At 46.6% G+C, this 121,896-nt stretch overlaps 2 protein-coding genes across 3 annotated transcripts; both read right to left on the bottom strand.

The window, feature by feature from the left end:
* Positions 1-729: 729 nt before the first annotated feature.
* On the bottom strand, positions 730-77,960 carry LOC132830753 (CSC1-like protein 2). 2 transcript variants are annotated; one of them, XM_060848594.1, is made up of 23 exons: positions 77,875-77,960; positions 61,428-61,611; positions 55,906-55,985; positions 54,570-54,639; positions 53,639-53,676; positions 49,725-49,867; positions 48,295-48,346; positions 45,819-45,927; positions 43,393-43,463; positions 40,239-40,319; positions 36,939-37,062; positions 35,783-35,916; positions 30,393-30,530; positions 27,884-28,037; positions 24,509-24,615; positions 21,616-21,702; positions 19,017-19,082; positions 15,266-15,428; positions 12,579-12,684; positions 11,236-11,403; positions 10,632-10,741; positions 9,522-9,584; positions 730-4,821 (listed from the first exon to the last, which is right to left on the bottom strand). In XM_060848594.1, exons 2-23 carry the CDS (start codon positions 61,563-61,565, stop codon positions 4,636-4,638), a joined length of 2,388 nt encoding a protein of 795 aa, XP_060704577.1. In that variant the 5' UTR covers positions 61,566-61,611; positions 77,875-77,960; the 3' UTR covers positions 730-4,635. The 2 variants fall into 2 exon arrangements, with proteins under 2 accessions (XP_060704577.1, XP_060704584.1); XM_060848601.1 differs by lacking the exon at positions 61,428-61,611 and having other exon boundaries at positions 77,875-77,946.
* Positions 77,961-95,136: 17,176 nt separating this feature from the next.
* On the bottom strand, positions 95,137-105,412 carry LOC132835097 (left-right determination factor 2-like). The gene is made up of 4 exons (XM_060854411.1): positions 105,112-105,412; positions 101,402-101,645; positions 99,051-99,287; positions 95,137-95,570 (listed from the first exon to the last, which is right to left on the bottom strand). The coding sequence occupies exons 1-4, from the start codon at positions 105,410-105,412 to the stop codon at positions 95,240-95,242; spliced, it is 1,113 nt and encodes a 370-aa protein (XP_060710394.1). The 3' UTR covers positions 95,137-95,239.
* Between the last annotated feature and the right edge of the window lie 16,484 nt (positions 105,413-121,896).

Here is a 121,896-nt window from a genome sequence, read left to right as displayed (position 1 = left end):
TAAGCTTTCCTGTGGGAATCTAGAAACAGAAATTCCCTACTTGATGTCCCAAGTTTTCCTTGGCTGGGGGAGATGCTACCAGTTCAAATAGCAGACATCAGAACCTATCTGCTAATGCACCAATCCAGTAGGAAAGTGGTGAGGCACTGGTATAGAGGTATTATTGCTAGACTGTTAATCCAGTGACCCAGGTAATGTTGTGAGGACCTGGATGTGAATCCCGTCATGGTAGATGGTGGATTTTGAATTCAATTAAATATCTGGAATTAAGCATCTAAAGATCCTGCATCCATTGTAGATTGTCAGGAAAACCCTATCTAGTTCACTAATGTCCAGTAGGGAAGGAAACTGCCATCCTTACCCAGTCTGGTCTACATGTGACTCCAGACCCACAATGTGGTTGACTCTTAACTGCTCTCTGGGCAATGAGAGATGGGCAATAAATACTGCCTAGCCAACGATGCCCTCATCCCATGAATGAAAAAAGAAAAATTAGAGTAATTTCTTCATCTAGGATTGTTAAAATCTGGATCATATTAAGATTCCAAAGAATCTCAAGGCAGTTGGAGTGAATGAAGTTGCAGAGTTAATTTCTGTACTCAAAAAGGAAGGAGACAAAGCTTGAAGCTACAGACGTTCTCTTGACCTTTGCTGTAGAGAAGATGTTGAAAGTTATTATTAAAGATGTAACAGGGTGTTTATGTTTCAAGGTAATCAGGCAACACCAGCATGGTTTTGTGAAAGGAAAATAATGCATAATTATCTTACCATTTGGTTCTCCTTTATCCACAGCATTTTATTCAGTGAATGTACCATACTTACATTTCCAAAAGGCATTTCATAGAGTGCCACGTGTAAGGTTATTGTGTGGAAAATAACCGCTCATGATGTAATTGGTAACACCATGACATGGATAAATGATTTGCTAGTTAATAGGAAAGTGTAGGTACATTGGTTATTTTCTTGTGAACATGTATTGAATGTCACAGAATTACAGTTTATATAATTAATTTAGAGGAAGGGTTAAAAGGTGGTGTTGCTAAATTTGCTGATGACACAAAATAAGTTGTAAAGTAAGTTTGTGAAGACTGAAGGAATCTATAAAGTGATATAGATAGGTCAAGTGAATCAGTAAAACAGTGGAAAATAGTATCGTTTGGGAATATTTGAACCTGTCCATGTTGGGCATGAGAATTTTTTTAAAAGTTATCTAAATGGTGAGAAATTGCAGAGGGATCTGGGTGTCCTAATGCAGGGATTACAAAAGTTTGTATGCTGGTTCAGCAAGCAATTAGGAAAGCTAATTACAGTCTCTATATTGTAATGGAAATTGAATGCAAAAATTGCACTTCAACCAAAAAGACATTGGTGAGACCACATCTGGAATAGGGTCTGTATCTGTATCTTACTTGAAAGATGTAGTTTCGAGAAGGTTTATTAGTCTAATCCTGAGTGTTGGCAGGTTGTCTTGTTTGGGGAGGTTGGACAGGCTAGTCATATATCCATCAGACTTTAAAAAGAGTATGTAGTGAATTGATTTGAAGCATACAAAATCCTGAAGTTTTGACAAGATGGATGTGGAAAGGGTGTGCTCTGTTTTGAGAATCTAGAATGAGTGGCTGCTTTAACAACAAAGTATTACCCATTTAAAACAGAAATGAGGCAAAAAAAAGTATTGACAGGACCAAGTGTCTTTGGAATACCTCTTGAAAAGGTGTTAGAAGGAGAGTCCTTCAGTGTTTTTAAGGATAAGTGGTTTCTTGTTAAGCAACAGGATGACAGGTTATCATGGGTAGGCAGGACTGCAGGTAATTGTTTTATTCACTCAAATGTGAGCATTGCTGGCTGGGCCTGCATTTAGTGCCTGTCCCTAGTTGCCCTTGAGAAGGTGGTGGTGAGCTGCTGCCTTGTACCGCTGCAACCCACTAAGCTGATGGTTAAACCCCACTGATGGGGAGTTAATGCCAGGATTTTGATACATGATAGTGAAGGAACAGCAATATATTTCTCAGTCAGGGTGGTGAGTGGCTTGGAGGGAAATTTTGAAGGTGGTGGTCCCAGGTATCTGCTGCCTTTGTCCTTCCAGGTGGACGTGGTCATAATTTTGGAAAGTGCTGTCTAAGAATCTTAAGTGAATTTCTATAGTGCATCTTGTTAAGTATCATAGAATTCCCTACAGTATGGAAGCAGGCCATTTGGCCCATTGAATTCACACTGACCCTCTAAACGCCATCCCACCCAGACCCCCCCCGCCCTACCCAAATACCTGTAACCCTGTATTTCCCATCACTAATCCACCTAGCCTGCACATCCCTGAAAACCATGGATAATTTACCACTGACAATCCACCTAACCTACACATCTTTTGGACTAGGAAAGGAAACAGAGCACCCGGAGGTAACCCGCACAGACGCTGGCAAAATGTGTAAACTCCACACAGTCACCTGGAGGCTGGAATAGAACCCAGGTCCCTGGTGCTGAGGCAGCAGTGCTAACCACTAAGTCACCGTGCTGTCCACCTGGCAGTACACACTGTTGCTACTGAGTGTCAGTGGTGGAGGGGTGGATGTTTGTGGATATGGTGTCATTCAAGCTTCTTGGGTAGTGTTGGAGCTGCACCCATCCAAGCAAGTAGGGAGTATCCCATCATGCTTCAGATTTGTACCTTTTGTAGATGGTGGAGTCAGGAGGTGAGTTTTTTTCATTGCAATATTCCTTGCCTCTGGCTGTTGTAGCAACTGTGTTTATGTGGTGAGTACAGTTGAGTTTCTGGTCAATGGTAACCCCAATGAATTTAATAATGGGTGATTCAGTGATGGTGACATTTTTGAATGTCAAAGGTCGGTGATTTGGTTGTCTCTTATTGGAGATGGTCATTGCCTGGCATTTGTGTGGTGTGAATGTTAAGAGCCACTTATCAGGCTAAGCCTGGATATTGTCTAGATCTTGCTGCTTTTGAACATGGGCTCCTTCGGTATTGAGAAGCCACAAATGGTGCTGAACATTGTGCAAATTTCAGTGAACATCCTCCCTTGTGATGGTTGGGCCTAGGACACTACCCTTAGGAACTCCTGCAGAGATCTCCTGGAGCTGAGATGACTGACCTCCAACCATTACCCACTTCCTATGTGCCAGGTATGACATCTAACCACTGGAGAGTTTGTGCCCTGATAGTCACTGACTCCAGTTTTGCCCAGGTTCCTTGATGCCACACTGTCGAGTGCAAACTTAAGGTGAGAATGACCGTCGTTGACATCATCTGTCATCGTATCAGCCACTATCTTATTGAATGATGGAGCAGGCTCAAGGGGCTGAGTGGCCGCCTCCTCTTGCTCTGAATTTGCATGTTGTAATGGGTAAAGGTAGATTGTGAGACTAAACTTGCCAGCTCAAGCATGATTGAATGGCAGTCCTCCTGTGATATAGGGCTTATGCCTGAAATATCGATTCTCCTGCTCCTCGGATTCTGCCTGACTTTCTGTGCTTTTCCAGCACCCCACACTCGACTCTGTCCTCACTTTCTCCTGAACTATTATACCCATATAGTGGGTTTTGGTGGATTTGGTGTCTCAGCTGATTAAGCTGCTGCTTGGGAGACGGGGCTGAAAGCACCACAAAGGTATTCAAATTGTAAAGCAACGTCTTTTGCATTGAAACATCGCCTTTGTTTCGATCTTGCTTCTTGTGCTAATGCCACTGCAATAGCCTTAGTCTGTTTTACCATTGGCAATATCCATATAATTTTTCAGTCTTGGCCTCACCTCATCATATAATAATGTGCTATTCATGATTTTAGCACCGAGGAGCTTTAAAAATGTCAGTATGCCATTTTCTCCTCTTGCTGTGACTTATACATAAAACAGAAAAGTGGTTACGTCAGTGACAGCCTTTGAAAGCCTATGAAGCTGTTGTCAGCTCAACAAAGAAGAGTAGCCTGTGAGGTAATGTTCCATTCCTTTCCTCAGCCCAAGTAAAAGTAGGTTACCTGCAGGAGAGGTGGAGAAACCTGTTCTAATGCATAGCACGAGTCATTACCTGCCAGAGTATAGAATGAAAAGGCGAGGTGCTCAATAAACGTTTGTGCTTCATTTGAGTGTATAGAAAGTGTAAATTCAACTGGCAAAATTATTTTTCAAGTACAATTTTAGAATAAAAGTCGGACTCAAAGGCTGTTAGTTCGAGAAGTTAAACTAGACCACATCATGATTGTGGCAATTATCTGTCAAACACCCTTTCCTGCAGAAGGTGGTGGTTACTGTAATAGGAAGTAAAGCTCAAGTGACTCAAAGCTCTACAAGAAAGGTGTTCTAAAACCACAATCAGTGCAGACTGAGAACTGAAAAGAAATTGCTGGAGAAACTAATCTGGGGAGAAAGAGTTAACATTTAGAGTCCAGCTCCGATCGAGATCAGTCGTCAAGACAATCTATTCCTATGTTGCCACATGAAGATCTGATGTAACCAAAGACCACCTCCAAAAAAAACACAAATTAGCAAAATCAAAATTCCCTATTGAGAAGGGCTATTAAGAGGTCAGATGCAAGTAAGTGAGCTGTTAAACAATCTTCATTCCTCATGTGCTCCCATGGAACTGTAACAGTACCACATAGTGACTAGTTCAAAATCATCTAGAGTTCTAGATCTCAGTAGCTCCTGTATCCACTAAATATACTTGATCGTTATCTTGACTGTTGTCTGGAAGAGGAGACCTATCCTCTATTAGCTGATTGTTATCCTCCAAGGCACCATAGGATGGCTGGTCATGGTACTCCAGCTGACTGTTTTCAGACCTGGGTTCACGTAGGACTCTTGGGAGATAAGCCTGTAATTGATTCAAATTGATGTCAAAGATTAAAAGATTGTTGGAAGTCACAGTCAGAGAGATATACAGCAGAGAAACAGACCCATTGGTCCAACTCGTCCATGCCAATCAGAGACCCTAACCTAAACTAGTCCCATTTGCCAGCATTCCCCCACCCCCGTTCCTTTAAACCCTTCCTATTCATAAACCCATCCTGATGCCTTTTTAAATGATGTAATTATACCAGCTTCCACCACTTTCTCTGGCAGCTTATTCCATACACACATCACCTAGCAGAGGAATAAACTGAAAACACATCAGCCTTCAATAAAACGGTAGTGATAGCATGCATCTTTTTTCCTTCTGTTCACTGGGGAAGTTCAGCCTCTCCCTACAGCTCAAATCCTCCAACCCTAGCAATATCATTGTAAATCTTTTCTGAACCCTTTGAAGTTTCACAATAGGAAGGAGACTAGAGTTACACACAATATTCCAGAAGTGGCCTAACCAGTGACCTCTACAGACTGGCTGTTCCCCATTTGGTATCCCAGACTGCAAATGATTGTGAGTTAAGTGTCCCTGAGACACTCTACAAACCAATCCAATTCTATCCTTGATGGGCAGTTCGAGGCAAAGCTTACCAGCAGGAGTTACTACATTGAGTATTTTCTGTTACTATCCCGATCTGAGTTCTGGACAGCCTAGGCTTTACTGGTCCCGTTCCAACTGAGATCAGCACAGCTGTAAGTGAGCGTTTAACTTTGAGCTGTCTTCCCCAGTGAACAGAAGGAAAAAAGGTGCATGTTATCACTACTGTTTTATTGAAGGCTGATGTGTTTTCAGTTTATTCCTCTGCTAAAGACACCTGTGCTTCCACTGGACAGCTTTATAAAGCTATTTCCAATTTCTGGTTGCTTGTACAACAGTCCGTTAATCATCACCACCTGCAGGATAGTTTGTACTGAAAGGGCAAGAGTTATAGCTGCTGATATCCTCACCTATGTTAACTGCGCTTTCCAGCAAAGGAGAATGAGGGTTTCAATTACTAGCAGATCTCCACGTAACAGTATGTCTGAACTTAACAAGTAGAGGCATTTGTGTTGGCAGGCTAATGAAATATGGGGAAATCTGAAGGCAATTGCAGGAGAGTCTGCACTTTCGAGCAAAACTCATTGTAAAGAGCAAGTGTAGGACAGAACATGAAAATGCCTGAACAGTCAGATGTGAGAGATCCACCATGTGCTAAGTTATATTTGCAGAATGAACTCTTCATCAGTGCAATTAAATGGTCCACACTGGAACACTGACTTGTCCATTCCAGAAAATAGAACATTACGGTGCAGTACAGGCCCTCCAGCCCTTGATGTTGCACCAACCTGTGAAACCAATCTGAAGCCCATCTAACCTACGCTATTTGGGTCAATCAAATCTAAATCTATTCCATTCTCATCCAGTAGTTGGCGAGTCTACTACTGTTGCCCCTATTACTCTGAGTAAAGAAACTACCTCTGTCATGTCCTATATCTATCACCCCTCAATTTAAAGCTATGCCCCCTCGTGCTAGCCATCACCATCTGAGGAAAAAGGCTCTCACTGTCCAATCTATCTCACCCTCTGATTATCCTATGTTTCAAATAAATCACCTCTCAACCTTCTCTCTAATGAAAGCAGCCTCCAGTCCCTCAGCCTTTCCTTGTAAGGCCTTCCATCCATACCAGACAACATCCTAGTCCATCTCCTCTGAACCCTTTCCAAAGCTTCCATATCCTTTCTGGTGTACACAATACTCCAAGTGTGGCCGCATCAGTTTTGTACAGCTACAGCATGAAAGTGGAGTTGTCTCCACTTAATTTTGAGTTTTAGCAACTGTATTTTTTAATATCATGTCTGTTGTGTTTGTGAAGGAGCAATTCACCCAGAGTCACTATCTTGCCTTCTCCGCATCCCTGTGCATCCTTCCTTTTCAGGAAATCAGACAATTTTCCACTGAATGCCTTAATTGAACTTGCCTCCACCACCATCTCAGCTTACCCTACGACCGTCTACGTCCTAACCATCCATCATGTGAAAACACTTATCCTCCTGTCACCAGTGCTGTTTTTACCAATGACCTTAAATCTGTGCCCTGTGGTTCTCAATCCTTCCACCAACGGGGGGGAAATTGTTTCTCCCAACCTATTGTGTCGAGTCGTGATTTTGAACCCTTCGATCAAATTGCCTCTTTAATCAAGGAGAGCAGTCCCAACTTCTCCAACTGATGCATGTATTTATATCAATGCAAGAGGCCTGACAGATAAAGTGGATGAACTCTAGGAACTTGAGACTGGGACATCACAACTATTACAGAAACATGACTGAGGGAGGGACAGGACTGGCAGCTTAATATTTCAGGGTTTAGATGCTATTGGAAGGATAGAAAGGGAGGCGAGAGAGGAGGAGCAATGGCATTTTTTGATCAGGGAAAACCTTACTTCTGTACTTGGGATATTCCTGAGAGACTGTCCTGTAAGGGTAGAACCCAGAAATGAAAGGATGATCACCTTGATGGGATTGTACTATTGGCCTCTCCCTCAGGCAGCAGGATACCATGGGGCTAATTTTTTAAGGTGGTCTCCGATATGTGCAAGAGTGATAAGGCTGTAATAGGGATTTTAACTTCCCAAACAAAGACTGGGACTGCCATAGTGTTAAGGGTTAGATCGGGAGGAATTTGTAAAATGTGTTCTAAAAAATTTTCTTAATATGTAGATGTACCTATTAGAGAAGGTGCAAAACTTAATCTTCTGTTAGGGCAACTGACATCATGTCATGTTGAGGTTGTACAGGATATTGGTGAGGCCTCTTCTGGAGTACTGAGTGCAGTTCTGGTCACCTACTATAGGAAAGTTATTAAATTGGAGAGTGTTCAGAAAAGATTTACCAGGATGTTGCCAGGAATGGATGGTTTGGGATATAAAAATACACTGGGACTTTCCCCTGGAGTGCAGAAGGTTGAGGGGTGACCTTAGAGGTTTATAAAATCATGAAGAGGTATAGACAAACTGAATAGCAAAGTTCTCTTCCCCCCCAGGGTGGTGGGGGTGGGGGTGGGGGGTGGGGGGTGCGAGAAGAGTTCTAAACTACGGCATACTTTTAAGGTGACAGGAGAAATCTTTACAATGGACCTGAGGGCAACCTTTTCATACAGAGAGTAGTTCATATGTGGAATAAACTGCTAGAGGAAATGGTAGATGCAGATACAGTTAAAGTTTAAATGACATTTCGACAGGTATAGGAAATGTTTAGAGGAATATGGGATACACTCAGGCAAATGGGAATGGTTTAGTTTGGGAAACTGTCAGCATAGATAAATTGGACTGAAGGGTCTGTTTCTGCGCTACGCTTTGAATTAAGTACCTCATCACCAGGACCTTTCTGATTATACTTTTTTCTGCATTTTCTCCTACACCTTTGTATCCTGCCTGAAGTGTGGCACCAAGACCTGGAAACAATAGTCCAGTTGAGGTTGATCCACTGTTTCTTGCAAGTACTGTATGCCCCATTGCTAAAGCAGAAGGCATTCTCTACTCTGTTCACAGCTCTCTCAAACTCTCCTGCCACATTCAATGATTTCATATATTCTCTCTCCCCCACCCCACCCCCCCACACACACACACTCTCGTACCCTCCCCACAGATCCATACACTCATACAGACCCTCTCTCATGCTCACACCTACATGCCCACACACACCCTCTCACAGACTTATGCCCCTTTACACTTACACCCTCACACACAATTTTGTGGAGTGAATTTGTAGAATTTTGTTTTGCTCAAAAATAGCATGAATCCATGTAAGATTCTGTAAATCCCTTTTCTAGAAATAGAATCAGTCTGAACATTGAGGTACAGACAGCCTCCCACAGGGCACCTTACAGCTTCGGTGTATTCTGAGACAACATGGCACCTGTTGTTAAAGTTCACTTGAGAGTGTAACTTTTAAAAACAAAAGTTCTGGGATTTACATATGAAACATGATTATTCTAAAAGACCAGAGACTTAAATAATATGGGTTTTTTCAATATATAATTTCAGTTGCATTACACTACAAACATTTGCGATAAATTCTCTGTCTTATGATGTTACACTTCACATACCCCTGCTGAAAAAACAGCACTCCAAGCTCATGCTTCCAAATAAATCTGCTGGCCTATAACCAGGTGTGTGAGATTTTTGAACTTTATTCATATAGCTCAAGTTCCCAGGACTCCTGCATCACGTCGAGTTGTAGTTTTTACTTTATCTTGTCTCTGCATATTCCTTCAAAACTAGTCACTTCATTCTTCTCTACATTAAATATTGTCAATACATTCCAATAACCTACTTCCTTGTGAAGTTCTCTAACATCCTCCTGTTACAGTTTGCAAGTTTTGAATCATCCACAAATTTTGAAATTGTGCACTGTACAGAGGTCAATAGAATTATATTTTGTAAGCACAAGAATCTTTGGAGGGCCAGTGTGGACTTAATGAGCTGAATGGCCTGCTTTCACACTACAGATTCTATGAATTTCCTGCATTTGCCCCATAATCCCCCTAAGCCTTTCATAGCCTTGGGTATGTCTAAATGTCCTGTGTAGACGATGCCTGTTTCATGCCTTACATAAATAGTCCTTTGACTGTTGGAAGATGTAGCTATTCCTCCCTGTTTGTCTCTGTTAAAACCCACCATTGTGTTACTTACCTCTGATCGCCAGGCAGGGGCTGCAGCTTCTGCTTCTATTTTCTCAGTTGCCAATTTCTTACCCTAGGGTAGCAAAACATGGTCACACTCCAATCAGTCATACTTCTCCAGTAACAGCTCTCTCATCAATGCCGTGTTCTACTTGCAGTTATGGTCTTGATAAACAAGTGTTCCTACTTGATGCCTGAGCCAAGCCAACACTCATTAGCAAGTGCCTACTCTCTCCACAGCTTATTGTCCCTCTTCCATCTTCCTATCCTAAAGTACACCATACTTGCCTCTTATGGCTGTAAGGAGCCTGCAGAGAGACTGATTTGGACTCATTATGATACCTCCATCCTGGCATCCTATTCCTAGAGATGGGCAGCAAATGCCCAATCCTAATTGCCCTTGAACTGAGTGACCACTTCAGAGGGCAGTTGGGAGTCAACCTCATTGTTACACTTGGATCATATGTAGGCCAGACCAGGTATGGTCAGCAGATTTCCTCCCCTAAAGGGCTTTAGTAAACTAGATAGGTTTTTACAACAATTGATTGTGGTCAAATAGACAGTGTTTACTTTGAGATTATTTTTGTTGTCAAATTCAAATATCACTATCTGCCATGGTGAGATTTGAACCCACATTGCCACAACATTTTTATTACTAGGCCACTGTACCATTACCTCCCCATGAATACTCTAAGGCATGCTCCAAATCCCTCCTCCCCCTATGCTGCTAGGGATTTGCAGTCTGCATTACCCAGAGCAGGAGCACAGACCAGTGACCACTCTCTCATTTCCTCACCCTCCCCAGTTTAAATGCATTTGGTCAATTCTGGTATTCACCCTCTCTGTTCATTCTAGCAAGGATAATCACACTCTCTGGAGATTGGAATTTTACCATCGCTTGTGACCCTGGCAAACAGACAAGGATTTCCAGGAAATCAGTCCACCTCCTGACCCTAGCCTGAACCACTGACAGGAGCCACTTTCATCAGAGTCCAGTCTAGCCATTGCCAGAATCTGATACGCAGTCCATTGTGGGGATGTCCCGGCAGCCCTTCAAATCCCGCCCTCTCCTATCCTGCCCGCACAATATATTGGGAATCGGTGTAAGGTGCAAACTCACCATGTTGACAGTGAAGTACTGGAAGTAGCCAAAGCAACTGGAAATAATGCAGACAGCAATAGTGGTCAGCACCACAGTCAGGGTGAAGATGGATGTTGCTGCAGATAATCCTACACAACAGAGAGACAGGAGATGTACAATAACTGGGGAGGATCATAACTAATGAGAAAGTAGAATGAAGAGAGTTCCGTTTACGTTCAGCTAACCATCTTCTGCTTCATCAACATAAGGTCAGAAGTGGGGATATTCACTGATGATTGTTCAATGTTCAGCACCATTTGCAATTCCTTAGATACTGAAACAGTGCATTTTCAAATGTAATAAGACCTGGACAATGTCCAGTGCACGGTATGTTCACGCTGTACAAGAACCAGGCAGAGGCCATCTAATGGTCATCCTTTGATGTTCAATGACGTCACCGTCGCTATTAACATCCTGCGGTTCATCATTGACCAGAAACTGAATTGGACTAGCCATATAAATACAGTGAAAATTAAAGCAGGACAGAGGCTAGGAATACTGCAGCAAGCAACTCATTTCCTGACTCCTCAGAGCATTTCCACCATCATCGAGGTGAATGGTTAATGGAAGCAAATGGACTTACCTCCTCGCAGTACAGAGAAGAACAGCAGCCAGAACAAGCAGATGATGGGGGCTGCCAGAGTTTGATTGACAGCAGCAGCGTGGATCCTCCGGTTGAGTTTGGCAGGTAGGTAGGCATAGTACAAGTTGTACCTGTCCACAAAATGCTTCAGTAGGATGTAGATCAAACCTGTGGTTCAAAAGGAAAAACCCATGACCAAAGGCACAAGATGCTGAGTGGGACAGACTTCAGCCACTGCCTCTCGCCTGCTGAGCCACAGGTTGGAACTCATTCGGGAAGGTAAGGTGTTGCTCTGGCTCCTTGCTCCTTCCAGCTTGGGCTGAGTGAGTCAGCATCCCAACTGTCCACCCATTCAACAAAATGCTGAGAACAGCAAGCAGCAGCCTCCTAACCACCTGCATTCGTGTAGTAGGCTATCAGCATCACTACAAGCAGCAACCCCTGTCAGAATGCTACCTACTCTGCTCTGAGTCAGTGAATGTTAACTACAGCTGTCCAGCTAAGATTAAGGTTTGATCTGGGGATTTTTCTAGTTTGTACAGATAAGCACCACAATGCGTTTTGCATTAACTGTGCAGTTTTTAGGCAGAAGCCTGACTTCCATAAGATGATGAACTTCTGTGAAAGGCAGTCGAGGTGAGTGACTGAGTGTGAAACCTACCAGCATCAGGGACTTTCCAAATAAAAACCAAAAGAATACGGATGCTATAAATCAGAAACCGAGAACAGAAATTGCTGTTAAAGCTCAGCAGATCAGGCAGCATCTGTGGAGAGAAATCAGAGTTAACTTTTCAGGTCCACTGATCCTCCTCAGTTTTTTTAAAAAACAGGAAACTTTCTGCCTCGGTGATGGAAGGTTGTGGGTTTAAGCAGCCCATGCCACAGGTGTGACCACATAATCTGTGCCAACACTACACTGCAGTACCAAGGGAGTGCTGCATTGTCAGAGGTGCTGTCCTTCAAAAGAAATGTTACACAGAATTCCTGCCTGTCTACAGGTGAACATAAAAGGTCTTGTGGCACTATTTCAGAGAGGAACAGGAGAGTTTTGTCCATGGTCCTGAATGACATTTTTTCTCTCTCCCACCTTTATTAGAATTGAATACCCAGTCATACTATCTCTGTGACTGGGAGCAGGCTGTCTTGTAAATTGATTGTTGTGCCTCCCTGTGTTACAGTGGGGGGACTGCACTTCAAAAATTACTTCAGTTGCTGTGACAGGCTTTCAGAGATTGTAAAAGACAGAGAAATGCACTTTTTCTTGTTGATTTCCTTCGGTTGAAAGCCAACTGCGGTAGCTGACTGTTCTGTGAAACGGATTCACCAAGGCAGCAAGTCCTTACCAAAGGGAACGATCGTGGGACAGGTGATGCTGTAAGCTACCACCACCGTGAAGACACACAGCATCCAAGCGTAATTCACTCCAAACTCAAACTCGTATGCTTGATTCTGGAAGGCAATGAAATGAACATCAATAATGTTTGTAAAGATCCACTGACTAAAGCAGTTGGTTAGACTGAAGGTAATAGCAGAGCAACAGGCCATTCAGCCCAACTGGTCTACACCACCACTTCCTTTTGAAGTAGAACATAACACAGCCACCATATGTAAAGCTTCTTTGGAAATCTCGGAGTGCAATGGGGCATGGATTTCACCGCACTCAACAGCTCACTACTACACCTAGTTCAGCATACGTTGGCAACCTCACTCAAGGATAGAGGGTAACTGGCAGTGAAGGCATATCTGGGAGTCAAGGAGGGCCAAATAAAAGGAGTAAACAAAAAAGGTCCACATTCACATCCGTTTATTCAAGTGAAGGCTTGATTTTGTTGGCAGGAATACAAACTGAGGCACACTCAGCAAGATTTGAAAAATGTGTCGCTGGAAAAGCGCAGCAGGCTAGGCAGCATCCGAGGAACTGGAGAATCGACGTTTTGGGCATAAGCCCTTCTTCAGGAATGAGGAAAGTGTGCCAAGCGGGCTGAGATAAAAGGTGGGGAGGAGGGGATTTGAGGGAGGGGTGTTGGGAAGGCGATAGGTGGAAGGAGGTTAAGGAGAGGGTGATAGGCCGGAGAGGGGGTGGGGGTGGAGAGGTCGGGAAGAAGATTGCAGGTCAAGAGGGTGGGATTGGGACTGAGAAAAGGTGGGGGGAGTTGAGATGAGGAAACTGGAGAAATCTACATCCATCCCGTGTGATTGGAGGGTTCCTAGGCGGAAGATGAGGCACTCTTCCTCCAGGCGTCGTGTGGTCTGGGTCTGGTGGTGGAGGAGGCCAAGGACCTGCATGTTCTTGGCGGAGTGGTAGGGGGAGTTAAAGTGTTCAGCCACGGGGCAATTGGGTTGGTTGGTGCGGGTGTCCCAGAGGTGTTCCCTGAAATGTTCCGCAAGTAGGCGGCCTGTCTCCCCAAGATAGAGGAGACCACATCGGGTGCAGCGGATGTAGTAAATGATGTGTGTGGAGGTGCAGGTGAATTTGTGACGGATATGGAAGGATCCATTGGGGCCTTGGAGGGACGTGAGGGGGGAGGTGTGGGCGCAAGTTTTGCATTTCTTGCGGTTGCAGGGGAAGGTGCCGGGAGTGGAGGTTGGGTTGGTGGGGGGTGTGGACCTGACAAGGGAGTCGCGGAGGGAGTGGTCTTTCCAGAACGCTGAAAGGAGAGGGGAGGGAAATATATCCCTGGTGGTGGGGTCTGTTTGGAGGTGGCGGAAATGACGACGGATGATACGTTGTATACGGAGGTTGGTGGGGTGGTAGGTGAGGACCAGTGGGGTTCTGTCCTGGTGGCAATTGGAGGGGCAGGTTTCAAGGGCAGAGGTGCAGGAAGTGGAGGAGATGCGGTGGAGAGCATAGTCGACCACATCGGAGAGGAAATTGTGGTCTTAGAAGGAGGCCATTTGGGTTGTTCAGTATTGGAACTGGTCCTCCTGGGAGCAGATGCGGTGGAGGCGAAGGAATTGGGAATATGGGATGGCGTTTTTACAGGGGACAGGATAGGAGGAGGTGTAATCTAGGTAGCTGTGGGAGTCGATTTGTAGTAAATGTGTTGAGTCGGTCACCGGAGATAGAAATGGAGAGGTCTAGGAAGGGGAGGGAGGAGTCTAAGACAGTCCAGGTAAATTTCAGGTCGGGGTGGAAGGTGTTAGTAAAGTGGATGAACTGTTCAACCTCCTCCTGGGAGCACGAGGTAGCGCCGATACAGTCATCGATGAAGCGGAGGAAAAGGTGGGGGATGGTGCCAGTGTAGCTGCGGAAGATGGACTGTTACGCATATCCTACGAAGAGGCAGGCATAGCTGGAGCCAATGCGGGTGCCCACTCAGCAAGATTGATGGGTATAGTATTGGGGATGCTGCAAAAACACAGCACCTATGAATAAGATTCAATGCAGGGAGCACGGCATTACTGGGAGCAATGTCCAATACAACTTCCACCAAGGCAACCACAACTAGATAAATGATTTAATCTCATTGCTGTCTGTCTTGAAGCTTGCTCTGCAGTAACTGGTTGCTGCACTCACCTGCATAAGTCAATGCACATCAAAATAATTCATTATACAAAAGGATATATTCTCAGGGACTGGAAATAATTTTTTTTTAAGAAACTGTTGGCCACAAATATTCAATCACGCCATAGAGCTTTGAGATTTTAGGGATGATGACACTGTAATAGCAACTGATGGTTTTCAGCCATGGGTTTAGCTGTAGGTTTGAACAGGCGAGTCCATGATGCATGAGGACATGTGTTCGGGAAACAGCATTTGAAAGGAGTGAGGTCAAATGAGAGGGAATGCCAGAGAAAGTAAATGACAAATTCTGAAAGCTTTGATAATGTTAGAAGTTGTCTCAAGCCAGGTACAGAGGCTGAAGAGTCAAAAGAATTCGATGCCCAGGACCCGTGGAATTGGTGGAATAAGTGGAGTGGGGTTCAAGGCTCTGGGACAGGAGCCTGAATGGTCTCCTTTTGCTCCACATAAAACCTGCTGGAGTGAAGCTAGGACCCTGGCGGATCCGCAGAGAGGACTAGGACCTACCTGCTTGACGACTTTCCTCTCTGCTGCAGATCTGGCCATCAGCATCCGCAAGGAGTACAGCAGCAGGCTGGGGAGGCGTAACAGAGCCATGGAGTTCCCCACAAAGGCTGATGCGATAACGTAGTTCACAAAGAAGGCACCTTGGTCAGGAAGGAACACACACCTGCACACAAAAACAAAATGGCAGCATCTAGCAGGGAGCTACAGTCAATGAGAGAGACTTTAAATAGATCAATCAGTTGAAGAGTGGGCATCTGTGAGGTGCTGTGGGCCATCAACAGCAGGAGAACTGTACTCCAGCACAACCTGCAGCCTCATGGCCCGGCATATCCCCCACTCAGCCATGACCATCAAGCCAGGGGATCAACCCTGGTTCAGTGGAGAGTGCAGAGAGCATGCTAGGAGCAGCACCAGACATACCTGAAGATGAGTTGTCAACCTGGTGAAGCCACCAAACAGGACTACTTGCTTGCCAAACAGCAAGTGATAGACAGAACTACAGGAGCAAATGTGTTGCTGGTCAAAGCACAGCAGGCCAGGCAGCATCTCAGGAATAGAGAATTCGACGTTTCGAGCATAAGCCCTTCATCAGGAATAAGAGAGAGAGAGCCAAGCAGGCTAAGATAAAAGGTAGGGAGGAGGGACTAGGGGGAGGGGCGATGGAGGTGGGATAGGTGGAAGGAGGTCAAGGTGAGGGTGATAGGCCGGAGTGGGGTGGGGGCGGAGAGGTCAGGAAGAGGATTGCAGGTTAGGAGGGCGGTGCTGAGTTGAGGGAACCGACTGAGACAAGGTGGGGGGAGGGGAAATGAGGAAACTGGAGAAATCTGAATTCATACCTTGTGGTTGAAGGGTTCCCAGGCGGAAGATGAGGCGCTCCTCCTCCAGCCGTCGTGTAGTTGTGTTCTGCCGGTGGAGGAGTCCAAGGACCTGCATGTCCTCGGTGGATTGGGAGGGAGAGTTAAAGTGTTGAGCCACGGGGTGATTGGGTTGGTTGGTTCGGGCGGCCCGGAGGTGTTCTCTGAAGCGTTCCGCAAGTAAGCGGCCTGTCTCACCAATATAGAGGAGGCCACATCGGGTGCAGCGGATGCAATAGATGATGTGTGTGGAGGTACAGGTGAACTTGTGGCGGATATGGAAGGATCCCTTGGGGCCTTGAAGGGAAGTGAGTGTGGAGGTGTGGGCGCAAGTTTTACATTTCCTGCAGTTGCAGGGGAAGGTGCCGGGGGTGGAGGTTGGGTTGGTGGGGGGTGTGGATCTGACGGAGTCACGAAGGGAGTGGTCCTTTCGCAATGCTGATAGGGGAGGGGAGGGAAATATATCCTTGGTGGTGGGGTCCGTTTGGAGGTGGCGGAAATGGCGGCGGATGATACGTTGTATGCGGAGGTTGGTGGGGTGGTAGGTGAGAACCAGTGGGGTTCTGTCTTGGTGGCGGTTGGAGGAGCGGGGCTCAAGGGCGGAGGAGCGGGAAGTGGGGGAGATGCGGTGGAGGGCATCGTCGATCACGTCTGGGGGGAATCTGCGGTCCTTGAAGAAGGAGGCCATCTGGGCTGTGCGGTGTTGGAATTGGTCCTCCTGGGAGCAGATGCGGCGGAGACGAAGGAATTGGGAATATGGGATGGCGTTTTTACAGGGGGCAGGGTGGGAGGAGGTGTAGTCCAGGTAGCTGTGGGAGTCAGTCGGTTTATAATAGATGTCTGTGTTGAGTCGGTCGCCCGAGATAGAAATGGAAAGGTCTAGGAAGGGGAGGGAGGAGTCTGAGACAGTCCAGGTGAATTTCAGGTCGGGATGGAAGGTGTTAGTAAAGTTGATGAACTGTTCAACCTCCTCGTGGGAGCACGAGGCAGCGCCGATACAGTCATCGATGTAGCGGAGGAAAAGGTGGGGGGTGGTGCCAGTGTAGTTGCGGAAGATGGATTGTTCCACATATCCTACGAAGAGGCAGGCATAGCTGGGGCCCATGTGGGTGCCCATGGCAACTCCTTTAGTTTGGAGGAAGTGGGAGGATTGAAAAGAGAAGTTATTCAGGGTGAGGACCAGTTCAGTCAGTCGAAGGAGTGTGTCAGTGGAAGGGTACTGGTTGGTGCGGCGGGAAAGGAAGAAGCGGAGGGCTTTGAGTCCTTCGTGATGGGGGATGGAGGTGTACAGGGACTGGATGTCCATAGTGAAAATAAGGTGTTGGGGACCGGGGAAGCGAAAATCCTGGAGGGCATGGGTGGTGTCCTGAACGTAGGTGGGGAGGATCCCGCAAGTAATGATCAGATATACACTCTGCAGTCCTGCCACATTCAGTTGTGAATGATGGTGGACAATTAAACATCTCTTTGGAGGAGGAGGTGGCTCCACAAATATCCCCATCCTCAGTGATGGGAGATCCCAGCACATCAGAGCAAAAGATAAGGCCGATGCATTTGCAGCAATCTTCAGCCAGAATTGCTGAATGGATGATCCATCTCAGCCTCCTCTAGTGCTTCAAAGCATCACAGATACCAGGTTCCAGCCAATTCAATTCACTCCATACATGATATCAAGAAATGGGTGGAAACACTGGATGCTGCAAAGGTTATGGGCTCTGACAACATTCCAGCAACAGTACTGAAGACTTATGCTCTAGAACTTGCTGCTCCCTGAGCCAAGCTGTTCCAGTACAGTTACAACACTGGCATTTACCCGACAATGAGGAAAATTACCCAGGTATGTCCTGTACGTGAAAAGCAGGACACATCTAACCCAATCAATTACCATCCCATCAGTCTACTCTTGATCATCAGTGAAGCACCTGCTCAGCAATATTAATAAATAGTGATCCTCAACACCAGTGCCCCCCACACACAGCTGGTATGCAGCCCCTAACTATACTCCTGATGAAGGGCTTTTGCCCGAAACATCAATTTTCCTGCTCCTCGGATGCTGCCTGACCTGCTGTGCCTTTCCAGCACCACTCTGATCTAAACTCTGGTTTCCAGCATCTGCAGTCCTCATTTTCCCCATACTCCTTATACACTCAACTGTGTAGCTAAATTTAGCTCTAACTCCATTTATAAATCTGCTGCTGACACCACCGTAGTGATGGTGTCAAACAACGATGAGCCAGAGTTCAGGAAAGAGCTTGTTTCATGACATTGTGTAAAGAATAACAATCTTTCGCTCAATGTTAGCAAAGTAGCCACCATCTTGATACCCAGGGCTGTCACTCTCACCTCACCTCTGGAATTCAGCTCCTTTGTCCAAGTTTGAACCAAAGCTGAAATGAGGTGGAGCCCAAACTGGGCATCACCAAGCAGTGATCTAAGCTAGTGCCAACCTCCTACCTTCCCTCTCCCCACCGCCCCCCAATGTCCCTGCACACTATGCCTTATCCAGCCCCTTCATTTATTAACACTACGTCACAGAGATCCCCTACATATCCATCCATAAAGCCCTGCGAGTACACCTTCCTGCCCCATTCGCCTATTCTTCAAACTCACAAACCTAACCCACACCCAAATCTTCATATATTTATTATCCATCTGTCCTGTATAGTGGCCATAAACAGACACCCATCAGCCTGTGTCACCTATCCCATATATTTATAAGATACAACTCTAGCCCTTATAGATTTACACCCATAAACCCTTTTCGTTTACGTGTAATACACAAATATTCATCGCTGGCATATACTGATGCATCACTTACAGATACATCTCTGCCATAGATTCATTCCTTTCAAAGTGATAACACATTCCTACACATCGAAGACAGACAGGATACTTACTCAAATCTAATTCTGGCTAGCTCCAGGAAACTCTTGTCAAATAGCCATCGAAAGAAGACATCGAGACTGTAACACAGAAGGGGCACAGGGAGTCATTCTATTCACACAGCATTTTGATGAACCATGGTACAGGAGGTTCTAAAGGCTTTAGAGCAAGAGGACTTCAATTTGTTATAGACCATAAATATGAGATTTAACAAACTTTCTGGAAGTTTATCAAATCAAAATGATTTATGGTTAAACCATATCCCCAAAAAATTCACAAAGACACAATAATACAAGCGGAAGTCCAGCCTTTTAAGGAATTTCAATGTTTGTTCTTTGAAAATCTATTGAACGTAATCCTGGTCTGCTCAATCTACCCTCACAGAAATGTCAGCTCATTCCAAGTGTTAATCTAGTAACCATCATTCCATCTAAACCACACTCACACAAACAAGGTTCTTTTATAGGGATTTGCTATCAATCTTAAAATGTTAAAGTCACTATATTCCTACCAGATAATGGGACTGCTCTGTCATTTGAGAGAGGTAACTGGTGGTGAATTTAACCTGAGACTATGCATGTGGCAGTGTGTGACACTGACTGTGGACCTAATGATACATTATACTTGGTCTCTTCATCTAAACCATTGATATAGTTTATAAATGACTGATACCCTCAATATCCCTGTGTCACTCTCAATAAAAACCTCAATATCAAGAGTTCAAATTATATGAAAACTGTGCTGCATCTAATTGAATAATTTTGAACATTCAGATGCTCTACATCTATTGGTTCCCCTTTATCGACCCAGCTATTTGCAGCCTCAAACAACATTTAACACATTGGTCAAACAAGGTTTCCTTTTCTGACCCCGTATTGACTCTGTGTCACCACAAAATGACTGTCTGAATGCCCCAACCCTAATAATTGATTTGAGCATTTTCCCTGCTCCACACATCAGACTAACTGGCCAATAGTTCCCAGTTTAGCCCTCTTCCTCCTTTCCTAAATAAATCTTTTTTTTTCTATCTTCCCATCCACAGAGACCATTCTGGAACAAGGAGAGACTTAGACAAATACCATCAGTCCATCGGCCACATCTCTGTAGGCCATAGCTCTTTAAACCCCTGAGATATCAGCCACCACATCCCAAACATCTCTTGGTTTTTGGTCCCATTTATTTTGAAACGTCCAATTTTTTCATGAATACTAAATATCCATAAGTTCTCCATTTACATTTAATCCTTGATTGCCCCATTACTTCTGCAATGTTTCATTATGCCTTCCACCATGAAGACAGATGCACATTTATTTAATGACTGTACCATTTCCTGTTTTCCATTGTAATTCTCTGCCTCCAAGGGAACCAAGTTTACTCTTTTTTTCTTAAACCCAAGCTTTTACAATCTCTTCCGATGTATTTTTTAAAATTTGCTTATATATTCCTTAGCACTTTATCATAAGATCCAGGAGCAGGAGTGGACCATTCAGCCCATCAAGCCTGCTCCACCATTCAATATGATCATGGCTGCTCTCATCTCAGCTTCATCTCCATGTTCCTGCCCACTCCCCATAACCCTTTAACCCGTTACAAATTTAAAAATTTGTATCTCCTCCTGAAATTTATTCAGTGTCCCAGCATCCACCACACTCTGGGGTGAGTGAATTCCACAAATTCATGACCATTTGAGAGAAATGATTTCTCCTCATCTCTGCTCCAAACCTGCCACCATTTATCCTAAAACTATGATCACTCATTCCAGATTATTCCACATGAGGAAACATCTTCTCTATCTCCACTTTATCAGTCCCCTTTAGGCTCTCAATTAGATCTTCTCTCATTTTTCTCCACAATAGGGGCCTAAACTCCCCAATGTCTCCTCATAAGACAAACTCCTCACATCTGGAATCACTTTCGTGAACTTGCTCTGAGCTACCTCCAAATGTAAGTACATCCCTCCTCAAGCAAGGACACCAAAACCTCTATGCAGCACTCCAGCTGTGGTCTCTCTAATACCTTGTACATTTTCCTCATTTTATACCCTATTCCTTCACCAATTAATGCCAAACTTCCATTTGCCTACATCTACTCCAATCTTCCAAACCCCAACACATTTCATAAAATAAACTACCATATTACTTGGTGGACGGACTTGGGACATAGGATTAGAGTCTCTGAATGTGAGCTTTGTTTTCTTTGAAAAGTTAACAGTGCAAAATGAGTATAAATCTGTCAAATCTGTGGTAAAACCATATCTGGTTGCACATGTCCTTTTAAGAATGAAAGCACTCCCTCCTTTACCAGTATTCTCTCTAAACTACAAGCTTTTGTGGTTGAACAGCAACCCAGAACAGGCCTGTGCATACTTAACATTGATGAATGGCTCTGTGCCTGAAAACCAAAATCTCAGATAGGATGCTTGTCCTTACCTGGTCACTTTCTACCTGCAACCACCGTCCCACAACTACCCCTTGCCGCCCTCTGGTGGCTAGTGAGCTGTATCGATTCACTCAGGATGGATAGCAAACACCAGACTGACAGCACTGCACATACCCCAAAAGATAATGCTTTAACAATGAGTTGCCTTCGGTTCAGAGTGAATAAATGTCTTACCTAGTGAGACCCAGAGAAGGCAGTATGAGCACCATGATAATGAGGAAGCTGTAGAGTTTGTGCATTGTGACACGGTTTTCTGAAGACCTGTGGAAAACATGGATTTCGAAACAGAAGTGAAGATTAGATTAGACTTACAGTGTGGAAACAGGCCCTTCGGCCCAACAAGTCCACGCCGACCCGCCGAAGCTGCTTATTTGTGGGCCAGGCCCTCCCTTGCCAGGGAGCAGAGAATGCTCACAGCCTCAGGAAAACAGACTGGAGCATGTTTCTTTCCCAGAAGTTTTAAAACCGGCGGTTCAGGGAGCTCTTGTTAAGTTGAAATGAAGTCCCGTGGTTTCATATGTACAAAGAAATTAGGAGCAGGAGCAGGCCATTCAGTCCTGTGACCCTGTTTCACTGTCTAATAGGAGTGTGGCTAATCTGATTATAACTTCAAATCTGCCTTTCTGCCTCCCCTCAGCAACCCTTCAACCGATCGCTTAGCAAGAAGTGGCCTCGGACTTAAACGTACGTTGCTTTCGCCAGGAGTTCCAAACAGCCTCTCCCCCTCAGAGAAAAGAAATTCACCTCATCTCCAATCCGAATGGACAGGGGGGAATCCCCCGGATTTTTACATGGTAACCATTCATTCTAAACCATAAGGGCAAACGTTTTCTCCACATCGACCCTGCCGTGACCCCTCAGGATTTTTGTGTTTCAATCAAGTCAGCTGTTATTGTTCCAATCTCCAGCGGATGCAAGGTCAGCCTGTCCAATCTTTCCCTACAACGCAACCTGTTCCCCCCCACCCCAGCCTGCATTTCAGGTACTCGTCTGGTAAACCCTCTCTGAACTGCTTCCAGTAAATACACACCCTTTCTCACTGTGCACAGTACTCCAGATATGGTCTGATCAATGTCGTGTAAAACTGAGGCATAACCTCCCTACCTTTGATTTTTATTTCCCTTACAATAAATGCTAACATTATTACTCCTATTAGCTTTCCTAATTACTGATTTAAACATGCTAACCTTCTGTGATTCATGTCCTCAGACACCAATAGAATCCCTACACTGCGGAAGCAAGCCATTCAGCCCATTGAGTCCACACTGACCCTCCAAAGTATCCCACTAAGACCCACCCTCCCCTGACCCCCATGCCTGTAACCCTGCATTTCACCATGGCTAACCCACACATCCTTGAACACTGTGGGCAATTTCCCATGGCCAATCCACTTGACCTGCACATCTTTGGATTGCAGGAGGAGACCAGAGCACCCAGAGGAAACCCACACCGATGCAGGGAAAACCTGCAAACTCTGCACAGGCAGTCGCCCTGAGGCTGGAATCGAACCCAGGTCCCTGGTGCTGTGAGGCAGCAGAGCTAACCACTTAGCCACCGCGCCGCCCTAATATCTCTCTGTCAAGGGGAGTTTTACGAAATCTATTATTGATTGGATAAAGTCCTGTACAAATAGCATTGTTTTCCCTTCTTTGGTGAGGTCTTGTCTGTAATATGATTCCTGACTGCCCCATACTAAGTCCCTACTTGTTTATTAATGAACTGAAGGGGGTTGCAGGTAGAGCAATAATCACATTGACAGATGAAAAATTGGGTGGTCTAATCAAACTCAGGAGCCCAATCAATAAAGAGCATTGAGATTATAAGAACAGATATAAGTCATGTTGCAATTCAATGGATGATCTATACCTCAACTTCAAAATCCGACCTTGGTTCCATACCCCTTTATAGCCCATTATAACCAGACCACTCAAGACTAATTCAGAAGTCCCTCTTCCTTCCAGTGCTGTGAGGTACTGTGTGGCTGGCTACAATCCATTAACTTCGGATTGTAAATCATTGATTGAATTACCATGTACTGTGACTCAGTGGGAAAGGGTGGGAGTGCAGCTCAGATTCCGGTGAATCTGCATTTCGCTCCTTCCAAAACCAACAATAAATCCTAAGATGCAGCATGCCTAGTATTGAAAACAGCCCTCAGAGTGTGGTCAAATCAAGACTTTGTGTATCTGTAGGAAAAAACTTCTATCTTCTGTCTTTTTTTTAAAAAAAAACTCTTTCAAGGTATGTGGGTATCGCTGGCTGGGGCCTGTCCCTAATTGCCCTGGAGGGTGCTGCTGAGCTGCCTGTCTTTGGGATGTGGGGACACCCACACAGCGCTGCCAGAATGGGCTGACTCTGAACTAGTCTTGAGTCGTCTAGTTGTAATGGTCAACACTTTGCTCGCTTTCGTCAAGTCGCAAGTGGACTGTGTAAGGGAGATTTCCACAAGTGCCTGGGATCTCACCAAGGGTTCTACGACAGCAGTGCCAGCCTTACAGGTGGATGGCTGGAGAGAAGTGGGTGTAGAGTGCACCCCCCACATCTCCCAGCCTCACCCAGGACGGGGGGTGGGGGGGGTGGTGCAATGCTGTAGCACAAAAACCGCCAGCTCTGCAAGAGAAAAACCTGCATTTCCAAACATTGTTCAAACACTCGTTACAGGCAGCATTCCTACGTTGTACAACACTACCGCATTATTAATCCATTGGTTTGAGATTGATTCTTTCGTTGCAGCAGTTCACCAAATTCAATTAAATGAGAGCTGGGCCTGTTTCTGGCTGGTACAGAGGTGATCACAAGGCAAAGGGCAGGCTCCATTCACAGCCAGCCTAGTCTGCTGGGCTCGATCCCTCCCCATTGCCTGAAGGGACTCGACAGGGTCTTCCCAGATTTCTCCCAAACTCCCGAGGTTTGTTAAACAAGGGCTCGAACAGCTCCTGTTTCGAGAGCCAAAGAGAACCATTTCTTTCTAACACCAAGTGTACCATGGCCTGTCATGAAGCCTACACAAAGCACACAGGCCTACAATATTCTTACAAATATTCATGTATGAGCACATCATTCCTACCTTGTCCAGTGGCCCTCAAATATGGTTGAGTAGTAGACGATGGTTGGGAGGAGAGCACTGAAGGCCCACAGCAGGAGTGTGGGGAAGAATTGGCTGATGACAGGATCCTGTATCAACAATGAGAAGGTTAATTGTCGCTTGACGGGATCTAACAGGACGTCCTGTCGGCTGTGTCTCAGAGCTAGAAACTCTGGGTTCGAGTCCCACTCCAGAACGTTACTTCCACCGAAGGCGTGGTCATAAACTGGAAATCTTTCCAGAATACCAACCAAGTGGGCGAGGGTGGGTAAGAGCTGGAGAGTCTGGGTCAGCCATGCTTCGCAGAATTCCGCTCCTAGGGGGCTATAGTCTACACTGACAGGCTACCAATCTGACCCAGGAAAAGCTAACCACCCAAGGTAGGCATGTGCTCTGTCTGTCTCATGTCTCACTCTACACAGCAAGCTTCCAAGTTTTAACCCGGGAGGGGACAGGGGCATGAAGTGGATGCCACATTCAGATCAGCCATGACGACAGAGTGCATGTAAGGGGCTGAATGGCCTCCTCCTGGGTGACTGCTCTTGTGATTTCAAAAAGGTTAGATGTAGCCCAGTTGAAATAACTCCACAGGGGCTGGTATCCCATCACCAAGTACCCCTTTATTTACACCTGAAGAATCCTTGACATTGGTGCAGCTCCCTCAGAGCCAGGTCTCAGAGTAGACAGAGCCTCTGACACACCTGTTTACACCTGTCAGCCAGGACTCCCTGACTGGACCAGATTAACAACCCCAATCAGGGAACTCATATTCTATCAGATCCACTTGGCTGACCACATTACAATCACACATCGGTGTCTCAAGTAGGTGAGCATTTATCCCATACCATAATGTAGGCTGTTCAAATTCCAAACTCATTTGGTTCAGTTTGGGTGGGTTTTTTCCCATCTTTTCATGGGAAATGGACATCGCTGGCTGGGCCAGCATTTATTGCCCATCCCTAGTTGCCCCTCGAAAAGGGGGGGGTGAGCTGCCTTCTTGAACCACTGCAGTCCACCTGCTGTGGCTTGACCCACAATGCCCTTAGGGAGGGAATTCCAGGATTTTGACCCAGCGACAGTGAGGAAACAGTGATATATGTTTAAGTCATTTTGGTAAGTGGCTTGGAGGGAAACTAGCAGGGAGTGGTCTTCCCAGGTACCTGCTGTTCTTCTCCTTCTAGATGAATGTGGTCATGGGTTTGGAAGGTACTCTGTCAGGATCTTTGGTGAATTTCTGCAGTTCATCTCGTAGATGGTACACACTGCTGGTAATGTGTTATACTGCTGGTAACTCCCAATGGTGGAGTGATTGAATGTTTGTGGATTTAGTGCCAGTTGAGCAGGCTGCTTTGTCCTGAATATTGTCAAGTTTCTTGAGTGTTGTTGGAGCTGTATCCATTCAGGCAAGTGGGGAGCATTCCATCATACTCCTGACTTGTGCCTTGTAGATGATGGACAGGCTTTGGGAGTCAGGAGATGAGTTACTCACTGCAGTATTCCTTGCCTCTGACCTGCTCTTGTAGCCACTGATTTATATGGTGAGATTAGCTAAGTTTCTGGCCAATAGTAACCCCCAGGGTGTTGATATAGGGGATTCAATTATGGTATTGTCAAGGAGTGAAGGTTAGATTCTCTCTTATTGGTGACAGTCACTGCCTGTTGTTTGTGTAGCGTGCATGTTACTTGCCATTTGTCAGGCCCAGGCCTGGATATTGTCCAGACCTTGTTGCATTTGAACACGGACTGCTTCACTATCTGAGGATTTGCAAATGGTGCTGTACGTTGTGCAATCATCAGTGAACCTCCCCATTGCAGACCTTATGATGGAGGGAAGGTCATTGATGAAGCAGCTGAAGATGGTTGGGCCTAGGATACTGCCCTGAGGGACTCCTGCAGAGATGTCCTGGAGCTGAGATGACTGACCTCCAACAACAGTGACCATCTTTCTTTGTGCCAGGTATGACTCCAACCAGCGAAGACACCCATTGATTCCAGTTTTGCTAAATTGAATGCAGCCTTGATACCAAAGGCTGTCACTCTTACCTCAGCTCTGGAGTTTCATAACAACAAAGGATTGTGTGGGAAGCGAGAGCGTCTGGTTAAAGGAAGTTGTGTGCTCATGCTTTTTAGTAAAGCCTTTGACAAGATTCCACATGATCGACTAATTAATAAAGTTAAATCACATGGGATTCGGGGAGAGCTTGCCAAGTGAATACAAAATTGGTTTGGTGATAGGAGACAGAGGGTGGTGGAGGGTTGTTTTTCAGACTGGAGGCCTGTGATCAGTGGAGTGCCACAAGGATCGGTGCTGGGTCCACGATGAAGGGCTTAGGTCCAAAATGTCGATTCTCCTGCTCCTCGGATGCTGCCTGACCTGCTGTGCTTTTCCAGCACCATACCTCAAAATGTTATGTTGAGGGTGTATAGGACATTGGTGAGACCAGTAATACAACGGAAGTACTGTGTCCAGTTCTGGTCACCCTGCTATGGGAAGGATATTATTAAATCAGGGAGGATTTAGAAAAGATTTACCAGAATGTTGCCAGGACTAGAAGGTTTGAGTTTTAAGGATAGGCTGGAATTTTTTGCTCTGGGATGTAAGAGGTAAAGGTTTATAAAATCATGAGGGGTATAGGTAAGGTGAATGGCCAAGGTTTTTTTCCTTATGGTAGGGAAGTTCAAAACTAAGGAGCATATTTTTAAGGTGAAAAGAGGAAGATTTAGAAAGGTCGTGAGGGGTAACCTTTTCACACAAAGGGTGGTTTGTCTGTGGAACAAATTGCCAGAGGGAGTGAGAGAGACACACACTGTTACAACATTTAAAAGTCATTTGCATAGGTCCATGAATAGGAAAGGTTTAGAGGGATATGGGTCAAACACAGGCAAGTGGGACTAGCTTAGTTTGGCAAACATGGTTGGCGTGGGTGAGTTGGACGGAAGGGTCTGTTTCCATGTTGTATAATTCCCAGAGTTGAAGATAAAGGAGTGGGAATCTGGTGTTAACAGTTTCAATCTGATTGGTACAAAGGGGAGCTGGTAGCTCCTGCAGATGGCTCACTGTGGCACTGCCCACTACAGTGCAGGAGGACCCCAGGTTCAATCCTCAGCCTGAAGGAATATCTGACCGCCCTCAGCACTGAATCATAGCTGGAAGGATCTGTCTGTTGAATCGTCAGGTAGGATTTCCACCTTCTGGAAATTAAAGCATATGTGAGGCAAACTGCAGGGGACTCAGCCATGCCACCCGTCCTCATTAGTAACCAGCATCCGTTCTCAAACACACATCAAATCAGCGCCTCCTACAGGAGGGAGGACCAAACAGGATGAGGAGGAAACGAGTCAGAAGAACAGACTTACGTTGAGGTAGTAGATGGGTCGAGTGACGTTGAACTTGTCAATGGTGGACAGCACGATGGATGGAGTGGTGAGAAAAAACAGCAAAATAAACAGGAGGAAGTTGACTATGATGCAGCGGCTCCACCAGCGAATTCCCTGGATGGAGATGTTCTCCCTGTCAGAGGACAAGAGAAAGAATAACGTTAAAATTGCCAGCCAACATCCCCACCCCTCGAAAATATACACTTCCTCCTGTTTCCTCTCCATCTGTCTCAGCAATGGCTTCCTCCAAATCAACACAACAAGCTTCTCCCTGCTCACCTCCACCTGTGATCGCTTGCCAACTCTTCATGCTCACAATCCCACAAAGCACTGGGGCAGAATCACACCATCAGTGCTTTGTTCCCATTATTCACTGCAATGTTTTAAATTCCAGATTCATTCCATTTTAATTGAATGGTGGACTCTCCTCATTAATACAGGGGGATTTTAAACTCCAAATCATTCATCCTGTCACATAACCCAATGTCTACCCCCATTTCCAATGGCTTTTGAATAAACAGAACTTTTCCCAATGCTGAACGGTCAACATCCAAATGTTAAAGAATTTGGGAAAGAAGCACAAGTGACATGAGGAATTGTATTCATTTTTCAGAATGTATAAGGTTCAGAGGGGAATTCTAAAAGCTAGCAGCAGAAACAAAGAGAGAGTATGACCAAACTCTGGCAACTAACATAAAAAACAATTCAAAGGTCTTCTATAGGTCTATAAATGGTAAGAGCATGGCAAGAGGAGGAATGGGTCAATTAGGACCATAATAGGGAATTACTCACAGAGACAGAGAACATAACTAAACTATTAAGTTAACACATCGCTTCTGTTGTACAAAGGAAGCAAATGCTAGGTCGGTGACAGTGAGGACAGATATATTTCCATCACTTGAGGAACTTGGATTTAGGAGGGAGGCGTTGGATAGGCTGGCTGTACTTAAAGTGGACAAGGCACCAGAACTGGGGGAAATCCATTCAAGGATACCGAGAAGAGGTGAGGGTAGAAACAACAGAGGCACTGGTCATAATTCACCAACCTTCCTTAGACTTAGCGGAGTTGTCAGAGGGCTAGAGAATTGCAAACTTTACATCCTTGTTCAAAAAAAGTGTCAAGATAAGCCCAGCAATTATGGGCTCAATAAACTCAGCTCAGAATTTGAGTCAAAATTATTTTATTTGGGACAGTTCATCTTAATTAAAAAAAATCTAGCATGGAGGGATATCTGGTCAGCATGGACGGGTTGGACAGAAGGGTCTGTTTCCATGCTGAACATCTCTGTCACTCAATTTGTTGAAATCATTGCTGAATTGAGCTGCATTGTGTTTATTTGAATTGGGTTTAATGAACTTGCTTGAATATTTTAATCGATGAAGAAGCAGAGAGGCTTGATAAATGTTAACCTGTCAACAGAACGTACATTAGACTTCCAGAAGGTGTTCAACAAAGTGCTGCACATGGGCCTGTCCACAAAGTTTTAGCTCATGTAATAACAGGGACAGGAGCTACAGTCCTATGGAGCAATAGTGAGGTCACATCTGCACACAGCTTTGCTCTGGTTTTCCCAGCGTAGCCTCTAAGGGCAGGAGAAGCAGTAGAGAAGAGCTTCACCCAATTACGAGCCAGGCTGCTGAGGAGTTTATCTTATGAGGAAAGGATGAGCAGGTTGTAGCCATTGGGTTTTAGAAAATTAGCAATCTTATTGAGACACATGAAAACCTGTCGGGACTTGACACGGCAAATGCCTGAAAGGATAGAACATAGAACAGTACAACACAAGGGCAGGCCCTTCAGCCCAGTTTGTCTGTGCTGACCAAGATGCCATTCTAAACTAATCCCATCTGCCTGCACATGGTCCATCTCCCTCTATTCGCAGCCTGTTCATGTGTTTGTCTAAATGCCTCTTAAACGTTGCTAAAATTTCTGCTTCTACTACCTGTGGGTGGGTTGCGCTTCGGCGGGTCGGTGTGGACTTGTTGGGCCGAAGGGCCTGTTTCCACACTGTAAGTAATCTAATCTAAAAAAAAACCTCCTTTGGCAGTGCGTTACAGGCACTTTCCACCCTCTGCGTAAAAGATTTTCTCCTTTAAAAGTCTTCCCTCTCATCTTAAAGCTTTGTCCCTCAATAATTAACTTTTCTACTCTGGGGATAAAAAAAAATCAGTCCGACTATCCACCCCCTCCGTGCCTCTCATCATTTTATATACATCTACCAGGTCACCTCTCACCCTCCGACACTGTAGCAAAAGCGATCCAATTTTTTCCTTATAGCTAATACACTCCAATCCTGGCAACATCCTGGTAAACCTCCTCACCTTTCCTATAGTGTGGCGACCGGAGGACCTAGTACAAACCTGGTGAGCCAGATAGCATCCTGCACAGCAGTCTATGAGAATTTCAGGCAGAAATCTTATTGAGGGGGTTTGGGGGAAAGGTGAGATCGGAGGAGAATCAAAACGTTTGGGAGCTGCTGTACGTTACCAGTAAATATTCTTGGGATCTGGAGCATAGGTCACATTCCACTTGGAAACTCCGAGGCTATGGCTGTAACATGAAGACTGCATTTCTCCTCGACACTTACAGCCCTGGCACCTGAAGTTGTTGAAATCTCTCAGGATACTGAAGAAATAGAACAGGCATTTTTTAATGTTACACAGAATCGCATTAGATTTGCAGCAGAGACCACGCTTCCCCGTTGTCTATACTGGGCCCCTGACATGACACGGCCTGCATCAGGCTCCAAGAACTGGGGCTGAGGGGCTGGAATGGGGACAGTACTGGCTCCAGGGATTCCTATCCCCCTGCTCCTGCTGGTGTTTACAATCTGGGCGTTTCCAGCTATCTCAGCTCAGCCTTCCAGGAAAGGAAGACTTCAGTGCAGATCATTTATTATTCATTCAGTGCAATGAATAATTATTACCCAGGCCTCTAGGATAAAACTGCCAATCTTCTTCATCAGGCAGTATCTCAGCTCAACATCTCATCCAGCACCACTACTGACCGACTCCTCCAGTAGCTACATGGGAAGGTCAGCCTACACTGTGCACTCCAGCCCGAGATGTAACTTAGACCCCAGACCTTGTGACAGAGATGCGAGTGCACCCCCAAAGGGGCCCACACTCGGTCTGATCTCCATTTCCCCTTTCCTCTCGCGTAGTCACCTTGCTTTCAAACATGGAGTCACAGGTAGACAGGGCAGCAAAGAAGGCTTTTTAGCTTTCATCAGTCAGGGCACTGAGTGTCGAAGTTGGGAAGTTATGTTGCAGTTGTACAGGACGTTGGTGGGGCTGTACTTGGAGTAGTGTGTTCAGTTTTGGTCACATTGCAAGAGGAAGGATGTTATTAAATTGAAAAGAGTGCAGAAGAAATTTGCAAGCATGTTGCCAGGACTCAAGGATTTGGGTTATAGGAAGAGATTGGACAAGTTAGGGTTTTTTTTCTTTACAGCATAGGAGACTGAGGGGAGATCTTCTAGAAGTGTACGAGATCATGAGAAGCATGGAAAGGGTGAATGCACTCAGTCTTTTTCCCAGGGTTGAGGACATCAGTTTAAGATTAGAGGGGAAAGAATAAAAGGGAACCTGAGGAGCAACTTTTTTTTACATAGAGGGTGGTACGCATATGGAACGAGCTGCCAGCAGAATTGGTTGAGGGGGGTACATTAACAACATTTACAAGTTTTTGAAGAAGTAATAAAGAGGATTGATGAGGGCAGAGCGGTAGATGTGATCTATATGGACTTCAGTAAGGCGTTCAACAAGGTTCCCCATGAGAGACTGATTAGCAAGGTTAGATCTCACGAAATACAGGGAGAACTAGCCATTTGGATACAGAACTGGCTCAAAGGTTGAAGACAGAGGGTGATGGTGGTGGAGGGTTGTTCTTCAGACTGGAGGCCTGTGACCAGTGGAGTGCCCCAAGGATCAGTGCTGGGTCCACTACTTTTTGTCATTTACATAAATGGTTTGGATGCAAGCATAAGAGGTACAGTTAGTAAGTTTGCAGATGACACCAAAATTGGAGGTGTAGTGGACAGCGAAGAGAGTTACCTCAGATTACAAAAGAATCTGGACCAGATGGGCCAATGGGCCGCGAAGTGGCAGATGGCGTTTAATTCAGGTAAATGCGAGGTGCTGCATTTTGGAAAAGCAAATCTTAGCAGGACGCATACACTTAATGGTAAGGTCCTAGGGAGTATTACTGAACAAAAGAGGCCTTGGAGTGCAGGTCTCTGACCTTTATTGTCAGAGTATTGAGTACAGGAGTTAGGAGGTCATGTTGTGGCTATACAGGACATTGGTTAGGCCACTGTTTGAATATTGCGTGCAATTCTGGTCTCCTTCCTATCGGAAAGATGTTGTGAAACTTGAAAGGGTTCAGAAATGATTTACAAGGATGGAGGATCTGAACAGGCTGGAGCTGTTTTCCCTGGGCGTCGGAGGCTGAGGGGTTACCTTATAGAGGTTTACAAAATTATGAGGGGCATAGATGGGATAAATAGACAAAGTCTTTTCCCTGGAGTCAGGGAGTCCAGAACTAGAGAGCATAGGCTTAGGGTAAGAGGGGAAAAATATAAAAGAGATCTAAGGGGCAACGTTTTCACGCAGAGGGTGGTACGTGTATGGAATGAGCTGCCAGAGGATGTGGTGGAGGCTGGTACAATTGCAACATTTAAGAGGCATTTGGATGGGTATATGAATAGGAAGAGTTTGGAGGGATATGGGCCGGGTGCTGGCAGATGGGACTAGATTGGGTTGGGATATCTGGTCGGCATGGACGGGTTGGACCGAAGGGTCTGTTTCCATGCTGTACATCCCAATGACTCTATGGCATTTGGACGAATACATGATTAGAAAAGATTTAGGAGGGAAATGGGGTTGGCATGGATGGATATTTTGGTCAGCATGGACCAGTTTGGGCTGAGGGGCCTGTCTCCGTGCTGTAGAACTCTAAAACTCATTGAAACTATTCACCTCAGTCACTACGTCTAGTTGAAAGCACCTCTTAAAACCAGAGGAAATAGGAACAGGAGTAGGCCATTTGGCCTGTTGAGCCCCTGCTGGACTATTCAATAGAATCATGGCTGATCCAATGTTCCTCATGTCCACCTTCCTATCTTTTCCCTCTAACCTTTGATTCCCCGACTGACCAAGAATCTGGCCATCTCTGCATTAAATATACACAAGGACTCTGCCCCCACAGCTCTCTGTGACAAGGAGTTCCAAAGACTCACAACCCTCAGAGAAGAAATTCCTCCTCCTCTCAGTCTTAACTTGGCTCCCCTTTATTCAGAGACTGTGTTCTCTGGTTCTAGACTCTCCTATGAGGGACAACATCCTCTCAGCACTTAGACTGTCAAGGCCCTTAAGAATCCCACATATTCCAATGGGATTCACTTAGGGTGGCACGGTGGCTCAGTGGTTAGCACTGCTGCCTCACAGCACCAGGGACCTGGGTTTGATTCCAGCCTCAGGCGACTGTCTGTGTGGAGTTTGCACATTCTCCCCGCGTCGGCGTGGGTTTCCTCCGGGTGCTCTGGTTTCCTCCCACAATCCAAAGACGTGCAGGTCAGGTAGATTGGCAATGCTAAATTGCTCATAGTGTTAGGTGCATTAGTCAGGGGTAAATATAGGGTAGGAGAATGGGTCTGGGTGAGTTACTCTTCTGTGGGGCAGTGGGGACTTGTTGGGCCGAAGGACCTGTTTCCATACTGTAGAGAATCGAACCTAATCTCATCACCTCTCACTCTTCCATACATCAGTGAGTAGAGTCCCAACCTGTCTAACTCTACATACCAGGGATCATCTGAGTGAAGCTTCTCTGAACTGTCTGCAATGCAACATAATCTTTCCTTAAATAAGGGGACCAAGACTGTTCTGAGTAAGACTTCCCTACTCTTATGCTCCAACCCCCTCGAAATAAGGGCCAACATTCCATTCCACCTTCCTGATTCCCTGCTGCTCCTGTGAGCTAGCTTTCTGTTTTGTGCACACATACCCCCAGTCCCTCTGAGTTGCAGCTTTCTGCTGTTTTTCTTCATTTACATAATACTCCGTTCTTTTGACGCATCCCCTGGAGAAACTGTGAGAGCGGAAACTCTCCCCATGAGATCAATTCAGCATGACACAACTTTGCTACAAAGCTCCTTAAGTTTTGCGATGAACCAGATTTGGGGGAGAAAGCTGACCATTCGATAATACAACAGCAACTGCACTTTGAAAACACATTGTAAGCTGGAAAGTAACCCAGGACATCAGGAACAGGGAATGAAAAGTCCTCTAGAAATATGCACTTTCAGAGAGGAGGCAATGGCCAAGTGGTACTATCGCTGGACTGTTGATCCACGCAAAGTTCTGGGGACTCAGGTTCGAATCCCACCATAGCAGTTGGTGGAATTTGAATTCAAATCTGGAATTAAGAATCTAATGATGACCAATTGTCGATTGTTGGAAAACCACTGACTCCGGACCCACAGCAATGTGGTTGACTCTTAACTGCCCCCTGGGGAACTAGGGATGGGCATTAAATGCTAGCCCAGCAAGCGACACCCTCATCCCAAGCTTACAAGCTGAGTGCAGATAAATCCAGGCGTGCGGAGTTCACTTTGTGAGCAAGAAATTACAAATTGGCAGATGACAGACAAACTGAAGGGAGTTAGAAAATCTGTGACAGTCGGGCGGCAATTTAGGCAAAATGCGAGGGACACTTTGGACCAGAATTTTCAATCTGGATCCCAGGAGCTATGGAGGAGCTAGGAGATTTGGATCTCTACATACTTCTATGATCCCAGCTGCTGGTCATGTTGGACAAGTAAGATTCCCAGAGTGAAGCCTAGCTTGATGGACCACAAGTTTGATATTGTTTGCAATATGGCGGTCAATCACTGAATATATTCATAAGAGGCTGCTACTACTTTTAACAAAAGAATAGTAAAGTTTATTTCACAAAGGACATTCTTTTAAAAAGCTATTTGGAAAGACATATGTTAACAATGCTGGGGCTGCACATATTTGAAATATAATCTGGAAAGTGGGCAGTTGAATGTTTATCACAACAATGCATTTTGTTTTAAACAAGAGGAAAGGAACTATATCGTCACCTATTATTCACACAAACACAAGACTTTTTTTTATGAATCTGTATTTGATGCTTTTTTATTGAGACAAGCTGCCACCAGGAGTCTGAGAGTTCAAATCAAACCTGCCCAGCAACAGCTTTGGGATTGGTTAGAAGGTACAATTTGTCACAGAACTATGAGAGCGAGAAAGCAGTTGAACCCAGATCGCTCCCCTGTGAGTGGAAGAAAACCAACACTAAAAGAAGGAGAAAAACTTGTAATTCAAAACAAGACCTAGGTCCAACAGTCCGGCTACAGAATTAAGGATCAGCACAGTCTTCAATGTGAGATCATCGCCAAAAACTAAAACTGTTGGAAAGTCATCTCATTTCCCCTTGTGCTATGAATATTTGATTTCCGACTGCCCTATAGTTTCTACCGACACAATTGCTGTATAACTGTGGACCTCATCTGTCCTATCCACCTTGCTGGTGAATAAATATATGCAAGTTTAAGTTAAAGGCAGTAGAGCTGAATTTTGCCAATTCATAATTATCAATGCTTTTCTTCCACTTCAGGTGAAGTTAGATAAACATACAAGGGAGAAAGGGATAGAAAAGATTATTCTGGCCAATAGGCTAACATGAAGGGATGTGGGAGAGGTAAATGTAAATTAGGAATGGTGGAGGCTTTATGTAATTCTATGGGATACAGAGGTGAGCACGTTACGTTATTGACACACAGTAAAACTCCCGCTACATCCTTTAAAAATAAATCAACCGCAGACTTTCTCCTGTTAACGGTCTAAACTTACAGCATCGCCATGGCTTCGTCCTGCAAGGTAACAAAGGCCAGTCCGAGCGATTTCTTGTCTAAACTCTCCTTCTCCCGAGTGTACTCACTCATCATTTCATCCTCGAGTTTTGTGTAATACTCCACTGCATCCACCTGTCAGAACAGGACGAGAGATGTGTGATACACTAGCAGCTCAGGAACACTCCCTGACTGATACAAAGGACTTTAATCCATTCACTGAAACCTGTCAGTTCAGATCATACCACAGGAATCGTTTAGAAATATTTATTGACTCAGTAATCTACTGCTGGGAACAATAATAGTATTGCCTCAGCAACAGTTAAATAATTCCACGTTAGCTGCCCGATGATACAGATATCTACATCGCAATATCAGAATGACAGCACCAGGAAAGACCAGCTATGTCTCTGTCACCTCAATGAATTACACTCATGCTGTAAGATTCAAGTGATAGCTGTACAACCTAATCTATTCGAGAGCTGGGAATAAGGGTCTACTGAGTTGTTCAATCAGTGATGAACACTCTCTCAGCACCTGGACATCATGAGGCCCCAAAATCCAACAGGAAGAAGGTCGATACCTCTACCGTAGAGCAGCCTGACTGAAGAGAGGAATTCTGAGTGCAGCTCAAAGCTAATCTGGAAAATCTTCACATCTGCTACTAATTCTGACACATTACTGGGATCAGATAAAGTTGGCTGTGCTCGACTCCTTTATGCAGACCATCGTCTGATAAAACTGTTACTGAAATATGTGACCACCTGGATCAAAACTGAGCAGTTTCCATTAACTGCTGGAGCAACCTAAGGTTGGAAACCATGAAGGCAGCATTCCAGCCCGTTAGCTTCAACACCCGAGGATAAATACAGAAAAGTATGAGATGAGGAGATAAAACGAGAGCGAGAGAGAAAATATGCTGCCCTCAGTCCAGGTACCTGCCCTCAACTCAGCACATGTCCACCTGCCAGTTGCCTGCCCACTCCCCCGGGTCCCTGCCCACTGTCACTCTCCCCTTTCAGTCTGATTGTGAAGTAATGAGCCATTCTCTGAAAGCCCATCTTCATTTGGCAGCAGTATGAGGTGCCAGACGGGTAGTTCTCAAGCAGGTTCCCCGTTCCTCCCGGGACCTCGAGAGCTGGAGATGACCTCCTCACCTGCTCACACCCTCTGAAGCTGCAGCAGCAGAACTGGCCGCAGGGGCGCGGGTTGATGGAGACTCGCTTCCCTTCACTCTGGAGCAGCTCAGTGTAGTATCTCCGCCCACGTTCCGCCTTCCTCCTGCATTGGAATAGCACCGCGTCAGAGCTTCCCCCATCAGTTTGGCAAATCTCACACCACCTCCCCCTCCCCACACCCTTCAGCAGCCCGTCCCCACTACCGCGCCCCCCAACTCCGCACCCCAACACCCCACCAACTCGATCCTCTCACACTCTCCATTGTTGCCAACAGAATGATAGAATCCTCAGAGAGTGGAAGCAGGCCATTCAGCCCATCCAGTTCATGCTGTGGTACAGTGCTGAAATAAATCTGCTGGAAACCTCGGAGTGAACCCAGGAGCAAGATCAGAGGGACGTCTTCAAAATAATCACGTACTCTTCATTTTCTTTAGGTAGTTTTGTTTGTTTTGTTGAAGATGGGACAAAAAGGCTGTGTGACTGATAGTCAAGAGCAGGTAACAAGGTGGGTTAGCTGTCCAGTGGGTTTATGGTACCTTCTAGGGACTCTGCCAATTGGATGACAAGAGTGGGCCTGTGGTTTGGCGACACAGCAATTGGGAATGAAACACTCTGCAGCAAAACCTCTTGGAAAGCTTCCCCAGATTTCAATCTCCCCAACTGATCCGCAGGCTGGGGAAATCCAGGAGTCACAACATTTAGTCAGTCTCAATACTTATTAAATTACTTACAGTGTGGAAACAGGCCCTTCGGCCCAACAAGTCCACACCGACCTGCCGAAGCGAAACCCACCTGTACCCATACCCCTACATTTGCCCCTTACCTTACACTACGGGCAATTTAACATGGTCAATTCACCTGACCCGCACATCTTTGGACTGTGGGAGGAAACCGGAGCACCCGGAGGAAACCCACGCAGACACGGGGAGAACGTGCAAACTCCACACAGTCAGTCGCCTGAGGCGGGAGTTGAACCCGGGTCTCTGGCGCTGTGAGGCAGCAGTGCTAACCACTGTGCCACCGTGCCGCCCAAAATATAATCAGGTCTCATTACCACCCCCTCCTCCTCACACACTACCACATGCCCTGTATTGGGGCACAATATTCCCAGACCAGGGAAGTGGGATCAGGAGGAAATTTGGGAATTGGAGCCTTGGTGTGATTTTACGAGAGACAATGTCAGTACAGTAGCAAGGTGACCGATTTGACTCACTGGAGGGCATATGGCCATGACACCATCCTTTCTATTCCACTTAAACCCAGCTCCTGCTATCTCCCAGCGCAGGAGAGGATCCAACAATGGGGTCAGTTCCACTTTCTACCTGTCCAGGCATTTGCTTACAGATGCTGAGTAGTTGATAACTGCTCTCTGTTGGTCTGTTTAAACCAAACCACACTGGGCACCCAGTTAACTGTCCTGTCAATCAATCAGGGCTGAACCTGTACCTCCACCCACCACTCCACCTGGGACACTAGGATGTTAATGGGACACTCAAACCCCAACGCTCCTGTCAATGTGAATTGACAAATTTCAATTTAGATAGATGTGAGGTGCTGTATTTTGGAAAGGCATTTTTCGGGCAGGACTTATACGCTTAATGGTAAAGTCCTGGGGAGTGTTGCTGAACAAAGAGACCTTGGAGTGCAGGTTCATTGAAGGTGGAGTCACAGGTAGACAGGATAGTGGAGAAGGCATTTGGCACACTTGCCTTTATTGGTCAGTGCATTCAGTACAGGAGTTGAGGGGTCACATGATGGCTGTACAGAACATGGGTTAGGCCACTTTCAGAATTCCTGGATTTTGCCCGAAACGTCAATTCTCCTGCTCCTTGGATGCTGCCTGACCTGCTGTGCTTTTCCAGCACCACACTCTCGACTCTACTCTCCAGTATCAGCAGTCCTCACTTTATTCAATTCAAGTCTCCCTGCTATAGGTAGGATGTTGTGAAACTAAAGGGTTCAGAAAAGATTTACAAGGATGTTGCCAGGGTTGGAGGGTTTGAGTTACAGAGAGAGGCTGAACAGGCTGGGACTGTTTTCCCTGGAATGTCAGAGACTGAGAGATAACTTTAAAGATGTTTACAAAATCATGAGGGGCATGGATAGGATAAATAGCCAAGGTATTTTACCCAGAGTAGGGGACTCCAACATTAGCTTGTATATACTACACACCGGGCTGACACAAAGACAGTGAGGAAAGGGAACGTCACGCTGGAGTACTGTTGATGTGGGCGGCACAGTGGCACGTGGGCGGCACGGTGGCACAGTGGTTAGCACTGCTGCCTCACAGCGCTAGAGTCCTGGGTTCAATTCCTGCCTCAGGCGATTGACTGTGTGGAGTTTGCACGTTCTCCCCGTGTCTGCGTGGGTTTCCTCCGGGTGCTCCGGTTTCCTCCCACAATCCAAAGATGTGCGGGTCAGGTGAATTGGCCATGCTAAATTGCCCATAGTGTAAGGTAAGGGGTAAATGTAGGTGTATGGGTGGCGTGCGCTTTGGTGGGTCGGTGTGGACTTGTTGGGCTGAAGGGCCTGTTTCCACACTGTAAGTAATCTATTCTAATCTAATCTAATGTGCAGTCTGACCTTATTGATCTCAACAATTAACAGACAGCTCTAAGGAAAAAAAATAAGGGGGTGACCTTATAGACGTTTACAAAATTATGAGGGGCATGGATAGGGTAAATAGGCAAAGTATTTTCCCTGGGGTCGGGGAGTCCAGAACTAGAGGGCACAGATTTAGGGTGAGAGGGGAAAGATACAAAAGAGACCTAAGGGGCAACTTTTTCACACAGAGGGTGGTACGTGTATGGAATGAGCTGCCAGAGGATGTGGTGGAGGCTGGTACAATTGCAGCATTTAACAGGCATCTGGATGGGTATTTGAATAGGAAGAGTTTGGAGGGATATGGGCCGGGTGCTGGCAGGTGGGACTAGATTGGGTTGGGATATCTGGTCGGCATGGACGGGTTGGACCGAAGAGTCTGTTTCCGTGCTGTACATCTCTATGACTCTATAATTGTGGATGCTAGAAATCTGAAATAAAAACAGGAATTGCTGGAAAACCTCAGCACGTCTGGAGAGAAATCAGAGTTAACGTTTCGGGTCCAGTGACCCTTCCTCAGAACAGGCAGCTTTAGTTACTAGTCTTCTTTCAGCATAAAGGGGGCAGCAACTAAACAATAGCTGTGGAGCCCATCAGCAGGGCTACAGGAACACCACCAGTGCTTAAAGTCAGCAAAACACTCATCGTTAACAGATTCCGCTGTGTTAGATTTCTTACCACTCAGCATCCAGTTCTGTTAGTTTAGCCACATTGTAACAGAGTTGAACCTCCAGGACTGTGCATGTAGGGTAGGCTTCACTGAAAACAGGAGACAAAGTAAGGGCAACAAAGAGAAATAAAAACGAGTCCACCTCTGGGTGTGGCCGTAGCCCAGTCCCCTCACCATTTATACAAGTTGTAACATATTAAGTGCTGACCCCCATAGCATATTACATCTTGCAAAGCAACAGGTAACCCATTGATACCTACTCTGTTTCCCATTAACCAACCAATCCTCAATCCACACCAATTAGTTACCCCCTACACCATGACCTTTTGTTTTCTATAATAACCTTTGATGTGACCCCTTATTTTGGAAATCTAAGTACATCAACAGGTTCACCTTCACCCACAGCACATGTCACTTCTGCAAAAAATCCACAGGACGTTGACTCTGATGATTATGTTGAACTTTTCCAAGTCCCCTGCTATAATATCTTGAATAATGGCTAAATCTTCCTAATGACAGATGTTAAGCTAACTGGTTTGATTTTTCCCTTTCTGAATAAAGAAGTCACAGTCATTATTTTCTAATGTAATCTTATTCTAATGTAATGATGTAACATTCTCAGAATCTGGAGAGTTTGGGAAAATTGAAACCAATGCATTTGCAATCTCACTAATCAGTTCTGTTCAGACCAGATGCTGAAATCTCAGGACCCAGCTCCAACACTTTGCCCAGTCCCACCTCCCCTGGTGCAGTGAAGATGGATACAATATTACCTGCTCACCTCAATGCCATCTCCTTATTCCCTGTATTAATTTGTGAGACACACGTTTTACAGTGCATCATTCACTTTAACTCTTTTATTTTATTATTCCATACCTACATAATCTTTACTTTTTATATTTTTAGTTTGCTTTCTCTCGTTATTAAAATCATTTTCCTTCCTTTTTAATCATTTTATCATATTTTGCTGGTTTTATATTTTGTCCAATTTTATGACCGGATACCCATCTTTATATAATCAAATGCTTTCTTTTTAAGTTTGATACTAGCTTTAACTTCTTAAGTAGCCATAAATGTTGTATATTCCCCATGGAATTTTTGCTTCTCATTGGAATGTATTTATCCTGTATTTTCTAAAATACACACAAACATCTGCCTCTGTGTCTCTGTTGATCTATCCCTTAATCCAATTTGGTAGTGTGCTTTAGAACATAACAACATAGGAACTAGGAGCAGGAGTAGGCCATCTGACCCTTCAAGCCTGTTACACCATTCAATAAGATCATGGCTGATCTTCTCACGGACACAGCTGCACTCAGCCACTCTCTCACCATTACCCTGAATTCCTTTACTGCTCAAAAAACCTGAGCTTTAAAAAACATTTACTGAGGAAGCCTCAAAACTGCTTCCCTGGGCAGGGAATTCCATAGATTCCCAACCTTCTGGATAAAGAAGTTCCTCTCAGTTCAGTCCTAAATCTGCTCCCTCCAAACTTGATGCTGTGCCCCCTTGTCCTAGTTTCACCTGTCAGAGGATCCATCCTCTCTACTTCTATCTTATCTATTCCCTTCATAATTTTATATGTTTCTATAAAATTTCCTCTTATTCTACTAAATTCCAATGAATATAATTCCAGTCTACTCAGTCTCTCCTCATGAGCCAACCCCCTCAACTCCAGAATCAACCTCGTGAACCTCCTCTGCTTCCCCTCCAGTACCAATACATCCTTTCTCAAGTAAGGAGACCAAAACTATACGCAGTACTCCAGGTGTGACCTCACCAGCATGCTATACAACTACAACATAACCTCCCTGCTTTTAAACTCGGTCCCTTTAGCAATGAAGGATAGAATTCCACTTGCCTTCCGAATTATCTACTGTACCTGGAGACCAACCTTCTGTGATTCTTGCACAAGGACACCCAGGTCCGATTCCCGATGAAGGGCTTATGACCGAAACATTGATTCTCCCGCTTCTCAGATGCTGCCTGACCTGCTGTGCTTTTCCAGCACCACACTCTTGATTCTGATCTCCAGTATCTGCAGTCCTCACTTTCTCCCTCTGCACAGCAACATGCTGGAATTTTTTTTACCATTCAAGTAATAGTCCTTTTTACTACCGAAATGGATGACTTCATATTTATTTACATTGTATTCCATCTGCCAGACCTTTGCCCACTCACTTAAACTATCGATGTCCCTTTGCAAAGTTTCACCTTCCTCTGCACACTTTGCTCTGCCACTCATCTTAGTATCATCTGCAAACTTTGACACACTACATGTGGTCGCCAACTCTAAATCATCTATATAAATTGTGAATAATTGCAGTCCCAACACCAATCCCTGAGGCACACCACCAATCACTGATTGCCAACCAGAAAAGCATTCATTCACCCACACTCTTTGCTTCTTGTTGGTTAATCAATCCTTTCCCCAGGCTAACACATTGCTCGAAAGGCTGTGCATCTTTATCTTATGCAGCAGCCTTTTGTGTGGCACTTGTTGAATGCCTTTTGGAAATCTAGATACACCATACCCCCATTGTCCACTGTGCTCATAATGTCTTCATCGAATTCCAGTAGATTAGTTAAGCATGACTTGCCCTCCATGAACCCCTTCATGCCACTGCCCAATGGGACAATTTCTATCTACATATCTTGCTATTCCTTCCTTGATAATAGACTCAGGCATTTTCCCCACTACAGAAGCTAAACTAACCAGTCTATAATTCCCCATCTTTTGTCTATCCCTCTTTTTTAAACAGTGGTGTCACATTTATCTAGCTCCACCTTCAAGCCCTCATCATTGTCCTTATTTAAGTTTAAAATACTAGTCTTGGACCCATTCTTCTCTCCCTCAAACTGAACGTAATCATGTAATGTTATCAAGATCTTGGCTGACTTGGTTGTGGCCATAGCTCCATAATCCCAGCGCAGGATAATCCCAAACTCCTGCCCCCCCATATCCCAGGGATCAGTTGCATAAACCTTCTCTGAACAGCTTCTAAAGTATTACAGCCTTTCTAACACAAGGAGACCACACCGGATGTGGTCTGACTATCGTCCTGTACATCTGCAGCAAAACCTCCCGATTTTTATGACCCACTCCACCAATAAACGAAATGTTCCATTTACAGTAAGACACACGCCTTTAGGGATACCTACCGGAAATGTCCAGCGATGATCTCCTCACTAGCCTCCTCGGAAATTCTGCTTATAAATAAAGTGGACTTCACCTGGAGAGACAGGGCCAGGTTAGAATGGACATCCAGGTCAAAACATTCATATTCTTCAAACATCACATACCAGTTCACTGTAAACAAGGAGTGTGTTGTTACAACTGCACCAGGCCTTAGGATCAGTGAAAGTTCAATATTTGGAGCAATTTGTAGAGTCTGAGATTGGTATGCTTCTCACAGTCAACATGGCCAGAGTTGGTAGCAGCAACATGAGTTAGTGAGGGTCTTCTCTGAACGGTGTGCCTCACCTCAAGGCCAGGACTGGAGAGGAATGCTAAATTGAAAGCTTCTCTCAGCAAACTCTATAATTATCACTGATCGTTGTAAATACCCATCTGGTTCATATTGCAAGTCATGAGCACAGAGGTCTGCAGCACAGATGGGTGCTTCGGCCCATCTAAGTCTATCATTCTTACCCATTCTGACCTACACGTGACTCCAGATCTATAGACAATTCAGCTGTTTCTTAACTGCCCTCCAAAATGGCCCAGTTAGTCCCTCAGCAGATAGAGATGGGCATCAAATGTTAGTCTCGCCTACATCCCATGAAAGAATAAAAAATATTCTAGATTGTAATAGCTGCTGACATTAAAGAGATAACACATCATCTACTGGTCTCTTGCAAACTTTTTTTATTCGTTCACAGGATGAGGACATCACTTATTGGAGGCCAGCATTTATTGTCCATCCTTAGTTGCCCCAGAGGGCAGTTAATAGTCAACCACATTGCAGTGTGTCTAGAGTCACACGTAGGCCAGACCAGGTAAGGATGGCAGATTATCTCCCTAAAGGACCAGATGGGTTTTCCCCAACAATCAACAATGGATTCATGGTTATCATTAAACCTTTAATTCTGGATTATTTGTTTAATTGAATTCAATTCAACCAGCTGTACTGGCAGGATTTGACCCTGGGTCCTCAGAACATTACTGAGATCAACAGTCTAGCGATAATACCACTGGGCCACTGCGTCTCCATCTTCAATGAGGGTTTTCCAAACCAGCCGCTACAGAAACTCTTTCTCCAAGCAGATGACAGCCAGCGGCGAGAGGATTTTATAAACCTCTGCCAAATATCCTCAGAGGTCGAACAGAATGGGATTTCGACAAATGGATCGCAGAGTATTGTAGCTGTGGGAGGCCAGTTGCCCCCTCTTCGCAGAACTATGGAAAAATGTTGCTGAGGTGTAGCACAGATGATCCAAGCACAAGTATATGCCTTGCACAGCCTGCAGACTAAGCCCCACTCTCTGCAACAGTTTCCTGACCCACAGACCGCATTCCGTGAAGATTGGGGACAATACTTCATCCTCACTAACACTCAACACTGGAACCCCCCAGGGATGTGTACTCAGCCCCCTACTGTACTCACTGTATACCCATGACTGCGTCGCCAAATACCTGACTAATGCCATTTACAAGTTCACTGATGACACCACCATAGTCAGTCAAATCTCAGATGGCAATGAAACAGACTACAGATGGGAGGTGAAAGACCTGGAACAACCTAGCTCTCAATGCCGGCAAAACCAAGGAACTCATTATTGACTTTCGGCAGGATGTTACTCATGCCCCCCTACACATTAACAACACAGAGGTGGAAGGAGTGGAGAGTGGAAAGTTCCTGGGAGCGGTCATCCACAACAAGCTTTCTTGGACTCTTCATGTCGACTCACTGGTTACAAAGGCTCAACAACGTCTCTTCTTCATCAGGCAGCTGAGGAAATGTGGCGTGATGGCGAATACCCTTGCCAACTTTTATAGGTGCGCCATCGAGAGCATTCTGTCTGGATGTATCACTACCTGGTATGGCAACTGTACCATTCAAGACTGGAGATGGTTACAGAGAGTGGTGAACTCAGCCCAGACAATCACAAAGGCCAATCTCCCATCTATAGAATCCGTCTACCAGGCCCTCGGTCAAGGAAAGGCCACCAGCATTCTCAAAGATTCATCCCACCCTGGCAATGTTTTTCTACAGCCTCTACCATTGGGGAGAAGGTACAGAAGCCTGAACACGCACCAGCCAGTTTCAAAACAGTTTCTATCCTACTGTTGTTAGAATACTGGATGGACTCACAAACTCTTCACATTTGCCTGTACCTGTGTTTTTGTTTTGCTGCTGTTTACCTATTACTTACTTATCTACGCTACTGAACTCCGTGATCTGCCTGTATTGTTCACAAGACAAAGCTTTTCACTGTGCCTCGGTACACATGACAACAAATTCAATTCAAATCAATTCAAAGAGACAACCCGATGAGGCTGAGCAACTGGATAAGAAGTCAGAGGTTTAAACATCAGTCCGTAGGGATAACGAGGAAGCAATAAAGAGTTCAGGGCATGAACTTACCACATCATCCTCTCTGTCCTGCAAACTGGAAGTGTGGTGCCTCAAGACTAAGATGGTGAGGAGCAGATAGATCACACCAAAAATGGTGTGAAGCCACAGCAAGTTATTCCTGCAACATCACGTGAAAAGTCAGACCACAGAAATCATTGCATTTCACAGGCAATTCACAGTCACGGTGGCTGTAAAACTGTGGTTTCAATTTTATGTGTTATGCCAGTCAGGCCCAGTGTAATCTGATCCACAAACGATCGAAGGACTGCCAACTGGGATTAAGCCTATTCCCAGAGGTTCAATCACATGACCTCTCCCAGGATTCTTGTCCTGTGACATACTGCCTTCATAAACCAATTGGAGAACAATCAACTCACTACTCAGACCACCTCTCCTCCCTTTATCAACACTTTTAGATATGGTAAGGAAGCTGCAAAAAAAAAGTACTCTTAATAATTTTTATCCAAGATTGTTTAAATTCACAGGGACTTTACCAAAGGATGGCAATTAGCAGTAGGAGACCAAACTAACTTGGGTCTAATAGTCCTGGACCTCAAGGACCCACAGGAGGATTCCCAAATGGACATCCATTTCCAGGACATGGCAGCCCTGGAGGAACGTCATAAGGGGACATTTTTAAAAAATTGTCACTTTCTTTGAACATTATTACCCTAAAAAAAATTGGAAATAGGTGAAGAAAGGTGAAGGGTCAAGCATCAGTCAGTTGGGTAATGAGACTTTTAGTTTTCCATTTGACATCGGCAAGATTCCATGTGTGGGCTGGAGCTGGGGGTGGGACAGGTCATGTGACAATGCTAACTCAAGAATTAATAACTGTTGGCAATCTGAACCTAGAGGGGAAGAGATTAAATCTCACTCTGGCATATTAGAAAACTTTATTTAGGAAGCATTGGGTAGACCGGAAAATGATGACATTAAAACACAATGGGTTAATGAACATCACCTTGGTCTGGCTATGTGAGACTCCAAAGCTTACTATTAGTTTTTAATGAACTCAGTGAACAAAAGAGATAAAGCACCAAGCTGTCTCTCAATGAGGTTCTCCTGACACGGAAGTTTCTAGAATTGATTCTTGGAAAACGCAGGAAGGTGAAATTGAAGATGAACAGTCCAGCCATGATCTCATTCAATGGTGGGAGTAGACTCAGTGGGCTGAATGGCCATCTATTTCTGTTCCAATGTTTTCTGGTCTGTACGCAATTGGTTGATCTCAGAAAATTGCAGTGAGGGGAGGGAGATAGTTTTTTTTAATATCTATTTATTGTCAGAAAATCACAAGCTGCCTCATTTCACAAGATGAGAAATTGCCCATCCTAGTTCATCCATTCTGGTCGCTCCTCATATTCAGAATTCAGATGATTGATAAATGATTACAAGATCTCTGGTTCTGTTATTCCTTTGGTAATCAGTTCCATGTCTTGATGTGGTGATGATAAGCTTCCGAACATCAATCCTAAATTTGCCTTTAACTGATTTTAATGTCTCTAATCTACCAGAACTCACTGTCTGCCTACACACTCGATAAAGGTCACACATATTTATAATCTCCCGGGTGAAACACACAGACTTGGAGTAATCAGAGGCTGGATAGGCTGGGAGTTTTTTTACTAGAGCGTAGGAGGTGGCTTTATAGGTTTATAAAATCATGCAGCGTATAGGTAAGGTGAATGGCAGGTATCTTTTCCCTACGATGGTAATTTTGAGACACCAGGGCACACTTTTAAGAGGAAAAAGATTTTTAAAAGACACGAGGGACCATTTTTTTTTAACAGAGGGACCTGTTCATGAAATGAACTTCCAGCGGATGTGGTGGATGCAGGTACAGTCACAAGGTTTTAAAGACATTTGGAGAGGTTCATGAGTAAATATTTGGAGGGATATGGGCCAAGCACAAGCAGTTGGGACTAGGTTAATTAGGGATTATAGGTGACATGGATTGGTTGGATGAAAGGGTTTGTTTCCGTGCTGTATGACTGTATAAATAAAGACTTAGAACATTACTGAAGAGGGAACTACAAATATTCTCCACAAACAAAAGGAATATGGCCAAGCTTGCAGTTTTTGTTTAAATTTCCCAGCAGACGGGTTGGACCAAAGGGTCTGTTTTCATGCTGTACATCTCTATGACTCTAAATCCAATAATTCCCTCACTGCCATCTCTATGGCACCGAGAGTCAATCAGCACCTTTTTGTCCTGCAGTTAAAATTGTTGTCATTGTTTGTAATTTGGCATTCTTGTGTTTGTCCTGATGTGTGCAAGATGAACAACTTTGACACTATCAGCAATACACAGGCTAGAATGCAACACTACAAGTTGGAATAACCTGTAACACGCACGGATGGAGTTCACTGATAAACCAGGGCCAAATCTCTCCAGTCAAATAAGTGATGACAGGTCTAGGTGACATCAGCAGCAAAGCCACATCATTCACATTTGGTCATTCAGTCCCAAGTCCGCACTTACTTGGTCTTCATGTTCCCTATTGTTGTTCTTCCAAAACTTTGAGGATCTTGGTCTGCAAGTTTCAAAAATAAAATAGGAATTGTATTTTTCCAACATTCTATCCCATGTCAAACACACAGAGCAATTTGCAATGACAGTCAGTAACTGGAGTTCACACCAATTAGTATCATCACCCTGTACAAACAAACAACAAAACTTGCATTCATATAGCATTTTTCACAATCTCCACACGTGCCAAAGCACCTGACAGCTAATTAAGTGGTCTTTAATTCATACATAGTGTGTTCATTACTGTGTGCTCTGAGGACTGATTCACTCAGTTAGCTGGACACCTAGTTTGTGATACAGAGTGACATTAGAACAGTAGGTTTTAATACCATCACCAACCAAGGTTACCGTGAACGACTCTCCTTCTCAACCTCGTCCCCCCGACCTGAGGCACGGTGACCCTTAGGTTAAACGTCCACTAGTCATCTCCCTCTAAATGAGAGAGCTGCCCTATGGTCTGGTAATGCTACAGCACTTCACCTTACCCTTACCTGGATTACTGGTAAGATTGGTATTTAATGGCCATCCCTAACTGCCCTTTTAAAGGTTAACTGTCTCCTTGAATGAGGCCATTTCAGCAGACAGCTAAGCGACGGTCAATACCATGTTAGGAAATGTTAGTGCAATGTATTGATTGGTAGATCAGGGCCAATGACTCCTCCATTTATTTACAGTCATAGGGTTGTACAGCAAGTTCAATCCAACTCATCCATGCCGACTAGATATCCTAAATTAATCTAGTCCCATTTGCCCATATTGGCCTATATTCCTCTAAACTCTTCCTATTCGTATAGCCATCCAGATGTCTTTTAAATGTTAACCTTCACCACTTCCTCTGGCAACTCATTCCATACACCATCTGTGTGAAAAGGTTGCCCATTAGGTCCCTTTTAAAACTTTGTCCTCTTACCCTATGCCCTCTAGTTTTTTACTCCCCTACCCTGGGAAAAAAAGACCTTGTCTATTTACCCTACCCATGCCCCTCATGATTTTATAAATCTCTATAAGGTCACCCCTCAGCCTCCGACGCTCCAGGGAAAACAGCCCCAGCTTATTCAACCCATCCTCATAGCTCAAACCCTCCAACCCTGGCAACATCCTTGTAAATCTTTTCTAAACCCTTTCAAGTTCAACAACTCATTAGAAGGCTCACTATCTCAGGATAAACAAGTTTATTCTCCACTGGAATAAAATCTTTAATGCTGGTGGTTGCAGTCTGTCTCACACGAAGTGGAACATCTGTTCAGTATCCATCTTTGTGTGAGACACCCACCCTATTGAACCCTTTCTGAAATGGGAAGGCCTCTACCAGTTCACTGCTCAGCCTTGTCTTTTCTACAGGAAGGAACCTCAATCAGTTCCATTCATCAAACCCCACCTACCCAGCAAACTGCCAGAAAGGTTCACAGGTAAAATGATGGCCACAGACATGACACTTATTGCCACCAGCAGGACGATGAGGTGACGTTGGAAAGATAAGTAGTGGATGGCATCCTCTCCACATTTCTCCTGCATCTCATTGTCCCTGCAAGAAACACAAAAACAGAGGGGGTCAGGAGAGCCTGGGAGAACCGAATGGCAGACTGAGCTCTGCTTCCACTGCCCCTTACCTAACCTCTTGAAAATCCTCTCAATGATTCAGCCATCAGAACTGTCAATGTTGGCTCAGTGCTAGCACTCTGCAGCCCCCTGTACTCCCTGCGTCGCCCATAGTCCTGATGAAGGGCTTAGGCCCAAAACGTCGACTCTCCTGCTCCTCAGATGCTGCCCGACCGGCTGTGCTTTTCCAGCAACACACTCTTCGACATATATTCTCGACACGTTGGCTTCATTAGAAGGATTAACATTCGGTATCTGTCCCTCACTTACCTCCACAGAAGAAAATGGAAGAATTCTCCTCTAGTTGTTGGGCCCAGGAATTTTACAGGACACAGGAACATAGGAACTCGGAGCAGGAGTAGTTCTCCTGACCCTTCCAGCCTGCTCCACCATTCAATAACATCATGGCTGACCTTTTCATAGAGTCAGCTTCACTTACCCGCCCTCTCACCATATCCCTTAATTCCTTTTCTGTTCAAAAATCTATCTTTACCTTAAAAACATTCAATGGTTTAGCCTCTGCTGCTTCATTGGGCAGGGAATTCCACAGATTCACATATTCCTCCTCAACTTAGCCCTAAGTCTGCTCCCCCTTACTCTGAGGTAAAACACCGCTTTGAGGTGGGGAGTTAAACAATGTTGAAGGCAGACCATCTAAGCACAACAGTTATCTTTCCCAGCAGGACGTCAATGAACCATTTGTGAATTAGAAACAGAATGAAGCCATTCAGCCCTCCAGCTTACTGCACCATTTGATAAGATCATGACTGATCTAATAATGGAGAAAATGAGGACTGCAGATGCTGGAGATCAGAGTCGAGAGTGTGGTGCTGGAAAAGCACAGCAGGTCAGGCAGCATTCGAGGAGCGGGGGATTGACGTTTCGGGCTTAAGCCCTTCGTCAGGAATGGCTTTCACTCCACTTTCCTGACTGTTCCCAATAACCCTTGCGTCCCTTGTTAGTCACAAACCTGTCCACCTCTGCCTTCAAAAGAATTCAGTGACATTCAGAGTCCCCAGTTCTAGATTCTCCCACACAAGGAAACACCGTTTCAGCATCTACTTTGTCAAGCCCCTTCAAGATTTTGTGTGTTTCAAAAAGATCGCCTCTCATTCTTCTCGAGTCACACAGCAGGGGAACAGACCCTTGGGTCCAACAGTCCAAACTAACCATGTTCTCAAACTAAACTAATCCCACCTGCCTGAGCTTGGCCCATATCCTTCCAAACATTTCTTATTCATATACTGTACTCATCCAAATCTCTTAAATGTTATAACTGTACCTGCATCCATCACTTCCTCTGGAAGATCATTCCACAGACGAACCACCCTCTGCATAAAAAAACTGTTCTTTTTAAATCTTTTTTCTCTTAAAAATATGCCCCCTTGTCTTGGCAATCGTGGCAACATCATGGTAAATCTTTTCTGAACCCTCTCCAGCTGAATAATATCCTTTCAAAACAGGGCAACCGACTGAACATCGTATGTCAGAAGAGGCCTCTCCAACATCCTGTACAGCCTCAACATAACATCTCAACTCTTTCACTCAAAGGTCAAAACTCCTCATACCTATCTGAGCCTTCCTTTAAAGATTTTGGAATATTGAGTGCAGTTCTGGTCTCCCTCCTATCGGAAAGATGTTGTTAAACTTGAAAGGGTTCAGAAAAGATTTACAAGGAAGCTGCTGGGGTTGGTGGGTTTGAGCTACAGGGAGAGGCTGAACAGGCTGGGCTGTTTTCTCTGGAGTGTCGGAGACTGAGGGGTGACTTTATAGAGGTTTATAAAATTATGAGGGGCATGGATAAGATAAATAGACAAGGTCTTTTCCCTGGGGTGGGGGAGTCCAGAACTAGAGGGCAAAGGTTTAGGGTGAGAGGGGAAAGATATAAAAGAGACCTAAGGAACACCTTTTACATGCAGTGGGTGCTACGTGGTGGAGGCTAGTACAATGACAGCATTTAAAAGGCATCTGGATGGGTATATGAATAGGAAGGGTTTAAAGGGATATAGGTCAAGTGCTGGCAAATGGGACTAGCTTAATTTAGGTTATCTGGTCAGTGTGGATGAGTTAGACGAAGGGTCTGTTTCCATGCTGCGCAGCTCTATGACTATATGACTGTAACTGCACAGCCTCCATCGCAGGAATCCAGTGAGCTCTGTCTGAACTGTTTCAAATGCAATCATGTCCTTTCACAAGGAAAAAGAGACCAAAGCTGTACACAATATTCCAGATGTGACCTCACCAGCTGAAGTAAATCTCTCAGGTTTTTTTTTACATTCTACCCCCATCACAATAAACACCAACATTTCAACTACCTTCCTAATCTTTACCTGTACCTGCAGACTAACGTCTTGTGATTCATGTACCAAGACCCCCAGATCCCTCTGCACCAACAAGCTTCATATCAATTGTACTGACAGCGGGTTTGAGAGAAAGGGGCCTGACCCTTCCACCAACACCTTCAATGGTAGTGACCAATTTCCATGATCCCCCTCCCTCCTTTTAAAGTTCCACCCTTGAGATCTGCGATGGTCACATTTCTTGTGGGTGGTGGAACAGCTGATAGACCACGTACACTCTGGTTTGAGGGAGTGACTCTTATATTCCCAATCCATTCCACCAAAGTCACATTCCAACAGTGGAGCTTCCCACTGGCTTTGACTCCTCCTGAGTGACATTTCCCTCAGGTGAGCCAGGTGTGTGTGTGTGTGTGTGTGTGTGTGTGTGTCTGTGGATGCATCTGTGTGTTTCTGTGTGTGTCTGTGTATATGTGTTTGGAGTCCAATGGTTGATGTGCTGTTTGACTGGGACAGGAATAGTGTAGGATAGATGGGCTTCAGATTGGTTCCACAGGTCAGTGCAACATCAAGGGCCTGTACTGCACTGTAATGTTCTATGAAACTCGGAGCTGGAGTAGGCCATTCAGCCTTGCTCCATCATTCAGTATGATCTTGGCTGATCCTCCATCTCAATGCCATGTTCCCGATTTCTCCCCATGCCTCTTGATGTCGCTAAAATCTAAATATTTACCCAACTGGTCCTTGAGTTTATCCATTGACTTGGCCCCCACAGGTTCACTACCTTTTGAGTGCAAAAATGCTTCCTCATCTCATCCCTAAATGGTCCACCCCATGTCCTGAGTCTGTGACCCCTGCATCTAGACTCCTCAACCGGGGAAACATTCCCCTTGTATCTAGTCTGTCCAACCCTGTAGGAATTTTATATCTCAATAAGAATCACTCTCATCTTCTAAACTCTAGATAATACAGGCCAATCTCTCCTCATAGGGCAGTCCTTGTGTCAGCCAAGTCAATCTCTGCTTCACCCAAACTAAGGCAAGGACATCCTGCCTTACACAGGGAAACTAAAACTGCCTGTGCATATTTCTGCACTCAAATCCTCTTGCAAATGAAGGCTAATATATCACTGGCATTCCTAATTGCTTGCTGCACTTGTCTACTTTCATTGACTAGTGGACAACGGCACCCAGATCCCTTTGTATATTCACATTTCCCAATGTGTCACCATTTCGATATGACTCCATCGTTCTGGTATAAACCCGAGTGCACAGCTTCACACTGAGCAACTTTGTACTGAATGCGCCGCTTTTCGTGTCCTCACCTCCCCACCCCCCCCACCCCCATCACTCCAAAATAAAAAGATGGTCATCATTGGGACAGGAAGGTCAGACACTCACTTCATGGTAAAGGTGTTAGTCAGCCACGAGCAGAAACCCTGCAAGTGAAAACAAAACTCGCTCAAGCATTTATCACACAACGAGATTCAGAACACCCGACAGATCACTGAGAGTGTGAGGGTACAGGCCACAGGGTCAAAGGCAGCAAGGTAAATGTAGCTCATCCCCCACGTGCAGACACGAGCCCAGGAGCAGGTTGGACCTAAGGGCCTAACATTCACCCGTCATGGCTCAGAGGCCAACTTAATCCCCAACACGCCACACCCTACACCCCCCTCCCCCGATCAGGTTAGGTGGGCACCGGTCCGAATTGAAGTTGACATCGCTCAGAGGAGGGATTACAACAGGACCTGGTCTTGTTTCCCTCAAGTGGATGTGACAAACACGCCAAAACACCAATGTTGAAGAGAAGCTGATCCTACACCCAACATCACACAAAACAAAAACACAATGACCTGGCCACACACGGCTGTTTGTGGAAGCTTTCTGTGCGTGCATTGGCTGCCTCATTTTCAATGCCACAGCACAGTCTATGTAAGAGTGAGAGTAGGCCATTCAGCCCAACATGAATGCTACATCAGTCAATTAGATCATGGCTGATCATTTCGATTCCCGCTCATCCTCACCATATCCCTCAGTGTCATTAGCCTTCCTGAGAGGTATCAATTTCAGTCTTGAACCTGCTCAATTGATTGTGTTTTCAAAGAAAATTCCAAAGATTCACCACCCTCCTCGTTTCAGTCTTAAATCTCCTGAGATGATGCCCCTGGTACTAGAGTCGCCCGACAGGGGACACCCCCTATTGCTTACACCCACTCGGTCACTCTGTGAGAATTCTCTCAATTTCATTCTTTGAACCTCTCGAAGTGTAAAGAGGGACAGGGGATAATATCCAAAGTGAGGGTAGGCCAAGTGACTCCTTACTACTCACAGCATCTTTGATACTTTGTTCCGTGAATGAAGAGTGTCTTTTGTATCTTCTGGGTGAACCCTCGGCCTCACTGTAAAACAGAACAGCTCAAGTTCAGCGACAGCGTGATGTCATGGGGTCAGCCATTATTTATTTAATGACACCAACCCAAAGTGAGTTTCACATTTGCCCTCCCTTACTCATCTTCCAAAAGGCACAAGGTCAGACCGGGGCTGGGGTTGGGGATAAATGATTTCACAGGCCCTTTCTGACTGGGGCGTCCATTACAGGAACCAGGGCTCTTAACAGCAGAGTAGACATCGGAGGGTGTCGCAGACTGAACACAAACACACACAAACAACATAGGCACGTACATACACACACACACACACACAGAGTCTCTGCCACACACACACACACATACACACACACACACACACACACACACACAATGTCTCACACAAATACATACATAAGGCATAGATACACATACACAGAATCTCACTTTCTCTCTTCTCTCTCTCTCTCTCTCTCTCACACACACACACAAATAAATAAAACAAAAAACTGCTGATTATGAGATCTAAAACAGAAACAGAATTTGCTTGCCAGACCTAACAGCAGCTTGGAAAAGGTGCCATTTCAGATGAAGTTGGGTTTTTTCAAGGGGTATGGGGAACTGTGATCAGACAGGTGGAGACAGAGCCCAGAGGGAGTGAAATGAAAGGGGTAGACAGCAAGGGGATAGACACAGAATCTCTCTCTGTCTCTCTCTCTCTCTCACTCACACACACACACACACTCATCCAGAGTGACCAATTCCTGGGGAATAAATGATGGTCCACTTCGACTTGTAAGGGGTGGGCCTGTGAGAGGTGGGTGGACGGGGAAAATGCAGACAAGACAGAGAACGACCAGGGGTGCTGGTGCGTAAGTGATAGATGCAAAGGAGGGCCCAGGTGATATGAAAGTCTAATGTTGGGGAGTGAGCACTAATAGGAGAGTATAGAGGATCACGAAGATAGGACAAACTGTCCCCTCTTACCCAATGACATAAAACCACAGGATTAGCCAGTCCAAACAAAGCAGTCCCATGGAATCAGGCATTGTTCACCCTGATAGACACACACACACACACACAGAGTTACTGGATAACACTGAAAATAAATCACAGGTGATATCACCCCATCAGCTAATTCCACTGGTACTGAGGCCAGCTCCTCCCCATTCAGTCAACCCAATTCTGCTGAAATGTGAGATGACCCGGTGTGTTTATTGAATGAGCCAGCAGAGGGAGGTGGTGAGTCCGTGATGGAAGAGGAAACTTCCCTTCGTTGGAGATAAAGAACTGAATCACCTCGAGATGTCAGAGACCAGGGCAAGACGCCCGTAATCCCACGCCGTCTTCCTCAGTATAGAAAACAACATGATTAAGACCTGGAAAAGAAAATTATAAAAATCATTCCAAATACTGTTAAATACAAACAAAAAAAATCAATAAAAATAAGGACTTGTATTAAAGTTTTAAAATTCTTAAAAAAAGCACAAAGGCTCAACAGGCTGAGAAAGGTGGAAATCAAGTAGTGGACACACGCAGGAAAATGGACACGTGCAGGAAAATGGACACGCACGAGGAAGATGGACACAAAGGTAGAGGATTGGGAAGCCTTAAAAACCAGCAGAGGGAACAAAAAATACATCAAGAGGGGAGAAAATGAAATATGAGAGTAAACTAGCTAGTAATACTGAAGAGGATTGCAAGAGTTTTTTCAGATATATAAAAGGGAAGGGACAGGCAAGAATGGACACTGAACCACTGGAAAATGAGGCTGGTGAAGTAGTAGTGAAAAGCAAAGAAATGGCAGAGGTACTCTGCATCAGGTTTCACAGTGGAAGAGACCAGCAGCATACCAGAACTTCAAGACAATCTGGGGGCAGAGGTCAGTGTAGTGGCCATCACTCTGGAGAAGGTACTGGGGAAGTACCCAGTAATCCCTGGACTGGCGGGATTACCTTACACTGAAAGACTGAAATGACTGGGCTTGCGTACCCTTGAGTTTAGAAGACTGAGAGGGGATCTGATTGAGACTATAAGATTATGAGAGGATTGGACACTCTGGCAGCAGGAAACATGTTTCCGCTGATGGGTGAGTGCCGAACCAGAGGACACAGCTTAAAAATACGGGGTAGACCATTTAGGACAGAGATGAGGAGAAACTTGTTCACCCAGAGAGTGGTGGCTGTGTGGAATGCTCTGCCCCAGAGGGCAGTGGAGGCCCAGTCTCTGGATTCATTTAAGAAAGAGTTGCATAGAGCTCTCAAGGATAGTGGAATCAAGGGTTACGGAGATAAGGCAGGAACAGGATACTGATTAAGGATGATCAGCCATGATCATATTGAATGGTGGTGCAGGCTCGAAGGGCTGAATGGCCTACTCCTGCACCTATTGTCTATTGTCTATTGTCTACTGAAGCTGAAAAGGTCTGGAGGTGGATACATTACACAGACCTGATAGATCACTGATGAAGGTCATTTGCCCGAAACATCGATTTTCCTGCTCCTCGGATGCTGCCTGAACTGCTGTGCTTTTCCAGCACCACTCTACTCCAGAACCCGATGGATCACACCCCAGGGTTCTGAAGGAGATAGCGGAGCGGTTTGTGGAGACATATCTCGTGATCTTCCAGGAATCAAGGAGGGATCCAGAGGACTGGAAATGGCTAATATAACACCGCTGTTGAAGACGGGAGGAGACAGAAAACTATAGGCTGGGTAGCCTGACCTCAGTCATTGGTAAGATTTCAGAGTCCATTATTAAGGATGAGATTGCAGAGTACTTGGACATGCACGAAAAAATAGTGCTGAGTCAGCACAACTTCACCAAAGAGATGTCATACCTGACAAATCTGTTAGATTTCTTTGAGGAGTCAGTGAGCAAGTTAGAAAAAGTGGACATGATCTATTTGGATTTGGTTTGTTTTAATGATGTCACATGCACCAAGATACAGTGGAAGGTGTTGTTTTGCACGCTCTACAGGCAGATCATACCACACACAGTGCATCAGGGTAGCAGAACAGAGTGCAGTGTTACAGCTGCACGGAAGGTGCAGTGAGAGAGAGATCAGAATTAACATTTGAGAAGATGGTTGAAAAATCTGATAACAGCAGGGAAGAAGCTGTTCTTGAATCTGATTGTACGTGTATACAATATTTTATATCTTCTGCCTGGTGGAAAAGGATGCAAAAGAGTATAACTGGGATGGGAGCGGTCTTTGATTATGTTGGTTCTTTCCCGAGGCAATGGGAAGTATAGATGGAGTCAATGGATGGAGGGCTGGTTCACGTGATTGACTGGGCTGTGTTCACAACTCTCTATAGTTTTGTCTAGTCTTGGGCACAGCAGTTGCCACACCACACTGTGATGCAGCCAGATGGGATGCCTTCTATGATTCATCAATAAAACTCAGTAGTATCCCTGTGCACAGGTTAAATTTCCTTCACCTCCTGAGCAGGTAGAGAGGTTGTTGTGCTTTCCTGGTTGTATTGACATGGGAAGACCAGGACAGTGTTAGTGATCATCACTCACAGGAACTTGACGCTCTTGACCATCTCCACCTCAGTACCATTGATATAGCCAGGGGCATGCCGTCCTCTCCACTTCCTGAAGTCAGTGACCAGCTCCTTTGGTTTGCTGATGTTAATGGAGAGATTGTTGTCTGTACATCATGCTGTTAAACACTCAGACTCTTTCCTGCATTCTGTCGTCATTGAGATCTCACCTGCAAGGGTGGTGTTGTCAGCAAACATGTAAGTTGAGCTGGAGCGGAATTTGACCACATAGTCGTATGTGTGTAAGGAGTACAGTGGGGGGGGGGGGGGGGGGGGGGGGGAGGTGAGCATGCAGCCTTGCTGGGCACTGGCATTGAGGATCATCATGGAGGGGCTATTGTGGCCTATTCTTCCTGATTGTGGTCTGTGGGTCAGGAAGTCAAGGATCAAGTTATAGAGCGGGGTGCCATGACCTATATCTTGGAGTTTACAAATTATAGAGTCATAGATATGTACAGCACGGAAACACACCCTTCGGTCCACACCGACCAGATATCCCAACCCAATCTAGTCCCACCTGCCAGCACCTGGCCCATATACCTCCAAACCCTTCCTATTCATATACTCATCCTGATGCCTTTTAAATGTTGCAATTGTACCAGTCTCCACCACTTCCTCTGGCAGCTCATTCCATGCACGTACCACCCTCTGAGTGAAAAAGTTGCCCGTAGGTCTCTCTTATATCTTTCTCCTCTCACCCTAAACCTATGCCCTCTAGTTCGCAACTCACCCACCCCAGGGAAAAGACTTTGTCTATTTACCCTATCCATGCCCCTCATGATTTTATAAACCTCCATAAGGTCACCCTTCAGCCTCTGAAGCTCCAGGGAAAATAGCCCCAACCTGTTCAGCCTCTCCCTGTAGCTCAGATCCTCCAACCCTGGCAACATCCTTACCAAACTTTTCTGAACCCTTTCAGGTTCCACAACATCTTTCCGATAGAAAGGAGACCAGAATTGCACACAATATTCCAACAGTGGCCTAACCAATGTCCTGTACAGCCGTAACATTACCTCCCAACCCCTGTACTCAATACTCTGACCAATTAAGGAAAGCATACCAAACGTCTTCTTCACTATCCTATCTACCTGCGACTCTACTTTCAAGGAGCTATGAACCTGCACTCCAAGGTCTCTTTGTTCAGCAACACTCCCTAGGACCTTACCATTAAGTGTATAAGTCCTGCTAAGATTTGCTTTCCCAAAGTGCAGCACCTCACATTTATCTGAATTAAACTCCATCTGCCACTTCTCAGCCCATTGGCCCATCTGATCAAGATCCCGTTGTACTCGAGGGTAACCATCTTCACTGTCCACTACACCTCAGATTCTGGGATCATCTGTAGACTTACTAACTATACCTTTTATGCTCACATCCAAATCATTTATATAAATGACGAAAAGTAGTGGACCCAGCACTGATCCATGTGGCACTCCACTGGTCACAGACCTCCAGTCTGAAAAACAACCCTCCACCACCACCCTCTGTCTTCTACCTTTAAGCCAGTTGTGTGTCCAAATGACTAGTTCTCCCTGTATTCTGTGAGATCTAACCTTGCTAATCAGTCTCCCATGGGGAACCTTGTTGAACGCCTTACTGAAGTCCATATAGATCACATCTACCGCTCTGCCCTCATCAATCCTCTTTGTTACTTCTTCGAAAAACTCAATCAAGTTTGTGAGACATGAGTTCCAACGCACAAAGCCATGTTGACTATCCCTAATTTTCTAAAATGTCACCATCTATTTCCCTACAGTCTATATCTTCCATATCCTTTTCTACAGTAAAGACTGATGCAATAGTACTCGTTTAGTATCTGCCCCATCTCATGTGGCTCCACACAAAGGCCGCCTTGCTGATCTTTGAGGGGCCCTATTCTCTCCCTAGTTACCCTTTTGTCCTTAAATTAGTTTGTCTGGTCCATACAGGATCTGAGTGCATGACTGGAGACTCCATCCGGACCAGTCACTTCCTGTGGGTTCACTCTCAAAGGCTGACTTGATGTCGGGGCCGGTGACCATGGGTACAGGTGCACCAGAGGATGCTGGGATAGGTGACGCCATTATGGAAAGGATGAGGTGGCAGGAGTGATTGATGGAATTACGGCCAGAGATGAGAAGCTTTAAACAGAAGGAGAGAATAAAAACGAAGAGCTCCCGTTCTCTGAAGAGGTGAATGACAGCGTGATCAAGCTTTTTGACGTTAATAAGAGTTTCGGAAACCAAACACAAGGAATAGCTGTTTGCACTGCTTGCTGACCATGATGACTCCATTACCAGAAAAAGGGAAAGATAGGCAGAATTGGAAAACACAGAGGGTTGCGAGGATGTGAAATCACTCTCTGTCAGACACCCTGAACACAGCAGCCTGAAATGAAGGGAAGAGCTCTCCCATGAATTAACACGCACTAGAGTAACAGATGGAGACTGCTGTGCCTACCTGTGTACATGCTTTTAAATTGTCTAAATATTTGAAGAATAAAAGAAGTAGAGAAGAGGTCAGTAGGAACTAGGTGATGGACTGACTGGCCTCATCAGCTCAGCTTCCAGTTTGTACATGATTGAATCAAAAAGATTTTTTTTAAATACTGAGGTTGCTAGACATCAAGTACAGCAATTAGAAGTTCCACCCTCTGGCACGTTCCATTCTTACATCATCAGACATTAACATAACGCGAGTGACTTTGGTTTCCATTGCAATGCCTGAGTCACAAAGTCACTATGTTTCAACAACAACCTGTATTTATGTAGCAGTTTTTAACATCATGAAACATATCAAGGTACTTTGCAAGAGCTTTATAAATCATCATAAGTTTTGCCTCCAAAGATGCAACTTAAAAAAAAACAAAGGTTCATCTTCACCTCTGCAGTTGGCAAGATTCATTTGATGCCAAAGTGAGATTAGTTTTTATACAATTTGGATTTTTAAACAAATTCGTTCTCTGCAGCGTTAACACCTGCAGCGAGTCTGAGCTGACCCCACATTCTGGTTTACAAATTGCTTTGTTCCCTCACCTCTGTCTGCATTCCTCTGCCTTTAGCTGCCCAGACCCCAATCCCTTTCCTAAACCTTGCCATCTCAGCCTCCCTTAGATAGGCCATCGTTTTGGCCACCATTGGTCCTCAAATGAGGCTCATCATCGTTCTTTGTTTGATAACTGCATTTGTGAAGCACCTTTAGTGGCTCTGCGCTATCAAGCCATCACTCTGTGAGGTGATTCTTGGTCTGTGACACGCGGGAGCACCTTCGAAACGGACTGACGCCACTTACCCAGAAAGTGACAAAGTAGATAAGCAGGACGGTGGGGATTCCTCCAAAACTGTTACCCTGCAGCACCGTGGATCCCCGCTCGAGGTTGAAGCAGTTGGTGCTATTAAATGCAGCAGTTGTCCTGGGCACTCGGTCCATCACGGTGGGTGGGATCTAGAGGGCAGACAGCTCCCACTAATTTCATCTAGAAGTCGATGCCAAAAGGAGTAATCAACAAGAATAACGACTTCTTCATTGTCCTTCAACAAACATTATTTACCCACCGACAACAACTTACCCCCAAAAGGATGAAGGGCTTGACTTTTGGGAGAAAGAACAGAACATTTGCCCCCCCCCCCGAAAGCCCAGTGGTGAAGGATAAAGCAAAAGCCAATCTGCATGGACTTTTACTTGCATTTATTGACAGAGATATTCCTTCAGGGAAGGAATCTGCCATCCTTACCTGGTCTGGCCTACATGTGACTCCAGACCCACAAAAATATGGCTGACTCTTAACTGCCTTCTGGGCAATTAGGGATGGGCAATAAATGCTGCCCCAGCCAGCAACGCCCTCATCCCACGAATGAATAAAGAGAGATCTGCATTCCAAACAGGATAAATTCACACCAAATAAAAACCGAAAACTGACAATCAGAAACAAAAACCAAAGTCGATGGAAGTCAATTCTCTCACTGAACCCAAAATGATAACACTGATTTCTCTTCACAGATGTTGCCAGACCTGCTGAGCTTTTCCAGCAACTTCGGTTTTTGTTTCTAAACTCACACACAGACTTGAAACATTCACTCAGTTTCTCTCTCCACAGACACTGCCAGACTACTGAGTTTCTGCAGCATGCTCCCTTTCAGATTTTCAGCATCTGCAGAATTTTGCTTTTTTTTCTACTCCCAGTTTCAATTCCTTCTTATATACGACAGCCTAAGCACATAGGCCAATGGGCTGAGGAGTGGCAGATGGAATTTAATTTAGATAATTGCAAGATAGAACATATAGAACATAGAAAGATACAGCGCAGTACAGGCCCTTCGGCCCTCGATGTTGCGCCGACCGAATCCTACCTAACCTACACTAGCCCAATAACTTCCAAATGCCTATCCAATGCCCGCTTAAATGACCATAAAGAAGGAGAGTTCACCACTGCTACTGGCAGGGCATTCCATGAACTCACAACCCGCTGTGTAAAGAATCTACCCCTAACATCTGTCCTATACCTACCACCCTTTAATTTAAAGCTGTGTCCCCTAGTAATACCTGACTCCATTAGCGGTAAAAGGTTCTCAGTGTCGACCCTATCTAAACCCCTAATCATCTTATACACCTCTATCAAATCTCCCCTAAACCTTCTCTTCTCCAATGAGAACAGCCCCAAGTGCCTCAGCCTTTCCTCATAAGATTTTCCTACCATTCCAGGCAACATCCTGGTAAACCTCCTCTGCACTCGTTCCAATGCCTCCACATCCTTCCTATAGTATGGCGACCAAAACTGCACACAATACTCCAGATGAGGCCGCACCAGAGTCTTATACAGTTGCAACATGACCTCAGGACTCCGGAACTCAATTCCTCTACCAATAAAGCCCAGTACACCATATGCTTTCCTCACAGCACTATTTACCTGGGTGGCAACTTTCAGAGATCTGTGTACATGGACACCAAGATCCCTCTGCTCATCCACACTACCAAGTAGCCTACCATTAGCCCAGTAATCCATCTTCTTGTTACTCCTACCAAAGTGAATGACTTCACACTTAGCTACATTGAATTCCATTTGCCACATTTCTGCCCAGCTCTGCAACTTATCTATATCCCGCTGTAACCTACCACTTCCTTCCTCACTATCCACAACTCCACCGACTTTTGTGTCATCCGCAAACTTGCTTACCCAGCTTTCAAGCCCTTCCTCTAGATCATTTATAAAGATAACAAAAAGCAATGGTCCTAAAACAGATCCTTGTGGTACACTGCTAGTAACTGCACTCCAAGATGAACATAGTCCATCAACTACTACCCTCTGTCTCCTTCCAGCCAGCCAATTCCTAATCCAAACCTCTAATGTATCCTCAATGCCATACCTCCGTAGTTTTAGCATTAGCCTACCATGGGGAACCTTATCGAACGCCTCACTAAAATCCATATACACAACATCTACTGCTTTACCCTCGTCCACTTCCTTAGTCACCTTCTCAAAGAACTCAATAAGGTTTGTGAGGCACGACCTGCCCTTCACAAAACCATGCTGGCTATCCTTGATCACGTTATTCCTATCCAGATGTTCATAAATCTTATCCCTTACCATTCTCTCTAAGACTTTGCCCACCACTGAAGTCAGACTCACTGGCCTATAGTTACTAGGGCTATCCCTACTCCCTTTCTTGAACAAGGGGACCACATTCGCTATCCTCCAGTCCTCTGGTACTATTCCCGTTGACAATGACGACATAAAAATCCAGGCCAATGGCTCTGCTATCTCCTCCCTAGCTTCCCATAGGATCCTAGGGTAAATGCCATCAGGCCCAGGAGACTTATCTATTTTCATCCTCTCCAATATTCCCAGAACCTCTTCCCTGCATATTTCCAGGCCATCCATTCTAATCATTTGTGACTCCATATTCACATCAGCAACAGTGTCCTGTTCCTGAGTGAATACTGATGAAAAGTATTGATTTAGTGTCTCTCCAATCTCCTCCGCCTCCACACACAACTTCCCACTACTATCCTTGACTGGACCGATACCTACCCTAGTCATCCTTTTATTTCTGACATACCTATAGAAAGCCTTTGGGTTTTCCCTAATCCTACCAGCTAAAGACTTTTCATGTCCCCTTCTCGCTTCTCTTAGCTCTCTCTTTAGATCCTTCCTGGCTACCTTATAACTCTCTATCGCCCCAACTGAACCTTCACGCCTCATCTTTACATATGCCGCCTTCTTCCCTTTCACAAGGGATTCCAATTCCTTACTAAACCACGGCTGCCTCACAAGGCCCTTTACACCATGCCTGACTGGTACATACTTATCGAGGACACGTAGTAGCTGCTCCTTGAACAATCCCCACATCTCATTAGTGTTCTTCTCTTGAAGCCTGTTTTTCCAATCCACACATCCTAAGTCATGCCTCACTGCATCATAATTTCCCTGCCCCCAGCTATAACTCTTGCCCTGCGGCGCACACTTATCCCTCTCCATTACTAAAGTAAAAGTCACCGAGTTGTGGTCACTGTCCCCGAAGTGCTCACCTACCTCCAAGTCTAACACCTGGCCTGGTTCATTACCTAGAACCAAATCCAGTATAGCCTCACCTCTTGTTGGCCTGTCTACATATTGTGTCAGGAAACCCTCCTGCACACATTGGACAAACACCGACCCATCTAATGAACTCGAGCTATAGCTCTGCCAGTCAATATCTGGGAAGTTAAAGTCCCCCATAACAACCACCCTGCTACCTTCACTCTTTTCCTGAATCATCCTCGCAATATTATCCTCTACTTCTCTAGGACTATTAGGAGGCCTGTAGAAAACACCTAACAGGGTGACCTCACCTTTCCTATTTCTAACCTCAGCCCAAACTACCTCAGATGGCAAGTCCTCTTCCATCGTCCATTCCACTGCTGTAATACTATCTTTGACAAGTAATGCCACACCTCCCCCTTTTTTACCCCCATGTCTGATCCTACTAAAACATTTAAACCCTGGAACCTGCAACAGCCATTCTTGCCCCTGTTCTACCCACGTCTCTGTAATGGCCACAACATCGAAGTCCCAGGTACCAACCCACGCTGCAAGTTCACCTACCTTATTTCTTATACTTCTGGCATTGAAGTATACACACTTCAATCCACCCTTCTGTTTACAGGCACCCTCCTTCGAGATCGCTGCATTATTCATAACCTCCCTACACTCAAGGTCCTGTACCCTAAAGCTACAGTCCAGGTTCCCATGCCCCGGCAGAGTTAGTTTAAACCCTCCCAAAGAGCACTAGCAAACCTCCCCCCAAGGATACTGGTGCCCCTCAGGTTCAGGTGTAGACCATCCTTTTTATAGATGCTGCACTTTGAGAAAGCAAATCTTAGCAGGACTTGTACACCTACTGGTAAGGTCCTAGGGAGTGTTGCTGAACAAAGAGATCTTGGAATGCAGGTTCATAGCTCCTTGAAAGTGGAGTCGCAGATAGATATGTTAGTGAAGAAGGCGTTTGGTATGCTTGCCTTTATTGGTCAGAGCATTGTGTATTGGAGTTGGCGGGGTCATGGCTGTACAGGACATTAGTTTGGCTACTTTTGGAATACTGCATTCAGTTTTGGTCTCCCTCCTATAGGGAGAATGTTGTTAAGTTTGAAAAGATCCAGAAAAGATTTACAAGGATGTTGCCAGGGTTGGAAGGTTTGAACTATAGGGAGAGGCTGAACAGGCTGGGGCTGTTTTCCCTGGAGCGTTAGAGGCTGAGGGGTGACCTCAGTGAGGGTTATAAAATCATGAGGAGCATGGAGGGGGTAAATAGACAATTTTTTTTTCCCCCCAGGATAGAAGAGTCCAAAGCTAGAGGACATAGACTGGATTCCCTACAGTGTGGAAACAGGCCCTTCAGCCCAACCAGTCCACACCAACCCTCCGAAGAATAACCCAGCCAGACCCATTTCCCTCTGACTAATGCACCTAACACTATGGGCAATTTAGCATGGCCAATTCATCTAACCTGCACATCTTGGAACTGTGGGAGGAAACCGGAGCACCCAGAGGAAACCCACACAGACACGAAGAGAATGTGCAAACTCCACACAGACAGTCACCCAAGGTGGGAATCGAACCCGGGTTTCCTGGCGCTATGAGGCAGCAGTGCTAACCACTGAGCCACCGTGATTTAAGGTGAGAGGTGAAAGATTTAATAGGGAATTGAGGGTCAACTTTTTCCCCCAGAGGGTGGCGTGTGTATGGAATGAGCTGCCACAGGAAGTGGTGGAGGCTGGTACAAATACAACACTTGGGGGTCGTCACTGATGATGTGACCTAGCCAGGTAATGAAACGTCTGGATATCAAACCTACAGCTCAGCGAGCAAACCTACACCCTAAACAATTACAACACTTAAAAGGCATTTCGATGGGTATATGAACAAGAAGGGTTTAAAGGGATATGGGCCAACTGCTGGCAAATGAGAGTAGATTAAATTAGGATATCTGGTCAGCAGGGACAAGTTGGACCGAAGGGTCTATTTCCATGCTGTACAATTCTACGACTCTAAGCAGGAAAATTAAAAAGCAGATTAAATCAAGGTTTTTAAAAATCACAAAGGAATTTTAATAAGGCAGAACAGTTCCTGGGACAGAAGGAGCATTAATCACAGGATCCAAGATTTAAAGAAACAAAGAGAAGATGAAGAGATTTTCTTTCCAAATACAGTGGGTTTGTTATGTTCTGCAAGGTAAAAGATTTCACTGCTCGTTGGATGCTGCCTGAACTGCTGTGCTCTTCCAGCACCACTGATCCGGAATTGTTATGTTCTGCAGTCCATTGCCCGTAAAAATGGAATAGCAGATTCATGTGGAAAAGGTAATAATTGGAGATTTATGAGGAAGGAGTCAGGGACTAACTGAAGAGTTTGTCCTGTAATCCAGGACAGAGTGCACCAAGTGGGCTGCTTCTGCTCTACGACTCTTCAGTTGGTTCAGGGTGTATATTTGAAATAACTCCATCCATTGTGTTTTCTGAGTTCTGCTGCAGAAATGACCCTGGAGAATGACTGCCATCAGTCGTTGCTGGAGCCACGCTCAGTGCATTTGAATGGAGCCGAGCCCATCTGTGATAACTGTGCTTCAAAAACAAGGAAGTGGAGAGTGTGTTGCTGGAAATGCACAGCAGATCAGGCAGCATCCGAGGAGCAGGGGAGTCAACGTTTCGGGCATAAGCTCTTCATCAGGAATGAGGCTTGATGAAGAGCTTATGCCCGAAACGTTGAATCTCCTGCTCCTCGGATGCTGCCTCACCTGCTGTGCTTTTCCAGCACAACGCTCTTTGACTCTGATCTCCAGCATCTGCAGTCCTCACTTTCTACCCATAGATCAGAACAGCACAGGAATAGGCCCCTCGGCCCACCATGATTTTGCTGACCATGATGCCATTCTAAACTAAGTCCATCAGCCTGCATATGCTCCAGATCCTTCCATTCCCTGCCTGTTCATCTGTCTGTCTAAATGCCTTTTAAACACTGCTATTCCTACCACTTCCCCTGGCAGCCTGTTCCAGGCACCTACAACCTCCTGTGTAAAAAAACTTGCCTCACACATCTTTAAACTTCCCCCCCCCCCTCACTTTGAACCTATGCCCCTTCATAGTTGACACTTCCACCTTAGGAAGAAGACTCCACCTTATCCATGCCACTCATAATTTGATAGACTTCAATCTCTGACGCTCTCACAAAAACCATCCAAGTTTGTCCAATCTCTCCTCTTCGCTAATACACTCCAATCCAAGCAACATTCTGGTCAACCCCTATCACACCCTCTCCAAAGTCTCAACAGTCTTCCTATAGTGTGGACACAGAACTGCACACAATACTTTAAATGGCCTAACTAAAAATGTTTTATGCAGCTGCAACATGACTTGCCAATTTTTAAACTCAATGACCCAACTGATGAAGGCAATCATGCCATATGCCTTCTTTACCATGTTATCCACTCACGTTGTCACTTTCAGGGAGCTATGGACTTGCACCCGAAGATCCCTCTGTATATCAATGTTCCTAAGGGACACTTGCTGTATAATTTCCTCTTGTGTTGACCTCCCAAAATGCACTGCCACACACTTAAACTCCACCTACCTTTCCTCCACCCAACTTTCCAACTGATCTATACCCTGCCACATCCTTTGACAATCTTCCTCACTGTCCACAACGCCATCAATTTTTGTGTCATCTGAACACGTACTAAGTTATTAACTTACTAAATAGACCACTGACATTTTGATCCAAATCATTTATATATTATTACAAACAAATAGGTCCCAGCACTGGTCCTTGTGGAACACCACTGGGCACAATCCTCCAGCCAGAAAAACACCCCTCCACAACTACCCTCTGTCTTCTGTTATCAAGCCAATTTTATATCCAGCTTATCAACTCACCATGGGTTCCATACGACTTCACATTCTGGACCAGTCTATCATGAATGACCTTGTCAAATGCTTTAGAAAAGCTCATGCAGACAACATCCACAGCCTTACCCTCCTCATTCATTGCCACCAATTGCTTGAAAAATTCAAACCGATTTTCAAGATAAGACCTCCCAGCTCAAAGCCATTTTAACTATCCATCATAGGTCCGTTATTTTTCCAAATGTGAGTAAATCCTGTAGGGTAAAAAATGAGGTCTGCAGATGCTGGAGATCACAGCTGAAAATGTGTTGCTGGTTAAAGCACAGCAGGTCAGGCAGCATCTAAGGAACAGGAAATTCGACCTTTCAGAAGGGCTTATACCCGAAACGTCGAATTTCCTGTTCCTTGGATGCTGCCTGACCTGCTGTGCTTTAACCAGCAACACATTTTCAGCTGAGTAAATCCTGTCCCTAAAACGCGACTGCAATAATTTGCCCTGTCGCTGATGTCAGGCTCGCTGGCCTGTAATTTCCTGGATTGCCCGTGTTACCAAACAAAGGAACAACATTGGCTATTCTCCAGTCTTCTGGGACCTTACCTAAGGCCAAGGTGGATACAAAAATCTCTGTCAAGGTCCCCGCAATCTCCTCTCTTGCCTCCCTCAGTATCCTGGGATAGATCCCATCAGGCCCTGGGGACTTTTCTACCTTACTGTTTTTCAAGACACCCAACACCACTTTCTTCTTAATATCAGACATACAGTAGCCTGGAATATCAATATAACTCTCCCTAATCTTACCAATTCCTAAACCTTACATATGCTTCCTTTTCCTTTTTGACTAATTTTCAAAATCTCTTGTCATTCCATGATTCCTGAATCTTGCCGTTCCTTATCTTTCATCCTCTCAGGAACATGCTCATCCTGAGCTCTGATCAACCGGCCTTTAAAAGGCTCCCACAAATCTTCAAACAGCCGCCCCAATCTAATTTCTCAAGTTCCTGCCTAGTCCTGTTGTCATTGGCCTTACCCCCAACTTAGCACTTGCACCCAAGGACCAGTCTTATCCTTATCCACAATTATCTTAAAACTTATAGAATTATGGTCACTGTTCCCAAAATGTTCCTCCACTGACACTTCAATCACCTGGCCAGGCCCATTCCCCAGTACAAGGTCTAGTATGGCCCTTTCCTTAGTTGGACAAAAGTGAGGACTGCAGATGTTGGAGATTAGAGTCAAGAGTGTGGTGCTGGAAAAGCACAGCAGGTCAGGCAGCATCTTAGTTGGACTATCTACAAGAAATGTTCCTGGATTCACCTAAAAAATTCTGCCCTATCTAAGCCCCTGGCACCAAATGAGTCCCAATTACTGTTGGGGAAGTTGAAGTCACCCACTCGTTGTTTTTACCCCTTCCATGATCTGCTTACATATATACTCTCTATCACCCACTGGCTAATGGGAGACCTATGGTCTAACCCCATCAATAGTGACTGTACCTTTCCTATCCCTGAGCTCTACCCACAGGCCTCGTTGAATGTCCTCTCTCAGTACAGCTGTGACATTCTCCTTAATCAGTCATGCAACTCCCCCGTCCCTTCCTTCCAGCTCTGAAACATCTAAACTCTGAGCTGCCCTTCTCTCAACCAGGTTTCTGTAATGGCTACGTCATTGTAGTCCCAGGTACTAATCCAGGCTCGAGGCTCATCTGCTTCATCTGTCATACTCTGCATCAAAATAAATATACTTCATACCCCGCCTTGTGCTGCTGCCTTCAATAACCTGGCCCTGCCTGTTCTTCTTAATGGGCTTACTTGACTAAACCTCTACCTTCTCTTCAATCACTGCACATGCTGAGTTACTGCCCTGGTTCCCAACCCCCGTGCCACAATAGTTTAAAGCTTCCTGAGTGGCACTAGTGAAAGCTACCCTGCCACAATATTGGTGTCATGTCTTTGGTTCAATTACTTTTCTATATACTCCCTCTCTATTCTTACACCTCTGTTGGAATTGGACCCCTTTGTTCAAAGTTTGTGAGAAGGGTTGTAGCTCAGGCGCTCATTGTTGTGGTTCTGTTCGCCGAGCTGGGAATTTGTGTTGTTTCATCCCCTGTCTAGGTGACATCCTCAGTGCTTGGGAGCCTCCTGTGAAGCGCTTCAATGATGTTTATAGTGGTTTCTCTCTGCCGCTTCTGGTTGTCAGTTCCAGCTGTCCGTTGCGGTGGTCAGTATATTGGGTCCAGGTCGATGTGCTTATTGATTGAATCTGTGGATGAGTGCCATGCCTCTAGGAATTCCCTGGCTGTTCTCTGTTTGGCTTGTCCTTTAATAGTAGTGTTGTCCCAGTCGAACTCATGTTGCTTGAGATCTGCTTGTGTGGCTACTAAGGATAGCTGGTCGTGTCGTTTCATGGCTAGATGGTGTTCATGGATGCGGATCGTTAGCTGTCTTCCTGTTTGTCCTATATAGTGTTTTGTGCAGTCCTTGCATGGGATTTTGTACACTACATTGGTTTTGCTCATGCTGGGTATTGGGTCCTTTGTCCTGGTGAGTTGTTGTCTGAGAGTGACTGTTGGTTTGTGTGTTGTTATGAGTCTTAGTGGTCGCAGTAGTCTGGCTGTCAGTTCGGAAATGCTCTTGATGTATGGTAGTGTGGCTAGTCCTTAGGGTTGTGGTATGTCCTCATTCCGTTGTCTTTCCCTTAGGCATCTGTTGATGAAATTGCGGGGGTATCCGTTTTTGACGAATACATTGTATAGATGTTCTTCTTCCTCTTTTTGCAGTTCTGGTGTACTGCAGTGTGTTGTGGCCCTTTTGAATAGTGTCTTGATGCAACTTCTTTTGTGTGTGTTCGGGTGGTTGCTTTCGTAGTTCAGGATTTGGTCTGTGTGTGTGGCTTTTGGTTTGGTTTTTGAATGTGATGTGTGTTGTGACATCCCACTCAGACCCATCGTATCACTACCAGGGACACCATCACACAAACTGGCTAAAGAACTACAGCAGAAACTGAAACACCTGATCAGCGAATCCAGACACTCTATACGGTCAACACAGGAATTCTTGGACATCATCAGAAATATACACATAGACAAGGAAGAAACTATGGTCTCATTCGATGTAATGGCACTGTTCACCTCTATCGACAAAACCCTAGCCAGAGAAACAATAGCCAACCTGCTGGACATACAGAACAGACAACAAGACGGGGAACCTATCAACAAAGACTGCATACTCAAACTACTGGACCTGTGCCTCACAACACACATCACATTCAACAACCAGATATACGAACAAATCAACGGCACACCCATGGGCTCACCTATCTCTGGACTCATAGCAGAAGCTGTAATGCAAAGATTCGAACAAACAGTCTTACCGCAAATTCAACCCAAACTCTGGGTCAGATATGTGGATGACACCTTTGTAATCATTAAAAACACAGAAATAGAGAACACACACCGGATCATCAACGCCACACTCACAGGAATCCGATTCACTAGAGAGGAAGAAAAGGACAACCAACTCCCATTCCTAGACGTGATGGTACAGAGAACACCGAACGGAGAATTCACCACAAAGATATACAGGAAAGCCTCACAGACAGACCAAGTCCTAAACTACGAAAGCAACCACCCCAACACACACAAAAGAAGTTGCATCAAGACACTGTTCAAAAGGGCCACAACACACTGCAGCACACCAGAACTGCAAAAAGAGAAAGAAGATTACCTATACAATGTATTCGCCAAAAACGGATACCCGCACAATTTCATCAACAGATGCCTAAGTAAAAGACAACGGAATAAGGACATGCCACAACCCAAAGGACTAGCTACGTTACCATACATCAAGAACATTTCTGAACTGACAGCCAGACTACTGCGACCACTAGGACTCATAACAGCACACAAACCAACAGTCACTCTCAGACAACAACTCACCAGGACAAAGGACCCGATACCCAGCATGAGCAAAACCAATATAGTGTACAAAATCTCATGCAAGGACTGTACAAAACACTACATAGGACAAACAGGAAGACAGCTAACGATCCGCATCCATGAACACCAACTAGCCACGAAATGACACGACCAGCTCTCCTTAGTAGCCACACTGGGACAACACTACTATTATAGGACAAGCCAAACAGAGAACAGCCAGGGAATTCCTAGAGGCATGGCACTCATCCACAGATTCAATCAATAAGCACATCAACCTGGACCCAATATACCGACCACTGCAGCAGACAGCTGGAACTGACAACCGGAAGCGGCAGAGACAAACCACTACAAATGCTGGAGGAAACAACACAGAAGTGCTTCACAGGAGGCTCCCAAGCACTGAGGATGTCACCTAGACAGGGGACGAAACGTCTGCAACACAAAATCCCAGCTTGGCGAACTGGACCCCTTTGTTTTACATTGCCTGTCCAAACTCACCACTTCAAACCCGTGTGTGTTAAATTTCATTGGCCATGTGTCTGACAATTCTACCAGCCTGCCTACATCCTCCTGAAGTCTTTACTACCCTCACAGTTCAGGGTAGTGACATTATCTCCAAGTTCTTGTGTCATCTTTAAATTGTACTCTGCACGTCCATTAATATTGGTCATTCGTAGAAAAGCAGTTGTCGTTTTACTGGGAAACTCCATATTAAACCTTCGTCCATTTTGAGAGACAAACCAGCCTCACACCTTGGACGGTTTAAGTGATAGGGAGAGGTTGAATAGGCCGGGGCTGTTTTCCCTGCAACTTCTTTTGTGTGTGTTGGGGTGGTTGCTTTCGTAGTTTAGGACTTGGTCTGTCTGTGAGGCTTTCCTGTTCTCTGACTGTGTCGGAGGATGAGGGGTGACCTCATGGAGGTTTATAAAATCATAAGGGGCATGGATAGGGTAAATAGACAAAGTCTTTTCCCTGGGATAGGGAACTAGAGTGCACAGGTTTAAGGTGAGAGGGGAAAGATTTAAAAGGGACCTAAGGGGCACCTTTTTCACGCAGAGAGTGGTGCGTGTATGGAATGAGCTGCCAGAGGAAGTGGTGGAGGCTGGTACAATTACAGCATTTAAAAGGCATCTGGACGGGTATGTGAAAAGGGAAGGGTTTAGAGGGATATGGGCCAAATGCTGGCAATTGGGACTAGATTGGGTTAGGTATCTGGGCAGCCAGACCGAAGGGTCTGTTTCCGTGCTGTACATCACTAACAAGTAAAAAGGGCTGGGGATGTTGTGAAACAGCACAGATGCTGCCAGTGCTGCTGAGTTTCTCTGTTGTGAAATGTTGTTTATACGTCACCACTACTTCTCTGTCTCCTCTCAATCAACTGATTTTGCATCAAACCGGCTACTGTTCCTTTCCTCCCACGTGTTTCTGCCATCGACTGCCAAGTCTGTTTGTGACTGTTCAGCAAATTGCTTTTGACAATCCATGTACAACGTGAAAACAACCTCACCAAGAAAATACCACTTCAACTAAACAGGACTCACCTGGAGCTAACCCACGCCGGCTTCCTCTCATTCATCTGCACTCATGCAAGCAATTTACTTTTCCAGATTAGCAATGCTAAAGCTTTCCCACCAGCAAGGTTAAACCAACTGGCTCAATATAATCAGATGGCAAACACAACCAAACACAGGTAGGTAGGAATCAGGAGAAGATTCTTTATCTTCTGAGAGTCCAACACCAGAGGGCACTGTGTTTTAAAATTAGGATTTGGAGATGTCAGCGTTGGACTGGGGTGGACAAAGTTAAAAATCACGCAACACCAGGTTATAATCCAACAGGTTCATTTGGAAGCACTAGCTTTCGGAGCGCTGCTCCTTCATCAGGTGGTTGTGTGGATGAAGGAGCGTCGCTCCGAAAGCTAGTGCTTCCAATTAAACCTGTTGGTCTCTAACCTGGTGTTGTGTGATTTTTAACTGTAAAATTAGGATCCTTCCTTCAGGACAAAGATGAGGAGAAATGGTCTCTCGCAGAGATTGAGATCGTGGGCATCGCTGGCTGGCCCAGCATTTATTGCCCGTCCCTAGTTGCCCCTTGAGAAGGTGGGGGTGAGCTGCCTTCGTGAACTGCTGCATTTCACCTGCTGTAAGATGACCCACAATGCCCTTAAGGAGGGAATTCCAGGATTTTGACCCAGCGACAGTGAGGAAACGGCAATGTATTTCCAAGTCAGGATGATGAAGGACTTGGAGGGGAATTTGCAAGTGGTGGTGTTCCCATGTATCTGCTGCCCTTGTCCTTCTAGATGGAATGTGCTGTCTAATGATCTTTAGTGAATTTCTGCAGTGCATCTTGTAGATAGTACACTCTGCTGCTACTGAGCCATCGGTGATGGAGGGAGTGGATGTTTGTGGATATAGTGCCAATCAAGTGAGCTGCCTTGTCCTGGATGGTGTCAAAGCCCTTGAGTCCTGACTTGTGGCTTGTCGATGATGGACAGACTTTGGGGAGTCAAGTGGTGAGTGACTGACTCATTTGTGATTTTGTAACTCTCTGCCTCAGAGGGTGGTGGCGGCGAATATTTCTAAGCCTGAAGTGGGTACATTCTTGTGAGACAAGGGAATCAAAGAGGTACGTGGGAAATTTTAAACACAAACAGCCCATGATCTTGGTGAATGACTACTGAATAGTCTACTTTGGGTCCTGATTGTGTATACTGAGGGAGTACAGCATTGCCTGACGTGCCATCTTCCAGACATGGCAATAAGGACATTGTCGCATTAAGTGGACATTAGAAATCACAATGGGGCAATTGAGCGGAAATCAAACCTGTTGGGAGAGGGACTTTGGATGGGAGTGGGCTTAGGGCAGGTCATCTGGGCAAAGATCAAGCCAAAAATCAGACCCCCGTCTCTAACATCCCAGGATCTGTAGCCTCTTGACGGAGACAGTTTGAGATTCTCCTAATTTCACTCTTGAACAGTCAATACTGAGGCTTCCTTGTTCTGAATATCCCCAAGGAAGGAGTTTCTGGTTAAACAATCAAATCTGAGCTTCTCAAAGATCTTGATCTGATCACTGTCAAACAGTCCATTACAGTCAAGCCAGAGCAGAGTGACTTCAGACAATTACAATTCCAGCATTTCCTTTCGTTTTCCATATCCACCCACAACCAGGACGGTTAATTCACTGTCAAACACTGGCACGTGAGAAGTTCAAATAACTCTTTTCTTCAACTTTCAAGTGGTTCCTTCACACTATTTCTATCGTCACTCTAATTTTCGCAAAAGTACCAGTTGTGGTGAGAAAGTGGAAGTAAACCCATTGAGAATTCTGATGTCCCTCCCTGCACCTCTCTCAGAAATACTTCCAGGGTAATGCAATGAGGAACGGCAGCTGAAGCAGAATGAGTCAGAAACTCTCTCTCTCTCTCTCTCTCTCTCTCTCTCGGTTCAGTGCAGAGACAGCACAGACTGTATGGAACTCATTGCCACATAGGGCTGTGGAGGCCAAGTCACTGAGTGTACAATAGTCCCCCAGAGCCGCTGGAGATGCCTTCCAAGATCCACCACCGGAAGCCTGAAACATCCTCCTGGTCCTGAAACGTTCCCTATAATATGTTTGGACCATGGTAAACCGCGGAAACCAGACCCATGGATACAGGGGTCAGCCTGTATTTAAGACCAAGAAAGGTTCTTAATTAAGAAAGGGATCAAGGGCTCTTCATGAGGAAGGGGATCAAGGGCTCTTCGTGAGGAAGGGGATCAAGGGCTCTTCATGAGGAAGGGGATCAAGGGCTCTTCGTGAGGAAGGGGATCAAGGGCTCTTCATGAGGAAGGGGATCAAGGGCTCTTCATGAGGAAGGGGATCAAGGGCTCTTCGTGAGGAAGGGGATCAAGGGCTCTTCGTGAGGAAGGGGATCAAGGGCTCTTCGTGAGGAAGGGGATCAAGGGCTCTTCATGAGGAAGGGGATCAAGGGCTCTTCATGAGGAAGGGGATCAAGGGAGCAATGGGAGTTGAGAAGCACAGCAGCCATGGTTGAATGGCTGAGCAGACTCAGTGCATCTATTCCTTTCAGTGTGGAAGCAGGCCATTCAGCCCATTGACCCTCCAAAGACCATCCCACCCGGACCCATCCCCCCAACATTATTCCCTGTAATCCTGCATTTCTCGTGGTTAACCCACCTAGCCTGCACAATTTAGCATGGCCAATTCACCTGACCTGCCCATCTTTGGACTGTGGGAGGAAACCCACGCAGACACGGGGAGAACATGCAAACTCCACGCAATCACCCGAGGGTGGATTTGAACCTTGACCCCCTGGTGCTGAGAGGCAGTGGTGCTAACCACTGAGCCACTCCTATACCTTCTGGTCTTATGCAGAGGGGGTGCTGCACTAAGGGAGGACAGCGCAGAAGATGCATAACAGCAAGGGAGGGGAGAGCTGAGGGACAGCTGCTTGGTCAGAGCCAAGGCTTTTAACCAGGAATCTCAGGCGGAGATGTGGTATGGACCAGTGCTATGTGAGAGAAGTGTAAAGGCACCTCACAGTATCCCATCAATCTTTACCCAGGAAGAGATTCATTTTGATGAGATCATTAGCTCATTGCAAGTTACTCTCCTTCAGTACAGGTGACAAGATTACAATGGCCTCTGAAACACTTTACAATTCACTCAACTAATGACACCAAGCATGGACAGGGCTGTGAGGGGACTGACCACAGAGTGGGACAGGGCTGTGAGGGGACTGACCACAGGGTGGGACAGGGCTGTGAGGGGACTGACCACAGAGTGGGACAGGGCTGTGAGGGGACTGACCACAGGGTGGGACAGGCTTGTGAGGGGTGTGACCACAGTTTGGGACAGGGCTGTGAGGGGAGTGACCACAGGGTGGGACAGGGCTGTGAGGGGACTGACCACAGTTTGGGACAGGACTGTGAGGGGAGTGACCACAGAGTGGGACAGGGCTGTGAGGGGAGTGACCACAGGGTGGGACAGGACTGTGAGGGGTGTGACCACAGTTTGAGACAGGGCTGTGAGGGGAGTGACCACAGAGTGGGACAGGACTGTGAGGGGAGTGACCACAGGGTGGGACAGGGCTGTGAGGGGACTGACCACAGAGTGGGACAGGGCTGTGAGGGGAGTGACCACAGGTGGAACAGGGCTGTGAGGGGAGTGACCACAGGGTGGGACAGGACTGTGAGGGGACTGACCACAGGGTGGGACAGGGCTGTGAGGGGAGTGACCACAGGGTGGGACAGGGCTGTGAGGGGACTGACCACACTTTGGAACAGGGGATGGTAAAGTCGGGAATGGCCAGCTGTTCAGTTCCAGTCCAACGTGGCGATAAAGTGCAGAAGGAGCAGTAAGGAAAGAGTTTCTCAGAGCTGCCTGAACTGCTGATCATTGTAAAGTTGTCAGGAGAAACCCACCTGCAGAGGAATGCTACCTCCCCTGGAGTCGGTCGCTCATCTCCCAGAGATCCCCGATCAGCAGCTTCCCTCGGCACAGCCTCTGGCTTATGAACATTTCCTGTTTGGATTGACCTTTTTTTAAAACAGTCCCCACCCAGAACAAACCCGAGAGTTAAAGTGAAAGTAAGCCAGGCCGGGGAGCAGCTGTCAGGCACAAACCAACACAGCAAATCTCACACCGAGCCAGGCTGCCAGGGTTAGGGGTTCCACCAGACACCCACAAACATACACACCCACCCCCTCACACAGACACACACCCTCACAGAGACATACAATCCCACACACACACAACCCCCTCACAGAGACACACAACCCCACACACTCACACACACACCCACCCCCTCACACAGACACACACCCTCACAGAGACATACAACCCCACACACACACACAACCCCCTCACAGAGACACACCCCCTCACAGAGACATACAATCCCACACACACACCCACCCCCTCACACAGACACACACCCTCACAGAGACATACAACCCCACACACACACCCACCCCCTCACACAGACACACCCCCTCACAGAGACATACAACCCCACACACACACCCTCACAGAGACATACAACCCCACACACACACACAACCCCCTCACAGAGACACACACCCTCACAGAGACATACAACCCCACACACACACACACACAACCTCCCCACACAGACACACACCCTCACAGAGACATACAACCCCACACATACACACAACCCCCTCACAGAGACACACAACCCCACACACTCATACACACACACACAACACAGCAAATCCCACACCGAGCCAGGCTGTCAGGGTTAGGGGTTCTACCAGACACCCTCAAACACACACACCCTCACAGAGACACACAGCCCCACACACTCACACACACACACAACCCCCTCACAGAGACAAACACACCTTCACAGAGACACACAACCCCACAAACTCATACACACACACACAACACAGCAAATCCCACACCGAACCAGGCTGTCAGGGTTAGGGGTTCCACCAGACACCCTCAAACACACACACCCTCACAGAGACACACAACCCCACACACTCATACACACACACACAACACAGCAAATCCCACACCGAGCCAGGCTGTCAGGGTTAGGGGTTCCACCAGACACCCTCAAACACACACACCCTCACAGAGACACACAGCCCCACACACAGACACACACCCTCACACAGACACACAGGCTCACAGAGACCCACAACCCCACACACACACAACCCCCTCACACAGACACACACCCTCATAGAGACACACAGCCCCCTCACAGAGACACACAACCCCCTCACAGAGACACACCCTCACAGAGACACACAGCCCCACACACAGACACACAACCCCCTCACACAGACACACACCCTCACAGAGACACACAACCCCACACAGACACACACCCTCACAGAGACACACAACCCCACACACTCACACCCTCACACAAACCCCTCACACAGATACACATCCTCACACAGACACACAACTCTCCACACACGCACACACACACTCTCACAGAGACACAACCCCACATACACACACACCCTCACACAGACACACAACCCCACACACACACCCACAGACACACAAGCCCCCAGACACCCCCTCGCACAGACACACAACCCCACACGCGCTCTCACATGAACACACAACCCACCCCCACACACATGCACACACACTCTCACGCAGACACACACAGACACACAAACAGATCACACACCCTCCCACAGACACACAACCCCACGCACACACACATATCCTAAACCCCCCACAAACCCCCTCAACCCCCACACACACCCTCACACAGTCACACAAACCCCTACACAGACACTCACACAGACACACACACCCCACACACACATTCACGTGGACACAGAATCCCTCACACACCATCATTCACACAGACACACAACCCTTCACACACTCTCACACGGACACACAACACCCCACACATGTCCTCACACAGACACAGCTCCTCACACCAACACACAACCACTCACACATCCCCCTCACACTGACACACAACCCCCACACACACACACCCTCGCACTGACACACTACCCCCCCATACACACATCCTCACACAGACACACACAACCCCAAACAGGCACTCCCTCACACAGACACGCACACCCTCACACAGACACACAGACACACACATCTTCACACAGACACACAATCCCCCACACACACCCTCCCACAGACACACAATCCCCCACACACACACACCCTCCCACAGACACACAATCCCCCCCACACACACACTCCCACAGACACACAAACCCACACACACATCTTCACACAGACACACAATCCCCCCACACACACCCTCCCACAGACACACAATCCCCCCCACACACACACTCCCACAGACACACAAACCCACACACACATCTTCACACAGACACACAATCCCCCCACACACACCCTCCCACAGACACACAATCCCACAAACACACACCCTCCCACAGACACACAAACCCACACACACATCTTCACACAGACACACAATCCCCCCCCCCCCACACCCTCCCACAGACACACAATCCCACAAACACACACCCTCCCACAGACACACAGCCCCCCCCCCCCCCACACACTTTCACACAGACACACTGGTGCTGGTGTGGACTAGAGTCAGGACCCACTGTGGACTGGAAGTGAAGTGCTGGTGTGGACTGGTTTATAGCCTCAGAAAGTTGCCTGGCAGAGGAACGGAATTGGTGTAAACATGAAAACGAACACTGCTGTTTCTTGATGACGCTGTGTAGGGTACAGTTTGGAAATGAGATATCGAAAGGAGTCTATTTCTCCACCAGACAAGGCACCTGCCCTAACCTTGCTGGAGAAATTCACATCGAGCAAACTGATGGGATACAAATAGAAAGCGTTTCAACACACAAAGGGGGCCACAGAATGTTGGAACATTCTTCCAGATTGATGCTGGACCCTTGCTCCTTTTGACCAATCCTTTTGATTGGTCAATTTCTGTTAAGGGCCATGGGCAAAGGAGGGTCCATGGAATTCAGTGACAGACTAGCCATGGACTTACTGAGTGGTGAGACGGGCCCAAGGAGTTGGGGAATGGTCCGTTGGCTGCTTCCCACATTCCGGAGAGGATATGCTTGCTAAGATGTGCTGCAATATGGAACCTCTCCCTGGGCGAACGCCGTGTCAGTGAGAACCACCTGATTCCCAGCCTCGTGGGAGAAAGCTGTCTCGAGGAGTTTACACAGCACTAACATTAACAGCAGGCAAAACAGTCCGGTGAACAGTACCCGCACTAGGAAAATAAATGCGACATTCCTATCGCAACTTTCTCCATGCCTGGGCATCCCAAAATGCTTTGTGAAATGATTCTGAATTGTCACTGCCGTTGCGAGGTGACACCAGTTTGGACACAGCAAGATCCCATAAACAACAATGTGGTAATGACTGGACGCTCTAATTTCAGTCACGTTGCTTAAGGGATAAATATTGACCAGTGCATCAGTGAGAACCCTGCCCCTGTTCTTTATCAAAGCAGCATCATTGGATTCATGTGATCGATTCACTTGAGAGAGCAGATAATGTTTGATTCAAAAGACAGTGCCTGTGACAGTGCAGCACTTTCTAAGGACTGCATTGGAGGGTCAGGCTACATTTCTGTGCTCAAGACTCTGTCAGGGGCCTCGCATACGCAAGTTTCCAACTTAAGTGAGAGCTCCATCCAAATTGAACACATTTATTCAGATGGAAAATGCAGAAAATGCTTGAAAAAAGCCCAGTGGCTCTGGCAACTTCTGTGGAGAGAGAAATTGAGTCCAAATGATGTTTCTTCAGAATGTCCTGAAAAGATTCATTCACCCCAAAGCGTTGACTCTGCCTTCTCCTCACGGATGCTGGGTTGGTCCACCACTTTCTACTTTTATTTCAGATTTCCAGCATCCATGGTATTTTGCTTGTATTTTACACAGGTAACTGAATTGAGAAGGTGGATTTGGGGAGCAGTGAGGGAGGGAGTGAGGGAGAACAGTAAGTGAGGAGAGGTGAACAATCAAACAATGAATCTCTGCAAAACCAGCCCATCCCAAAGATACAGCTTACCAGTCTGGGGTTGTCATAGAGACATAGGAAGTGCTGGACGAAGAAAAACTAAAGTCGGTTTTGTTCACCGTCTAACATCATGGTTAAATGATCCAACAATGTTTTTGTTGGTGCTCAGATATAGCAGCTGCAAATGTGTTGCTGGTCAAAGCACAGCAGGTTAGGCAGCATCTCAGGAATAGAGAATACGCTCAGATATAGCAATCAAGTATTCACAGGTGGGTCTCCAGGAATTTGTCAGTATTTATGGGGGGTCCCAGGGGGAGAGTGTGTCAGTATTTACAGGGGAGTCCCTAGAGATTGTGTGTCATTATTTACAGAGGGATCCCTGGGGGGAGTGTGTCAGTATTTACAGGGCGGTTCCTAGGTGGGGGGGGGAGTGTGTCAGTCAGTATTTACGGGGGGTCCCTGGGGGGAGTGTGTCAGTATTTACAAGGGGGTCCTTGGGGGGGGAGGGGGGGGGAGTGTGTCAGTATTTACAGAGGGTCCCGGCAGGGAGGGTGTCAGTATTTATAGGGGGGTCCCGGGGGGGAGTGTGTCAGTCAGTATTTACGGGGGGTCCCTGGGGGGAGTGTGTCAGTATTTACAGGGGTCCCGGGGGGGAGTGTGTCAGTATTTACAGGGGGGTCCCTGGGAGTGTGTCAGTATTTACGGGGGGTCCCGGGGGGAGTGTGTCTGCATTTACAGGGGGGGTCCCTGGGGGGGGGGGGAGTGGTGTCAGTATTTACAGGGGTTCTTGAGGGGAGTGTGTGGGTATTTACAGGGGGGCTCCCCTGGGGGGACTGTGTCAACATTTACATGGAGTACCTGGGGGGGGGGGGGGGGGAGTGTGTCAGTATTTACAGGGTATCCCCAGCGGTGGGGGGGGGGGGGGGTTGCCAGTACTTATAGGGTGCCCATGGGGAGAAGATTGTCATTGTGAGGTAGCTGGTCCAGATCAGAATATCCTGGGTCCTACAAATGTGGCGTTGCTGCTGTTCTAGCTGTTCCCCCTCTCCACTGACACTCCTGAGTAAACCTCACTGTGCCTGTCCGAGCCTGTTCCCACACTGACTGCTCCCCTAACCAGCAGCAAGCAGAATCCAGTGGGGTCTTCTCTCTGGGGTATTCAGAGGAGTAAGTTTAACATTCGGTATCGTAACCAATTAAATTTCTTTGATCTTATAAATAGGCCCTTAAAGTCTCCAGTTATCCAGGACAGCACAGTCTGAAGAAACTGCTGTGTTTGTTGTCTGGTTGTGTTTTTATATCGTCTAGACTGAACACACAGACTGCCATTTGGACGATGACTGGCTCCAACGCAGCCCCTAATCCTCTGGGATAAAACATACAACTATCTTCCCTTGACACTGTGTGTGCCTGTGGGAGCAAACAGGTCACATCCACCAGTCAACAAACACTTCACTGCCCTTCTGTGGCCCAGACACCGACTGACCACATCTGTGTTAAAGTCCCCTGTGACACTCACCTCTGCGTCAGAGTCAGGGTCTCGTTAATTGCTATTATTTGACAGCAGCCCCTAGGCTGTCACTCTCAGTGCAGGACTGAAGGAGTGCAGCGCTGTCGGAGCGCTTACCCTGGGGATAAGGGTGACTGCATTGGAAACAAAATGCAGGAGAAATGAGGGGTCCTGGGGCGGAGGAATGTGTCAGTATTTACGGGAGGTCCCCTGGAGATTGTGTGTCAGTATTTGCAGGGGGGTCCCTGGGTGTTGTGTGTCAGTATTTACAGGGGAGCCCCTGGGGTGTGTGAGTCAGTATTTACAGGGGAGCCCCTGGGGTGTGTGAGTCAGTATTTACAGGGGAGTCCTTGGGGGTTGTGTGTCAGTATTTACAGGGGGTCCCTGGGGGTTGTGTGTCAGTATTTACAGGGGGTCCCTGGGGATTGTGTGTCAGTATTTACAGGAGATCCCTGGGGATTGTGTGTCAGTATTTACAGGGGGGTCCCTGGCGGTTGTGTGTCAGTATTTACAGGGGTCCCTGAGGGTTGTGTGTCAGTATTTACAGGGGGGTCCCTGGCGGTTGTGTGTCAGTATTTACAGGGGGTCCCTGGGGATTGTGTGTCAGTGTTTACAGGGGTGTCCCTGGGGATTGTGTGTCAGTATTTACAGGGGTGTCCCTGGGGGATGTGTGTCAGTATTTACAGGGGGTCCCGGGGGGGAGTGTGTCAGTATTTACAGGGGGTCCCTGGGGGATGTGTGTCAGTATTTACAGGGGGTCCCGGGGGGGAGTGTGTCAGTATTTACAGGGGGTCCCTGGGGGTTGTGTGTCAGTATTTACAGGAGGGTCCCTGGGGATTGTGTGTCAGTATTTACAGTGGTGTCCCTGGGGGATGTGTGTCAGTATTTACGGGGGTCCCGGGGGGGGAGTGTGTCAGTATTTACAGGGGATCCAAGGGGGAGTGTGTCAGTAGTTTGTGTGAATGTGTATGTGTGTTTGAGTGTGTGGGCATGTGTGTGTGAGTGTGCATGCGCATGTTACTGTGTGCGTGTATATCTGTCTTTGTATGAGAGCGATCACGCAAACACATAACTGCAGGCATGACAGTTTTGTGGTGCAATGGTAGTGTCCCAATCTGTGCACCAGAAGGTGTGGTTTCAGGTCCCAGCTATCCCAGAGGTGTGTCATGACATGTCTTAACTGGTTGATTAAAATAATTATCAGTGTGTTATTAAAAATATTTTTAAAATATTTGTTCACAAGATATGAAGGGTTATTGCTCTTGAGAAGGTGGGGGTGAGCTGCCTTCTTGAGCTGCTGCAGTCCATGTGCTGTGGGTTGGTCCCCAGTGTCACTGGGGAGGGAATTCCAGGATTTGAACCCAGTGTCAGTGAAGGAACGGTGATGTTACTGATGCCACATGTAGGGGGCACTGCTTTAAAATGCAGGCTTGCCCTTTTCAGACAGAGAGTAGATATTAATCCCCCCAGAGGGTTGTGTGACTTTGGAATTCTGTTTCAGGAAACATGTCCTTGAATATTTTTAAGGCAGATGTAAATAGATTCTTATATACAATGAGGGGTGACCTTATAGAGGTTTACAAAATCATGAGGGGCATGGACAGGATAAATAGACAAAGTCTTTTCCCTGGGGTCGGGGAGTCCAGAACTAGAGGGCATAGGTTTAGGGTGAGAGGGGAAAGATATAAAGGAGACCTAAGGGGCAACTTTTTCACACAGACGTGTATGGAATGAGCTGCCAGAGGATGTGGTGGAGGCTGGTACAATTGCAACATTTAAGAGGCATTTGGATGGGTATATGAATAGGAAGGGTTTGGAGGGATATGGGCCGGGTGCTGGCAGGTGGGACTAGATTGGATTGGGATATCTGGTCGGCATGGACAGGTTGGACCGAAGGGTCTGTTTCCGTGCTGTACATCTCTATGACTCTAAATTGAAGGTTATGGGTAGATGGGAATGTGGAACTTGAAACAAAAGCAGATCAGCCAATACTGTATTTGAATAGTAAAGAAGCTTTTGGGAGAGTGAATTTTCTAATACTGCCCTTATTGTGTATGTTTGTGTATATTTCCAAGTCAGGGTGTTGCAGGGGAACCTGGAAGTGGTGGTTTCCCCATGTATCTGCTGCCTTTGTCCTTTTAGATGGAAGTGGATGTGGGTTTGGAAGGTTCTATCTAAGGGTCTTTGGTGAATTTCTGTAGTGCATCTTGTAGATAGTACACACTGCTGCTACTGAGTGTCATAGAATCCCTACAGAGTAGAAACAGAGCCTCTGGCCAAGCAAGTCCACACTGACCCTCCAAAGAATAACCCACCCAGACCCATTCCCCTACCCAATTACGCTACATTACCCCTAACTAAGACATCTAACCTAGTCCCTGAACACTATGGACAATTTAGTTTGGCCAATTCACTTAGCTTGCACATCTTTGGACTGTGGGAGGAAACTTCACACAGACAGTTGCCCAAGCTGGAATCGAACCCAGGTCCCTGGCACTGTGAGGCAGCAGTACTAACCACTGAGCCACCGTGCCACCCAAAAGGGAGTGGGTGCTTGTGGATGTGGTGCCAGTCAAGTGGCTGCTTTGTCCTGGAGTGTTATATTAGATTACTTACAGTGCGGAAACAGGCCCTTCAGCCCAACAAGTCCACACCGACCCGCCGAAGCGCAACCCACCCATACCCCTACATTTACCCCCTACCTAACACTACGGGCAATTTAGCATGGCCAATTCACCTGGCCCACACATCTTTGGACCGTGGGAGGAAACCGGAGCACCCGGAGGAAACCCACGCAGACACGGGGAGAACGTGCAAACTCCACACAGTCAGTCACCTGAGTCGGGAATTGAACCCGGGTCTCAGGCGCTGTGAGGCAGCAGTGCTAACCACTGTGCCACCGTGCCGCCCACCTGTGCCACTGTGCAGCCCATATGTGTAAGCTTGTGTAGGTGTGTGAGTGTGCAATGCTGAAGTGTGTGAGTGTGTGTGTGTGTGTGTGTGTGTGTGGGAGTGAGTGTGGGTGTTTGTGTGTGGGAGTGTGTGTATATGAGTGTGAGTGTATGAGTGTGGTGTGTAGGAGTGTGTGTATGAGTGTGTGAGTGAGTGTGGGTGTTTGTGTGCAGATGTGTGTGTGAGTGTGCATGAGTGTGAGTGAGTGTGTGTGTGTCAGTGTGAGTGAGTGTGTGTGTGAAACTGCATTTAAAGTGACGTGCAAAGTGAATGTGAGAAAAACCTTTTTCAGATAGCATGTAGTTAGAGCCTGGAAATGTGGTGGGGCAGACTCAACTGAGGCACTCCAGAGGATCATTGGATGATTATTTGGATGGGAATAGTGTGCGAGGGTGTGGGGAATAGATAGGATCTTGGCAGTAGGTAATAATGCTCAACTGAAAAGCCAGTGCAGGCACAGTGGGCCGAATGGCCCCCTCCTGTTTCGGAACAACTTTGCGATTGCCCTGCCCCTTTCCTCAAAACCACACATTGCTCTATCCTCTGCTCACTTTTTGGAGGCTGAGATGTGGAAACATTTGAGCCTATTCCCCAGCTGGATGACAAGGTCCATTGGCTTTTAACCAAAGAGTGGTGCATGGAGAGCTGAGCTCCATCTGTCCCCACACCAACGCTCTTTGCCTCCAATGCAAACGGCCAACATGCCTTGTGGTCACTCAGGAGGCTGTGGGTGATGGCCGAGATGTGAGAGGCATTCTGCACGCTTGCTTTCATTGATGGGAGGGTTGACTTATAGGTGTTGGGAGATCTTGTTGCAGCTGTACAAGACACTGATGAGGCCACATTTGAAGTACTGTGTGCAGTTCTGGTCACCCTATTATTGAAAAGATGTTATTAAATTAGAAAGAATGAAAAAAAGATTGATAGGGATACTATCAGAACTGGGAGGTTCGTGTTATATGGATAGGCCGGGACCTTGGAGCATAGCAGACTGAGGGCTGACCATATAGAGGCTTAAAAAATAATGAGGGGCATGTGTAAAGTAGATAGTCAACAGCTTTTCCCTATGGCAGGGGATTCTAAAACTGGAGGGCATGGGTTTAAGGTGAGAGGGGAGAGATACAAAAGGATTTAGACAGGCAATTTTTTCACACAGAGAGTGATGAGTGTCTGGACCAGATTGCCCAGAAGTAATGGTGGAGGCGACTACAGTTTTATCATTTAGGAAATATTTGGGAATGGACATGGATGGGATAGGTATGGATATGGACCAAACAAAGTCAAATGGGGCTAGTTTAATTGTGAAAACTGGACAGCATGGACAAATTGGGCTGAGGGGCATGAGATGGCTCAGTGATGTGAAAATACAATTGTGTATTGAGTCGAGACACTGGGAGGGAATCAGCTACAAGTCTCATCTCACTATCTTTCATTTTCCATCGAGGACAGAATGGTGTCTGCCCATTAGCAGTGTCTGCACATTGACTGACCTCTCAGTCCAGCACGGGGACAATGCTTATGCACAGGGATGATTACATTTCCTCCTGTTCACTGCACTCATGCTAATCAACTGTTAATGTCGCCCTGACAAAAGCCTGCTAACGTGCAGACTGCCTCGGGAGTAAGGTTTCAGATCAGATCAAATCTACAGATGGCAGAAGACTCGAGGAATAAGGTGGACTCAGCAACTGAAACCCTGGATGAGAATTTCAGCAACTGTGGGATCTATGGAGGATAATTTCCCGACGAACCAGAAAATGCTGGAGAAATTCAGCAGGTCTGGCAGCAGAGAAAGAGTTTATGTTTCAAGTTTGGTACAACTCTTCTTTCAGAACTGGACCCAGTCCCCCAAACTCGAAACTTTCAAGTCTGTTTTTCACTTTGTCCACAGAAGTTGCCTGAGCTGCCTCCAGCAGTTTCTCCAGTATTCTCTGTGTTTGACCCAGATTTCCAGCATCCATACTATCGCGTTTTAAATTAGAGGGAACCTTGTTCACCCGAAACTATCCATAACTTTTCAAATTCAGCCAATTACAGACAATGCCAAATGGTGGGGAAGGGGAACGGGGATGAAGAGGGTCTGTCCTCTTCACATGCTGCTATCTTAATGTTCCTGCATCAAAGAATTCCACAATCTCGCACTCTGCTCACACGATGATGTCAACTTTACACCTTGCCCTTTGTTTTAAAGTGGTTGTTTCCATTTCCTTCCCTAGATACTGTCTAATCCATTAACTATTTGGAGTTTTATTTTGTTTCGAATATTCGTCCTCAGGATTATGTAAATCTTAAAATTCAGAGTCACTACATGCAACATCCCTCCCTATCTCTGTAACCCCCTCCAGACCCACTCCCCTCCCTATCTCTGTTACCCCCTCCAGACCCACTCCCCTCCCTATCTCTGTAACACCCTCCAGACCCACTCCCCTCCCTATCTCTGTAACCCCCTCCAGACCCACTCCCCTCCCTATCTCTGTAACCCCCTCCAGACCCACTCCCACCCCTATCTCTGTAACACCCTCCAGACCCACTTCCCTCCCTATCTCTGTAACCCCCTCCAGACCCACTCCCCTCCCTATCTCTGTAACCCCCTCCAGACCCACTCCCACCCCTATCTCTGTAACACCCTCCAGACCCACTTCCCTCCCTATCTCTGTAACCCCCTCCAGACCCACTCCCCTCCCTATCTCTGTAACCCCCTCCAGACCCACTCCCCTCCCTATCTCTGTAACCCCCTCCAAACCCACTCCCCTCCCTATCTCTGTAACACCCTCCAGACCCACTGCCCTCCCTATCTCTGTAACCCCCTCCAGACCCACACCCCTCCCTATCTCTGTAACACCCTCCAGACCCACTCCCCTCCCTATCTCTGTAACCCCCTCCAGACCCACTCCCCTCCCTATCTCTGTAACCCCCTCCAGACCCACTCCCCTCCCTATCTCTGTAACCCCCTCCAAACCCACTCCCCTCCCTATCTCTGTAACACCCTCCAGACCCACTGCCCTCCCTATCTCTGTAACCCCCTCCAGACCCACACCCCTCCCTATCTCTGTAACACCCTCCAGACCCACTCCCCTCCCTATCTCTGTAACCCCCTCCAGACCCACTCCCCTCCCTATCTCTGTTACCCCCTCCAGACCCACTCCCCTCCCTATCTCTGTAACACCCTCCAGACCCACTCCCCTCCCTATCTCTGTAACCCCCTCCAGACCCACTCCCCTCCCTATCTCTGTAACCCCCTCCAGACCCACTCCCACCCCTATCTCTGTAACACCCTCCAGACCCACTTCCCTCCCTATCTCTGTAACCCCCTCCAGACCCACTCCCCTCCCTATCTCTGTAACCCCCTCCAGACCCACTCCCCTCCCTATCTCTGTAACCCCCTCCAAACCCACTCCCCTCCCTATCTCTGTAACACCCTCCAGACCCACTCCCCTCCCTATCTCTGTAACCCCCTCCAGACCCACTCCCCTCCCTATCTCTGTTACCCCCTCCAGACCCACTCCCCTCCCTATCTCTGTAACACCCTCCAGACCCACTCCCCTCCCTATCTCTGTAACCCCCTCCAGACCCACTCCCCTCCCTATCTCTGTAACCCCCTCCAGACCCACTCCCACCCCTATCTCTGTAACACCCTCCAGACCCACTTCCCTCCCTATCTCTGTAACCCCCTCCAGACCCACTCCCCTCCCTATCTCTGTAACCCCCTCCAGACCCACTCCCCTCCCTATCTCTGTAACCCCCTCCAAACCCACTCCCCTCCCTATCTCTGTAACACCCTCCAGACCCACTGCCCTCCCTATCTCTGTAACCCCCTCCAGACCCACACCCCTCCCTATCTCTGTAACACCCTCCAGACCCACTCCCCTCCCTATCTCTGTAACCCCCTCCAGACCCACTCCCCTCCCTATCTCTATAACCCCCTCCAGACCCACTCCCCTCCCTATCTCTGTAATCCCCCCCAGACCCACTCCCCTCCCTATCTCTGTAACACCCTCCAGACCCACTCCCCTCCCTATCTCTGTAACCCCCTCCAGACCCACACACCTCCCTATGTCTGTACCCCCCCAGACCCACTCCCCGCCCTATCTCTGTAATCCCCCCCAGACCCACTCCCCTCCCTATCTCTGTAAACCCCCCAGACCCACTCCCCTCCCTATCTCTGTAACCCCCTCCAGACCCACTCCCCTCCCTATCTCTGTAACCCCCTCCAGACCCACTCCCCTCCCTATCTCTGTAACCCCCACCAGACCCACTCCCCTCCCTATCTCTGTAATCCCCCAAGACCCACTCCCCTCCCTATCTCTGTAACCCCCTCCAGACCCACTCCCCTCCCTATCTCTATAACCCCCTCCAGACCCACTCCCCTCCCTATCTCCGTAACCCCCTCCAGACCCACTCCCCTCCCTGTCTCTGTAACCCCCTCCAGACCCACTCCCCTCCCTATCTCTGTAACCCCCTCCAGACCCACTCCCCTCCCTAACTCTGTAACCCCCCCCCAGACCCACTCCCCTCCCTATCTCTGTAACACCCTCCAGACCCACTCCTCTCCCTATCTCTGTAACCCCCTCCAGACCCACTCCCCTCCCTATCTCTGTAACCCCCTCCAGACCCACACCACTCCCTATCTCTGTAATCCCCTCCAGACCCACTCCCCTCCCTATCTCTGTAATCCCTCTAGACCCACTCCCCTCCCTATGTCTGTACCCCCCCAGACCCACTCCGCGCCCTATCTCTGTAACCCCCTCCAGACCCACTCCCCTCCCTATCTCTGTAACACCCTCCAGACCCACTCCCCTCCCTATCTCTGTAACCCCCCCGACCCAATCCCCTCCCTATCTCTATAACCCCCTCCAGACCCACTCCCCTCCCTATCTCTGTAATTCCCCCCAGACCCACTCCCCTCCCTATCTCTGTAACACCCTCCAGACCCACGCCCCTCCCTATCTCTGTAACCTCCTCCACACCCACTCCCCTCCCTATCTCTGTAACCCCCTCCAGACCCACTCCCCTCCCTATCTCTGTAACACCCTCCAAACCCACACCCCTCCCTATGTCTGTACCCCCCAGACCCACTCCCCGCCTTTCTCTGTAATCCCCCCCAGACCCACTCCCCTCCCTATCTCTGTAAACCCCCCAGACCCACTCCCCTCCCTATCTCTGTAACCCCCTCCAGACCCACTCCCCTCCCTATCTCTGTAACCCCCTCCAGACCCACTCCCCTCCCTATCTCTGCAACCCCCTCCAGACCCACTCCCCTCCCTATCTCTGTAACCCCCTCCAGACCCACTCCCCTCCCTATCTCTGTAACCCCTCCAGACCCACTCCCCTCCCGATCTCTGTAACACCCCCCAGACCCACTCCCCTCCCTATCTCTATAACCCCCTCCAGACCCACTCCCCTCCCTATCTCTGTAATACCCCCAGACCCACTCCCCTCCCTATCTCCGTAACCCCCTCCAGACCCACTCCCCTCCCTATCTCTGTAATCCCCCAGACCCACTCCCCTCCCTATCTCTGTAACCCCCTCCAGACCCACTCCCCTCCCTATCTCTGTAACCCCCTCCAAACCCACACCCCTCCCTATCTCTGTAATCCCCTCCAGACCCACTCCCCTCCCTATCTCTGTAACCCCCCTAGACCCACTCCCCTCCCTATGTCTGTATCCCCCCAGACCCACTCCGCGCCCTATCTCTGTAACCCCCTCCAGACCCACTCCCCTCCCTATCTCTGTAACACCCTCCAGACCCACACCCCTCCCTATCTCTGTAATCCCCCCTCCAGACCCACTCCCCTCCCTATCTCTGTAATCCCCTCCAGACCCACTCCCCTCCCTATCTCTGTAACCCCCTCCAGACCCACTCTCCTCCCTATCTCTGTAACCCCCTCCAGACCCACTCCCCTCCCTATCTCTGTAACCCCCTCCAGACCCACTCCCCTCCCTATCTCTGTAACCCCCTCCAGACCCACTACCCTCCCTATCTCTGTAACACCCCACCAGACCCACTCCCCTCCCTATCTCTGTAACACCCTCCAGACCCACTACCCTCCCTATCTCTGTAATCCCCTCCAGACCCAGCCCCCTCCCTATCTCTGTAACCATCCCCAGACCCACTCCCCTCCCTATCTCTGTAACCCCCTCCAGACCCACTCCCCTCCCTATCTCTGTAACCGAGCTCCAGACCCACTCCCCTCCCTATCTCTGTAACCCCCTCCAGACCCACTCTCCTCCCTATCTCTGTCACCCCCTCCAGACCCACTCCCCTCCCTATCTCTGTAACCCCCTCCAGACCCACTCCCCTCCCTATCTCTGTAACCCCCTCCAGACACACACCCCTCCCTATCTCTGTAATCCCTCCTCCAGACCCACTCCCCTCCCTATCTCTGTAACCTCCTCCAGACCCACTCCCCTCCCTATCTCTATAATCCCCTCCAGACCCACTCCCTCCACTATATCTGTAATCCCCCCCAGTCTCACTCCCCTCCCTATCTCTGTAACCCCCTTCAGACCCACCCCCCTCCCTAGCTTGACATTTACCTCCTGAACATCTTGATTTGAGTTATTCCATCATGGGTGTCCATGCTTTCAACTGCCTTGACCCTAACTTTTATGATTTGCTCTGGAAAACTCTTCAAATCTTTGTCCTGATTTGCTCGTCTTTGCCTTCATTTGTCAATGCATCGAGATTAGGAGTTGGGACGTCAGTTGTACAGGACATTGATTGGTGAGGCCATGTTTGGAATGCCTGTGTATAATTCTGGTCACCCTGCTATAGGAAGGATGTTATTAAACTGGAAACGGCGCAGAAATGATTTATCATCACATAAATCATAGCATCCCTACAGTGTGCAAACAGGCCACTAAGCCCAAGAACCCAGCCAGACAAATTCCCCCGACCCTATTACTGTACATTTGCCTCTGACTAATGCACTTAACCTACACATTCCTGAACACTCTGGGCAATTTACAAGGATGTTAACAGGACTGGAGGGTTTGAGCATTAAGGTAGAAACAAGGACTGCAGATGCTGGAAACCAGAGTCTAGATCAGAGTGGTGCTGGAAAAGCACAGCAGGTCAGGCAGCATCCGAGGAGCAGGAAAAATCGACATTTCGTGCAGAAGCCCTTCATCAGGAATAGAGCCATAAGGAGAGGCTGGATGAGCTGGGATTTCTTTCCCTGGAGCATAGAAGGTTGAGGAAGTTCATAAAATCATGAGGGGAATAGATAAGGGGAATAGCAAAGGCCTTTTCCCTCGGGCAGAGGGATTTAAAACTAGAGGGCATAGTTTTATGGTGACAGGATAAACTTTGAAGAGGAATATTTAAATGTGGAATGAATTGCCAGAGGAAGTGGTGGATGCAGATACAGTTACAACATTTAAAAGATGTTTGGACAGGTAGATGATTAGGAAAGATTTACAGTGATGTAGTATGGGCAAATAGCATTAGTTTAGTCTGGGATAGCTGGTCATTATGGATTGATTCAGACTGAGAGATGCTGTATGACTATTTTAAATCTGCAAATCTTAACAGCTTCCAGAAATTATCTACTTCACTTTTGAAGTTTATTCTTGAGTCACCTTTTTGACTCCCTCAGTACTGCATCAGGTGCTGAGGTCTCTAGGATGGGACTTGAATCCATGATTTCTTTTGAGGATAAATGTACCAACAGAATGATAAAGAGCAGCGTCACACTCCCCACTGGGATTACCTCAATATATAGTTTTATTTCATTTTTTATTTACAAATATCATACACGTTTTGGAATCTCGACAGAGTCACAATGAACGAGAGGCAGGATTCCGTACACAGGGAATATTTCCCACCACAAAGCAGCAGAATTGTCTCTCTGATAAACATCACCATGGAATCCTCAGTTTTCATACAGTTTTAACTGACAGGCCACAATCTCTGGGTCCACATTGTCCAACTGTGTGATCCTTCCCCTCAATTGTCCAGGAGAAGAAGGGGCATAGGATCCATGATTGTATGATCCTTGTAACCCTCAGAAAGGTCAATGCCTCCCTCTCAAATCCTTGCCAAGTGACAAAAGATACTTCTTTTAAATGATCCTGATATGATTTAAGTGCTTTTATAATGTTCTGGTTGTTCTCTGATCAAACGGGGAACGTACGTTAGAACTCAGACATACCGTACAGTGCTGTCTTTACTGCCTATCCTGATAACTGGTGCAGGAGCAGGGTCATGAGGCTGGGCTCTGCAGTGGTTCTGCTACTGCGTCCAGGTACCAGATAAAGGAGAGTCCAGCTCACAATGTGGCAGATTGAGAATTTAAATCTGGGATATATAAAAAACATAAGGGTGTTATGACTAATTTATGATGGCTTTCAGGAAGACTGACCATCAAACTTCTCGATTTAAAAACTCAACGTGTCAGAAAGGATGCTTGCTTATCGGAAAGGCTTGTGCGAGCACGTGACTCCAGGTCTGGGCCTATATGTGACTCCAGGTCTGGGCCTACATGTGACTCCAAGTCTGGGCCTACATGTGACTCCTAAGTCTGGGCCTACACATGACTCCTGGTCTGGGCCTACACATGACTCCAGGTCTGGGCCTACATGTGACTCCAAGTCTGGGCCTACATGTGACTCCAGGTCTGGGCCTACATGTGACTCCAGGTCTGGGCCTACACGTGATTCCAAGTCTGGGCCTACACGTAACTCCTGATGTACTCATGACTCGTGTTCTGAGTCTACTCATAACTCCAGACACCGCACCAAGCTGAGCTGCAGCCCTTGGTGGAATGGGGGAACCAAAGAAAAGGACACGAGCAAGCTCACAGCGCCCTGTTGGCCCCCAGCGGTCCCTGTTATATCATTGAAATATTATCCATAGAGCAGCTGCATTTCTCAACGATCATGTTGGGGAATTCAGCCACTTCGATCTCTGTGTAGTCTCCTTTCTTCACCAGGTACATCACAGGCAGGGAAGCACTCTCCTCCACTGCGCAGCTCCTCTCTCCGTAGTCGAAGGGCCACTGTGGCTGTTTGCAGCCCCCCACACAGTGGAAGGCCTGGTAACCGGGGGGCTCGATGATCCAGTACTGGGTCCAGGTCAGCTCCCTGAAGTTGATGAAGTATTCCTGCCTGCAGCAGGATCCACTCCTTCGGGTCCGGCTTCCACCACAGTCCCCAGCAGCTCTACAAAGAGAAGGACAAGAGCAGGTTTGTTAAAAAATGTCAGTAATTTTACAACAGGATGACTTAAACAGTGATGTCACGTTTAGTGGCAGTTCATGGGACGAACATTGGTTGTGTGTGTGTGTGTGTTGACACATTTTCATATGGCATTTCATTGAATGGCAGAGTTGACTCAATGGGCTGAATGGCCTGATCCCGCAACTTATGAATTAATCATGGGATGTGGACATTCCCTGCAAAACCACTATTTAATGCCCATTTCCAAGTGCACTTCAAGGTTGCTCAGAGGCCAGATCAAAGCTGACATTTGTTAAGTCTAGACAAGGGGTAAAGGGAGACAAGTTTCCTTTCCTGATGGTTATTCCCCGAACGGGGTTAGGCCTAATGACCATTCCCACAGATTGTTTCTATTGCGCTGGATGGATTTGAGCACACCATTTCTGAATTCCCAGTCAGTGATGTCACAACGACACTGACCTTCCACCAACGGGAAACAAAATGCTTCTCCCTCCCAGCACAACACACCACACAAATACTTGGACTGACTGAATACTGTCAAGGAAATAATTCCAACCAGTGCTATTCAACATCCTTTCCCCTAAAAGTCCCTGATTCCCGTCCCTCAGTTTCTGATTCCTGTGCCCCTTATTCTGTGTCTCTTACCCCCTACCCCTCCACCTAGCCCTCACTCTCCACCCCTGCACAGTTGCAGCCAACAGTGTAATGTACTTGGCGAGGATGTAACTAGGAGTTCCTGGATTTATTTTGTGCCAAATCCGCTATGGGAGAAAGCACACAGTGAAATCCAGGTCAGTGTGACACTTCGGGCCCTTTCTGAGGAAAGAGTCTTTCAACTCTAGACCTGTCAGAATCCCCTTATGCTGCTGTTCTCAATGTGTGTGTGAAACACAAATATGCTCAGAGCTTCTACACTATTATCTGCACACTTTATAATCATAGACACCAGCAATAATCACACACTTATACCTGTACATTAATATTAACCCGTACTTTCGCATTAACATTGTTATCCAAACTTGACTTGTTGACTAGTCTCTGTTTACTAGGATTTACACAAACACTCAGAGATTACAAAGTTAAAAATCACACCACACCAGGTTATAGTCCAACAGGTTTATTTGGAAGCACTAGCTATCGGAGCGCCGCTCCTTCATCAGGTGGTCCTAAAGCTAGTGTTTCCAAATAAATCTGTTGGACTATCAACGTGGGGTTGTGTGATTTTTAACTTTGTCCACCCCAGTCCAACACCGGCACCTCCAAATCATGACTCAGGAACAGTAGTAGGCCATACAGCCCATCGAGTCTGCTCCACCACTCACTGAGATCATTAAATCATATAATCCCTACCTTGAGACCACACCAACCCTCTGAAGAGCATCCCACCCAGACCCACCCCATGGCAAAGGTGGCAATTCTGAACTCCACTTGGTCCCCATTATTCCTGATTCCTTACTGTTTAAAATACTAGAGCTGAAAATGTGTTGCTGGAAAAGCGCAGCAGGTCAGGCAGAAAGAGCAGGAGAATCGACGTTTCGGGCATGAGCCCTTCTTCAAGGTCTCATGCCCGAAACGTCGATTCTCCTGCTCTTTGGATGCTGCCTGACCTGCTGCGCTTTTCCAGCAACACATTTTCAGCTCTGATCTCCAGCATTTGCAGTCCTCACTTTCTCCTGTTTAAAATACTATCTCAGCCTTGAATATCCTCAATGACCCGACCTCTAGAGCCCCCAGCAGTAAAGGATTCCACAGATTCACTACCCTCCTGGAAAAGAAATTCCTCCTCCTCTCCCTTATTCTGAGATCATGCCCTCTGGTCCCAGCCTTTTCCACAAGGTGAAGCTACCTTTCCATATCTACCCTGTCAGTTCTTCTAAGAGTCTAATTCATTTCAATTAGGCCAACTCTCCCTCTCTTACATTCCAATGAATATTCAGCCACAAGACAGTCCCTCCATATCTAACAGCCTTTCTCCGGACTGCCTCAATGCCAGCATTTCTTTCCTTAGATAAGGACTTTCATGGTATTCCAGCTGTAATCTGGTATAGATTTAGCAAGACCTCCCTGCTCTTATACTCCATTCTCTTTGAAATCAAGGCCAACATCCCATTTGCCAATCCTCCTGGACTGACCTGGAGCCTGCAGGAGTTACAAACTAAGGGCAATGCTGTGAGTAGACTGGGAGTGAAACAACTAGGGCGTAAACTAAAACCAGTGTCCTTCCCACTGTCATAGAATGCCTACAGAGTGGAACCAGGCCATTCGGCCCATCTGGTCCACACCGACCCTCCGCAGAGCATCCCACCCAGATACACCCCATCCTTGGGACCCTGCATTTCCCACCACTAACCCACCTAGCCTGTACATCTTTGGATTATGGGAGAAAACTCACACAGAATTGAATGCAGGTTCCCAGAGCTGGGGGGGGGGGGCATTGATCCCATTTCCAGTTGGCCGTTGGGGATATGGAGAGGGCGCCAACCCATGTTGGGAGGTCATGTGATGACTCCAAAGTTGGTTGGGCAGTGGAGAGTAATGAAGGTTACCTCAGAGTACAACAGTACCTTGATCAGATGGACCAAGGACTGACAGGTGGAGTTTAATTTCGACAAATGTGAGGGGCTGCATTTTGGAAAGGCAAATCATGACAAGGTTTATACACTTAAGTGTGAGCTCCTAGCCAGTGTTGCTCGACACAGAGATCTTAGGATGTAGGGATCAATGTTCCCTCCCTAAAACTGGAGTTGCAAGTAGACAGGTGAAAAAGGTTTGGTACACTTATTGGTCTGTTCACTGAGTACAGGAGTTGGGAGGTCATGTGGTGGCTATATGGGGCATTGGTTAAGCTACTTTTGGAGTACTGTGCTCAATTCTGGTCTCCCTGCTATAGGAAGGATGTTGTGAAACTTGACTGGGTTCAGAAAGGACTTACAAGGATGTTGCCAAGGTTGGAGGATTTGAGCTACAGGGAGAGGCTGAACAGGCTGGGGCTGTTTTCCCTGGAGCATCAGAGGCTGAGGGGTGACCTTATAGAGGTTTATAAAATCATGAGGGGCCTGGATAGGGTAAATAGAGAAGATCTTTTCCCTGGGGTGGGGAGTCCAAAACTAAAGGGCATAGGTTTAGGATTAGAGGTGAAAGATTTAAAAGGGCAACTTTTTCAAGTAGAGAGCAGTGTGTGTATGGAAATGAGCTGCCAGAGGAAGTGCTGGAGGCTGGTATAATTGCAACATTTAAAAGGCATCTGGATGGGTACATGAATAGGAAGGGTTTGGAGGGATATGGGCCGGGTGCTGGCAGATGAGATTAGATTAATTTAGAAGATCTGGTCGGCAGGAAGAAATTGAACGGAGGGTCTGTTTCTGTGCTGTAGAACTCCATGAGTCTACAATCCATGTGATAGCCCCGCAGAGCCTAATGCTGTGAACCTGGATGAGGTGAACTCAGCGGAGAGAACCTTACCCATACTCGCTGAAGTTGAGGGTGTAGAGGACAAGCTCAGGCTTTCGCAGGTCCTGGTCGGCTGGCCCCTGGGAGGTGAAGGAGACGAACCTGGCCAGCTCAGCCGCATGCCTTCCTGGTCGCTCAGCTTCTATCCAGACCTCCAGATACATCAGCCTCTCCCCAGTGTTCTGCCAGTAGTGGACAGCCTGGGTGACGTCGAACATTTTCCAGCCAGAGTCGAGAATGGGGACCAGCCTGTGACAGGGGTGGGGGAGAGGACATTGTAACTGCATTACATTCACACTTAGAAACCAGCACTTCAATCCAACATAAATCTGCAGGAAGGGCACTTCTGGGAGCCTTTTGTCCATAGCCAAAAGTATACCATTCACTGGAAGACTCACTCAATCAAGCTAGCACAGACTCCAGGGCCAAATAGCCTCATGACTGAGCCAAACTCAGCTGAACAGAGTTCTGAGGGGAAAGTAAGGACTGCAGATGCTGGAGACCAGAGTCAAAACGTTGGTGCTGGAAAAGCACAGCCAGTCAGGCAACATCCTAGCAGCAGGACAAGTCGACGTTTTGGGGATAGGCTCTTCATCAGGAATTCCGGATGAAGGGCTTATGCTCAAAACATCGACTCTCCTGCTCCTCGGATGCTGCCTGACTGGATGTGATTTCCCAGCACTGCACTTTTTGACTCCGAACTGAATTCTGAGGAAGGGTCACCGGATCCAAAACATTAACTCTAGATTTCTCTTCCCAAATGCTGCCAGGCCTGGTGAGCTCTTATAGTGATTTCTTGTTTTCAATTCATTCAGCTGAACTGATGAGAGATGAATGGCTTGCCTTATGAGAACAGGTTGAGCAGTTTAGGTCTAGATTAGATTACTTACAGTGTGGAAACAGGCCCTTCGGCCCAATAAGTCCACACCGACCCGCCGAAGCGCAACCCACCCATACCCCTACATATACCCCTTACCTAACACTACGAGCAATTTAGCATGGCCAATTCACCTGCACATCTTTGGACTGTGGGAGGAAACCCACGCAGACACGGGGAGAACATGCAAACTCCACACAGTCGCCTGAGGCGGGAATTGAACCCGGGTCTCTGGCGCTGTGAGGCAGCAATGCTAACCACTGTGCCACTGTGCCACCCACAAACTGTGCCACCGTGCCGTCTATGTTTACTAAAGTTTTGAAGAATGAAAGGAGATTTAATTGTGATTCTAAAGAGGATTGACAAAGTAGACGTAGGGAGGAGGTTTCACCTTGTAGGGCAAGCTGGAATATGAGGTCGTAACTTTAGGCTGAATTGTAGCAGATTTAAGACAGAGGAGAGATTACTTCTGTCAAAGATTCGTGAATCTGTGGAATTCACTATTCCAGAGTGTGGGTTAATGCTGGCATATTTGAGTAAATGTCAGGAAACAGACAGATTTTTATTTAGTAACGGGTCAAAGGGTAATGGAAAGCAGGCAGGAGAGTGCCATTGAAGCTGAGAGGAGATCAGCCATGAGTGTATTAAATGGCGGAGCAGGCTGAAGGGGCCGAATGGCCTTCTCCTGCTCCTGGATGTCAGTGTTTATGTTTCACACCAGCCTCTATTTCTCCTGTTTCATCCCCACCCTTATCAGTTAGCTGCCTTTGATTCTTTCAAATGTGAATGAGATAAGATTCCTTCCCAGATTATAACATTTTTTAGGAACCAGTATGTGTATAATTTGATCATTGAACGTGTACAATGTTTAGAGGGCTTGGGAAGTACTTGTGACTTTGGGCACGTTTCTCCCATCTCCTCACTACTGGGAGATTTCCTCACCTCACGTTCTGGCTCAGTTCTAGATTACCTGATAAATCATCAACAATTCCATTATTGTTGGATGGAGTGAATGTCAGAGTGATAAAAGGAGATCTGGATGGACTGTGGTCCATTTTCTGCCTGCTTCATCCTCACCAGCAGAGGGTGGCTCAGTGGTCAGCACTGCTGCCTCATAGGGACAGGCTCAATTCCACCCTCAGTCTGTATGGAGTTTGCACATTCTCCCCATGTCTGTGTGGATTCCCTCCCATGGTCCAAAGATGTGCAGGTTAGGTGGATTGGCCATGCTAAACTTCCCATAATGCTCAGGGACGTACAGCTAGCCATGGGGAATGCAGGGATGAGGGGGTAGTGGGTAAGATGCTCTTTGGAGGGTTAGTATGGACTTGATAGGCCAAATGGCTTGGTTCCACATTGTAGGGATTTAGTGGGCACCACTCTCAGTCTGCCCTACAATGGCTCCTTCGAGGTGTAGGAAGTGATATCCAAGTGTGACAGAGCAGACAGGTAGGAGGGAAAGACAGGAAATGAGTGTTGTTTTTACCTGGAGTCTATGAGTGAGGTCCTGTTGCTGCCATCCGACAGAATCCTGACCCAGTGCACGCTGACCCTGGCGTTGTTGACCGGCCGACTGTGTCTCCTGGGGGGCAGATCTTCCTTGTGAACGCCTTTCTTGAAGAGCTTGAGCTCTGCCATGGTCACCTCGCTGTTTTCAGGGATCAGCCCCTTCATATCAAAGACCAGTGTCTGCCTGGCAGGGTCTGAGTAGAGTATGTCTCCTCTTGTATCTGGACAGGCAAAGAGCATAGCGACATGAAACAAGGTGATATAAAAACAAGCTAGAACAGGTCATTCAGCCCCCTCACGCTCATTCTGCCATCCCCATCAAATCCCAACACATGACTGATCTGAATCTTTCATGAATCATAGAATCCCAATAATGTGGAACCAGGTCCACACTGACCCTCTGAAGAGCACCCCTACCTTATATTTCCCATGACTAACCCACATATCCCAGAACATTATAGGGAATTTAGCACAGCCAATCCACCTGACCTGCACATCCTTGGATTGTGGATGGAAATCCACATAGACACAGGGAGAATGTGCAAACTCCACACAGACAGTCACCCAAGGCTGGAATCGAACCTGGGACCCTGGTGCTGTGAGGCAGCAGTGCTAACCACTGAGCCATCGTGTCACCCTGTAGCCCTTTCCCAGTTTTCACGGCCTCCATCACTTGTTTATAATGGGGTGGTACAGTTCGGAAAGTGGGTGAGGAACAGAGTGACCTGGGGTTGGGACCATCTTCACTAACTGCTGAAGGAGGCAGGACGAGTGGAGAAGGCAGGACAAGGACAAAAGAAGATAGGATTTTGAGTGGCACAGTGGCTCAGCAGTCAGCACTGCTGCCTCACAGCGCCAGGGACCTGGGTTCGATTCCACACTCGAGTGTTTGTGTGGAGTTTGCACATTCTCTCTGTGTTTGTGTGGATTTCCTTCCACAGTCCAAAGATGTACAGGTTAGATGGATTTTCCGTGGGAAATATGGGGTTACAGGGAAAGGATGGGGAGCTGGGTGCAGTCGGAATGCTCTTCAGATGGTTGGTGCAGACTCAATGGCCTCTTTCCACACTGTAGGGATTCTGTGATTCATGGTTTTATTAACAGAGGCACAGACTACAAAAGCAACTCAAGGCTGGAACAGTATAACACAGGCTGATTTACAGCTGGAATCCCAACTGGGAAAGATTTACAGAAGGTCCAGAAAGGATTTATAGAATGATAGCATCGAGGGATTTTGGTTGCGTTGAGAAATTGAGTTTGCTCTTCACAAAGCAGTGATGGTTGGATACAGAGACTTATTAAAATGCACCAAAGATTCCCAGTCAGTGCCTACTAAACTCAGAACCACTTCCAGGGCAGCAGATAGATGGGGGCACCAAGTTCCCCTCCAAGGGCACTCATCATCCTGACTTGGGAATATATCGGCATTCCTTAATGTCACTGAAATCCTGGAATTCCCTCCCTGACAACATGATTTTAAGGTGAGAGGGGGAAGATTTAAGAAGGACCTGAGGGGCAACATCTTCACACAGAGAGTGGTGCATGTGTGGAGTGGGCTGCCAGAGGAAGTGGCTGAGGCAGCTACAGTAGCATCATTTAAGAACATTTGGATAGGTATATGGATGGGGGGGGGAGGTGGTTTAGAGGGATATGGACAAAACGCAGGCCATTGGAACTAGCTGAGTTGTCATGGACCAGTGTGGGCCGAAGGGCCTGTTTCCACGCTGTATTACTCTGTGACTCTATTATGGGTCTACCTACAGCATATGGAGTGGAGTACAGCTCACTATCAACTTCTCATAGGGCAATTAGGGATGGGTAATAAATGATGGCCCAGCCAGTGACACCCACATCTCACGAATGAATTGAAAAAAGAGAATTTTCTTACTCAGCAAATTCGTACGATTGGTATTGCAAGTGAAGGAAGCAAATTGAATGACAACTTTCAATGGTGAATCATATTGAGGAGTACCAATGGGGAATGGGACAAATTGGATATTCCTTCTCAAGAGCCTACACAGGCTTTTAATGGGCCCATGGATCTCCTTCTGTTACGTGGAGAAAGAGACAGGCAGGCCATAATCTTGTTTCTGGCTTTTATTGTTCCAGCCTCCTGTCCTGAAGACTTCGTCATGTTAAAATCTGGGTGTTCACTGTGCATTCCCAGACAGTGCTGAAGCCTTTGTAATGTGGTCAGTCTGTGTGAATCACTAACAATTTGCAGCTATCATTGTAAAGCCTTTTCAGACAAGGTTGAGGCTGGGCGTGTGGGACATGTTTATTAGTAACTGATTAGATTTACACATGGCAACTACAACAACAACAACTGACAAGAAAATAAACTCTGTGAAGCCGAGACTGACGTGAGCTGGGGTGGGATAGCAGGAGATTACTACACAGATTCCCAACCCCACATGAACCAACTCTCTCTTCACCAGTGGACATGATGTGGAGGTACTGGTGTTGGACTGGGATGAACCTGGTATGGGATTTTTAACATTCACCAGTGGAGGCTTCATTCAGTTGACAAAGTTTTAGGGCAATTTGATCAGAATGCAATAAAAATGAAACCTCGTTGTTAGGTACAGCCTACAATTACCCTAAGCAGCAGAAAGATGAGGCTAAATGCATTTTAACATTGAAGTGTGAACCTGTAACTGCAACTAGGAGAAAGTGAGGACTGCAGATGCTGGAGATCAGTGTTGAGAGTGTGTTGCTGGAAAAGCACAGCCATTTAAGCAGCATCCGAGGAGCAGGAGAATCAACGTTTCGGGCAAAAGCCCTTATTCCCGATGAAGGGCTCTGACCCGAAACATCGATTCTCCTGCTCCTCGGATGTTGCCTGACCTGCTGTGCTTTTCCAGCAACACACTCTCAACACTGATACTGCAAGTGACAATTTAAATCAACTCAGGACATTGATAACCTGGGGGAAAATATTGTTCTTAAAGGTTACAGGATCAGCTATCTCAGCTGGGGAGCTGTGCTACACTGAAGGACAGGGTGAAATTGAGCACCCTCAGTTCTGTACTGTTCAGCTTCTCAACCTAAAGCTGCAAACTTTCAGCATGCACTTCCCTCTCCAAGAGCACACACATTAACTCTGGTCAGGGATTTCAAATCCCTAAAGGTGCAATACAGACGGAGTGCTGCACTCATCGGGAGATGCTGTCTTTCAGATGAGCTTTGCCTGGTTAGGTGGATGTAGAAAATTCTTAGAAAGACTCTCCTTTGTCTGTCCAACTGCTCTTCTCTCTCCCTGAGCTCTGTCCTCCTCAATCGTTTACCCCCACCCTACCTAACTTGACATTTTCCTCGCTATTATCAACTCTGAGGAAGGGTCACCAGACCCGAAACCTTCACCCTTGACCTCTCTGCACGAATGCTGCCAGACCTGCTGAGCTTTTCCAGCAACTTTGTTTTTGTTTAAGGCTCTCCCCGGTATTGCTTCGCAATAGGTTTAATTTTTGGCATTTCTCCCAGCCCCGTTGGCCTGGGATCTTGCTGTGTACAGACCTGCTGCGGCATTGCCTGCAACCTCTTAAGTGGGGGGGGGGAGGAATAAAAATAATCAGGCGCTGTCATTTGCAAAGCTGAGTCAACCCTCCCTTCACCAGTGGGCCCCTACTGGATAAAGGGACGATGCGGAGGCAGGGTATAGCATACAAGTAATTAGAGACAATTTACCGGAATTTCCTGGCACCCCCCGTAAGATGCCAGCCAAACTGGGTAGGGCTCTGCGCTTCCTCTCCTTGTCCTTGTACAGTTTCAGCATGGAGATGTATTTGTTCCTGACATGGGCCGGCACCACAGTGTTCTCCAGGTCTCTCTTGATGAGGCGTGGAGCCTCGGTCAGTCCCAGCTTCCTGAGCATGGCAGCTTTGACCTCCTCGACATGTCGGTGATGCTGGTTCCCATCAGCTAGCACTGGCCGCAGGACACAGCCGAGCAACATTCCGAAGGACAACATTATCCAGCCTTTGGCCATCCTGTTCAAACCAAGCAGAACTGTCCTTTAAGCACTCACGGGTGTAGAGAGAGAGAGAGAGAGTGGACTTCCCCCCACCTCAGCCTAATCTGGCAGAGCTCCTGAGATGCACAGACTCAGTGTTGGATTTGGATACTGACTGACTGAGCAAGAGCAGGGTGCGCTGGCCTTTAAAGGGCGGGTGCTCTCTAGTCTAGACAGCAGTGGATACACAAAACCTGAAAGGAGACTCTGGGACATCAAAGAGCCAGGAGACTTAACATCGCAACACTGCCCACTTAAAACCCAATGATTGACAGTTCTCACCTTCTCTGTGAAGATCCTTCAGTATTAACTTAATCAGATGCCTCTGTTCAAATTTTCACTGAAGAAGATTAACCGGGCTGAATTCTCAAGCAGATTTATTTTTAAAATGCCCCCGATGGTTTTTAAAGCTTTTTCTTTAAAAATAAGCAATCATTCTCCATTAAGGTGAGGGTGACAGTGTGGATGGGTACAGTTGAGTTGGAAGATCAAGCATTAAGTTACTGAGGGGCCGAATGGCTCAATAATGTTCTTATGCACTTGTTCCTTTTATTCCGAACAAACTTTTTTTAAGAAAGTAACCAAGCACTTGACTTGAATAATACAGAATTTGCAAGAAAATTTAACTTTTTGTGTTCTTGACCGGAATAAGCAGAGTGAGTGCTATCAGCTCACTCTTCCCCCTGCTGTCAGCTATGTAGTTGGTTGCTATCTAAATCCAGGCAATTCTAATCACTTGTAGAATGTAAAATTCACTATTTATGAAGGTCAGACTGTCATGTTATGCAGTGACGGGAATATATCAGATAATGAATATAGGCAAATTACCTACTGCAGGCAGTGGATGAGAAATGTATGAATACAAGGCACTGGCATGATTGGAAAAGAGACTTTAGAAACGTACACCTGAGAATGTGAAATAACAACATTGCACACCTAATTTTAATCATTCCGCCATTCACAATGGTGCCTGGGCTCCTAATTCCCTCCCCAAACGCATCCATCTCTCAGTCAAAATGCTCCTTAAAACTTACCCCTATGACCAATCTTTCTGTCGTATCTCCCTATGTACATCACTATATAGGCTGCCACACCTGTCATTAGGTGCAAATAACATGCTTCTAGTTTAAATTAGTTTGTAAATTTAAGCATACGTTTACAGGGCAGCTAGGTAGAGGATAGATACTTGTCTGCAGGATCAGTTGAGGAATTCCAGTTGCCAGGGACCCAAGTTCGATTTGAGTGTCGGGCGACTGTCTGTGTGGAGTTTGCATATTCTCACCGTGTCTGTGTGGGTTTCCTCTGACAGTCCAAAGATTTGCAGGTAAGGGTGGATTGGCCATACTAAATTATTCATAGTGCCCAGGGATTTGTCATTGGGTGGGTTAGCCATGGGAAGTGCAGGGTGGGTCTGGGTGGGATGCTCTTCTATGGGTCAGTGTGAACTCGATGGGCCAAACAGCCTGTTTCCACACTGTAGGGATTCTGAGAGTCTATGAATTGGGAGACCCGCAAATGATGCCACTTGTGGTGGGATAGAATAAACACAGTGTGACATGTTTACATGGATATTTTCAATTATTATGGGGATGCTAATTGAGGCCTCCAAACTGGCCAGCAAATCTAGGCAGAGCATTCCTGTTCTCCTTTAATGAATCCTTTGGGAATGCTTGTGTCTGGAATTGGTGGAGAAGGGCTGAAGAAGGGCTTATGCCCGAAACGTCGAATCTCCTGTTCCTTGGCTGCTGCCTGACCTGCTGCGCTTTTCCAGCAATACATTTTCAGCTCTGATCTCCAGCATCTGCAGACCTCACTTTCTCCTCAGGAATTGGTGGAGCCAAGGTTTAGCATTTCATAAATGAGAACAGCTTCTCTGAGAGTCCAGCACTCCTTCGGGACTGAATGGATACAGCTGGCATGTCTCTTTGGTGTGGGGATCTAAATCCACGGTCCTCTTACATTTCGGTGATAGCGTTACTCACTGAGACAAGGGTTGATTGAATCCTGATTCCTTGTCTGTTTTCACAGACAAAACAGCATGCAAATTTATTCAGCACTTGGCAGTGGGTAAACCAGGGTAAGGAGCTAAATTAGATGGCTTATTCAACTGGTGGATAATTGGCATACAATGTTCAGCTAGAATGGGAGTGAGGAGTAGCCAAAACTTTCAGTGTCTAGGTTTAGTCAGTGGGTTAGCAGCTGCATCTCAGTTAGAATAAACCAAACCAGAAGCAGAATTAGGCCATTCGGCCCCTTGAGCCTGCTCTGCCTTTTAATATGATCATGCTTGTGCCTTGAATTCGACACTCCTGTTCGCTCTCAATAACCCTCAATTCCCCGGCCTGACAAGGTAAATGTGAGGTGCTGCATTCTGGGAAAGCAAATTTTGGCAGGACTTATACACTTAATGGTTAGGTCCTAGGGAGGGTTGCTGAACAAAGAGACCTTGGAGTGCAGATTCATAGCTCCTTGAAAGTGGAGTCACAGGTAGATAGGATAGTGAAGGCAGCGTTTGGTATGCTTTCCTTTATTGGTCAGAGTATTGAGTACAGGAGTTGGGAGGTCATGTTGCAACATTGGTTAGGCCACTGTTGGAATACTGCATGCAATTCTGGACTCCTTCCTATCAGAAAGACGTTGTAAAACTTGACAGGGTTCAGAAAAGATTTATAAAGATGTTGCCAGGGTTGGAGGATTTGAGCTAGAGGGAGAGGTTGAATAAGCTAGGGCTGTTTTCCCTGGAGCGTCGGAGGCTGTGAGGTGACCTTATAGAGGTTTATAAAATTATGAGGGGTATGGATAGGATAAATGGATAATGTCTCTTCCCTGGGGTGGGGGAGTCCAGATTAGAGAACATAGGTTTAGGGTGAGAGGGGAAAAATATAAAAGAAACCTAAGGGGAAATGTTTTCACTCAGAGGGTGGTACGTGTATGGAATGAGTTGCCAGAGGAAGTGGTGGAGGCTGGTACAATTGCAACATTTAAAAGGCATTTGGATGGGTATATGAATAGGAAGGGTTTGGAGGGATATGGGCCAGGTGCTGGCAGGTGGGACTAGATTGGGTTGGGATATCTGGTTGGCATGAACTAATGGACTAAAGGGTCTGTTTCCGTGCTGTACATCTCTATGACTCTATGATAATCAACCCCCCTCTAGCTTTAAGGTGTTCAATAACGCCACCAACCTCCCAGGCAAAGAGCTACAACGGGAAGGCATGGTGGCTCAGTGGTTAGCACTGCTGCCTCACAGCGCCAGGGCCCCGGGTTCGATTCCAGGCTTGGGGCACCATCTGTGTGGAGTTTGCATGTTCTCTCCGCATGTGCATGTGTTTCCTCAGGGTGTTCTGACTTCCTCCCACAAGCCAAAAATGTGCAGGTTAGGTCAATTGGCCATGCTAAATTGCCGATAGGGGTGTGTAGGTTCGGTGCATTGGTAAGGGTAAGGGAATAGGTCTGGGTGGGCTACTCCCTGGAGGGTCGCTGTGGACTTGTTGGGCCGAAGGGCCTGTTCCCATACTGTAGGGATTCTAATTCTAAATGTGGCACAACCATCCGATGGAAAGAATTGCACGTCCTCCTGGTGCTGAAAGGGTGCCCCCTGGTTCAGGACTGACCCACAAGAGGAAATATCCTTTCCACATCCACCTGGTCAGGTACACTCAGGACCTTCTATTAAATCCTTTCTAAACTCCACAGAAAACAAGTCCACCCTGTCCAAACTGCTCAGTGGTTAGCACTGCCGTCTCGCAGCACCAGGGACCCAAGTTCGATTCCAGACTCGGGTGACAGTGTGCAGTTTTTACTTTCTCCCAGTGTCTGCATGGGTTTCCTCCGCCAATCCAAAGATGTGCGGGTTAAGTGGGTTGGCCAAGCTAAGGTGCCAATAGTGTCCAGAGATGTGCAGGTTAGGCGGATGGGCCATGGGAAATGCAGGGTTACAGCGATGTGCAGGTTAGGCGGATTGGCCATGGGAAATGCAGGGTTACAGCGATGTGCAGGTTAGGCGGATTGGCCATGGGAAATGCAGGGTTGCAGGGATGTGCAGGTTAGGCGGATTGGCCATGGGAAATGCAGGGTTACAGCGATGTGCAGGTTAGGCAGATGGGCCATGGGAAATGCAGGGTTACAGGGATGTGCAGGTTAGGCAGATGGGCCATGGGAAATGCAGGGTTGCAGGTATGTGCAGGTTAGGCGATTGGCCATGGGAAATGCAGGGTTACAGGGATGTGCAGGTTAGGCGGATGGGCCATGGGAAATGCAGGGTTTCAGGGATGCGCAGGTTAGGCGGATGGGCCATGGGAAATGCAGGGTTACAGCGATGTGCAGGTTAGGCGGATGGGCCATGGGAAATGCAGGGTTTCAGGGATGCGCAGGTTAGGTAGATTGGCCATGGGAAATGCAGGGTTACAGGGATGTGCAGGTTAGGTAGATTGGCCATGGGAAAGGCAGGGTTACAGCGATGTGCAGGTTAGGCGGATTGGCCATGGGAAATGCAGGGTTACAGGGATGTGCAGGTTAGGTAGATTGGCCATGGGAAATGCAGGGTTACAGGGATGTGCAGGTTAGGCGGATGGGCCATGGGAAATGCAGGGTTACAGGGATGTGCAGGTTAGGTAGATTGGCCATGGGAAATGCAGGGTTACAGCGATGTGCAGGTTAGGCGGATGGGCCATGGGAAATGCAGGGTTACAGGGATGTGCAGGTTAGGTGGATGGGCCATGGGAAATGCAGGGTTACAGGGATGTGCAGGTTAGGCGGATGGGCCATGGGAAATGCAGGGTTACAGCGATGTGCAGGTTAGGTAGATTGGCCATGGGAAAGGCAGGGTTACAGATTGGGTGGGATGCTCTTTGGAGGGTCATACAGTACAGAAACAGACCCTTTGGTCCAACTTGTCTATGCTGACCAGATATCCTGTCTAAATCTGGTCGCATTGGCCCATATCCCTCTAAACCCTTCCTATTCAGATGCCTTTTAAATGTTGTAATTGTCAACAGCTCATCAAACAGTAATTGCTGCTCTTAGACTTCGAGGAGATCAGCTCCAACACTGAAAAAAAGGAGCAGCTCTTACAACCACAATTTTTTCCCGTCTTCCATCTTGGATTACCCAGATGGCCTGCTTTGTACGAATTCCATGATTCAATCATTCCTCATAAAACTCATTCCAGCTATCAATATCGTAAGCCTTTTCTGAACCACCTCCTGAAATAATGTATACATTCTATAAGATGTATTGGCCTGTATAACTGGGGCACATTATTACAAGAGGAGTTGAATGAATAATGAACGGTAACATTTTGATCTGCTTTCTGGATTGTGTGATTCCTTGATGAGAAAGAAGTACTTTCAGGTAATAAGTGGAAAGAAATGGGGCGGGGATTTGAGGGCAGAAAAAGTAAATGAAGTTATTTGTCAGTGAGCACACTTTGATTTCTTAAGCCTGAGATCTACTGAGATGAGGCCAACTTGCCTCCCAAAGCCATGTTTATTCATGAATGCATTTGTACTTCTTAAGTCCCCCACGTGGTGCTCCCTTGATTTGAGAAAGGTGTTGAGGGGGAAGCTGGCTGCTTCTTGGTGGGGAAGGAGTCACACCTGACACCTTCGGCCTTCCAGCGGTGAGGTCAAACCCTCAGCTTCCTCCGTATCTATTAAAGATGTGGAGCGCCCACCCCCTTCAAACAGGCAACCTACAGAGGAAAGTGTTTGTGCAAATCTCACCTTGATCCCTCGAGGTCAAAGCCTGCTTACTGTGAGGGGAGAGCGCTCGAAAAGCTACCTCTTCACGATTCACACCCTCCGGAGTTCCCACTGGCCTGATGGGAAGTGGAAATGAAATCCCCTGTCCGCCCAGGAGCTTTTCCTCCAACCCCTTCTGCAAACACTCCCCACCCCTCCTCAGTCTGGTCACTTCCCCAGAGACAAGGGGGAGCTGGCTCCACAGAATATCGAACTATTTATTATTAACCTGGAGAGGATTCAGATGAGATTAACCAGAATATTGCTGGGAGTGGAGAGTTTGAGTTATAAGGAAAGGCTGGATGGGCTGGGACTTTCTTCACTGGAGGCTGAGAGGTGGCATGATAGCAGTTTATAAAATAATGAGAGAGGTATAGACAGAGTTAATGGTAGTTCTCTTTTCCCTAAAATGGGGAAGTTCAAGGGGGGTGTTTTTAAGGAGAGAGAGATGTAAAAAAGACATGAGAGGCAAATGTTTTACACAGACGGTGATTCGCGTGTGGAATGAACCTCCTGAGGAATTGCTGAATGTGGGTACAATTATATTTAAAAGACATTTGGATGGAGACACGAATATGAAAGGTTTGGAGGGATATGGGCTAGGAGCAGGCAAGTTGGACTAGTTTAGTTTGGAATTATGTTTGGGATGGACTGGTCGGACCAAAGGGTCTGTTTCGGTGCGGTATGACTCAATGACTCTCACTCTATGAGTTATGAAGAGAGGCAGGGCTTTTTCTCAGTGGAGTGTAGGAGGTTGAGGGGTGACCTTATAGACATTTATAAAATCATGAGGGACATTGATAAGATGAAAGGCAAGTGTCTTTTCCCTGGGGTGGAGGATTTCAAGACTAGGGGTATATTTTTAAGGTGAAAGGTCAAAGATGTGAAAGAGACATGGGGAGCAATTTTTTTTACACAGAGAGTGGTTCGTGTGTGAATGAACTTCCCAAAAAGTGGTGGATGCAGGTACAGTTCCAGTTAATTTTTATGAACGCCCTGGTGAATTTTCAAAGCGCCGTATTGTCCTGTAGTGCTCTTTGAGGGGCTGTTTCCATCCAGTTCTGCACACGCACCTCACTAAAATGATGTTGGTCAGAATTTTACCCAGGATTAAAGGTGTTAAATGAAACAGGTGAGTGCACAGAGTTGGCTTCCTTTAATGCTTAGAATCTTGAGAGCGATTATGAGGGGGTTTACAGCATCGTACAACCCAACCCTAACCTTAACCCAAATCCTAACCCTAACCTTAACCTTTTCCCAAATCCTAACCCTGACCCCAAACTTGACGCTAATCCTAATCCTAACCTAATGCCAAACTTAACCCAAATCCTAATCCTAACCCTAATCCAAATCCTAACCCTAACCCTAAACCTTATCCTGATTCTAATCCTAATCCTAAACCTAATCCTAATCCTAACCCTAATCCAAATCCTAACCCTAACCCTAAACCTTATCCTGATTCTAATCCTAGCCCCAACCCTAATCCTAATCCTAACCCTAATCCAAATCCTAACACTAATCCTAACCCTAACCCTAACCCTAATATTAAACCTAATCCCGATCCTAATCCAAACCCTAACCCTAACCCTATCTCAGGGTAGATCGAGATAAACCACTTCTTCAGGTGGGAGAATCCAGAATAGGGAGGGGAGGGGAGTAATCTTTAAGTTTGGCCTAGCCTGCTTTTTTGGGGAGTGAAATCAGTAAGTACTTCCTCACCTGAAACACGGTAGAAATCTGGAAATCAGGGCATGTGAAATGTTAAAGATAAACATCAATGTTTTGTTTGTGACATAGTCAAGGTTGTGAGGCCAATAGTGTAACTACTCCAAGGAGTACAATCCCTGTTCCCAGCCTCCACTGACTTTCATGGAAGCCAGTCAGCTTCTTGACTAAAATTCTGAGAACGTAGGTTGTTAGAGCCTAATGACTGGCAGGAGTCTATGGATCCACTGGTGGACCAAGACAAGATAAAGCTTCCATCTTAGCAGCAGAGAGTTCGGAACCACAGAGGAATTGATGTCTCGAGGAATTAAGGGCTATGGGGAGAATGCTGGTAAATGGAGATGAAATGCCCATCAGCCATGATTGAATGGCAGAGTGGACTCGATGGGCCGAATGGCCTTACTTCCACTCCTATGTCTTATGGTCTTATGGTCTTAGGAAGGAAGCTTTCTCAGGAAAATATGCCCTTTCTTCTGATTCCTGAGGTCAGCCACTTTTACAGGAAAAAGGGGTAATGAAATTACCCTTCTGTATTAGCTTTCACATCCTCAACACCTTACAGTCAGTTAAATACTTTGTGAAGCACAGACGTAGTTGTAATGAGGAGACACAACAGGCCAAATCACGCATACCAAGCTTCCACAGCTGATGGGAGCACCTATTCTACTGACAAAATCATAGAATCCCTAAAAGGCAGATAGAGGCCATTCAGCCCATTGAGTCTGCACTGATCCTTCAACAGCATCCCACCTTATCCCTGTAAAACCACAATTACTACCCTTAACCCAGCTATTGTGTGGGGTAATTCAGCATGGCCAATCCACCTAACCTGCACATCTTTGGATTGTAGGAGGAAACTCACACAGACATGGGGAGAATGTGCAAACTCCACTCAGACCGTTGCTCAAGGATGGAACCGAACCCATGTCACTGGCGCTGTGAGGCAGCAATGCTAACCACTGAGCCATAGTTGTTTGGAGATAAATGTAAGAACATTAGAACAAATTAATTAAGGTGGGGGGTGCCTTTTAGTGAGAGTAAGGCTGATGCTTGACCTCAAATTCAATTTCTCACCCAATCACTTTATCCCTTGATTCTCTTAGGGGCCAAATAGCTAACCTACTTGAATGTACTTTGCAACTGAAAGTCACAATCCTCTAAAGAAATTTCTTTGCATATCAGTCCTGAGTGGCCAAACCCTGAAACTATGACCTCTGGCTCTTAACACCCCTGCCAGGGGGGAGCAGTCTTTTCCCATCGACCCTGTGAACCCATCTCAGAGTCTGTGGTGGTCCATTAAAATCACCTCACACTTTTCTTCATGTCAATGGATGTCCCAATCTTTCCCCAATTGGGCAACTATCTTACCCTAGGAATTAATCCAGTGAGCATTCATTGTATCTCCCTCTTCACCCCATTCCGCCCTCAACACGCCCCTCAAACAAGAATATCTTTCCTCAGGTATAGAGACTGAATCTGTGCACACTGTCTTCCAGATGACATTACATCAAAGTTTTATACATTTACAGCAAGGGCTTCCTTACTTTTACTCTCCTAGCTTTAAAGGCCAACACTTCACCTGCCTCCACCTGTTGTAGCTTTACTGTAACTTTTTTTGTGTTTTGTGTAGAAGGATTCCCAGGTCTTTCTGAACACCAACATTTCAATAACATTCTGATTCTCTCACCTTCCTACAAAGGTGAAGAGAGACATACTCCATCCTCTCGCAAAACATAGATCAGAAGTAGCCATTCTCTGTGGTGGCCTGCCAGTGATATTAGTTCCGAAACGAGAAGAATATCTCTGTACCTTGATTTTTTACCTCCACCTGGGATGGCAGGTAATGCCTGGGCATAATGTCCCATTGAAATTCAGCACTGAACCTGAGACAAGGTTCCCCCAGTGATGGCACTTCACGGTCAGCCGAAAATTTCCCTCCCCGTGCCCCTCATGATTTTATAAACCTCTGCAAGGTCAGCCCTCAGCCTCCAGGGAAAACAGCCTCAGCCTATTCAACCTCTCCCTATAGCTCAAACCTTCTAACCCCAGCAACATCCTTGTAAGTCTTTTCTGGACCATCTCAAGTTGAACAACATCCTTCCTATAGCAGGGATATCAGAATTAAATGCAGTATTGCAAAATGACTTAAACAATGCCCTGTACAACTGCAACATGACCTCCCAACTCCTATACTTAATGCTCTGATCAAAAAAGGAAAGCATACCAAATGCCTTCTTCACTATCCTATCTACCTCCGACTCCACTTTCAAGGAGCTATGAACCTGCACTCCAAGGTCTCTTTGTTCAGCAACACTCCCCGGGACCTTACTATTAAGTGTATAAGTACTGCCCTGATTTGCTTTTCCAAAATGCAGTACCTCACATTTATCTGAATTAAACTCCATCTGCCACTCCTCAGCCCATTGGCCCATCTGATCAAGATCCTGTTGTAATCTGAGGTAACCTTCTTCGCTGTCCACTACACCTCCAATTTTGGTGTCATCTGCAAACCTACTAACCATACCTCCTATGTTCACAATCAAGCCATTTGTAAAAATGACAAAAAGCAGTGGACCCAGCACCGATCCTTTTGGCACACAGCTGGTCACAGACTTCCAGTCTGAAAAGCAACCCTCCACCACCATCCTCTGTCTCCTACCTTCCAGTCAATTTTGAATTGAACTGGCTAGCTCCCCGGAACCCAGGCGGTCTAATCTTTCTAATCAGTCTACCATGTAGAACCTTGTTAAATACTTTGCTATAGTCCTTATGGAATAAGTCTACCACTCAGCTGAATTCCATCTTCCTTGTCACCTCTTCAAAAACATGAATCCAGTTAGTGAGGCATGATTTCCCACACACAAACCCAAGTTGACTATCTCCAATCAGTCCTTGCCTTTCCAGATGCATGTCAATCCAGTCTCTCAGAATCCCCCCCTAACAACTTACCCACCACTGATGTGCAGCTCACTGGTCTATAGTTCCCTGGCTTTTCCTGACGGCCTTTCTTAAATAATAGCACCACATTAGCCACTATCCAATCACCCACGGCTATCAATGATACAAACATCTCAGTAACGGGCCCTGCAATCTCCTCCCTCGCCTCCCACAAAGTTCTAGGAAACTCCGGATCAGATCCTGGGGATTTCGTAGAATCTCTACAGTATGGAAGCGGGCCATTCAGCCCAATAATTTCACAGTGGCCCTCCAAAAAGCATCCCACCCAGACCCATCGCCCCCACCAACCCTATCCCTGTAACCCTGCATTTTCCACAGATAATCCACACATCCCTGAACATTGGGGGAACAATTTCCCATTGCCAATCCACCCGGCCTGCCCATCTTCAGCTGACAGAGGAAACCGGAGCACCTGGAGGAAACCCACGCAGACACAGGGAGAATGTGCAAACTCCACACAGACAGTTGCCTGAGGCTGGAATCGAACCTGGGTCCCTGACGCTGTGAGACATCAGTGCTAACCATTGAGCTGTCCTACCTTCACATATTTTAAGTTCTCTGGTACCTCGTCTTTGGTAATACGAACTCTTGAGTAGCCAAGATCTTGTTCCATGGGTGGAGGAATCCAAAACTAGAGGGCACAGGTTTAAGATGTGAGGGGAAGGATTTAAAAGGAGCCTGAGACCATAAGACCATAAGGCATAGGAGCAAAAATTAGGCCATTTGGCCCATTCAATCATGGCTGATAGATTTTTCAACCCATTTTCCCATTTTCTGTCCGTAACCTGTGATCCCTTTGGCAATTAAGAACTTAACTATTTCTGTTTTGAATATACTCAGTGAGCTGGCCTCCACAGCCTTCTATGGCAATGAATTCCATAGATTCACCAATGTCTGGCTGAAGACGTTTCTCCTTATCTCCAATCTAAAGGGTCTTTCTTTTACTCTTATGCTGTGCCCCTTGGCCCTAGGAGAAAGTGAGGGCTGCAGACGCTGGAGATCAGAGTCGAAAAGTGTGGTGCTGGAAAAGCACAGCAGGGCAGGTCAGGCAGCATCTGAGGAGCAAGAGAATCAATGTTTTGGGCATAAACCCTTCATCAGGAATGAGGCCCCTGACAATGGAAACATCTTCCCAATGTCCACTCTGTCCAGGCCATTCAGAAATCTGTACGTTTCAAACAGATGCCCCCCCCCCCCCATCATCCTGAGGGGCAACCTTTTCACACAGAGGGTAGATTGTGTATGGAAAGAGCTGCCAGAGGAAATGGTCTAGGCTGGTACAATTACAGCATTTAAAAGACATTAAAAGGATGGGTATATGAATAGGAAAGGTTTAGAGAGATATGAGCCAGTTGCTAGCAAATGGGACTAGGTCAGATTGAGATGTCTGGTTGGCATGGATGGGTTGGACTGAAGGGCCGGTTTCTGTGCTGTATGACTCTATGACTCTGTAATTTGCTCTCAAGTCTGAAAAGTAAGGCCTTAGCCAGATGAGTGAGCTTTAACCACTGAAGCCTCTCGATGTATAGCCACGAAAGGACAATTGAACACAGTTCCACATGCCGCAGTAAACATTCAGAGGAACTGTGCCCGGGTGATACGAACGTTGAGTGATTACTGTGCCAACATTGAAGAAGTCATGGAGTCATAAAGTGATAGAATCCTACAGCAGAAACAAGGACACTCGACCCATTGAGACTGCATGACATAACTAAAGTCCTGAAGAAGAAGGGTTACACACAAAATATCAACTCCTGAACCTCCTGATGCTGTCAGGCTTCCTGTGTTCTTCCAACTTCCTGCTTGTCTGCCTTGGATTCTAGCATCTGCAGTTTTTCTGTCTACTAATCCCAATTTCCTACACCTGTCCCATATCTTTGAATGTTTTGACAGTTCAAGTGCTCATCCAAACATTGTTTAAAGGTGAGCGATTTTTGAGAAGATTTGTAGCTCAGGTTGATGATAAGTATGTAAGTTAGCTCATTGAGCTGGAAGGAATGTTTTCAGACATTTCATCACCATGACTAGGTAACATTATCAGTGGGAGTCTCCGGTGAGGCGCTGGTGGTATGTCCCACCTCTCTATTTATAGGTCTTGATTTCCTAAAGTGGGTGATGTTATTTCCGATTCTTTTTTACAAGGGAAGGTAGGTTGGTTCTAAATCTATGTGTTTAATTGATGGAGTTCTGGTTAGAATGCAATGCCTCTAAGAATTCTCGTGCATGCCTTTGATTCGCTTGTCCTAGGATGTTACCTAGTATGGTGACGAAACATCTGAAAATAAATCGTCAACTCAGCGAGCTAACTTACATATTTATTGTTTAAAGGTTGTAAGGGTCCTGGCCCCCACCACCTTCCCAGGCAGTGACATCCTGATTCCTACCACCGTCTCTGAGTGAGAAAGTGGAGGCAGTGGTGGAGGGAAGGGGGTGCAGTCAATAAGAAGGAAAGACGTCTTTGGGGTGAAGTGGGTCCAGTGAATGTCTTGATAGTGAAAGTGTTACTGTGCTCATTGACACCAGCCTTTCACTCCCACAGGTTGAAAGGTCGCGTTGGCAAGCCTGGGCCTTGATACCTGCTGTTTCACTGGATCCTCGCCACGCCCACCTCCCCAGCACACATTCCGGCCACACACCCCCGCCCAACACTTCTGCATTCAAAATACTGCCCAAACAAACAGGGACGATTCCCAAGAGCAGGAATGCAAATTGCCGACTTCACAGGCCAGTGCTGATCCTCTCCAATTGCAAGGATTTGCCAGTAAAACTCTTTATAGTGCAAACAGAGAATGTCAGAGAATGAAGGCAGCTGTGAGGAGCCTATGTGTATTGTGGCCACATTACACACGGGGATGCCAGACTGATTGTAGGCTGGGCACACTGACTTCAGCAAAGCCCAAGACATTTTCTTCAAACATCAAATTGTTTATTTAATGCAGCTTTCCAATCAAACCCCCAGCTCACAACGACTGGCCTGGTCACATTTCTTCTCAAGGTGCCTTTAGCATGATAAGATATCCCATGATGCTCACTTCCCAGAACAGTTAGTGGTCAGGGCAGGAGCTGTTGGCTGTTTTACTCTCTCACTTCCAGCTTCCTCTCCAGCCCTGCAGTTCCGTGCCTAGAATCCCCAAACTAAGGCAAGGTGAGCTGTGAAATCCAGTCCCTACCTGATAACCCTGACCGTATCCAAGGCAACCAGCAGGGGTTATTCATACACATACCTCCCCACCGCCCCCACTACCCTGTCAGGGGACATTTCATATCTTTAGCCACTTGGGAGAGGAAGCTTGGTTAAGGAGATAGGTTTGAAGGAATATCCTAACTGGAGAACTAAAAGTAACAGGAGAGGGGGGGCTTAGGAGGGAATTCCAGATCTTAGCAGGTTGGCAACTGAAAACCAACTGTATAGGTCCTCTCCTGATTTGCCTTTCCAAAATGCAGCACCTCACATTTATCTAAATTAAACTCCATCTGCCACTCCTCAGCCCATTGATCCATCTAATCAAGATCCCATTGTACTCTGAGGTAACCTTCTTCGCTGTCCACTACACCTCCAATTTTGGTGTCATCTGCAAACCTACTAACCATACCTCCTATGTTCACATCCAAATCGTACATATAAATGATGAAAAGCAGTGGACCCAGCACCGATCCTTCTGGCACTCCACTGGTCACGAGCCTCCAGTCTGAAAAGCAACCCTCCACCACCACCCTCTGTCTTCTACCTTCGAGCCAGTTCTGTTTCCAAATGGCTAGTTCTCCCTGTATTTAATGAGATCTAGCAGCATCCAGGGAACAGGAGATTCGACGTTTTGGGCATCAGCCCTTCTTCAGGAATCCTGAAGAAGGGCTTATGCCCAAAACGTCGAATCTCCTGTTCCCTAGATGCTGCCTGACCTTCTGCGCTTTTTCAGCAACACATTTTCAGCTCTGATCTCCAGCATCTGCAGACCTCACTTTCTCCTTCAGTGAGATCTAACCTTGCTAACCAGTCTCCCATGGGGAACCTTGTCGAATGCCTTACTGAAGTCCATATAGATCATGTCTACTGCTCTGCCCTCATCAGTCATCTTTGTTACTTCCTCAAAACATTCAATCAAGTCCCTCAAGACTTTTGTCCAACACCGGCACCTCCAGTTCATGACTTTTGTTACAGTTTTTGGTAGAAGAGTTTTTGTGTGATCTCATGAGATGCGTGCACAATGGTGATGCCGGAACACTTCAGTACATCATTGCTACTTTTACACTGATGCCTGTCTTAGTTTGAACTTTGTCATCTATAAAAGCAGCCATGTGCACTCACGTCACCAATTCTCAATCCATGCATTCATAGGATATACTGCATTGGAAGCTGTTCAGGGAAAGCTAAGTTGATTTTCTGGGTTGAAGGGGCAGTCTATGAAGGGTTGAGCATTATGAAGGGCCTGTATCCGTTGGAGTTTAGCAAAACAAGAGATGCTATTATTGAAACAAAGAAGATTCTGAGGGTCCTTGACAAGATCAGTGCTGAGAGGGTGGGCCTCAGTCGTAGATTCAGGAAAGAGGGGACACTGTCTAAAAATAAGGACTGCCCCATTTAAGACTGCAATGAAGCAAGTTAAAGGGGACTCACAAGTTTTTGGAATTCCTGATCCCAGAGAGTGAAGCCTGGGTCACTGAATATATTCAAGGCTGATTAAGAGAAATTTTTGATTGACAAAATTGACAAGTTTTTTTTTATTCACTCATAGGATGTGGGCAGTTGCTAGCTGGGCCAGTTGCCCCTTGAGAAGGTGGGGGTTAGCTGCCTTCTTAAACTGCTGCAGTCCATATGCTGAAGGTAGACCCACAATGGCCTTAGGGCAGGAATTCCATTTTGACCCAGCGACAGTGAAGAAACGGCGAGATATTTCCAAGTCAGGATGGTGAGTGGCTTGGAGGGGAACTTGCAGGGGGTGGTGTTCCCATGTATCTGCTGCCCTTGTCCTTCTAAATACTAGTAGCCACGGGTTTAGAAGGTGCTGTCTAAGGATGTTTGGTGAATTTCTCCAGGGCAAAAAGGAGAAAGTAAAGACTGCAGATGGTGGAGATCAGAGCTTAAAGATTTGTTGCTGGAAATGTGCAGCAGGTCAGGCAGCATCAAAGGAACAGGAGAATCGACGTTTCAGGCATTCCTGATGAAGGGTTTATGCCCAAAATGTCAATTCTCCTGTTCCTTTGATGCTGCCTGACCTGCTGCGCTTTTCCAGCAACACATTTTTAAGCTCGAATTTCTCCAGGGCACCTTGTAGATAGTATACACTGCTGCTACTGACTGTCGGTGATAGAGCGAGTGGATGTTTATAGATAGGGTGCCAGTCAAACAGGCTGCTTTGTCCTGGATGGTGTCAAACCTCTTGAGTGTTGTTGGGGCTGCATCCATCCAGGAAAGTGAGGAGTATTCCACCACACTCCTGACTTGTGCCTTGTAGATGGTGGACATGCTTTGGGGATTCAAGAGGTGAGTTACTCACAGCAGTGTTCTTATCTTCGAACCTGCTTTTATGGCCATTGTGTTTATGTGATGAGTTCATTTGAGTTTCTGGCCAATGGTAACCCCAAGGATGTTGATAGTGGGGGATTCAGTGATGGTAACACCACTGAATGTCATGGGGCAGTTGTTATAGCATCTCTTATTGGAGATGGTCATTGCCTGGCATTTGTGTGACATAGATGTTACTACCCACGTGTCAGCCCAAATATGGATATTGCCCAGGTCCTGCTGCATTTGAACATGGACTGCTTCAGTGTCTGACAGTAGAGTGGAGAGTAGACTGATGGGACAGTAATTGACCAGGTTGGATTTGTTCTGCTTTTTGGGTACAGAACATACCTGGGCAATTTTCCACAGGGTCAGATAGATGCCAATGTTGTAACTGTACTGCAAGAGCTTGGCTAGGGGAGTGGCATGTTCTGGAGCACAAGCCTTTAAGTACTATTTCTGGAAAGTTGTTTGGGAAGTCTTTGCAATATCCAATGTCTCCAACCATTTCTTGATATCACGTGGAGCGAATA

The sequence above is a fragment of the Hemiscyllium ocellatum genome, chromosome 3 (assembly GCF_020745735.1).
Source record: "Hemiscyllium ocellatum isolate sHemOce1 chromosome 3, sHemOce1.pat.X.cur, whole genome shotgun sequence".
Lineage (NCBI taxonomy): Eukaryota > Metazoa > Chordata > Chondrichthyes > Orectolobiformes > Hemiscylliidae > Hemiscyllium > Hemiscyllium ocellatum.
The sequence above is the reverse complement of the archived record's forward strand: the minus strand, read 5'-3'. Positions and strand labels throughout refer to the sequence as shown.

What these genes read in the sequence shown, in the direction of transcription:
- LOC132830753 (XM_060848594.1), bottom strand. Translation starts at nt 61,565, where the DNA reads ATGGACCGAGTGCCCAGGACAACTGCTGCATTTAATAGCACCAACTGC. An exon ending in CCTTTCTGGCAGTTTGCTGG is followed by an intron (nt 48,347 to 49,724) that starts GTAGGTGGGGTT and finishes TGAAACTTGCAG; the next exon opens with ACCAAGATCCTCAAAGTTTT. An exon ending in AGGACAGAGAGGATGATGTG is followed by an intron (nt 43,464 to 45,818) that starts GTAAGTTCATGC and finishes CTGTCTCTCCAG; the next exon opens with GTGAAGTCCACTTTATTTAT.
- LOC132835097 (XM_060854411.1), bottom strand. Translation starts at nt 105,412, where the DNA reads ATGGCCAAAGGCTGGATAATGTTGTCCTTCGGAATGTTGCTCGGCTGT. An exon ending in GGGGGTGCCAGGAAATTCCG is followed by an intron (nt 101,646 to 105,111) that starts GTAAATTGTCTC and finishes TTGCCTGTCCAG; the next exon opens with ATACAAGAGGAGACATACTC. An exon ending in CTCAACTTCAGCGAGTATGG is followed by an intron (nt 95,571 to 99,050) that starts GTAAGGTTCTCT and finishes TTCTCTTTGTAG; the next exon opens with AGCTGCTGGGGACTGTGGTG.